Source organism: Oncorhynchus mykiss, chromosome 11 (assembly GCF_057628025.1).
Source record: "Oncorhynchus mykiss isolate SJ-2025 chromosome 11, ASM5762802v1, whole genome shotgun sequence".
Classification (NCBI taxonomy): domain Eukaryota; kingdom Metazoa; phylum Chordata; class Actinopteri; order Salmoniformes; family Salmonidae; genus Oncorhynchus; species Oncorhynchus mykiss.
In genome coordinates, this window is record NC_143032.1 from 55114982 (window position 1) to 55259160 (window position 144179).

Here is a 144179-nt window from a genome sequence, read left to right on the forward strand (position 1 = left end):
TGCATCAACTTCATGTAATTGTCAATAAAAGCCTTTGATATTTATGAAATGCTTGTAATTATACTTCAGTATTCCACAGTAACATCTGACAAAAATATCTAAAGACACCAAAGCAGAAAACTTTGTGAAAATGAATATTTGTGTCATTCTCAAATCTTTTGGCCACGACTGTACACATAACAGTTACAGGAGGAACGCTTCTCTCTACCTAAAGCCTGCCTAGGCTAACAGAGAGACAAGGTGCCCAGTCACAGAAGCTTTCTCTGAGATAGGAAAAACCGACATCCGTCACTGAACTCACATGCCTTCCCTCCCAAGATCAACCCAGAGGGGCGTGCGCCAGACGAGACCTCCGGGTCTTGATGGGATAGCGCGTCTGCATTGCCGTGTGCTCTCCCCGATTGGTGAACCACCTGGAAATGAAAAGGTTGAAGTGACAGGAACCATCTTGTTATTCGGCTGTCCGTCTCTCGCATACCCGCCACCCACTGGAGGAGCGCATGATCCATGACCAGACGGAATCATCTTCCCAGGAGATGGGAATTCCAGGGCCCACTTAGTTGCCAGTCCTTCCCTCTCTATCGTACTTCCGCTCCCTGTTGGACAGCTTGCAGATTATGTATAGGACGGGAATTTCTTCCACCACATCCCCTTGGGACAGAACATCACCCAAGCCGGTTCTGGAGGTGTCAGTGTGGACAGTGTCTTGGCTTCCCATGTCCATACCACCCTCACCGGGTTCCTCTTTTTGTCATGTTGGTTAGTAGGGTGGCGATGGTGGCGGAGCTTGGAATGAACAGCCTGTAGTACCCCATTAGGCCAAAGAATGAGCAGCCCCCTTCTTGTCCCTGGGCCGCGGCCACTTCTGGATGGCCCGGTTCTTCTCCACCAGAGGTTTGATCAGACAGCTGCCGATGGTGTAGCCGAGGTATTCAGCCTCGTTCAGTCCCAGGTGGCACTTTGGAGGTGGTCCTTCCAGTCGTCACCGTGTATTACCAAGTAATCAATATAGGCGGCGAAGGCCTGGTGAGAACGTAACAGCATGTCCAAAAGCCTCTGGAAGGTGGCAGCTGCTCTGTGCAAGCCGAAGGGGAGGAAAACGTTTTGTGGCAGTCTTCGGGGGCCAGAGGAACCTGCCAGTACCCCTTTGTGAGGTTAAGGGTCGATATATAGCGGGATTTGCCAGGCCGCTCGATAAGCTCATCGATCCTCGGCATGGGGTAGGCGTTGAACCTAGAGATGGCGTTGTGGGCTCTGAAATCGTTGCAGAAGCAAATAGACCCATCGGGTTTCTATAGGCTGGACCATTTGATGACCTCCATCTTCCATCTCCCTCCCCTCTTTCCATACCATCTTCCGGCGTGCCTCTGGTACCCTGTAGGGTTAGAGATGGACCTTCTTCCCTGGCTCAGTGGCTATGCGAAGGCAGAGCAAGGAGGTCTGCCCCAGAAGGGGGGGAGAAGACTCGTTGGTTCTGGTGGACAACCTTTAAGGTCTCGCGTCTGTTGAGCCGTAAGAGTGGTGCCAAAAGGCACCTTTTCTGGCAGACGTTTCTCTCTGTCTGCCTTAAGTCCCATCACCTGTGCCTCTCGTTCCACATAGGCTTTCAACAGGTTGATGTGGTATATCTGCTGAGGGCGCCGTCATCCAGGCTGACTCACCCTGTAGTGGACGGGGGAGACTTGCTCTGTCACCACATATGGGCCCTGCCACTGAGCCTGGAGCCTGTGTTCCAGTGTGAGGATGAGGAAGAGTACCTTATCTCCTGAGCAGAACTGTCTCGGCTGGGCCGTTCTATTGTACGAGCTTGGTCATGTGTTCCCTCACCACCGGCCATATCGCTGCCATTCGGTCCTTCATGAAGATCACGTGTTCGATGAGGGAACAGTACGGGCAGGGCTGGTTCTCCCAGGCAATCCAAGGATGCCGCGACAGGGCTGCCCATAGAGCAGCTCGAAAGACGAGAAGCCCGTGGACACCTGGGGGACCTCCCGGAGCACGAACATGAGGTGGGGCAACAACATATCCCAATTCTTCCCGTCCCAGTCCACCACCTGGCGTAGCATGCTTTTGATGGTTTTCTTCAGCCCGTCCGTCTGGGGATAGTACACACTGGTTCTTATTTGTTTGACCCGGTCGGTATAAGTGACAGATCCTTCATCAGTCTGGACATAAACGGTGTGCCCTGGTCGGTCAGGATGGTGGCCGGGAGGCCCACTCGGGAGAACATGAGATACTGTTCCTTTGCTTTGGCTTTCATTGATATCAAGGGAATAGCCTCTGGGAACTTTGTTGAGTAGTCCACCACCAAGATATACTCATGTCCGCATGTCAAATGCAGAAGGGGTCCCACCAGGTCCATGGCTATGTGTTCAAACAGGGTCTCTATAATTGGGAGAGGGATAAGAGGGTTACGGTATGTTCGCTTGGGAGCAGTGCGTTGGCAAGTGCCACAAGATTTGCAATACTTAGCGACATCTTGGGTAATCCGCGGCCAATAGAAACGCCACAACTGATCTTCTCCCTGGTGAGGTACCCCCCTAGTACATGTGTAACACTACATCTCTGTATGAATGGGGCACCATTAGCAGATCCTGTTCTACCCCTCTACGTTTGGCCACCCAGTACAAGAGACCCCACTTGATGGCGTAATAAGGAGTGGTTACCTCACCCTCCGAGCCGATACTCCTCCCATCTATCCTTTTCACCTTCCGCATTACCTGGTGAAGGTCAGGGTCCCAGGGTTGGGAGGTTCCGAATTGGCCCATTAGCTCTTCCAACAGGGTGAAGTTGTGTGTGTTGGGGCAAGAGAGGCTGCGCTCCTGGTCGGGGCCAAACCCCTTAATGGTGCTCTCCCTCGATGACTCCTGAAACACCTGGCATAACTGCTCCCTCTGGAGCTCCCACGAGTTGCTCTCATACCCCTCGTAAACAAATAAACAAACTAAGCCGTTGACCAAAAGGCTGTGGCCTAAAAGGTTAAACGAAACAACAAACCGTTACTTCTATCGTCTACACATAACAGTTACAGGAGGAACGCTTCTCTCTACCTAAAGCCTGCCTAGGTTAACAGAGAGAATGTGCCCAGTCACAGAAGTTCTCTGCGGTAGGACACACCAATGTCCTTACAGGTTCCCATCTCTACTCCCAATCCTCACCTAGCTCCTCTCCTGGCACACCTATATAGACGAAGACACAAAGCAATTAGTGGCCCCAGCTGCGTACTAATTGGCTTTCCACTGAGTACCTATCCCCTGAGGAGGGTGCTATCGTGTCGTCTTTCTCCGGCTGGTCACTGAACTCTCACATACATTACTTGATCATGATAAGATTGCTTTTTCCAGAAGGGTATTTTCTATATCTATAAACAACTAGGAAATTAGGATTCCCAAGTGGGACACTGTATGCCAAAGTGGAAACCCTTTCACAATGCTTGTATACTCTGCAACAGGCGTCAGTCAAAGTTAAACAAATCATTTCACAGAATGGGTAGATCTCAAGTCCAAGGGGAAGAATCAAATCAAATGTATTTATATAGCCCTTTGTACATCAGCTGATATCTCAAAGTGCTGTACAGAAACCCAGCCTAAAACCCCAAACAGCAAGCAATGCAGGTGTAGAAGCACGGTGGCTAGGAAAAACTCCCTAGAAAGGACAAAACCTAGGAAGAAACATAGAGGAACCAGGCTATGTGGGGTGGCCAGTCCTCTTTTGGCTGTGCCTGGTGGAGATTATAACAGAACATGGCCAAGATGTTCAAATGAAGATGTTCAAATTAAGAACTTCTGGATAAAGCAGTACTGTGACTCCAGTACTGTGCTTCCGGAGAAAGCTGACTCCAGTGCTTTGCTTTTGGAGCACACTGACTCCAAGGTTCTGGCTGGTTCAACCCTGAACTCATCTTCAGCAAGTAGGAGTGAGTCACCCATAGCAGAACCCAGTTCATCCGCTGTTCCTAGAGGACATCTTTCATCTGGCTCTGTAGAAGAGAAAACACTTGAGACCAGAGCAGATTATAGTCATAGTCAGAACTCTCCTCTGCTTAGTAAGAGTGAGGCTGTACTGCAAGAGGTCAGTCAATTCAATTGGAGTTGGTGCTTTCCGCAAATGCCAGAGTGGGAACTCCCAACCTCTACTGGTTTTCTGTGATCCAAACCTGGAGCCCTGCACCAAAGAGATCTTATCTCAGATTGTGAATAGGTCAGAAATGTCATACTTGGAATCCACATCCAGTGTTGTTGAAAATTCCTCTTACAACTCCCTTGAAGTCTGTGACTTTTTCGATGGTATCATGTCTTACCTAGAAGACATGCCCGTGTCCAGTTCCCCATAGGAGTGTTAATCCAGCCTCAGTCATTGAGAAGCTCTCAAGTGACAAGTTCCAGATGAAGGCAAGCAACTAAGTCAGAAAAATACTGATCAAATCCATCAATAGCGTCCCCAGCAAAGTCGGTTCAAGCCAGACCGATTCTCAGATGTTGCCAGCTAACATTCACCATTTCCTCGAAGCATACAGATTCAGCTGCTTCTACAATGTTATGGCAGGCAGGCTCAATGCTTAAACAGTGATGAGAAAACCTCAGAGGCCACAGCTATAAGTTCACATTCTGGTGTAGAAATATCTGAGAAGAAAATCTGGACAACTGCATAGGACTATTTACCACAATGTGAAGGCAAAGATGAGGGATTATTTGTCATTGCAAAGACAAGCCAAAGCCACGAAGGCTCAAGCCAAAAATACCCTCAGCCATATTCTGGTTTCCATTCAGAAAGAACTGTAAAAAACAGTGACTGCAGGAGAGCTTTCACAAATAAAGAAAGTAGTTGGAACTATGCTGGAGGACGTTGAGAAGATAAGCAGCGAATGTGGTGAGGAACTGGTCTATCAAGAGTCACGGTGGTCTTCCTCCTCATCTGCCAAGTTAAGTCAGAGTGGGAATTTTCACTCCCTGGCACTCCCTCCCATCCCTTCCGAGTTAACCGAGATTACTGCTCAGCCCATTGTAAAATGCTCAGTCATTGAAATTAGAGAATATACTGTACTAAGCCAAAAACATATGGTGTTTGATGCCAGAACAAGCATGTCTGCGATAGTGGATACCATCACAAAGAAGGTATATCCAGAGAAAGAAGGGCAGGTTACATCTCACCTGGATCTGACAGCCGAAATAGCTAGACTGGAGGAACTCATATCTCAGTGTAGGATTGGCGCTCTCTACTGTGATCTCAGTCACCAAGTCAACCGCATCATTTCTAAGAGTAACTTGGCCCCTCTGGTACTGACAGTGCCGGCTGGAACGAGTGCATCTGATACGGTCCCTGTGAAGCTGAATGACAAGAAAGTGGGGAAGCTTACAATTTATGTGCTGGTTTAGCTGTTTGCAGAGGTGTCGATGAGCTTGGCTCAGGGAGCCCGGGTGTATGCCAGAGTTTCTGAAGATAGTTTCATGTTCTTCTTCTCCATCAGTATTTAGTGACACAATCAGTGTCTTTACCAAGTTATGGTAAACCAGGTCATGGACTCTGTGGTTTCTGATGCACAAAGTAGAGGGTCCTTTCCAACCGAATCTCTAACCACTTTAACTGATGAAGGCAGTCTATTGAGTGGCAAGTCCTCCCCTTGGCTGTCTCTCTCTAGCTCCATTATGGCAACAAGTGAGACCGCCAATGCAGCACGAACCTTTAAGGCCTACATGGATGGAGAGGAAGTGGAAACGTCCCACTTCCAACTCCATCCTCTGATAACTCACACAGTGATGAAGACTTCCCCGGCCTCATCAGCATGTTAGTGGTGAGACTTCTAACTAAATCCAAACCCCAACAGAGGAGTACCCAGTTGACATTGCACACGTCACAAGACCTGGTCCCAAAAGTCATGGCTGTCTTATGTGCATGGTCAGGCTGCTCTGAGACCCAAGCACATCCCAATAACCTGAGGATTCATAAACTCTACAGGGCCGTCTACAAAAATCTGTTGGAGGAGTTTGGCTCTGAGAAAATCCCTCAATGGACTGTGTTGACTCCGAACTCTACATTTAATAGGATTCTTGTCTTTGAGTGAAGAGTTTCTCCACAGATGTAATGAGCTATCGATGGCAGCCTCAAGAACATCGTTCAAAGCCACCAGGCCTGAGGCTCTTCCTCTGGCTGAGAATTTGAAGGCTACTGTCTATAGGCCCTATAGGACAATAAGCTATAGAAGCAGGAAGTGTCCTTTCCTACAAAGGCTGAACAGTGTGACAATTAACTTACTGCAGACTTGTTTAAAGTAACTTGTGGAAGAATACAAAATATACAGTGCATTCAGAAAGTTTTCAGATCCCTTGACTTGTTCCACATTTTGTTACGTTACATCCTTATTCTAAAATGGATTAAAAAATAATAATATTCAACAATCTACACACAATACTCCATAATGACAAAAGCAAAAACAGGTTTTTAAAAATGTATGCAAATGTATTAAAAATAAAAAACAGAAATACCTTATTTAGAGAAGAATTGAGAACCGTTGCTATGAGACTCGAAATTGAGCTCAAGTGCATCCTGTTTCCATTGATCATCCTTGAGATGTTTATACAACTTGATTGGAGTGCACCTGTGGTAAATTCAATTGATTGGACATGATTTGGAAAGGCACACACCTGTCGATATAAGGTCCCTCATTTGACAGTGCACGTCAGAGCAAAAATCAAGCTATGAGGTTGAAGGAAGTGTCCGTAGAGGTCAGGATTGTGTCAAGGCAAAGATCTGGAGACTGGTACCAAAACATTTCTGCAGGGCCTTGTTCAGGGAGGTGACCAATAACCCAATGGTCACTCTGACAGAGCTCTAGAGTTCCTCTGTGGAGATGCGAGGACCTTCCAGAAGGACAACCATCTCTGCAGCACTCCACCAATCAGGCATGTATGGTAGAGTGGCCAGACGGAACCCACTCCTCAGTAAAAGGCACAAGACTGCACGCTTGGAGTATCCAAAAAGGCACCTAAAAACTCTCTCAAACATGAGAAACAAGACTCTCTTGTCTGATGAAACCAAGATTGAACTCTTTGCTTTGAATGTCAAGCGTCACTTCTGGAGAAAACCTGGCACCATCCCTACGGTGAAGTATGGTGGTGGCAGCATCATGCTGTGGGGGTGTTTTTCAGAGGCAAGGACTGGAAGACTAGTCAGGATCGAGGCAAGGATGAATGGAGCAAAGTATAGAAATCCTTGATTAAAACCTTCTCTGGACCTCAGACTGGGGTGAAGGTTCAACTTCCAACAGGAGAACGTCCCTAAGCACACAGCCAAGACAACACAGGAGTGGCTTCGGAACAAGTCTATGAATGTCTTTGAGTGGCCAAGCCAGAGCCCAGACTTGAACCCGATCGAACATCTCTGGAGAGCCCTGAAAATAGCTGTGCAGCAACGCTCCCCATCCAACCTGACAGAGCTTGAGAGGATCTGCAGAGAATGGGAGCGTCATACCCAAGAAGACTTAAGGCTGTGATCGCTGCCAAAGGTGCTTCAACAAAGTACTGAGTAAAGGGTCTGAGTACTTACGGAAATGTTATTTTTATACTTTTGTTATGTAATAAATTAGCAAAAATGTCTAATCCTGTTTTTGCTTTGTCGTTATGTGTAGATGGGGGGACAATTGAATCAATTTTAGATGAAGGCTGTAACCTACCAAAACATCACATATCATTTTTAAATTTAAGTGTATGTCAACTCTTCCTCTTCTGTAGCGCCCAGCATAGTACCATATGCACTGCCAGAGGATATCCCCTACATTTTTCAACAGAAGTCTTGCCAACATCCACTCCAAAGGCCTGTGAAAGCCCTTCAAACAGTTCTCAAATACCAAGTAACTCAGACCATTTATTGGCCAACTTATTAAAAATCATTCATTGCATTAAATTGATGTATTTTCTGTCTTATGTGCTCTCCCGTTAACAAATCAGATGACAAGTCTTTTTAATGTTAGCAGTGATCACCACATTAAACTATAGTGGTGTTTGTATAGCTAGCTCTTCTAAACAAGGTCTGATCCAGATGGTCTCCTGACACTGGCGTGCCCTCTGAACTATGATCTTAATGGCTGTAGGCCTGAGCCTCAGCTCTCTGCCCTCCTATCCCAATACATTGTCTCTTCAGCATAGGATAACTGTGTTGAGAGCTTTCTGGTCTCCCTCACTGCTAAAACCTAAAACACAATTATCTATTGCAGCATATTAAACCCTTTGTTTTAACATATTATACATGAGTAGTCCCCATTAGTCCCCATCCCGGAGCACGAACATGAGGTGGGGCAACAACATATCCCAATTCTTCCCGTCCCAGTCCACCACCTGGCGTAGCATGCTTTTGATGGTTTTCTTCAGCCCGTCCGTCTGGGGATAGTACACACTGGTTCTTATTTGTTTGACCCGGTCGGTATAAGTGACAGATCCTTCATCAGTCTGGACATAAACGGTGTGCCCTGGTCGGTCAGGATGGTGGCCGGGAGGCCCACTCGGGAGAACATGAGATACTGTTCCTTTGCTTTGGCTTTCATTGATATCAAGGGAATAGCCTCTGGGAACTTTGTTGAGTAGTCCACCACCAAGATATACTCATGTCCGCATGTCAAATGCAGAAGGGGTCCCACCAGGTCCATGGCTATGTGTTCAAACAGGGTCTCTATAATTGGGAGAGGGATAAGAGGGTTACGGTATGTTCGCTTGGGAGCAGTGCGTTGGCAAGTGCCACAAGATTTGCAATACTTAGCGACATCTTGGGTAATCCGCGGCCAATAGAAACGCCACAACTGATCTTCTCCCTGGTGAGGTACCCCCCTAGTACATGTGTAACACTACATCTCTGTATGAATGGGGCACCATTAGCAGATCCTGTTCTACCCCTCTACGTTTGGCCACCCAGTACAAGAGACCCCACTTGATGGCGTAATAAGGAGTGGTTACCTCACCCTCCGAGCCGATACTCCTCCCATCTATCCTTTTCACCTTCCGCATTACCTGGTGAAGGTCAGGGTCCCAGGGTTGGGAGGTTCCGAATTGGCCCATTAGCTCTTCCAACAGGGTGAAGTTGTGTGTGTTGGGGCAAGAGAGGCTGCGCTCCTGGTCGGGGCCAAACCCCTTAATGGTGCTCTCCCTCGATGACTCCTGAAACACCTGGCATAACTGCTCCCTCTGGAGCTCCCACGAGTTGCTCTCATACCCCTCGTAAACAAATAAACAAACTAAGCCGTTGACCAAAAGGCTGTGGCCTAAAAGGTTAAACGAAACAACAAACCGTTACTTCTATCGTCTACACATAACAGTTACAGGAGGAACGCTTCTCTCTACCTAAAGCCTGCCTAGGTTAACAGAGAGAATGTGCCCAGTCACAGAAGTTCTCTGCGGTAGGACACACCAATGTCCTTACAGGTTCCCATCTCTACTCCCAATCCTCACCTAGCTCCTCTCCTGGCACACCTATATAGACGAAGACACAAAGCAATTAGTGGCCCCAGCTGCGTACTAATTGGCTTTCCACTGAGTACCTATCCCCTGAGGAGGGTGCTATCGTGTCGTCTTTCTCCGGCTGGTCACTGAACTCTCACATACATTACTTGATCATGATAAGATTGCTTTTTCCAGAAGGGTATTTTCTATATCTATAAACAACTAGGAAATTAGGATTCCCAAGTGGGACACTGTATGCCAAAGTGGAAACCCTTTCACAATGCTTGTATACTCTGCAACAGGCGTCAGTCAAAGTTAAACAAATCATTTCACAGAATGGGTAGATCTCAAGTCCAAGGGGAAGAATCAAATCAAATGTATTTATATAGCCCTTTGTACATCAGCTGATATCTCAAAGTGCTGTACAGAAACCCAGCCTAAAACCCCAAACAGCAAGCAATGCAGGTGTAGAAGCACGGTGGCTAGGAAAAACTCCCTAGAAAGGACAAAACCTAGGAAGAAACATAGAGGAACCAGGCTATGTGGGGTGGCCAGTCCTCTTTTGGCTGTGCCTGGTGGAGATTATAACAGAACATGGCCAAGATGTTCAAATGAAGATGTTCAAATTAAGAACTTCTGGATAAAGCAGTACTGTGACTCCAGTACTGTGCTTCCGGAGAAAGCTGACTCCAGTGCTTTGCTTTTGGAGCACACTGACTCCAGGGTTCTGGCTGGTTCAACCCTGAACTCATCTTCAGCAAGTAGGAGTGAGTCACCCATAGCAGAACCCAGTTCATCCGCTGTTCCTAGAGGACATCTTTCATCTGGCTCTGTAGAAGAGAAAACACTTGAGACCAGAGCAGATTATAGTCATAGTCAGAACTCTCCTCTGCTTAGTAAGAGTGAGGCTGTACTGCAAGAGGTCAGTCAATTCAATTGGAGTTGGTGCTTTCCGCAAATGCCAGAGTGGGAACTCCCAACCTCTACTGGTTTTCTGTGATCCAAACCTGGAGCCCTGCACCAAAGAGATCTTATCTCAGATTGTGAATAGGTCAGAAATGTCATACTTGGAATCCACATCCAGTGTTGTTGAAAATTCCTCTTACAACTCCCTTGAAGTCTGTGACTTTTTCGATGGTATCATGTCTTACCTAGAAGACATGCCCGTGTCCAGTTCCCCATAGGAGTGTTAATCCAGCCTCAGTCATTGAGAAGCTCTCAAGTGACAAGTTCCAGATGAAGGCAAGCAACTAAGTCAGAAAAATACTGATCAAATCCATCAATAGCGTCCCCAGCAAAGTCGGTTCAAGCCAGACCGATTCTCAGATGTTGCCAGCTAACATTCACCATTTCCTCGAAGCATACAGATTCAGCTGCTTCTACAATGTTATGGCAGGCAGGCTCAATGCTTAAACAGTGATGAGAAAACCTCAGAGGCCACAGCTATAAGTTCACATTCTGGTGTAGAAATATCTGAGAAGAAAATCTGGACAACTGCATAGGACTATTTACCACAATGTGAAGGCAAAGATGAGGGATTATTTGTCATTGCAAAGACAAGCCAAAGCCACGAAGGCTCAAGCCAAAAATACCCTCAGCCATATTCTGGTTTCCATTCAGAAAGAACTGTAAAAAACAGTGACTGCAGGAGAGCTTTCACAAATAAAGAAAGTGGTTGGAACTATGCTGGAGGACGTTGAGAAGATAAGCAGCGAATGTGGTGAGGAACTGGTCTATCAAGAGTCACGGTGGTCTTCCTCCTCATCTGCCAAGTTAAGTCAGAGTGGGAATTTTCACTCCCTGGCACTCCCTCCCATCCCTTCCGAGTTAACCGAGATTACTGCTCAGCCCATTGTAAAATGCTCAGTCATTGAAATTAGAGAATATACTGTACTAAGCCAAAAACATATGGTGTTTGATGCCAGAACAAGCATGTCTGCGATAGTGGATACCATCACAAAGAAGGTATATCCAGAGAAAGAAGGGCAGGTTACATCTCACCTGGATCTGACAGCCGAAATAGCTAGACTGGAGGAACTCATATCTCAGTGTAGGATTGGCGCTCTCTACTGTGATCTCAGTCACCAAGTCAACCGCATCATTTCTAAGAGTAACTTGGCCCCTCTGGTACTGACAGTGCCGGCTGGAACGAGTGCATCTGATACGGTCCCTGTGAAGCTGAATGACAAGAAAGTGGGGAAGCTTACAATTTATGTGCTGGTTTAGCTGTTTGCAGAGGTGTCGATGAGCTTGGCTCAGGGAGCCCGGGTGTATGCCAGAGTTTCTGAAGATAGTTTCATGTTCTTCTTCTCCATCAGTATTTAGTGACACAATCAGTGTCTTTACCAAGTTATGGTAAACCAGGTCATGGACTCTGTGGTTTCTGATGCACAAAGTAGAGGGTCCTTTCCAACCGAATCTCTAACCACTTTAACTGATGAAGGCAGTCTATTGAGTGGCAAGTCCTCCCCTTGGCTGTCTCTCTCTAGCTCCATTATGGCAACAAGTGAGACCGCCAATGCAGCACGAACCTTTAAGGCCTACATGGATGGAGAGGAAGTGGAAACGTCCCACTTCCAACTCCATCCTCTGATAACTCACACAGTGATGATGACTTCCCCGGCCTCATCAGCATGTTAGTGGTGAGACTTCTAACTAAATCCAAACCCCAACAGAGGAGTACCCAGTTGACATTGCACACGTCACAAGACCTGGTCCCAAAAGTCATGGCTGTCTTATGTGCATGGTCAGGCTGCTCTGAGACCCAAGCACATCCCAATAACCTGAGGATTCATAAACTCTACAGGGCCGTCTACAAAAATCTGTTGGAGGAGTTTGGCTCTGAGAAAATCCCTCAATGGACTGTGTTGACTCCGAACTCTACATTTAATAGGATTCTTGTCTTTGAGTGAAGAGTTTCTCCACAGATGTAATGAGCTATCGATGGCAGCCTCAAGAACATCGTTCAAAGCCACCAGGCCTGAGGCTCTTCCTCTGGCTGAGAATTTGAAGGCTACTGTCTATAGGCCCTATAGGACAATAAGCTATAGAAGCAGGAAGTGTCCTTTCCTACAAAGGCTGAACAGTGTGACAATTAACTTACTGCAGACTTGTTTAAAGTAACTTGTGGAAGAATACAAAATATACAGTGCATTCAGAAAGTTTTCAGATCCCTTGACTTGTTCCACATTTTGTTACGTTACATCCTTATTCTAAAATGGATTAAAAAATAATAATATTCAACAATCTACACACAATACTCCATAATGACAAAAGCAAAAACAGGTTTTTAAAAATGTATGCAAATGTATTAAAAATAAAAAACAGAAATACCTTATTTAGAGAAGAATTGAGAACCGTTGCTATGAGACTCGAAATTGAGCTCAAGTGCATCCTGTTTCCATTGATCATCCTTGAGATGTTTATACAACTTGATTGGAGTGCACCTGTGGTAAATTCAATTGATTGGACATGATTTGGAAAGGCACACACCTGTCGATATAAGGTCCCTCATTTGACAGTGCACGTCAGAGCAAAAATCAAGCTATGAGGTTGAAGGAAGTGTCCGTAGAGGTCAGGATTGTGTCAAGGCAAAGATCTGGAGACTGGTACCAAAACATTTCTGCAGGGCCTTGTTCAGGGAGGTGACCAATAACCCAATGGTCACTCTGACAGAGCTCTAGAGTTCCTCTGTGGAGATGCGAGGACCTTCCAGAAGGACAACCATCTCTGCAGCACTCCACCAATCAGGCATGTATGGTAGAGTGGCCAGACGGAACCCACTCCTCAGTAAAAGGCACAAGACTGCACGCTTGGAGTATCCAAAAAGGCACCTAAAAACTCTCTCAAACATGAGAAACAAGACTCTCTTGTCTGATGAAACCAAGATTGAACTCTTTGCTTTGAATGTCAAGCGTCACTTCTGGAGAAAACCTGGCACCATCCCTACGGTGAAGTATGGTGGTGGCAGCATCATGCTGTGGGGGTGTTTTTCAGAGGCAAGGACTGGAAGACTAGTCAGGATCGAGGCAAGGATGAATGGAGCAAAGTATAGAAATCCTTGATTAAAACCTTCTCTGGACCTCAGACTGGGGTGAAGGTTCAACTTCCAACAGGAGAACGTCCCTAAGCACACAGCCAAGACAACACAGGAGTGGCTTCGGAACAAGTCTATGAATGTCTTTGAGTGGCCAAGCCAGAGCCCAGACTTGAACCCGATCGAACATCTCTGGAGAGCCCTGAAAATAGCTGTGCAGCAACGCTCCCCATCCAACCTGACAGAGCTTGAGAGGATCTGCAGAGAATGGGAGCGTCATACCCAAGAAGACTTAAGGCTGTGATCGCTGCCAAAGGTGCTTCAACAAAGTACTGAGTAAAGGGTCTGAGTACTTACGGAAATGTTATTTTTATACTTTTGTTATGTAATAAATTAGCAAAAATGTCTAATCCTGTTTTTGCTTTGTCGTTATGTGTAGATGGGGGGACAATTGAATCAATTTTAGATGAAGGCTGTAACCTACCAAAACATCACATATCATTTTTAAATTTAAGTGTATGTCAACTCTTCCTCTTCTGTAGCGCCCAGCATAGTACCATATGCACTGCCAGAGGATATCCCCTACATTTTTCAACAGAAGTCTTGCCAACATCCACTCCAAAGGCCTGTGAAAGCCCTTCAAACAGTTCTCAAATACCAAGTAACTCAGACCATTTATTGGCCAACTTATTAAAAATCATTCATTGCATTAAATTGATGTATTTTCTGTCTTATGTGCTCTCCCGTTAACAAATCAGATGACAAGTCTTTTTAATGTTAGCAGTGATCACCACATTAAACTATAGTGGTGTTTGTATAGCTAGCTCTTCTAAACAAGGTCTGATCCAGATGGTCTCCTGACACTGGCGTGCCCTCTGAACTATGATCTTAATGGCTGTAGGCCTGAGCCTCAGCTCTCTGCCCTCCTATCCCAATACATTGTCTCTTCAGCATAGGATAACTGTGTTGAGAGCTTTCTGGTCTCCCTCACTGCTAAAACCTAAAACACAATTATCTATTGCAGCATATTAAACCCTTTGTTTTAACATATTATACATGAGTAGTCCCCATTAATAATTTCAAACGGTCATATAAAAAGTCAACCTATGACACTGACAGACATCAGCTGGTTGCCGCTATAGATAGCTAGGTTATGCCGGTGCACAATGGTAACACTGCCTGCCATCACTTACCCAGGTGCCAAAGACACAATCAAGACCATATGCTTTCTTGAGCTTCATAGCTTTTAAGAGTCTTATGACCTACATAACTCACTCATATACAAAGATATGTTTTATCATTCACTAAGGTCAGCGCAGATAGTGTATAAAAACAAAACAATTTATTACAATTAGGCTGAAAAAAATCAAATAAACTACTTTACAAGTACAAATGTTTTCCATTGTTATTTACATTTTTTTTTTTTTTTACATCAATACAAAATGACAGAAAACAAGATACTTAATGTTTACAGTGTTTGTTACAATGGACTAAAGGAACGTGCATTATTTTCCATAGAATATCTGCAAAAGTCACATCCAGATTGTATTTTATTTGTGTATTGAGTGGTTTGTTTAACTGCGATACAATGACTATTGGGGCAGTCTGACATGGCAAGCTTAAATGAGCTAACTTTAAAGGACACCTCTCAATGTTAAATTGGTACATTGAAAAAGGTTATGTGAATGAATGGTATGTGAATGAGGACTGAAATCCTCACTTATCCTTCTGGTAGGCAATGCAGCTGTAGTACTGATATGTAGCTACATTACTTGATCATGATATGTTCTATATCTATAAACAACTAGGAAATTACAGACATAAAAGGTAAGCATGAGGACACCAAGGAGGGCAGTGTATGAATATACAAAACATTCAAATGAACATTCCCCCAAATTAGTGATGCTTCAGGCATGTAGTAACATTAATATATTCATCAAATGCATGAATATGCATGAATATGCTTTTCAGATCTTTATTAGATGTTGGTGCAGGGCGAGGTTGCCTCCAGGGGTGACCTTCTGAAACAGTTACAAAACTGTTGTAGAAGATTAACACTCTTGAAGACATGCCATTCCTTTACATGGAGCAGTTCCTTTAGCCAGGTTAGATTCAACACAGCCACCTCAGTGGCTTCACCACTCTGCCAAAGTGAAAGCATCTCTTCATGTCATTTTGAGTGCATTTACACTGATGATATGGGCTCTTTGGCCTAGCTGAAAGGGGAGTGCTAACTATTCCTGTGGGCTCCTAGCTGCTGCCCCCACTGGGCTTGGCCTGGTTCTTGCCCCTCATGGCCCCTCCGCGAGCCTGGCCCTTGGCTGGCTGCTGTAGTACAGGGGACTCGGCTGCAGCAGGCGCTTGGGCCTGCTGGGCCGGGCTGTGAGGAGAGGTGGTCTGGATCTGAGGCGAGGCGACTGCAGTCACCACCTGCTGCTGGAGAAGCTTCTGCTGAACCACCTGGGATGTGCCTGATGGAATCATCTGGACCTGGGGCTGGGCTGAGGACGCAGTCTGGGTCAAGGGAACAGTCTGGGAGTGGATCTGGTACGACACAACAAGAGGGTCACATTAGACAGACGACAACGTTACCAGACTATACTGCCCTCTTGGTAGCTATATTCACTGTCATGACATTTCACAAGAGTTTGAAGGGAATGACCGAAATGACAAAACGCACGAAAGCATTGTGCAATTTAAGCAAGCTGACTGGTATTTGAGTCACATGCATGGAAGACGTGAAAGGTCATGATGCACAGTGAGCAAAACCTGTTACTTCTCATTCCTTATGCCTCATAAGAATCCTGTATAATTCTGCCCTTCTGTTGGGGCATAGTGCTCTTACCTGCTGTGGAGGTGATACGATCTGCTGGATGTTGGCCACAGTGGATTGCCCCTGCACTATCTGGGGGAGCTTAGCCACCTAATATACAAGGGAAAACAGTTAGCGTTCCTCACACATCTGGATAATAGCCCTCTATACATGTCCAGGCCAGTGGATTGAAGTATCCAGGCCAGTGGATTGAAGTATCTGAGTAGTAGATGAGTGCATACCTGGATTTGCTGGGCCCCAGTGGGTTTTCCAGACTGGGCGATGGAGGTAGTGAAGAACTGGGTCTTGATGCCAGTTTGGAGCTGGGTGGTGGCAGCATAGGTGACCTTCTGCTGCTGGGCAGCCTGGGGACTGTGCACTGTCACCTGCTGGGTGCCCAACTGAGGGAGAGGACAGAGCAGAACTAGGTTCACAACAAGATTCTTCTGACAAATATGCATGGCAACTATTGACAGACTGGATTGTAGTTTCATAAGTGTCACTTTCAGTTCAGATTAGAAATGCACCTCTGACCAGCCCATACCCTTATGGTAACAACAAGAGAACACTTAAATATTTGTCCCTTGAGCCACACCTTCTGCTGCACAGTGGCCGGTCCTTGCTGTGGCTCCACTGCTTTCTGCTGGGCTGCTGCTGCCTGCACGGCTGCCTGCTGCTTCTTCATCTGGAGCAGCTGCTGCACCTGCATCTGGGGGAACGGGGGCGGCAACACCGGCCCACCTACAGGATCAGAAGAGAAACATAGTGACTCAGGGACAGGACAACCTCAACCAACAGAGGGAGTGTGGGGGTATGTGTTTTTGTGCTAAGAGGAAAATATTCTGAGTGCTTCAGTCTAATCAGTTGCTGAGAATAGGAGAGCTTCCCCACCTGTTTTCTGGGCCTGGCCAATGGCCACACTGATACCAGCCACAGAGACGGGCAGTGTGGTGACGCCAGCGGAGGAGACCACAGCGGGCACAGAGACTACGGGGGGCTTAGTGAGGGTCACCTGGGCCGTCTGCCCTGGCTGGGCCTGGATCTGACCCTGGGTGGGCACCCGCGTCTGGGGTGGCAAAGACAAACACTGTTCTAAACACTGTTTCAATGGATCATTAATTCATCACGGTTACTTCTGGTAGATCATTATTCAAAATGGACACGTCTCAGCAGTGACATTGTGTGGCATTTACCAGTCTGAAAATAATAAAGCACAACAGTGGTACTAATCCCCTAGACCAGGCTACATACTGTAGAAAAAAAACAAGAGCAGGGGATAAAGTTGGTCCTCACCAGTCTGGCCAGCTGCAAGTTGGCTACGGTGGAACCAGCCAGCACGGCCCCGGCTCTGGGAGCAGCAGCTACAGCAGCTAGCTGTGGGTTGGCCTGGGCTGCCTGGGGGTTAGCCAGCTGGACCTGGGAGGCCTGTTGGCCTGCCTGCTGCTGGCCCTGGGCTGCTGCCACTGCCACCTGCTGCTGGGACATCTGCATCTTCTGCTTGTGCATCTTTAGCAGCTCCTACAGTCAGAGAACAAGTTAAAGTCAAGTTATATCTCAAGTGCTTTAACATCTTAGAATCTGGAATATAGTGCAGTGTGGTTCGCTGACTGATGAATTTTGTAATCCTACGTGAATCCAATTTAAGTGCATTCACATAGACTTGCAAAGTGTTAAACTTGCACTGCTTTGAGAAGGGGACTGAGCATCAGTAGCAGCAAAAGCCAGGAGGCCATGCAGTGAATGAAGGGCTTCTCTGTAGAGCACAATACCTGGGGTTTGCCCACAGCCTTAATGCCTTGTGGAGAGGAAGCCTGCTGTTGTTGCTGCTGCTGGAGCTGCTGCTGGCGGAGCATGTGGAGGTGGGCCTGGGTTATGGGCTTCCCCTGGGGCAGCTGCATGCCTGTAGCTGGGGACAAAGAGGGAGAGGGGTCAGATCACAAAACCAGGCAACAGGGCACTTTAATTATGTTGTATGTTTTCTTTGACGGGTTACTTTAAAGTTGGTGTTAAAAGGGCTATCTAAATTAATTTGATAGATTAATTGATTGTTTGTATGTGTTCAGTGTGAATAATGTGTCCAGTACCTGGTGTGACCTGAGTGACCAGGGAGCGGGTCTGAGACTGCACTGGGGTCAGAGTGGTGGACACCACCGCAGAGGCGGTCACCGGGGTAACAGCCCTGACACCCTGACCTGTAGCTATGGCGATCACCTCTCCAGGGGTGGCAGCGGCAGGTACGGCTCTCTGCTGGGAGTGGACCACCTGGGCTCCTGCTGCACCGGCAGGCTGGAGGGGGGACACGAACACAGGACATCATGTTAGACCAACAGTCAACACCTACTAGGACCATTCACTTCAGTCAGCAAGACTGAATATTTCTCAAACAATGGTGATTGTGTGTTATAACAAACACTGGGAAAGATTCCCTAGGAGTTGAGGGAAACAATAACAGGGTAAATACATAGAGTGACTTACAGACAGTGTGCCTGGTATGACTTGACCTGGTGATGCCAGCCGTTTGTTGGCCTGGAACGGACTTGGAGGAACTCCAGACACTGTGTTCACAATCACGTTCCCAGCTACGGTGCCTGAAAGGGACAAAAAGGAAAGTATTTAAGAAGTGATTATTTCATTACAGACCAAATGTTTTGTAATGATCAATGACTGTGCCATGAAAACCCACCAGTTTGAATGGTCGCCCCCCCAGCAGCATTCTTAATGGCTCCAGCCTGAAATACACAAGCAACTTTCTCGTAAAAACATTTTCTTTCCACTAAATAAATATATATAGACAGCTCTTGGTCTGACATTGAAAATGGTCTGGTTTTCCCCATTCTCACCAGGACCGTTATGTTGGGTACAGCGGTAGCTCCAGTCGCTGCAGGGGCCTGGGGGACTCCCGGGGCCTGGGCTTGGCCTACAGCAGGAGCCCCAGCCTGGGGTTGGGCAGCACCGGCCACGGCCTGGGGGGCTCCAGCCTGCTGAGCTAGCTGCTGAGTCCTCTGCTGCTCTGCTAGGGCCTGGCAGGACACACAGACAGATAGGAATGTTGAAGATCAGAGCGCGAGCACTGTCACACTGCATACTTAGCCATTAATCCAAAACCAGAGAACATACAGTAACAGTACACACCTTCTTCTCCTTGGCAATCCTCTCAGCACGTTGTGATGCCACCTGAATGGGAGGGAGGGGCTTGTCGTAGCCGATCCCACTTTCTGCCAGGACAGAGGCATGTTTGGGGTTCTTCTGGAATGGGTTCATCCCCAGACTTTGAAGACGAAGCAAACATTCCATAGAGTTAATTGATAGTTGCACACTAAGCATGTTTATCAAGAGGCTGATAAAACAACATGTATTACTTCATGCTACAGAGGAATGGTCATGTTGAGTGCTTACAGGGGTTTGATGGGGGGACTCCTCTTGCTGGCGATGATCTTCATGAGCTCAAAGCGGCTGTTGTAGAGCTGGATGTGTGTAGCGTTGTCATCCTGGGTGTAGATCTGACAGGTCCGGAGCGGCCGGCTGTTCTTAGACTGGGGAAGGAGAAAGGAGGGAAACTGGCCAATCAAGAGAGCTCTGTGAATCCAACAATATGACCACTGTAAAAGACAAGAGTAGGGCAATGTACCTTGTATATGCTCTTGGTTTTCTTCTTGGGGTTCGCCTCATACACCAACTAAAAGGAGTAACAAAAACGGTATGGGTTAATTATCTGAATACTCAAAACAACAGCTGTCATTCAGGACTTTAGTAGTCATGGCAGCTCACCTTGCCCTCCTCCCGGGGGATGATGACGTTCTCGTAGCGGTTGCGACACTGCTTGGGCGAGCGGTAGATCCGGCTGCAGGAGTTGACCACGTCGCTGACCAGGTCCCAGTTGGGCGTGTGGGCCGGAGACATGATGGTTAGGTTCAGAGGGAGCTCCAGGAGCTGCTTCAAAGCCTGCCGCGGACAGAGAGAGGAGACACTTACTTCACTAACGGAACACATCATACTAACTTAACTACAACACATTTCACCACAATTACAAATAGCTTAGCTTCTAAGTATATTTTAGTTCACCTCATCTGAGAGTACCTAGCAAACGTACATTATGACAGACATTTCCACCGTGGGTAAAACAAGCCTTCTCAGTACCTGTAGCAGGGCCCAGTCTTCACTGATGAGCCACTCTGGATTGTCCTGCCCGGCCTCCATGGCAGGTTTGACCAGGGAGGGCAGAGGCTTGGCGAAGGGCGCCTGCTGCTTCAGGGAGAAGTTCTTCTTTTGGTCCTTGCCCTCGCGGCGGACCTTGAGCATGCTGGCCTTCTCAAAGAGGGAACGAGGAGGAATCACTGTCTCCCCATGACCCTTCTTCTTCTTCCTGCCTGCTACGGAGCACAAGCACATGGGTTAGGACAGAGCTCACAAGTGCATCACACACACACACACAATGTACCATACAAAGCCTTACCCGAGGGGTCCATCTTGAGTCTCTTGTGCTCCTTGCGGATGTAGACAGGAGGCAGTTTGGACTCCGGCATGGGAGCAGAGTCGTACATCAGACAGATGACAGAGTCGATATAGATGTCGTTGTCATCCTGCGGTGGGGTAGGTGGAGTCCACAGCTGCAACCAGAACCATAGGTTAACATACAGCTGACAGGCTCATGGATCATATGAGGCTTCACTATGACATAGCTCAGGTACTGTCATGTCTTGCTCGTTCTGATAAGTCCGTTTTTTGTTGATTATGTGTGTATTGTTATTGTATTGCTAGATATTGCTGCGTTGTTAGAGCTAGAAACATAAGCATTTCAATGCACCTGCGATAACATCTGCAAAACTGTGAACGTGACCAATACCCTTTGATTTGATGTAGACATTATAAGACTGACTTACCGGCATGATTTCCGTTTGGCCATCTTCTCCATCAAACACATACTCCTGTTGAAACAGAGACAAGAGCTAAGCTCCCATTACAACGGAGTTACAATGGAAACTCACTACAGGCTCTGTTCTCTTATCTCAACACCGTGACCACCAGATGAGAGAGTGAAAGCCTACCATGTTGTAAGCATCCTCTCTGGTGTAGGTGAACAGGTTCTCCTCGTCCTCAATGATCATCCTCTCTGAGTCTTCAGCCTTCAGTTTCTGGAGGTGCTGCATCTCCCAGCCTCTCTTTGCACACAACAGTCGCTCCTGGAATTCACATTAGTCATGAAATAATTTTCAACGTTGTTTTTAATTGTGGCCTGGTGCTACTTGAGAATGCAAGGTCTTACGAGTTAGACATCCAGAGGTACTACTGAGAGGACTATTTTGAGTCTTACCTTGGCAACATGTTCGTCTTCACTGACATGAAGATACTCCAGGTATTGCAGGGCATATTTTTCTATCGGCGTCAGCTGATGGAGTATAAGTTTAAGACAATTCAGCTGTAGTTAAAACTGATGTGTTAGCTCTCTGGTATGTAGTCTACAAGACCATCCAGCTGTAGTTAAAACTGATGTGTTAGCTCCCTGGTATGTAGTCTACAAGACCATCCAGCTGTAGTTAAAACTGATGTGTTAGCTCTCTGGTATGTAGTCTACAAGACCATCCAGCTGTAGTTAAAACTGATGTGTTAGCTCTCTGGTATGTAGTCTACAAGACCATCCAGCTGTAGTTAAAACTGATGTGTTAGCTCTCTGGTATGTAGTCTACAAGACCATCCAGCTGTAGTTAAAACTGATGTGTTAGCTCTCTGGTATGTAGTCTACAAGACCATCCAGCTGTAGTTAAAACTGATGTGTTAGCTCCCTGGTATGTAGTCTACAAGACCATCCAGCTGTAGTTAAAACTGATGTGTTAGCTCTCTGGTATGTAGTCTACAAGACCATCCAGCTGTAGTTAAAACTGATGTGTTAGCTCCCTGGTATGTAGTCTACAAGACCATCCAGCTGTAGTTAAAACTGATGTGTTAGCTCCCTGGTATGTAGTCTACAAGACCATCCAGCTGTAGTTAAAGCTGATGTGTTAGCTCCCTGGTATGTAGTCTACAAGACCATCCAGCTGTAGTTAAAGCTGATGTGTTAGCTCCCTGGTATGTAGTCTACAACATACTGTAAGAAGGCACTTAATGACTGTTTATCACCTGGTCCATGACAGCACTGAGCTCCTCCAGCTGAGAGGGCTCTTCTTTGACTTGTGCCTCTTTCTCCAGGTCCTCCTCCTGACCCTCCTCCCCCTGCCACTCTGGTGGTGGGGCATCCAGGCTGATGCTGTGAAGGGCCTGGATGTAGGGCCTGGCCACGCGGGGAGAGATTGCCTCAGAGGGAGACGGCTCCTGGTGCAGAACAACAAACTCCTCAACCTTCTCCCCAGAGCCGGTCTCCACCTCAAACAGGTCCTGGATGGTCCGCTGGACAGAGACACAGCATATTAAATAATATAGTATGGAGTTTTAGTCAGAGTGGGGCTGGGGGCTGGTTGTAGTGAGGGTAAAATATCCTACCTGTGTGAGTGGGGCTGGGGGCTGGTTGGAGTGAGGGTAAAATATCCTACCTGTGTGAGGAATGCCAGGGTGTAGTCAGTCCCCTGGGCAGCCACCTCTCTGATCAGATCCTTGGTGCCGTTCTTCAGCAGCTTCTCTTCAATGGAGTTCCCACTCTCCAGTCTGGGATACAAAATACCAAGTTACCAACTTCAAACTGACTAACATTCCAGTTAGTCATCCTGATATGGTATGTAGAGTTACAGTTGAAGTCAGAAGTTTACATACACTTAGGTTGGAGTCATTAAAACTCGTTTTTCAACCACTCCACAAATGTCTTGTAAACAAACTATAGTTTTGGCAAGTTGGTTAGGACATCTACTTGGTGCATGACACAAGTCATTTTTCCAACAACTGTTTACAGACAGATTATTTCACTTATAATTCCCTGTATCACAATTACAGTGGGTGAGAAGTTTACGTACACTAAGTTGACTGTGCCTTTAAACAGCTTGGAAAAAGCCAGAAAATGTCAATGCTTTAGAAGCTTCTGCTAGGCTAATTGACATAATTTGAGTCAATTGGAGGTGTACTAGTGGATGTATTTCAAGGCCTACCTTCAAACTCTGTGCCTCCTTGCTTGACATCATGGGAAAATCAAAGGAAATCAGCCAAGATCTCAGAAAAAAATGGTTCATCCTTGAGAGCAATTTTCAAACGCTTCCACGTTCATCTGAACAAACAATAGTGCGCAAGTATAAACACCATGGAACCACGCAGCCATCATACCGCTCAGGAAGGAGTCTCCTAGAGATTAACGTACTTTGGTGCGAAAAGTGCAAATCAATCCCAGAACAGCAGCAAAGGACCTTGTGAAGATACTGGAGGAAAACAGGTACAAAAGTATCTATATCCACAGTAAAACGAGTCCTATATCGACATAACCTGAAAGGCCGCTCAGCAAGGAAGAAGCCACCTCTCCAAAACCGCCATAAAAAGCCAGACTACGGTTTGCAACTGCACATGGGGACAAAGATCGTACTTTTTGGAGAAATGTCCTCCGGACTGATGAAACAAAAATAGAACAGTTTTGCCATAATGACCATCATTAAGTTTGATGTAAAAAGGGGGAGGCTTGCAAGCCAAAGAACACCATCCCAAACATGAAGCATGGGGGTAGCAGCATCATGTTGTGGGGGTGCTTTTCTGTAGGAGGAAATGGTGCACTTCACAAAATAGATGGCATCATGAGGGAGGAAAATTATGTGGATATATTGAAGCAACATCTCAAGACATCAGTCGGGAAGTTAAAGCTTGGTCGCAAATGGGTCTTACAAATGGACAATGACCCCAAGCATACTTCCAAAGTTGTGGCAAAATGGCTAAAGGACAACAAAGTCAAGGTATTGTAGTGGCCATCACAAAGCCCTGACCTCAATCCTGTCCGAGCAAGGAGGCCTACAAACCTGACACAGTTACACCAGCTCTGTCAGGAGGAATGGGCCAAAATTCACCCAACTTATTGTGGGAAGCTTGTGAAAGAAATAAAACCTGAAATAAATAATTATCTCTACTATTATTCTGACATTTCACCTTCTTAAAATGAAGTGTTGATACTAACTGACCTAAGACAGTGAATTTTTACTAGGATTATATGTCAGGAATTGTGAAAAACTGAGTTTCAATGTATTTGGCTAAGGTGTATGTAAACTTCCGACTTCAACTGTATGGCAGAACATGTCTTTATCCTGTGTGTTACCTATAGATGTGGATGTCCTTGAAGCGTCCGATCTTGTCGCACCACTCCTGGGTGCGGGCGTCCATGCTGGGGTTGAGGTCTGTGTCGTAGAATATAATGGTGTCTGCATCGAACACGGTCCCCACGGCTGAGCAGCAGCGGTTGGTCAGAATGCTACAGAACACCTGTCTGTTCCTGTTGAAGGTCTTCATATGCTCCTGATGGGGGGGAGGGAGATATCGTGAGAAACCGAGAGAGAGACAGATTAGTCCTAAGGAGAGGGCTTCAGAGTTGTATCCTATCCCAATACTCCAATTAAGATAATTGTATAGGTAGCATTACGTCTTCTGACCCTGACCAATACTTGTCTAGCATCTACAAAACACATGGTATAGATGGTTGGAGAGGTCTAAATCCTACAAATTATTGTATGGTTTATGATAAGAGTATATGCTGCATCAGTGACTGGTGTGCTGAAACTGAGCAGTTCATCACAACTATACTTTGTCTTTTAGACAAATGAAGACACGCTTCCTCTGCTTCAAATGTTACAAAACAATCACCTCCGGTATAGTTCCCTCAGCTAACCGACAGAGAGACAGAAGGAGAATTAAACAAGAGGTCGGTTAGACAAGAGGCAGACACATCTGATTGGACAGCCAGAAAATAAAAATAGCAAGTGTAGCAGACAGGTTTTTCAGACAGAAAATGAAACAGCAAGTATAGCAGAAAAGTAAAAAGTACAGCACTAAAAAAGCCCAATAGCCCCATAGGTTCTCTAGAGTTGTCACTGTGTGCTTCTCTTAAGGCCCTAGGAGGAACAGAATCCAGTAGGGAGGGAAGAGAGCATAGTACTCTGTCCCCTTATAGTGCCAGAACACTGCACTGAATCAAGAGGTCCCAGTGTTAGACAGGGAGAAACAGAAAGAGAGGCAGGGCTGTCACTGAGTGAGTGAACTACAATTAACCCTAGTCATGCAACACAATAGAAGTCTCTGTGTGTGAACTCACTATAACACAGGCACCATAACTGGTGCAGCGGATTACTTCCTTGGTACAAAGGTGTTTTACCTGGCGTTCCTCTGTGGTCAGGCTCTCGTCCACGCGGATGTATGTGAGCTGCCGGTGGTCCAGGAAGGCCTCCAGGATGTCCAGCATCTTCACCATCTGTGTGAAGATGAGGACTCGATGATTCTCCGACCTCAGCTTCTGGAGCAGAATGGCCAGGGCCTCAAGTTTACCTTCAGCGAGGGAAAAAAAAGAAGCTCATTTTTGCGTAATTCGAACAATGTGTGCAGCCCACGCACCAAATGGACTACCTATGTTGAGCCAGGCTTATAGGAGAGCCTAGAGCCCTGGCACACAAAGCTAAATATAGTCTTCTGCTGAGCTCACCTGAGTCCATCTGCATGAGCTGCAGGTCAGGGAACTGGAGCTGGCGTCCAGAGGCCAGGCGGTGGATCTCTGTGCTGTAGGGGGCTGCAGCCTCCTGAAGCCTGCGACTGATCGACTTCTGCTCCAGGCTGTAGGGAGCTGGGGGATTGGCTGCATACAGGTGAGGGGGAGGAGCTACTGCGACAGGGACAACACATGATAACCTAAAGAGAGGAGAGAGTTTTTAATGACTGTAAGAAATACAAAAGGCTATATGAACTCAAGTAGGCTTTAACTCAATTCACTATACGCAAACATAACTATATTTTGAACCAGGGTGATCACATCCATCCTGAAATAAAAGTTTAATCTGACAGTGATGTGAGGTGATTGACCATTGTGGGAAGTTGGATACCTGCTGACTAGGTGGCTGCCGGCATCCTGGCGGTGTGTGGAGGAGAGCAGGGCAGACTGGAGGTGTGTGGTGGTGGCCACAGGGGTCCTTTGGGCCCTGAGGCAGCTGTCCCTGCCCACCCACCTCCAGCCCCTGGGGCTCAGGGCAGAGTGAGGAGCCCCTGGGGTCACAGAACAGGCTTGGAGCAGGTCAGCCCCGTACAGGACACTGCGGCCACAGCGCCGCTCGTTGGAACTGAACAGGCGGCTCAGACGCTCCTTCAGCAGACGACTCCTCTCCTCTGACGACTCCTTGTACATGACACACAAGAACGGCATCATAGTGACATTTCATCGCGTTGGTGAGAATATGGATCATGGGACTACAGAAATATAGGTATGTAGTTGTGTGTTCGTCTGTGTTCTGTGTATGTGTTCTACCGGTGCCAGTTCTACCTACCTGAGGGGCAATAGGAGCAGCAGGAGCTGGCTTGACGCTCACCCCTGAGGCTGAAACTTTACAAGTAAAGGGATAAAGACCAAGGCCATTACGGCACAACCACTGTCAGAAAGGTGACTATAGAGTTGTAAGCCAAGACAGCAGAGACAGTGATGTAATTCTTCAGGCTCTATCTGCATTATTCACAGTTGAAGGTGGATGGCTTACCTTGGTGGGTTGGGGGGGATGGGGTGCCAGGTGTGGAGGAGGAGTTGGAGACGGGTACAGCCTGAGGTACCGTCTGCATGAGCATGGAGCCCTGAGGCCGGAGGATCTGCTGACCGGGGGCCGACACTATCTGCAGGATGTTACCTGTACCACCACACAACCAGGCACACAGACAACACGGAAACCTTCAAACAGCTATTTAGGGTAATAACCATTTAATTTCATCACTCTCTAAGTAAAAATGTAACATCGGTTATTCAACTCTAAATATTTATATGATGGGGATTTGGAATAAATTACATGGCAGAGAGAAAAGTAACATATTTGTTGCAAGTGATTGCAATATATTGAAGGGAAAGAGAGGTAATAAGGAGAGTATGAAATGTTGGGTGTACATTACCGAGTGTACCTTGGAGCTGCAAGGGCTGCCCTGTGGTGAGCTGTCGGAGCTGGCTGGGGGACAGGGTGAACTTGTTGCCCTGGAACTGCAGCGTGACGGGGGTCTCAGGCTGGGAGATCCGGTTCTGACTGCCTGCTATGGATGCCAGCTGGGCTATTTTCACCACATCTCCACCTTCAGGAGGGAAGACACACACACACACACCTCTAGTCAAATAACACCACAGACCAAAAGAGGACTGCTGTCAGAAACAGTCTAGCAGTGCATCACCAAAAAGACAAAATAAAGACATGTTTGATATTTCAGTTAGTTGAAGGGTGAGGGGGACTAGACATGCAGAACCAGGGTGGGTTAATGAGTGGGACAAGCGTAGGTAGCTGCACTCCACAACACCAGAACCATTGTGGTTGCTAATCTCTACCAGAACCTGAGGGGGAAAATTTAAAAAAAGAACAAGTCATCTTCAGGTGCCACTGCTTTTTTCAGTTAAAGTGGCTTGCACTTAACTGCTTTTTCAACAACACCTATTGCAGGCATGCAGTTAGACGATGCACCTTTATCCAAATTACTGCCCAAAAAGACCTGTATGCTCTTTTAAAGATACATTTTTGGGCAATAATAGTTTTAAATGCTGTAATTTCTGAGTTGTGTGTTGAGTTATTATTGAAAAGGTAACCGTGTGTGTTCACACTGGGGGTAGGGACTGGCCTGAGGTCAGCAGTATGTGCGACCATTTACACATGCTTAGCAGTGCACACCTTCAGAGTAGAGGTCGACCAATTAATTAGGGTCGATTTCAAGTTATAACAATCGGAAATCTGTATTTTTTTGGACACCAATTTGGCCGTTTTTTTTTTACACATTTATTTATCCTTTATTTAACTAGGCAAGTCAGTTAAGAACACATTCTTATTTTCAATGACGGCCTAGGAACGGTGGGTTTATTGCCTGTTCAGGGGCAGAACGACAGATGTTTACCTTGTCAGCTCGGGGATTGAATCTCGCAACATTACAGTTAACTAGTCAGTTAACTAGCTCTAACCACCTGATTACATTGCACTCCACGAGGAGCCTGCTTGTTACGCGAATGCAGTAAGCCAAGGTAAGTTGCTAGCTAGCATTAAACTTATCTTATAAAAAACAATCAATCAATCATAATCACTAGTTAACTACACATGGTTGATGATATTACTAGTTTATCTAGCGTGTCCTGCATTGCATATAATAGATGCGGTGCGTATTCGTGAAAAAGGACTGTCATTGCTCCAATGTGCACCTAACCATAAACATCAATGCCTTTCTTAAAATCAATACACAGAAGTATATCTTTTTAATCATGCACATTTAGCTAAAATAAATCCAGGTTAGCAGGCAATATTAACCAGGTGAAATTGTGTCACTTCTCTTGCGTTCATTGCACGCAGAGTCAGTGTATATGCAACAGTTTGAGTCGCCTAATTTGCCAGAATTTTACATAATTATGACATAACATTGAAGGTTGTGCAATGTAACAGGAATATTTAGACTTAGGGATGCCACCCGTTAGATAAAATACGGAACGGTTCCGTATTTCACTGAAAGAATAAACGTCTTGTTTTCGAGATGATACTTTCTGGATTCGACCATATTAATGAGACCAAAGGCTCCTATTTCTGTGTGTTATTATGTTATAATTAAGTCTATGATTTGATAGAGTAGTCTGACTGAGCGGTGGTAGGCACCAGCAGGCTCGTAAGCATTCATTCAAACAGCACATTCGTGCATTTTGCCAGCAGCTCTTCGCTGTGCTTGAAGCATTGCGCTGTTTATGACTTCAAGCCTATCAACTCCCGAGATTAGGCTGGTGTAACCGATGTGAAATGGCTAGCAAGTTAGCGGGGTGCGCGCTAATAGCGTTTCAAACGTCACTCGCTCTGAGACTTGGAGTAGTTGTTCCCCTTGCTCTGCATGGGTAACGCTGCTTCGAAGGTGGCTGTTGTCGATGTGTTGTTCCTGGATCGAGCCCAGGTAGGAGCGAGGAGAGAGACGGAAGCTATACTGTTACACTGGCAATACTAAAGTGCCTATAAGAACATCCAATAGTCAAAGGTTAATGAAATACAAATGGTATAGAGAGAAATAGTCCTATAATTCCTATAACTACAACCTAAAACTTCTTACCTGGGAATATTGAAGACTCATGTTAAAAGGAACCACCAGCTTTCATATGTTCTCATGTTCTGAGCAAGGAACTTAAACGTTAGCTTTCTTACATGGCACATATTGCACTTTTACTTTCTTCTCCAACACTTTGTTTTTGCATTATTTGAACCAAATTGAACATGTTTCATTATTTATTTGAGTCTAGATTTTATTGATGTATTATATTAAGTGAAAATATGTGTTCATTCAGTATTGTTGTAATTGTCATTATTACAAATACATTACATTTTTTTTATTTTTATATGAATTTATTTTAAAATCGTCCGATTAATCAGTATCGGCTTTTTTGGGTCCTCCAATAATCGGTATCGGCGTTGAAAAATCTTTTTCGGTCGACCTCTACTTCAGAGTCAAATTAAACAGAAAAAACGACATCAACAAACAGAGGAACCAAAGATTTAGGATCCCTTCCTGCAGCTGAGCTGATAAGAGGCAAAATATTAATAAAATGGAGAACCAATATTTAGGGGTGGGGGAATATAATTTTCAAATGGGTAAAACAGTCTTGTGTGGTCTATCATGGCAGCAGACGTTGGGTTGTGGACATGCAGGTCTCAGAAGAGATACTGAGGGGGCTGTTTGGGGATGCTGCTGACGTGGCTGTAGTTCTCATTTTTAAAGTGCTTTTTATCTTCACTCAGTGATACGCTGCAGTAAAATAGGACAATGGAAATGCCATAGCTGTAAACCTGAATATGTTTTCTACCTTTAAAAATATATCAAACAATACTGTTAACATGATAATAATATTCTAATACTATAATTCCACAATGACATAGATTTTTGTATTTACACAGAAAGAAGTGCTGTTTCTTTAAAAGCCAAGACCCAAACACACATCAGCAGTGTCCCAGAGAGAGAGAGAGGCCTGTTGTCAGAGCAGCCCTATCTGTTGAGCCGAAAGTGGAGGGAAACGTTGGAGGAAGGGGAGGGGGCCACTTACTAGGCAACCTTGCCTGGGCCTGGGACGTTAGAACCAGCCTCTGTGGAACCAGGCTGGGCTGGATGGCATGGGTGGGGCCTAGGGATGGCCTGTGGACCTGGACAATGCCAGGCAGAGTGGGCTGGGCTGCGCCACACAGAGCCTGGCCCAGGGCCACAGTCCCCACCACATGCTGGCCAGTGGCAGCGCTCCCAGAGGAGCCTACAGCAGACCCAGTGGTGCCGGTGGCTGCAGAGGTAGTCTGGGCTTTCTGAATAGCCGTCCCAGCCACTGTGAAGTACAAGGGGGTTTGGAATGGGCTAACTGTTAGGAAGGGACTGAAACAACGTGTCAGTTAATTCAACAGCACAACCCGATGTCCATCACATAGGATTGGTTTATACCGGTCTGGGATAGATAGGTCCAGAACAGGGATGGGCAACTGGCAGACCCCCTTTTGTAGGCCCGCAGATCAATTTCCAATTATTATCATTTTTCGATTATGGAACTCAGTCGAGTGTCTCAACGTACTGTGGAGAGTTAGAATAGTATAATACACAAAGTGCAAGTTGAAAATGTGGTTGTGAATCAGCAGTCTTTCTCTTGTTATGTCAGTCACTGACAGTCAAATAAGTAGCCCATGTCAGTAAAATGTGTTGACTTGCAGGAAATAGGCTATAAAACTACACATTTTTTCTCCGCCGTCATGGCAAAATGAGTAGAATTGCATGAAATGAGTTATAAAATTGCTAAATCTTCTCTCCGCTCCATAGCAAAATATGTCAAATTGCAGCACTTGTTTTAAAAATGTGTAGATTTGCAGGAAATTGACTCTCACACCTTAACTTTTTTCCCTCTTCACTGTCAAGGAGGCACCTAAAATATGTTGCTTGCAAAATTTCACTTAGTGTCCCCAAACAGTTAGGGCCGGCTCTGACCTCATGTATGCACACCCGCGAGCCACGGCATCCCCTCATGGAGAGTTCCCATTTTTGATGGCCCCCACCCCCATCAAAGTTGCCCATCCCTGGTTTAGAGTCAAAAGAGGATGTCAATATAATAACATATTCACCTTCGACTTCCCTGCTTCAGAATACATTTGGAGCAGTAAAATGTTTTGTAGATTTTTTTCCAAAATTACGTTGATGACCCCATCTTTTAAAGTTACACGTGCATAAACCAGACAATTTCAAAATGTAAAACGGCGGTAATGACACAATATGCAGTTAGTTTAATTAACTTCACTAAAATGCAGTTTTTAGTGTCATGACAGACTAAAATCACACATGCCATTACATGGTAGCATCATGCGATTATCTGTGTGATACACACTGCAAAAATACTGTAAATAATCAACAGCAATTATCAAAACACATTAAGATAAATGTTTGATTTACGCCATCAAGTTATTCAACTTGAAAACAGTGTGAACCCCTGTGCATACCAAGGTGCACCCTTGTTATAGGGATCTATAGTGAGGTCTTACCCTGTGTGGCGGTAGTGGTGGTGACTGGGGACTTGCCCCTGGTCTGGGCTGACTGAGGGGCGGTGGAGGTGTCGGGGGTAGTGGTGGCTGGAGGACGCTGCTGACCCACAGTACTACTCATGGGCACTAGACGACCCTCTGGCTTGGTACCATACTGCACTGGCTGGAACAACCTGTTAATCAAATCATAGATTCAATGAAAAGGTCAAGCAAGTCAGCCTAGCGCTGTGAGAATTCAAAAATATACTTCATTCTGCATTTTCGTCAGAAACAGAATGTAATCATCCATGTCATGTGTATTATGGTTTCCATGTGATGTGAAAGGCAGCGCACAGACCTCATGGGTTTGATCTTGCAGGGCTTGGGCCTGGCCGGTGGGTCCGGGGTTCTGTGGAGCTCCTCGATTAGCTGACGGGTGACTTTGAGTTTGGGTAGAACCTCCTCCGTCTCGTAGCGCGTCAGTCTGTTCTCATTACTGATCAGGTCAAACGGGGACAGGTCCAAGCTCTAGAAAATGACAAAAGGAAAGCGTGTTCTGAATGTAGGTGGAGACTAAGTTGTCAGATAAAGACCTAGAGATAAATCAAAACCAATTTAATCAATTTCATTGTACGTTATTCAGGTGAGCAGTACTAATTAAATAAAATAATCGGAATAAAAACCCTCAGGAGTTTTTAGCTGTGTGGTACTGGCACCCTCCTAGTCCTACCGTGCGTTGGTCCTCCTGCAGGGCTCCCAGCACCAGGGAAGGGGTGTTGTACTGCAGAGACAAACACACGTAGGAGCTGCTGGTCTCCCTGATGTTTACCAGGTCTGGGTGGTTACAGATCCTCTGCAGCTGCAGCAGCACCTGCAGCACACTCACAAAATGACCCGGCTTCAACGCCTCCTGGGCTCTAGGGGCGGACAGAGGACAAGACATTCAGAAACAGGGCAAGTGAATTTAACATCTGTGCAACCATGCTCTGTTAATAACCAAAGAATCATCATGCATTTCTACCGTTGAACCTGTGCTCAAATATTCAGTCTACAAGAATAGGACAAAATGCAATCAGGTTGTCCATACATTAGGCTAAGGAACTGTGGTGTCTGGAGGCCCGACTCACCCTGGCTGAGTGAGGATATCTTCATACATGCTCCTCTGTCTGCTGGACAGGCGACACTTGAGGATGTGTTCATACTTCTTAGGGAGCTGCTTCTCCACGTCCCTCTTACAGCGCCTCAGAATGAAGGGTTGGATCATCTGGAGAGGAGAGGAGAAAGGATGTCAGATCAATTGGTAACTAGGTATGAACAACTATGCCCTGGTAAATGGGAAACATACTGACCACCAATGTTAAGCAAGATGTCTTCTTTAATGATGAAACACACACATTAGGAATGATAAACAACTTCACACCACAACTAAACTGCCATCGAGATCCATGATATCAGTGACTACTGACAACCTCTAAACACACAAGGATTAGAAAGATGAGCGTTTGGTTGTACCCCTACTGACCCTGTGTAGGCGAATGACCAGTTTGTGGCAGTAGTCCTGGTTCTGGTCTGTGCCTGGCTTGACAGGGAAGTCTGTGTAGGGTCTGGTGATGCCTGGCAGGAGGAAGTGGATCATGGTCCACAGCTCCTTCAGTGTGTTGTGTAGTGGAGTGTTGATCAGGAGGATCCTCTGCTGACTGGAAACACAAACCACAACAACACATCATTAGTTTTAGTTGTTTCTCTTAGTCGCAAACAATTTAAAATGCATGGAAAACCACAAGGTAAAAACATAACACATTTCAGAGTTTAGCCTTCATTTCATGCTAACTAAGCGGTCACCGAAAAGCACTCGGCAGACCAGTCTGTGATTGGGTGTAACCACAGAGCTAATCTAAAATAAGAGTTGTTCACCTCTTGAGAGCAAAGATGGTTTCCCAGTGTTTCTCAGACATGTTCTTAATGAGCTGCACCTCATCCAGGACCAGGTGTTTCCACCTCCTTCTCAGGAAGTGGCTCTGGTCCTTCAGCAGCAGCTTGTAGGACGTCACACACACATGGAAGCTATTGGCCTCCGCCCACCACTGGAGACACATCAACAACACGACAAGTTACGGACAGACAAATACAAACTGGTATACAAGGGCATTTGAAATTAGACAAAAAGAGAAGAAAATGTTCATCTTTATGGCACTGTATTCATGAGAAGTGTCCATGATTTACTGTGTCACATTTGGTGCTGCTGTCCTTCCCAAAGTCTCTCTGCTGGAAAGGACTCAATCTCATGGATCTGTCTATTGAAAAAGGTCCTATTGAAACAGATCATTAGTAGTTACCCGTCTCTTTGCTCTGCATTCATGTCTGTTGCCAAGGTAGAGGAGGATCTTGAGGCCAGGACACCAGCGTTTAAACTCCATCTCCCAGCTCAGCATCTTACACGTCCTCACCACAACTAGGTGGGGGCCCCAGATACCTACATTTAAAAAATTTAAAATAAGTCTATATGAATGTCTACATACATGGTTACATACAGAAACATAAAAGAAGAATTGAATAACCTATTTCAGCATTAGGTTAGATTACCCTCTTGACAGGCCAGATGGGCCAGGTAGGCCACAATCTGCACGGTCTTGCCCAGTGCAGTCTCGTCTGCTAGGATGCCGTTGAGGTGTTTCTTGTGGAGGCTGGCTAGCCAGTCCACTCCGATCTGCTGGTACTCACGCAGTGATCCGTGCAGCAGGAAAGGAGCCTGGCTGCGGACCTGGGATACATAGCAAAGGGTCATAATGATTCCCTGTCTGTACATAGTAACCCACTAACTGTCCTCTTAACTGTAGACTTCATTTATAAGCTATTTTGTTATTTCATTAATCTTGCCAAATTCCTCTCATTCTCAAACTGGTTATATGACACCCAACAGTGAACCACTGGGTCAGTGTGAGGCTGAGATGTGAGGACTCACAGAAGAGGTGGTCCTGGCACTGCCCTTGGGTAGGATGAGTTCTGTGGCGGCTGCCACCTCTGCTATGTCCTTCTTAGGCTTCCCGTCAGCACCAGGGGGGCAGGCCTTGTCAGAACCTCGATACTGGTCCACACTCAGCAGAGAGTCTATCACTACAGCCTCGTGGGGGCTGTCCAGAGAGGACTCCATCTCTGAGATGGAACAATAACCACATCAGCACTACAGAGAGAACACCACCCGTCCACAAATCCTTTTGCTTTGAAACTAATCATCTTGGCATATCAACAATCACACGGCACCAAGCAAGACGGGTACACAGAGATGGAGTTTACATGTAGAGTTTAAGTGTACCTTCAGTCTCCTCCCGGTCCTCCTCATCACTCGGTGGGGCAGGCTGGGGCCAGTCAAAGTTGTCAGTGTAGGCACCAGCATACTGTTTCACCAATGCATCCAGAGGCATCTCAGCTGAGAACGGTACAAGACAGAGAGGAAAGGCTCAGCAGAGACAAAACCCAAGGGGTACTTATAAACATGACATGTTTTAAAGAAAACACCATTAAATAAAGGTCATCGGGCTAAATCCATCACTGGTTCTGGTGAGAAAAAGGTATGTCATGCTGACCATCTTTAGCTAGATCGGCCAACTCTGCCCTCTGATCAGCTGTCACCTCCATGGCTTCCTGCTCCTCTATGGTGCTCTCCTCATCCTGAACTGTAAGAGAGAACACAGCCATAGAAAAGTTACAGGATAACTTGTGCTCAAACAACTGTTCAATGCAAGAGGGCACCTGTTGGCACCCACCTGCTCAAAGCCTAAACAAAATGACATCTATACTGAACACAAATATAAATGAAACAATTTCAACGATCTTCCTGAGTTACAGTTCATATAAGGAAATCAGCCAATTGAAATAAATTCATTAGGCCCTACCTAATCTATGAATTTTATATGACTCGGCAGGCCCACCCATTTGGGAGCCAGGCTCACTCTCTGGGAGCCAGGCCCAGCCAATCAGAATGAGTTTTTCCCCACAAAAGGGCTTTATTACAGACATAAATACTCCTCAGTTTCATCAACTGTCTGGGTGGCTGGTCTCAGACGATCCCGCAGGTGAGGATGCCGGATGTGGAGGTCCTGGGCTGGCGTGGTTACACGTGGTGTGCGGTTGTGAAGTCGGTTGGACATACTGCCAAATTCTCTAAAACAACGTTGGAGGCGGCTTATGGTAGAGAAATTAACATTATATTCTCTGGTAACAGCTATGTTGGACATTCCTGCAGTCAGCATGCCAATTGCACACTCACTCAAAACTTGACACATCTGTGGCATTGTGTTGTGTGACAAAACTGCACATTTTAGAGCGGCCTTTTATTGTCCCCAGCACAAGGTGCAACTGTGTAATGATCATGCTGTTTAATCAGCTCCTTGATATGCCACACCTGTCAGGTGGAAGGATTATCTTGGCAATGGAGAATTGCTCACAAATAGGGATGTAAACAAAATTTGAGAAAATAAGCTTTTTGTGCATATGGACAATTTCTGGGATCTTTTATTTCAGCTCATGAAACATGTGACTAACACTTTACATGTTGGGTTTATATTTTTTGTTCAGTATATTTTGGACACATACCTTCTTCAGCCAATGAAGTGCTGGACTTTCGCTTCCTTGATGACATAGTGGGTTCCTGTGAATAAGATACATTTTAAATAAGTGTCATACCACCCCCAAAAAATATTAGATTATGTCTGGATAATTTGGACAACAAGAGCCAGGAAGTCAATGCAGCACCTACGTCTTTTTCAGCTTTATCTGCTGTCGGCAGAGTAGGTTTAACATCTTGTCCTGTGACACAAGGAATAACCAATATATTCAATAGATATTATATGAAAGTTAGCTTGTAGTAAAACCATTTCAAAAGGCTCTTAAATAAACTCTCCCCCTTACTCGATGCTCTCTGCAGGCTGAGCATTTTCAGTCTCTTCTCATAAATCTCAAACTGTAGTTTTATTTCCACAACCTGAGAGAAACCAAATGGAACAAATGAATTAGGATGGACAGAGTGGATCACACTCTTGAAATGAATAAGGACAACAATGGAACAGTTTTCACATCAAGAGAAACTTACCTGCTCAATGTTGGACCAGAAGAACTCCACCTCTCTAGCGATGGTGCTAGCAATGTGACGAAGCCGCAGTTCTTCCTCTTTCTTGAACTTCGCTTCCATTTTCTTCTGCTCGTCATGGTAACGGGAACAGGTGCGAACCAGCTGGGGAATGTGGAATATGTCATACGCAGTTATGATCGTGTACTGAAATCTTAACAATGACAATACTGCAGTAACAGTACACCAAGAGGACTATGGCATCATACCTTCTTGGCAGCAGCCATCTTCCACCTCCTCTCCTGGGCAAAGTCAGCTGCCATCCACTGCATCTCCTCCAGTAGGTAGTCCCAGTGGGACTTGGGCCGAGAGGAATCCATGAGCTTGGGCAGCCTGCTGGCTGACCACTGGCCCTCTTTCCTCAGCTCAGAGATACGCTGGTGCACCTGGCTCTCCTGGGGGGTCAGAGGTCACATCATGAGCAGTCTGAACACTGAAGCACCTGATCAGTCTGAACATAAAAGCACCTGAACAGTATGAAATGCAGTCTGAACACAAAAGCACCTGAAAGAGTATGAAACACAGTCTGAACACAAAAGCACCTGAAAGAGTATGAAACACAGTCTGAACACAAAAGCACCTGAAAGAGTATGAAACACAGTCTGAACACAAAAGCACCTGAAAGAGTATGAAACACAGTCTGAACACAAAAGCACCTGAAAGAGTATGAAACACAGTCTGAACACAAAAGCACCTGAAAGAGTATGAAACACAGTCTGAACACAAAAGCTCTTGCAGAGTCATAGGTTTTTCTGAACCAACTCCTCACCAGTTTGGTCTGCTCAGCTTGTTTGTCCTGTGAGCTCCCTTCTGATGACTGCATACCTGAGCCCTGACCAAAGCCACCCATTTTGATAGTAGAGGTGCTGTTGGGCCCGGCCAGTTTGGACTGTGTGGCAGGGGTGATGTTGGACCCGGGATGGCGGAGGGGGCTAATGGTGTGGGGGGAAGGGAGTGAGTTGGGGACATTGGGGGGGGCAGGAGACATGGAGGGGTTAGACAGGGAGTTGATCATCATTCTTTGGCCAGGTTGGTTGGACTCTGCTCCAGGACGAGCAAGAGCCACAGTCTGATCAAGGGAGGAGAGAGAGAAGGCAAACCGTTGATCTACAAACCGATGAACACAACCAAAAACATGCAATGTTTGGAAGTTATCCTTTGGACTCACCGCCTGTCCTGGCTGCAGCATGAGCTGAGGCTGCTGTAGCTGCTGAGCCTGCATCTGGAGGTGAAGGCCAGACTGCATCTGCTGCTGAAGCTGTGTGTGGTGGTTTACTGGAGCCATGATGGGGCCGGCCCCCTGCACTTTCACCTGGGCCTGAAGCAGGTTGGTGGCCTGGGCTGAGCTCTCCAACAGCTGTGACTGCTGAGAGAGAGCCATGGGCAGGCCTGCCATGGGGAGGGCGCCCTGTGGGAGGCGACCTGGCAGCTGGGGGGGAGGGGTGTGCAGGCTGGCAGCGTTCTGCACCGGAGGCCCTTTAGAGGGGTCATAGAGTGGCTGGTTCTGCTTCTGCCCGGGGATCTGAACTGACTGTGGGTTGGGGGGCATCCCGCCTGGTGCACAGTAACCAAGTCATGGGGAAAACAAGGAGCGGAGCAGAGAGAGGGAAAGAATAACAAGGTGTGGCTGTGAGTTACTGTTTCTCTGTCCATACCAATCCTGCTCTCTCTAAAATAATGGCCTGTTAAAAACACTACACTCTGCACTGGACTGAGATTCAGGTGAGCACTAAAGGGGGACTGAGCAGTACTCAGGCCAAAGGGCATTTTGTGCCTCGTTCTTAAGCCAATACATTTCAGTACTGACTGAACGTGATCATCTGATTCTAAAACGATAGTGTTTACTGCTCCATCTATGGTACCAGCGACCAGAACATCTCAATTGGATGTACTATGAGTCAACAGCAGTGCATTTCTTACTGTTGACGAAGAGAGAACATTCATGAAAATGATAAAGAACAATGGTTACAGAAGAAACAAATCAATGTGATCATCTACATGTCCTTCAAATAAAATACTACAAATAAAAACATTATCTTTAAAATGTTAAGAGAAGAGAATGTGATTAAAACAGCAGAACTAATCATGCATAAACAGTTTCAGCAGAGGGACTGAGAAGAAAGGGTTCAAAATCAAATGAAACAAAAAATGTTGAAAATATAAAACAGAGGGGAAGAAAAGAGAAAATAAATTGAGCAATCACCATCACAAAAACACCATATGTTCAGCATGCATGAAGCAATGTCATGCCTAGCTGGAATGCTGGCAAATACTTGCCTCTAGTTTTGTGGTCACAAACCATAGCAAAGCAAAGCAAAGGAGTGAGCAGGAGGACACACGTGATCTTGCAGACAGCAGGGCTGAGCGGAGCTGTGCACACAGACTGAGCAGCACCTGTCTTACCTCCCTGACCATCACTCACATCATCCCCTAGACCACATCAACACCTGGCCCTGACATACACCACGCCAACCTGTGACATGTCATGACTGCATCAAGCTTCCTCCACACGGCTCCCCTCCTTCCTACTACAACTGGGGGAAAGAGGCCAAGTCAGAACGGTATGCCATGGAAACAGATGGGGGAAATCAACAAAGGATGAGCATGATGGAACAAGAAAAGGAAACAACGGATGCTCTTGATGACTGATAACTGAATTTAGTATTGAAATGCATTGTGAGTCCATGTTGACAATGCAATGATGGCCAACGGAGAGGGAGGGGGGTGCAGGAGACAGAGGGATGAGAATGATGAGTATAAAAAAGGAAGAACAAAAAAGCAATCACCGAATAAGCAAACATGCCCCACTGGAAAGATACATTTTGTTTTTTCCCAGGGTTCCTCCTTTCTTACTTTCCGTGATCCGCTTGCGAATTAGCCAAAGCTCCAACGGCACAGGAAAGTCCGTCCAAACAGACGCTCGAGAAGAACACATTTGACAATAGAAACGGATGGAGATGGATGATCAATAAAACATAAAAGTCAAATCATAAGACATGGCATCTTCCCAGTGAGGCTACTCCTTTCTTCAGACTTTTTTTTTCTCTTCTTCCCCATGTTATCCCTTGTTCTAGAGAAAGAGAGAGTGCTGGGAGAGCTATGCCTGAACTTCCTGGGTTGTCTGTCCAGCGGATGGATGAAGATCGCTTTGTTGATGCTGCTTTGAGGTTTCGTTGGAGACAATGGGACGCTGTTGGAATTCAGTTTGTCTCATAGGATTGATGACACGTCCAGCAGCATTGAACAGAACACATAACGGCCTGGTAGTAGCACTCCTACCTTGCGCTGTCGGCATAAGCTGCTGGAGTGGAACGCCAGGTGATCCTAAAACACCAGGATGCTGGAAAATCATTCTATGGCGACCAACTTCAATCCGGGACCTCTTAGCCTGATCTGGGATTTAAAACACACAATACCCTCATAACGAGAAAAAGACACTCGGCAAACAGCAATTACTTTCTGTACACCATACAGACCACCTCTCCTTCCTCGGGTTAAGACTTCTACACACAGCGCTAGTAGAAGATGCCAAATATCTAAAAGCAGAAGCAATTTGAGGTAAGAAAACAAAACAAAAAACAACAACAAAAAGAACGAAAAGGGGGAGGAAACAAACCAACAAAAAGGCCACGGGAGTGTGCTGTCCTTGCCCTACCTGCGTGTGCCATTGCCTGTTGCCTCTTAAAGGCATCCATGTCCCCTGGGTTTGTCATGCTGCCTGATGCTCCCAGGTGGACCTGAGGAGACATATCCAAGGGTTAACACAAGCTTGGATACAAGAGATCAAAAATGGTCTTCCAAGAGATAAAAAAGGAAACATTTAAAACAACGATAAATCCGTTCCATCCGCTCTGGTTATAGAGGTTGCAGTCACTTGGTGCCCCATCACCGTTCTTCACCTGGAACTGCTGCTGGGAAGAGAATGCTGCTGAAACATTGGGTGGAAGCTGTGTAGCTATGGCAACTGGTGTCCCCGCCTGTCCATCCTTTCCAGTGACAACCTTGACCTGGGAGTGGCAGAGATTTGAACTAGATTCATGTAGCCTAAACACAGGATAACAAGCCGAGGGGTTCTGAATATAGGACTTTAAGACACAATACAACAAGATATCAATCAATTCTGTAACGGTACCTCGTCATTGATGACCTCTGACTGCTCCTCCTCTTCCGATTCCTCCTCAAGGTCCAGGTCGTTCTGCCTCAGGTAAGTGAAAAGCGGGACGCAGGGCTTCTTCTTGAAAGCCAAATAGTCCATCATGTTCCCCTGGAGGTGCTGGAGGAAGAACAGCTCAATCAGGTAGTCTTTGAAGACCTCCTTCAGACCCTCCATCTTCTTAGTGTGGTGCTCCAGACACTGCTTCCTCAGCTGGGCCACTTCTGGGTTGGAAGGTGCAATCTCCTCCAGCTTTTTGGGTATCTGTTTCTTGATGGAGCCCATGCTCATGCCGGTAGGTGTGAGGGGGGGATTGGGGATGCCTTGGGAAGGGTTAGTGAGGGAAGGGCTGGAAGGAGGAATGGTGGAAGGCATATTGAAAGATGCTGTGGCAGCTGTCCCCACTCCAGCTACCACACCAAGAGTCTTCTCAAATATCATGGGACGCGCCAGCTGCCCCTGGATAATACTGCTGATTTGAGGTGGCAAGTTGGAGGTAGTGATGTGGCCTGGGCTCCCCAGTGTGGGCAGAGCAGTGCCACTGACCACAGGACTCTGAGGTCCAAGGTGGTGGATGGTGCCTCCAGTCTGTAAATGGGGCTGTGACAACCTGCGTTCCCGCACAGAGCCTGGTGCCCCTGGGGAGGACAGTTGCAGCTGCACCTGCCCAGCTGTGGTTGGAGCCAGCTGTGTCAACCCTGTCCCCTCTTGGTAAACAAAGTGGCCACTTCCAGATGGGCTGCCAAGACTGATTTGTCTCACAAGCATGCCAGTATCAACAAAACGTGTTGGGCTCTGTCCACACACACTCAGTCCTGCTCCGGGTGCCCCAGGTCGATGGAGGGGTACTGGGTTGTGCTGGGTGGGACTTTGGGGCTGCATGGATTGGGGCAGGGGTGAGGTGACTTGGATATAGGAGGACGGGGCATGTTCAAACCTCCATTGCGGAGCTGTGTGCTGGAAGCCGGGAGAGCCTGGGTTCTGGAGGGGGAGCGGGGTGAGGGTGATCTGTTGGTTGCCCGTCACCATTTGACTGACATTTTGTAAGGTGATGTTCATGTTCTGGCCTGTGACAGGGCTGCGGCTCATGATTATCTGGTAGTTGGGTGACTTGGGGGCTGAAGGGCTGGCTGCAGATGCAAACGTGGTCACAGGTGATTGTGGGTGGTTGGCTGTTGCCTGCTGTTGAGTAACTGCCATGGTCTGCTGCTGCTGGTGGTCTTCTGCTTCAGATCCAGTGATGGACTTGGATCTCTGAAGTTGCATATGCTGTTGTCCACTCCCATGGTGCATTGCGTAACACTGTTACTTTATGGGAAACAATACCTGCAGCGGGTAGACATTATCATCAAATCATTTAGCCAATATTGGTTTCATATTTTAATGGTCAAAACTATGCAAATATGTATCATTCAATCAAACATTGACATATTCTTGTATCAATGTCAACCATGAATAATTCTGTACATAATAACTGTAGCTATTTGACGCTGTAACATTACTTTTAATTTTGACAGCTTTGGCAAAGATCAGTGAATGGCTTGGCAAAGGTAGCCTTTCATGAATGAGTTCCATCATGCAAGCTAGCTAGTTATATTTGACGTGTTTTATTTGGTAAAGAAATAAAGAAAGACATCCACTGACAGACGCAGTTGAGCATCTAGCTAGCTTACTAACAATGTTGTTTGCAGAATTTAAGACAATGTAACAATGCTATTTGAGCTCGCTAACGTTAGCTAGCTAGGTAATAATAGCTGCCGAGCCATTTCATATTATGCAGCTAACTAGTTAACACCACCTTCATAACCAGCAGCATAATAAACAATTAGGCTGCCTATATTTTCAAATGAGCTGTAGCTACAGTAGCTAAACTATGCTTATGTTTTTGCACGGCCTTGTCCTAACTCAGATGTGATACAGCTAAGTATAATGCTACGGTCGAGCATTATATTAGCCAACTATGCAGCGTTGACCATGCATTAATGAAATGTGTATTTACGTTGCTTACAAAAAGCTTTTGAGTCAACTAGCTAAATGTCCAAATACTTGGCACGCGTAAGGCCGATATTCCGCTCCTTCCCTCGGATAGCGTGCTACTAGCTAGCGCTAGCTAATACGTTAGTCTATGGGTAAATAGACGGAACTAGCTACTTACAGCAAATACAACTCACGCTGTAGTGTCATCAACCAAAAAGTATTATTTCAAAATAAAGAAAAATGTATGAAATGTAAATACTGCTATACGGAAATATTACATGTAATGTTTTGGACATATTTCATTCTGAAACATGGCGGTGGCCACCTTAATTTTTTCAAGGATCGTGCTATCTGGTATCCTTGGGACGTCGCCACCCTAAACCTTAACCCATAACCTTAGACTAACATTTACCATAACCCTTACTTAACCCTAACTCTTACCTTAACCCAGGGATCATCAACTACATTCAAGCGAGGGACGATTTTTTTCTTGAGCGGCTGGTCGGTGCGGAACACAATTACACTTTTGTAGATTGACCGCAAGGAGCACAAACATACATCATATTTAAAGCTGCGCTTACATTTGTATTTCATCATCTGTCTCTCTATTATGTGTGGAAATACTTGGGAACAGATTTCCACAATTAAAATCACTAGGAGCTTGGGGGCAAATAAAACCGCATTTGGCCTGCTTGTTGGGGTACCCTAACTTCGTTTTTTTTAAATACATTTAAAAAATATATATATTATTCATAATACAAAAATCAACTTACATTGCTACATCAAACATGTCTAACAAAACAAAGCACAGGTATTAACAAGAAAATACTCACACGTACACAAAAATATCAATGAAATAATAAAAAAAAGAAACAATTTTAGTGCAAAAATCGAATTATAATGATTCAGGAAGATGTTATTCTTGCTGTTATTTACTAGGGATAATGTCTTAACAAGATAATTAAATTAAATCAAAGAAATTGGTAATTTTGGTTTAGAATTTTTGTTTGTGTATAAAGTATTTGGCAACAAGAATTTAAAAAAACACAATCATTTCAATGGTCTTGTTATCATTGTAATAGTAACATATTATATCTTTCATGTCAAAAACATGAGTAGTGTTCATAATGTTAAATAAGCATTTTGCAAGATTTTCCCACAATTCTGACACAAATCTACATTCAAAGAACAAGTGAGACATTTTCACAGAAAATGCAGATATCATCAATATCCACAAATGTGGATATCATAGAATTACATGGATATATCTTTTGTCAAATTTTAAAGTGCCCTTCCTTAACTTTGTTTGGTATACAATATTTGTAAGCCCTTAACCATGCATTTTTCCAGACAATGTCAGGAATAAGCATGTTCCAGAAAAATGTTCCTCTCGGTGTAAGTTGGTTTTGTGAATGAAGAATTTGCCCTATATATTTATTACAACAATATTTCTCAAGTAAGCCCACTCCTTCTAATCTGAGTTCTGGATAAATGTTGTAATCATTACCAAAGCTAAGATGAGTTTTCATTAGTGTAGTTAGACCACTGGGAACGGCTTTGATCACAGAAATAAACTCTCTGAAAGGTATTGGAAACTCTTTCAATGTTCATATGTGAGAACATTACCCTTGTTGTTGAAAACATCAAGAACAAAGTCAATATTGCTCTCATGCCAGCTGGGGTAGAACAGACTTATTCCTTACAGTTATGTCTGAATTATTCCACAAAAGAGCTTTATGATGGGAAACATTGTGCAGGAAACATATTTTCCAGGCCATTAAAGCTTGTTGGTGAAACCTAGCCAATTTAGCAGGTAATCTTTCAGGAATATAATTACATGTCAGTAAAAATTTAAGACCTCCCAACTTATTAAACACATTATTTGGAATGAAATACCATATTGAATCAGTATTGATCAAACATATTTTCAACCAGTTGATCTTGAAAGTATTATTTATGTCAACAAAGTCCAACACTTCTAGACCACCTTCAGCTCTTTTGTTAGAAAGGACAGATTTTTTTTAGTTTGTGATACTTATTTTTCCAGATGAAGTCAAGAAAGGTTTTATTGATCTCTTTACAAGTAGCAGGATTTACACATAAAGATAATGAGGGGTACACAAAAAGAGACAGTCCCTCTGCCTTGGACAGAAGTACTCTCCCAAGTATAGGAAGATCTCTTTGTAGCCAATTATTAACTATATTTTTGGTTTTCTTAATTTTAGGAGAGAAATTCAAATGTTGTCTGACTGAGTGTTATTTGACAGATGTATTCCTAAATATTTAACAGTCTTTACAGGGATATTTTCTATTTATTTATCATCAGAGTCTAATAAACATAAGATTTCACATTTGGGTACCCTGCCTTGGTGTGCCCTGCCACTTCAATGGAGTGACGTCAGGGTTGGCCGTCCCGAGGATCCCTTATAGAAGTTTCAATCTATTCTTTGAAGAACCGGAAGCAGTTCCGTTTCAAAGGACCTGAACGACCCTAGACCGAGGTTGATTGACAAGAATTTAAACCAATCAACAGTTTTAAATAAAATACGATCCTCTTTGTACATCAACAGAGAATAGAGGGAGAGTTTCTTAGTAAAGGCGCGTTCTAGTACCTCTATGGGTGCTTATTCTAAAGTTCTTCAAAAAAACTAGCTATAGCCAATTGAGTATCTCTCATGCTTCTTTAAAATATTGAGTGTTTATATTCTTTATTCCCTAAAACCAAGTGTGAAACCTTTCTATGAGTCACACAATAATACTTAGTCATGAGCTATGACTATTCAAAATATTATAGTATATTTTACCTCCATCTACTAATGCCTCACATCAAAACATGCCTCCTCTATACTGTAGCTCTGCATTTGGTCAAATGTTCTGTGGAGCAGCTGGCGTGTGTAGGCTAGAGGACAACAGAAACATCCCACATAATGTAACATATATTTGAATCATTCTTACACAATATTCTCATATGAAACTGATTTTGGCAGCTTGGTTTTGGTGAACAAGAATAACATACAGTCAAAATAATTACAAGGACATTTAATATTCAAAAGGTGCCTAGTCAAAAAGTAATTTGGAAAGCTGATACCATTTTCATTGAATGTAAAAACAGAAATAGGTTCATTCAAATGAAACAAGGCAGTCATAAAAAACGAAATATTAAAACCAACCACTCCACACAAAACAAACCCCCCAGATTTATACAAAATCTTACAAAAAATATAAAATACAGGACAGGTTTTCTGTACTGAAGTTTAACCTATTTCAGCCATTTATTTGCCTCATCCACAAGCCTATACATTACTGATCATTCACTAATATTTGTGCAAAAACAGACAAAAGCATGCAGCTCGATGTGGTGCTCGCTGAGTAAAATGACCATCTTGCTGGGAACACTGGGAAAGAGTGGCTTGAAATTTGACACTCTTTACAGAAAATTAAGATCTCGACAATACAGTAATGACATTCTCTGACAAGTTCCTAACAGTTTATGAATAAGTCTATCATAAATGTATTTGTGCTACAGTGGCTTGTCAAAAACATACACATTGCTAAAAGCAGTTTAAAAAAAAAGACAGTAATCCTTAAAAAAAAATAATCTGCTACAAATTGGCAATACTTGGTCTTCACTTTCTCTTACACAACTTTCCAACTCCCGAAAATGATGCATATTTTTGCCTCCAGTTTAAAGCTGCAATTTGTAACATTTTGGGCGAAGACCAAATTCACATAGAAATGTGTGTTATAGATCTGTCTGACGTCATTGAAAGCAAGTCTAATACGCAGTAGATCTGTTCTATGTGCACTATTCATCCCGTTCTTAAGTTTCGTTTTTGTGTCTTTTATTTTTGGTTTTGTACACCAGCCTCAAACAGCTGAAAGTACAATATTTTTGGTTTTGGAAAATATATTTCACAGCAGTTTAAATGGTACAATGATTCTCTAGACTATACTTGCTTATTTTATTCCATAAACTGAAATGGTGGAGCGATTTCTGCATAGTGCATCTTTAAATATAACACCAGCTGGTACCAAAGATATTTACCGAATTCCCTTCTATTATTGAGTGCCACCTTCTGTACATTAAATTACACTCTCAGACATCTATTTACTCTCAAACAACTATTTCAAGTAAAATTAGCTAATTTGAGATGAAAATAATACATTTTGTCCAGTGACGCCTGATAAATCCAGTAGATTAACAGTAACATACTATTGGCCAGGCATAACATACTGTAGCATGAAACACAACACACACTGCTCTCAGAGTGGAGTCAGACAGAACCAAACCCACTCTTCTTCTCCTCTCTTCTGGTACTAAAAATGTTTTGTGCTAGGCTGTGGGTTGAGAGCAGCCATATCAGTGGCCTTGTTACTGAGCATGTTCAGTTCAAAGTGCTTATATGTGTCAACAGTCCAAGGTGCTCCATCTTCACATAGGACAGAGGGACATCAGAGGGACATCAGAGGTCTGGAGGTGCTCTAACCAAGCTCAGAGGTTCAGCTAATATTGTAGCTATAGTCCAAAAGCCTTAAGCTCAATCACCCTGTGCAGTCTGCAGAGCAGAGAGGAGGCGTCTCTCAATACACTGTTTACCTGAGATCAAAACAAAGGGGGAAACACAGTGAGAGACATTCCTAATTCATATCTTCAAATAGATGTGTGTGTGTGTGCACATGTTGGCACGTGTGTGTGTGTGTGTGCGCGTGTGTATCTATACTATAAGCTACTTACATTTACTTATGTTGTCGATGTCTGCCTGCTCTGTGATGGTAAGGGACAAGCCCTCCATGAGCAGAAGGGCTTTATGGTATCTCTGGATGGGCGCCTGGCCACGGTGGAACATCTCATCTAGGGCTGCTGACTGCACCTGGAAAATAGCAACACACACACTCAGCTATTAACATTGCTCTTACAATATTATAACCACATCATAAATACTGCAGTAAAAGTAATGTCATAAAATGATATTTACTCTATCTAATATTCATCGTATATCATACAATATGCATGTCCAATGAGTTTGTTACACAATACTGTAGACCACTAGACAGAGAAAGAATGGGAGCACAGAAATGTACAGTACTGTGCAGTGAGAGAGAGGAGGCCTTACCATGGTCACGGTGTGACTGTAGATGAGTTTCTCTGCAGTGATGTTGCTCATGTGGTCCATCAGTCTCTGCTTGTTGAGGAGGAAGCTCTGCAGGCGGGCGTTGAGGGACCGACAGGACGTCACACTGCTCTTATACAGCTCATTCATCTTCTTCATCACTACATACAGGAGAAATGACTTTCATTTAATACACTTTATAAAGCATGATCATTAGCCTCCTACAGTCTAAACCCTGTCAAAGCTGGGGAATCAAAAGGAAGTTTGTTTTGAGGTGTCTGTCCTATATCTGAGAATTCTAGGACACGATACATTTCTTGGGGGACATGTATTTATTAACCCTTTATTTTTGGCACTAAACTATCTCCATAAAAACTGGTACCAGGGGACCTTCAGACGAGTCTTGTGAGGCTAGAGCAAAACAACTGACATGGACGTGTTCGGGAGAGACTCACCTTTCCACAGAAGGTGTAAGCCCAACTTGTTCGGACACTACAGACAGAAGTTGGAAGATCGGCTGTACCGATTTCAAAATAATCCCAAGACGCTTGTGGGGGTCGTAGAACAAAACGGAGAAACACCATCGTGATCGTGAGAGTCTCATCTTTCCAATAGTCTGTAGGCCAAACCGTTTGAATGCTACAGACGTTTTCGTGAGAAGACCGATTTTCGGGATGTCTCATGATCTGACAAACACCGTTCTAGCTCTGCAGATGTGGAAGTGCAACATCTGCAGATGTGTTGGATTGAGACGCATCCAATGCAAAAAAAAAACAGATATCTGACCGATTTTGATGGGGATTTTTAAAATTATGCTAATTAAATTTCCACGGGGCCGAGGGGAAGTCGAAACTCTCGGGATTAACAGGATTTAATGGCCATTTTGTTTTGCACATATCAATGAGAAGAGGAAAATATGGTCCCATGTCTCACCTTGCTTGACTGTAGAGGAAGGGAAGAGTCTGCCTTCTCTGATGTCCTCCATAGCAGTGTGTAATGCAGACGAAAGATATTCTGCAGCCTTCATGTACAGCACCAACTGCTCTGCATAGCTGCGATAAACACATTGTGAGTACCAACGTTAACTTACACAAAAAGATTACTCCCCAAAATAAAATAAATACATCTTGAAGTATTAAAAATACATCATTACGCTGTGATTAAAAAAAAAATTGGTCCATTTTAAAGCTCAGGGAATCAATAACAGAAATGCATCCCCTCACCCCCACTCCCGACTTAGAAGACTGATCTGATCAGCCACCAGGCTTTGCTGCAGGAAAGACACATCAGGAGCGTCCTCACTGGTCTCACTCTCAAGTCCAGTGTCTTTAGAACTGGCTATCTCCATGACACAGTGGACAAAGGCAAGAGTGAAGCGCAGGTTTCTCAGGCCATCCGTATGCCACTGCTGTGAAGGAGAGCCAGAAAGGATTGCATTTTGTCAACAGTCTAGTTTCTGGCAATGTGCAAACTGATGAATCCATTCATGTGCAGAGATCTAATATATTATAAAGGAGTGTTTATGTGTTTACCCCCATCAGTGTCTCCTCTGGGAGCTCTGGAGGGTCAAAATCTATGGCCCTGTCTGGGCTGGCTGTCATGGGGTGGGTAATGTGCTGGTAGTTATGTACTTCTCTATGGGTTCCTCTGCTGATTGACCAGGATGGGCTGACATAGCTGGGGGAACCCACTGCTAAAAGGAAATATCAAATATGAAAAAGTTTTTAAATAGGATTCAAAGCATTTCTCCCTCTGCACATCCCATTACATAGACCCTGATACCATGCTGGAATTCTGAATGTCTAATCAAACTATACTGATCTACTATGAGAACCAAATAAGAAACCCTTCTAAGGTAGTTGAAGATCCCTATGTACCTGAGAACGTCCTGGTGGGATTTGGTGGGGTCCCGGCATTTCCTCTGGATGGAGATCCCCCAGTGAACACGACTGAGGTGGGACTGCCTGAGGCTGAGGTTCCTGCAACCCTCAGAGCACCACTAGTTGGAGCTGTAGGGACACATCAGGGGGGGGAAATGGTGTCTACTGGCTGAAATGTCATGGACATTGATCATGGACCTCCAATGCAAATGTATGGTCATATACCAACTGACTTGCAGTCAGGAACATTATCAAACATTTACTTTTCTTGTCAAGCCTCACATGGGTTATAGATAAGGCTTGTCCAGGATAGATTAAGACCCTACCTAATATATGAAAAGAGTGGGCAGTGGCACAATTACATAAAGTCTAACCCAAGGGCAATAACAGGCTTACACAATTAGAAACAAACAATATATTTTTCCACAGCTCAAAACCCAATCCCCTTGGTTTGCCCATGGTGCCCTGGTACCTGTGGTGTCCATGGACCTCTCAGTGGGAAGGCTCTCGTTACTTCCTCCATCCAGCAGCTGAGCTCCAAAAGCAGCCTTTAGCATCATGTCTGACAGACGGCCTGCACTCAGAGACCTGGAGATAGGACACACACACACACACACAGATACCTTCAGAGGGCGTCAGCAGACACGTTTCATCATTAATCAATCATACCTTAAGATAGAGCCCACTACCACACTTATGGATATCAGATAGCCAGTATCTGTAGAGCTGGTTTTAACCTTTTGAAGGGGCCCTTCCTCTTCCCTGTGGCCCTGCTGATGTGGCTCAAGTCTGATACTGTCCGTGTTCGGGTGGGAATGATGGGCAAATCCTCAAAGCTGGTGGGCCGGGGGAATTCATGTGGAGGCGTGGCCTAAGCAGGAATCAGGAAAATAACAACATGAGAATGTTGTATTATAGAGTAACTACTTCCCTCTTGAGCTTGCAGAAGAGACCACTAAATGTGACATTGTTTAGTGGATGACCTGAGGGCTCTGTTGTCCTGTCCAGGTGCTGAAGAGGCCAGTCTGCTCTGGGGTCTCTGGGATAGTGCCCACTGTGGGAAGAGAAGTGAAGAAGCACATGTTACAGTGAGTATTGTAGTAATGCAGTAATGGAGGTCTGAGGGGATTCCTACTGTACCTTGTGGAGAGGGCTGGTAGGGTTTGGCCCCTCCAGCTGACAGCCTGCGGTGGCTGAGCACTGCCCCCCCGGGGCCTGATGGGAGAAGGGAGGCTCCAGTCTTCCTACTCCCTGGGGAACTGCCACTACTACTATCAACACAGCAAAGGGTAGCCCTGAAACAGATGTGTAACGTGTCATCAACAATTTCCAGAATACACCCCCACGGTAGAAATGCCCCACAGAGAGAGAAAGGAGAGAGTGAGAGAGATAGAGAGATGTACCTGGTTGAGCCATGCAGGCCAGCGGGGTGTAGGTTTTGTTCTATGCGCTGGTAGTTGTGGATCTGTGTTGGGACAGGAATGGGTACAGACTGGCTGTAGTTACTCCCATTGAACTCTGCAGGCCTGCTGCACAGACAAAAAGGGAGGGGTGAGAGGAAAAGGATGAGTACACCTCAGTGATTTTGTAGGATTGAACACAGCGGGGGGTTGAAGGGAAACAAACACAGTAAATGCCTGTAAGAACACTACTTGTTCCCTCATAGATTTGTATCTCTAAGTTAGGACAGGTCCATTCTCCCACAATGTTTGTAGTATGACAAACACTAAAGGATGTTATTATTTGATACCTATCAGTTAAACAGGAGTGTGCTTTATACTAAAGTCTGGTCAGATTAAATGAGGGTGAGATGGACAAATGCTGTGAAACTTCTAATAGCCCAGGTTTACTCCCCATCTGTCCCCCTCAGTCAGCCCTGCTCTTACCTAACAGGATTAGGGGGGCAGAGGGGTGAAGAGGGGGGTGGTGTCCTGCCTAGACTCCCAAGTACCCCAGCAGACAGCAGAGAGCTCCTTTATCATCAAGACAAAGGTACAGGACAGAGTCAGTCAGTGTTACCCACTATCTACTTGCTGCTATAAGGACCTCTCATAACCATCTCCATTGTACAGATTTCTACAGTAGGACTATACATTTCCTGATATTAAATACAACAGAGTTATATCATTCTCCTGTGCCCAACTTACCCACTGTACAACATGCTGCCCTGGACAGGTGACCCATCTCCCATGTCACATGTGATCTCACCTGGTGGTAACAAAACAGGATCCAGGGACATATCAGTCACATGCGTTTACAGCATTAATCAAACCCATATCAAGAACACAATGCTGGTAAAGTTAGAGCTAGAGAGACAAAGAGAGAGAGAGACAGAGACAGACAGACAGACAGACAGAGAGCGAGAGATAGGGTGTCTTACTGGGGAACTGGGCAGGCACCATGACAAAGTCATCCATCTCAGAGGAGGTGTTCCTGCTGTAGTGGAGGGCTGTGCACCGGGAAGGGGTGGGCTCGGCCTTGGGCTGGAGTCTCTGCAGCACCGCATCGGAATGCTGAAGGGGAAAATATCTAATATTAGACCCTAGGTGACTGGTATTGGTAGCAGATCATTTCCCCTTCACATTATAAAGCATTGGGCTGAGCACTTGGAAAAGTGCTATATAAATCCTATTCATCATCGTTATCACTCCCCAGAGAGGAGGGGGGACTCACTTGAGGGGAGGAGGCCAGGTGAAAGGTGGAGGAGCTGCTAGAGGAGCTGGCAGACCCAGAGCTGGGGTAGGAGGGCATGGGCACCGGAGAGGCTGGAATGATGAAGGACATGGTTACTGTGGTACTAATCCCAACCTCATACTGGGGGCATGCCATGGCTTTGGTACTCTTTATTTAGGTACTAAATAACTTGAGTTGTACATTAGAACTCATTAATAATTCACACCTGTCTAAAATGCAGTTCTAATCCAGAGCAATTTGCCTGTATGGCTTATAGGGATACTCACATTTCTTTGTGGATGAACTTGACTCCAGGAAAGAGTGATGGAAAAACTCATCTGTGTGGGTAAACAATGTCAAATAAATTGAAATAAGACTGACATTGCGAGGACTGATTGCAGTTCCATTCCAGTGAAAAAGGCATCATATCAGACAGGGCCACAGTGTCTCCCAACCCCTCCTCTCTCAGCCTCCAGTATTTATGCTGCAATAGTTTACAGTGAGGGGGGAAAGTATTTGATCCCCTGCTGATTTTGTACATTTTCCCACTGACAAAGAAATGATCAGTCTATAATTTTAATGGTAGGTTTATTTGAACAGTGAGAGACAGAATAACAACAACAAAATCCAGAAAAACGCACGTCAAAAATGTTATAAATTGATTTGCATTTTAATGAGGGAAATAAGTATTTGACCCCCTCAATCAGAAATATTTCTGGCTCCCATGTGTCTTTTGTACAGGTAACGAGCTGAGATTAGGAGCACACTCTTAAAGGGATCTCAGCTTGTTACCTGTATAAAAGACACCTGTCCACAGAAGAAATCAATCAATCAGATTCCAAACTCTCCACCATGGCCAAGACCAAAGAGCTCTCCAAGGATGTCAGGGACAAGATTGTAGACCTACACAAGGCTGGAATGGACTACAAGACCATCGCCAATCAGCTTGGTGAGAAGGTGACAACAGTTGGTGTGATTATTCGCAAATGGAAGAAACACAAAAGAACTGGAGTATTTCTCCTGTCTTAGCCGGTGTCCTGTGTGAATTTAAGTATGCTCCCTCTAATTCGCTCTCGTTTCTCTCTTTCTCCTCTGTCTTTCTTTCTCTCTTCTCTCGGAGGACCTGAGCCCTAGGACCATGCCTCAGGACCACCTGGCCTGATGACTCTTTGCTGTCCCCAGTCCACCTGGTCATGCTGCTGCTCCAGTTTCAACTGTTCTGCCTGCGGCTATGGAACCCTGACCTGTTCACCGGACGTGCTACCTTGTCCCGGACCTGCTGTTTTCGACTCTCTCTCTCTCTCTCTCTCTCTCTCTCTCTCTCTCTCTCTCTCTCTCTCTCTCTCTACCGCACCTGCTGTCTCTAACTCTGAATGATCGGCTATGAAAAGCCAACTGACATTTACTCCTGAGGTGCTGACCTGTTGCACCCTCGACAACCACTGTGATTATTATGACATCTTGGCCATGTTCTGTTATAATCTCCACCAGGTACAGCCAGAAGTGAACTGGCCACCCCTCAGAGCCTGGTTCCTCTCTAGGTTTCTTCCTAGGTTCTGGCTTTTCTATGGAGTTTTTCTTAGCCACCGTGCTTCTACATCTGCATTGCTTGCCGTTTGGGGTTTCAGGCTGGGTTTCTGTACAGCACTTTGTGACATCGGCTGACATAAAAAGGGCTTTATAAATACATTTGATTGATTGAGACAGCAGTGCAAATGTTAGTGAGTGAGAGAGTGAGTGAGGCTAACCAAAGTCCATGCGCTCCTTATGGTTCCTTTGCAGCAGGCCCAGGAGCAGGTGTCTCAGGTGGACTGACGTCTCCCGTGGAATGCTGGGAGAAACACAGGTTTACAGGTTTCACTTTGAAAACATATATCTTTAATGACCTTAAGACAAAACAAGGACACAGAGTAATATCACACATTGGACTGTTTTGTGTTTGTGTGTATTGACTATTTATAAGATTATGTTTTGAGATAGTTTATAAAAGCAATAAGGCCCGGGGGTTGTGGTATATGGCCAATATACCACGACTAAGGGCTGTTCTTAAGCACGACGCAATGCGGAGTGCCTGGATACAGCCCTTAGCCGTGCTATACTGGCCATATACCACAAACCCCTGAAATGCCTTATTGCTATAATAAACTGGTTACCAATGTAATCAAAGCAGTAAAAATAAATGGTTTGTCGTACCCGTGGTATACGGTTTGATATACTAACGCTGTCAGCCAATCAGCATTCAGGGCTTGAACCACCCAGTTTCTAACGTGTCGTGGAACACACCTTCCACGTCATGCATTACTTTCCACAGAAAGCATAGCCCTCATTGATTATCCCTTACTAAGCAATGTATCAGGTTGTTATGACACCCTGAGCTGTAATGTGGTTGTGTTTTCCTAGCACTAAGAGCAAGACTGTGGGATATGATACTGACTGAGTGTGGCCGTGTGCCTGTGTTTATGTTTGAGTGACTCAGGGCCTTTTGACACCCTGACCCTTACAATAAAAGGTTGCCGTTTTGAAACTGCAGTGAAAGTGCAGTAACTGCAGTTGACTGTGGTATTTTGGACGCAGTATTTGCAGCACACTGCAGTTAGACTGCACTCTGAACGCAATCTTTTTTGTAAGGGGAGCCGTGGTGTGTGTGTGTGTCTGTGTGATATATCTGGGTCATGTGGAAAGTGATAGCGGTGCAGTAGCAGGCAGCTAACAGCTGTTATAAATAGTGAAAAGCAAATACTAAACCCTGCAACCCACACAAACATCCACATCCTTATCACAGGCTTTATCAGAGACAGAGTTCTACTAAACTGGTATTCCCCTGAGTGACACAAATACACAAGCTCACAAAGTAAAAGATTAAAATATAACAAATGCATATGGCTGTTTTGCACTTCAAAGGGGATGGATAGGGGGATAATATTTGTGACCCTGAATAAGAGATACACAATTCTACAGCTGCACCATCAAGAGCATCTTGACCGGTTGTATCACTGCTTAGTATGGCAACTACACCGACCTCAATGGCATGGCACAACAGAGGATGGTGCGGATAGCCCAGTAAATTATCCTAGGGCCGAGCTCCCTGCCACCCAGGACCTCTATATTAGGCGGTGTGAAAGGAAGGCCCGAAAAATCATTAGACTCCAGCCACCCAAACCATAGACTGTTCTCTCTGCTTCCACATGGTAAGCGGTACCGGACTGACTCTATGCACATTCACTCTATGCACACTCTACACACACACACACACACTTCATTTTCCCACCCACATACTGACTCTACACACAAGTACACACACTCACATAAAATCATCATATTCACTGCTGCTACTCTGTTTACCATATATCCTGATGCATAGTCACCTTCCCCCTATACACATCTATCTATCTCTTCAGTATCCCTGCTCATTGTAAATATGCTTTTGGCACTGACCCTGGAACTGATCCTGTATGTAGCTTACTTACGTGGTCGTGTTCTTCTTCTTTCTATCTCTCGTGTGTTTTTGTTCTACTTGACTTTTTAGAAATAGAACCACTGATACTGATAACTGCATGCAAGAAATGCATTTCACTGTACTTGTGTATGTGCCGAATAAAACGTGAAACTTGAATGTATAAGAATCTTTAGGTGTGGCAATAATGTTGACATCTATAAAAAATATATATAAAAATAAGCGTTAAATAAAATCTCTTTCTCTGAGAAATTGTATTAAGCGCCTATCAGAGTCCAAAACATGTTTGAACTTGCAACCTTCCGGTTACTAGGCACGTACAACAGTATTCTAGCATTTTTTTTTTTTTACCTAGGCAAGTCAGTTAAGAACAAATTCTTATTTTCAGTGACAGCCTAGGAGCAGTGGGTTAACTGCCTGTTCAGGGGCAGAACGACAGATTTATACCTTGTCAGCTCAGGAGTTTGAACTTGCAACCTTCCGGTTACTAGGCAAACGCTCTAACCACTAGGCTACCCTGCCGCCCCAGCATATTGGACCATTGTCTTCCATACTTTACGGATTCTCAGTGTGGCTCAAGCAATTTCTCCAACTGTCAACACTTTCAAATGAATAGAGGACATGTTCTCCGATTCGCGTTGGTTGGGAATGTTGGCGAGGTGTATGTTTGGACTGTGCATCCCCCACAGATGGTGGTCTGAGAGCCGAGTAGCTATGTGTCACAATGGGATGCTGGACTATGGACTCTGCGTCTGTGGACTCCGAATTACGATTTAGTATGAATAATATAATTGTCCTATTTTTTGGAGCTTACAATATAGCTCGGTGTTTGAATTATTTATTTTATACAGTCTTTTTTGCTCATCTTTATCAAGGGGGCCAATCATTTTGGAGGTGACTGGACATTATAGGGTTACCTAAAGTAATCTGCCAGTAAGCTGATTAGACACATAAGACAGATCTGCCTGTTTATGCTATCCTCACACCTAATCCTGTGTGTGTGTGTGTGTGTTTCGACTCTCAGAGCAGAGGCCTGCAGGTCTCACTACTAACCTGGGCTGGAGGTCCCTGTTTCTCTCATAGAAGAGACGCAGCTCCTGGGGGCTACTGGCCTATAACATGACGAACACACAACACAGGACACACACACACATCCTGTCTGTAACAGCTGTAATACACTGTTCACTTACAATCACATGCACTTTATTTATGAAACGTTTAACGCTTTGCCGCAAAATGAAATGATGAATGAAAAACAATTTGCAATAAAGAAAATTGCCTTTAAGAAATCAACTGTGATTTTACACTTCGGGTCAGAGGACATACACGTTGTCATTTTATTAGTTCTCTTTTGTGGTTGATTGTGCACTGGATGTTTAGGACTTGTCAACTAAAACCAGGTGACATGGACAGTCTAAGTGAACACTACACCATCACATGATCACCCTGCCACTGACCCTGTCTGCTCTGAACTCACTGGCCTGTGCTGGCATGCTTCTCTCTGGGTAATTGCTATTCAAATAATTTAATGCAGGAATAGCCCTATACCAAGTACAAAGGTTCAAATCTTCGAATTTCAGACAGCTTCAACCTAAAGCTAAATCATTGCTGACTTCCTAATAAACAGGCAGATCACTTAGCCTTTCAAGGAAACATGAACATAAGTCAAACTATTCTCGCTTGGCAAACTTGCTGACAGCTCTCTAGAACTCTCTCAAAACATGATTCAGCACAGCATCAATCAACCCTAACCACATATGCCACAGTCCACCGCATAGAGTGGCCTCCTAGATGGTAGGGTGATAAACCCCCTGCCTGCCCTGGCTGTTGTGAAACAATGTTTACCCTGGTCTCAGCCATTTCCTCATCCACCTGGCAGCTTGGCTGTTTGTAAACAGGGATCTTTCGGAACAAGTGGACACACTGTCCAGACCCCCAGGGGTAACATAACAGCAGGGGAACACACAGAGAGGCACACGGTGTGCTGTGTGTGTGTGAACATGCTGTTTATCACAGGCTCGTGATGTGTTCTCGTACTTTATGCGAACAGCTGTCTTTCATATGATCTATGGTCAGTTCTTTCATAATATAACATGAACCACGGTAGTCAGCCTGTTCCGAAAGGCATTAGAAATCGTAAAAGACCTATTAGAAGTTTCTTATGCAAGAGCATTCAGAGGTTTTAGAAAACATTTTAGATTAGCATGAGTAAGTAAAGTAACTATAAAGAAAACTATACGCTTCCTAACATTCTTGTTTCCTAAAATTGTGAGAGTGTGTTTTTATCACTCACCTGAAAGGGAGCTTTCCCAGTTAAACACTGGTACACTATGGTTCCTATGCTCCACAGGTCGGCCTTGGCATCATAGTTCTGGGACATGATCACCTCCGGGGCCTGAGCACAAACAGACACAGCACAGTGGGTACAGTATTTGACCATAAGGTGGGTTAGGATGTGTACGTGTATGGGCAATAGGAGGTTCTCACCATATACATTGGGGAGCCACACAGAGTGGCTGCCATAGTGTTACACTGGAGGTGACGTGCAAAGCCAAAATCAGCTGGAGAGAGGGCAAAATCATCAGCCAAAAACACATCTCAAAACACATGTTTTCACTTATTTTCATTCTCTAAACCCACGATGAGAAATGTTTATTTCTTTCAGAAGGGAAAACTGGAGGCTAAATGATGGACTCTTTCCAAGTGAATGATTTAAGAGACTAGGGTAGCTGTATCCTTTAAGTGGCAATATGACAACTAACCGTCATTGATCAACAAACAAATCAGTTCCCGACCACACCCTGCAGCAAAAACTGTCCAGCTTCTCTTTTGTGTACTTAATGTACAGTATATTACCCAAAACATCCCAAAACACAAACCTATCTTGATGCAGGTGTTGTTAGGGCTGGACTTGCGTCCCTCAGGGTGACAGAGGAGGATGTTCTGAGGTTTGAGGTCTCTGTGGAGGATGCCCTTTTCTTTCAGCACCTTCATGGCCCCAGCTATCTGCTGGAGGAAGATCCGGATGGTGTCCTCACTCAGAGTAGCCTTAGCTGCAGTCACGTCAGAGGCCAAACAGGAGAACATACATGGGAAATAAAGTTATTAGGACAAGGGTCATGAGATCTGACAGTAGTACGGTTACGAATATATAGCTAGCTGTAGGAACTTCTTCCAAAATGTGTAAAGGACAGGAATAACTAACTGACACCATAATCCCTCAAGCACCTCGGCTGTATTTTTAGCCTCTGTGTTTTTCCACCCTAGGAGAGGAGATAAGTCAGCGACAGATGGATGAGGTCATGTTGGTACTACAGAAGCCTTGCAAGGCGTGTCTGGGTGTTGGATGTGCCAAGCTAATGGCAAGGGCGAGCAGGCACAGGAGATGCAGGCAAATGTCTTGTCTACAAAACAAGACAGCTTGCACGAAAGCAAAATCAGGCCACAACAGGCCTTCGATCTTTAAATAGACTCATCGACCTACGCACACATGGTAAATTTAGTCCATGAGACATCTGTATGCCCTCGGTCTAGTCACTGTTTCTGAAGGGGAGAGAGTGTAATAGAAGGAGGAGATTGTCCGTTGATATTCTTCTAAGAGTATGAGAGGAGAGAATGTTTTATTCTGTTGATTTATGATGGTTTCAGTGGGACGATTATTGTCCATTTTGGCTATGAGAGAGCAGGCAAAATAGGGAGGTATATTCATTGCTCAATATTGTTATGTTACTCTAGGTCTGTGTGTGAAGGAGAGATATTTTCAGTGGCCTTGTGTTTCTTTAGTGAGTGTAGGGAAACATTCATTTTGGTGTTAATCACAAAGAGATCCTGTTCTCTATGTTGGGCTTAATTTGGGCCAAGCTCTAAGTATTAGTTGTACAGGCCTAGGCATTGTGTCAGCACGTAACCCACATCTAAATTATATGTCACATTGTTTTGCCCAAGGATGATTATGGTTCTACTTTTCATGATCTTTCAAAATAAAATGATTACAAGTACTCAACAAAGGCCGCAACGAAGTCCTCAACAAAGTCTCTGGCAGATTTTATTACTATAACAACAATAGCTTATCACAATAACCTGCAACCAAATCTTTGTCTGGTTGGTCTTCGTTTGACCCTGTTTCACACTAGCCAATTGTGTTTGGTTCTTCACTCTAAGCAATACAAATGGGTATTAATACAGGCACCTGAAACCCCTACAGTACAATCACAACGAAGGTGCTAGAATGCTTAAGATGTTAAGATGTTTAAATTCCTTTTGAAGTTCAAACATGAGTTAAGAGGAGAGACACATTTGTCAAAGCTCTGTTTGTGAGGTGACAGTATACTCACAGTGGAGGTATTCTGCCAAATCTCCTCCATTGCAGTACTGTGAGCAGAAAATAATGGAACATTTCATTAGATATAATTGAATTCTTTCTTTCTACAACCACTATTAATCCACATACTGTATACAGTAGCTTATACATAAAGCAAACCAGACTTCCTCTTACCTCCATGACCAGATACACACACCCAGCCATTTCCTGTTGGAGAAAACATAAAAAATCATTGATTGTGGTGACATAATATATCCATATAGATTTTTAAGATCGCAAATGTTGACTAAAACTGTGTATGTTCAAAATACATTTACCCGGCAACAAGGGGAAAAAAACCTACAACCTTTGCAATATATAATTATTACTTTTGTTCTGTTCATTTTCCCCCCAAGGCAAATTAATTCCATCCACGGTTGTTTTAAATTAGATATGCACTACAGTCCCAAGTGGGATGGGCACATGTAGTAGGTTTGAATAATGCATACATGTAGAGACTATCCCATAAGAAACAAACGACACCACTTCATAATTTAGAGTGGGCTGGCTCCCATTTGGCCGATCATGCAGGGTTGAGCTGGCAGCAAGGAAGGTGAGAGGTTTAGGCTGTCAGTCCAAGCTGACTGCTATTGAATGGATTATAAGGGTGTGACTGGGAGGGGAGTGAAGAAGTGGATTCAGGTTTCACTTGAATTTATAAGGTTTTAGTAGAAACCAGTATCCTTTATCCCCACTGGGTACAGACATCAATTCAACATCTATTCCATGATGTTTCAACGTAATTTCATTGAAATGACATGGAAACAATGTTGATTCAACCAGTGTGTGCCCAGTGGGTCTTTTAATAATTAAACAAATATTGCTCAGTTACTCAAAGCAAATGGTCCCATTTAGAGATACAATACATTGTATCAATCAAATGTCACCCAAACAAAATGGAACTGAGATAAAATGGGCTGAGTAAATGTTAGATACATTACATGACAGCTAGCGACATTACAGTAGGACAAAAGCCCTTCCTTTCATGTCTCCATATCACCTAGCAGGTGTCAGGTCATTAACGATCATTACTCATTAAGTTGCTGAATACTGTTCCTGGGGAGATTTCTGCTGACTGAGCTCCTTGTCTGTTGTCTTAAGCCTTTATTTAGCTTGCAGGCCGGCTGCACCCTGCCATCTGTTTAAGACCAGTGAACCCAAACAGATCAGCAAACCATCTAATGTCTGTCTGGTGACGGGATCATTTTACAACCACATAGGGCCTTTAAGGAAGGACAGCCAAATACAGCTGCAGCTGAAGCCCCATACAATACCTGAGATGGGAACATTGAGATACTCACCTACACGCAAATTTGATAAGTTTATTCATTAACCAGATGCCAACTGACAGTAACGGATATGTTATAACAATGTATCAGATTAGATGTCTCCCATTTACTGGGATTGGATTGGCTAGTAAAAGAAATCTATAGATTGATTGTTCTGGTCCAACAGCTGGCTTCAGCTGGTCCAACAGCTGGCTTCTTCTAAGGCCAGCTGCCACTTGGGACAAGAAAGTCTTACCTACTGTATGGTACTGTAGCACTCAGCCATAAACTGGTCTACACGTGAAAGTTGTTCTTCTGCTTCACATGGGAATATTTTTTACAGAAACCTCTAGGCCCCTCAAACTCAACTCTGGACCTCAAAGCCAGTCCCACTGTGTTTTTTCAATGTTCCCCTCTAATCAGGGACTGATTTAGACCTGGGAAACAAGGTGTGTGCAATTAATTATCAGGTAGAACAGAAAACCATCAGGCTCTGGACCTCGTAGGGCAGGGATCATCAACTAGATTCAGCCGTGGGAAGATTTTTTCTTCAGTGGATGGTCGGGGGCGGAACATAATTACAAAAAAAATGTAGATTGCAAATTGACCGCAAGAAGCCCAAACAGATACAATATTTCAAACCTTGCTTACATTTGTATATCCCTTCTCTCTATAATGCGTGGGAATACTTGGGAACAGATTTCCAAAAGGAAAATCACTTGGAGATGATTTCCTGGTGTTTTTACAATATTTTATGTCCAAGAATAAATATACACTGCTCAAAAAAATAAAGGGAACACTTAAACAACACAATGTAACTCCAAGTCAATCACACTTCTGTGAAATAAAACTGTTGACTTAGGAAGCAACACTGATTGACAATACATTTCACATGCAGTTGTGCAAATGGAATAGACAACAGGTGGAAATTATAGGCAATTAGCAAGACACCCCCAATAAAGGAGTGGTTCTGCAGGTGGTGACCACAGACCACTTCTCAGTTCCTATGCTTCCTGGCTGATGTTTTGGTCACTTTTGAATGCTGGCGGTGCTTTCTCTCTAGTGGTAGCATGAGACGGAGTCTACAACCCACACAAGTGGCTCAGGTAGTGAAGCTCATCCAGGATGGCACATCAATGCGAGCTGTGGCAAGAAGGTTTGCTGTGTCTGTCAGCGTAGTGTCCAGAGCATGGAGGCGCTACCAGGAGACAGGCCAGTACATCAGGAGACGTGCAGGAGGCCATAAGAGGGCAACAACCCAGCAGCAGGACCGCTACCTCCGCCTTTGTTCAAGGAGGAGCAGGAGGAGCACTGCCAGAGCCCTGCAAAATTACCTCCAGCAGGCCACAAATGTGCATGCATCTGCTCAAACGGTCAGAAAATGACTCCATGAGGGTGGTATGAGGGCCCGATGTCCACAGGGGGGGGGGGGGGGGGGTTGTGCTTACAGCCCAACACCGTGCAGGGCGTTTGGCATTTGCCAGAGAACACCAAGATTGGCAAATTCGCCACTGGTGCCCTGTGCTCTTCACAGGTGAAAGCAGGTTCACACTGAGCACATGTGACAGACGTGACAGAGTCTGGAGACGCCGTGGAGAACGTTCTGCTGCCTGCAACATCCTCCAGCATGACCAGTTTGGCGGTGGGTCAGTCATGGTGTGGGGTGGCATTTCTTGGGGGGCCGCACAGCCCTCCAAGTGCTCGCCAGAGGTAGCCTGACTGCCATTAGGTACCGAGATGAGATCCTCAGACCGCTTGTGAGACCATATGCTTTTGCGGTTGGCCCTGGGTTCCTCCTAATGCAAGACAATGCTAGACCTCATGTGGCTGGAGTGTGTCAGCAGTTCCTGCAAGAGGAAGGCATTGATGCTATGGACTGGCCCGCCCATTCCCCAGACCTGAATCCAATTGAGCACATCTGGGACATCATGTCTCGCTCCATCCACCAACGCCACGTTGCACCACAGACTGTCCAGGAGTTGGCGGATGCTTTAGTCCAGGTCTGGGAGGAGATCCCTCAGGAGACCATCCACCACCTCACCAGTAGCATGCCCAGGCGTTGTAGGGAGGTCATACAGGCACGTGGAGGCCACACACACTACTGAGCCTCCTTTTGACTTGTTTTAAGGACATTACATCAAAGTTGGATCAGACTGTAGTGTTGTTTTCCACTTTAATTTTGAGTGTGACTCCAAATCCAGACCTCCATTGGTTGATAAATTTGATTTCCATTGATAACTTTTGTGTGATTTTGTTGTCAGCACATTCAACTATGTAAAGAAAAAAGTATTTAATAAGAATATTTCATTCATTCAGATCTAGGATGTGTTATTTTAGTGTTCCCTTTATTTTTTTGAGCAGTGTATTATATATAATAATACTAATTTGTAGACTGCAAATTGACTGCAAAAAGCCTAAACATATATAATATTTGACTAAAACACTAATTTCAAACCTTGTTTACATTTTTATATGATCACATGTACATGTCTATTATGCATGAGAATACTTGGGAACAGATTTCCAAAATTAAAATCACTTGGAGCTGATTTCCTGGTGTTTTTACAGTCTTTTATATCCAACAATGAATTATTATTATTATAATTATTTTTGCTCAGGAAACATGGGAGGACAAATTGGCCCACTGGCCTCCAGTTGGGGAACCACTGTCACGCCCTGACCGTAGATTGCTTTGTTTGTTTCTATTTTTAGTTTGGTCAGGGTGTGATGCGGGTGGGTATTCTATGTTGTAGGTCTAGGTTTTATTTTTCTATGTGTTTGGCCTGGTATGGTTCTCAATCAGAGGCAGCTGTCTATCGTTGTCTCTGAGAGCCATACTTAGGTAGCCTGTTTTCCCATTTTGAGTTGTGGGTGATTGTTTTCCATTTCAGTGTTTTCACCATACGGGACTGTTTCGGTTTTCCTTTATTATTTTGTTAGTTTGTATTCAGTGTTCAGTTTATTAAAATAATGATGAACACGTACCACGCTGCATCTTGGTCCTCACCTTCTTCCACCAACGGTCGTTACAGAACTACCCACCACCAAAGGACTAAGCAGCGTGATGAGGAGCAGCAGAGCTATCTGGAGAAATGGACATGGGAGGAGATACTGGAAGGCAAGGGACTCTGGGCACAGACTGGGGAGTATCGCCGTCTGCAGGATGATTTGGAGGCAGCTAAGGCTGAGCGGAGACAGTATGAGTTAACACGGCTGGCAAGGAAGCCCGAGAGGCAGCCCCAAAAATGTGTGTGGCTAAGTCAGGTAGGAGACCTGAGCCAACTCCCAGTGCTTACCGGGGCGAGAGGTTGACCGGGCAGGCACCGTGTTATGCGGTGAGGCGCACAGTGTCCCCAGCGTTCACGCATAGCCCGATGCGCTACATCGCAGCTCCTCGTATCGGCCGGGCTAGAGTGGGCATCGAGCCAGGAGGAATGAAGCCGGCTCAGCGCATCTGGTCACCAGTGCGTCTCCTCGGCCCAGGTTATATGGCACCAGCCCTACGCACGGTGTCCCCGGTTTGCCAGCACAGCCCAGTGCGGTCTGTTCCACCCTGCCGCGCTTGCCGGGCTACAGGGGGTATCCAGCCAGGACAGGTTGTGCAGGCTCGGTGCTCGAGACCTCCAGTGCGCCTCCATGGTCCGGTCCATCTGGTGCCTCCTCCACGCACCAGGCCTCCTGTGGCAGCCCCACGCACCAGGCTGTCTCTCCGTCTCCTCCATCCAGGTGCTCTCTCCTGTCCGGAGCTTCCAGAGCCTTCCTCCTGTCAGGAGCTGCCGGAGCCGCCCTTCACTCCGGAGCTGCCGGAGCCGCCCTTCACTCCGGCGCTGCCGGAGTCTCCCGTCTATTCGGGGCCCGCTGCAAGGGTCCCCAGTCCGAGGTCGGCGGTGTGGGTTGCCGCTCCAAAGGCGCCACTTAAGTGGGCCAAGACTATGGTGGAGTGGGGTCCATGTCCTGCGCCAGAGCCGTCACCGCGGACAGATGACCACCCAGACCCTCCCCTATGAGTTTAGATTTTGCGGCCGGAGTCCGCACCTTTGGGGGGGGGGTACTGTCACTGTATGTTTCTATTTTCAGTTTGGTCAGAGTGTGATGCGGGTGGGTATTCTATGTTGTAGGTCTAGGGTTTCTTTTTCTATGTGTTTGGCCTGGTATGGTTCTCAATCAGAGGCAGCTGTCTATCGTTGTCTCTGAGAGCCATACTTAGGTAGCCCGTTTTCCCATTTTGAGTTGTGGGTGATTATTTTCCATTTCAGTGTTTTCACCATACGGGACTGTTTCGGTTTTCCTTTATTCTTTTGTTCGTTTGTGTTCAGTTTATTAAAGGCATCATGAACACGTACCACGCTGCGCTTTGGTCTACTCCTTCTTCCACCAACGCAAAACCACGTTGTCACGTTCTGACCATAGTTCTGTTATTTTATTCTTTGTTTTAGTATGGTCAGGGCGTGAGTTCGGGTGGGCAGTCTGTTTGTTTTTTCTATGTTGGGGTTTTGAGTTCGGCCTAGTATGGTTCTCAATCAGAAGCAGCTGTCAATCGTTGTCCCTGATTGAGAATCATACTTAGGTAGCCTGGGTTTCACTTTTGGTTTGTGGGTGTTTGTTTCCGTGTGAGTGTTTAAGCCACACGGTACTGTTTTGGTTTTCGTTTTGTTCACATCCGTTATTGTTTTGTATTTCAGTGTTCAGTTCGTTTTGAATAAATCATCATGAACACTTACCACGCTGCGCTTTGGTCCGATCCTTCTTCCACCTCTGAATGCCGTTACACACGTTGCAGGGTCAGAGTTGAACAGCCCTGCTCTAAGCCAAAAGTACTCTCTGGATCTTGTAGTTTGTGGACGTAGGGTACGAGGGGGTAACGAACCCCCCTAAGAACAATTTCTAATTGCTGACACAAAAAGCAACGTTTTGAAAAAAAATGCTATGTGACTCAAGGTCATGCTAAGGTGACTAAACTATAAAGGGAAATAAATGGCTAAAGTAGACTTTTTTTTTTTTGTTATTTCATGAAATGTTTTTAGAAAAGGGGCTTTTTTTTTTAAAGTCCCGGGGTAATTGGGGTGCCAGTTACCCGAGTAGAAGATTATGGCATAGGGTTTAACACAAGTGTGTTAAAATCCATTTAATCCGTTTTATTTAGAAATGTCTTTAAGTAATACTTAAAAGCTAAGTCTAGTTGTCTAATTGTAATTATTAAAATATGGTGGGGGGGGGGGGGGGGGGGGGGTGTTGCACATGTGACCATTAATATCTGCACTATGAGGAGATTTGATGTAGTCCCTCTTAACTCACCTGCACATTAATTTCCTTTGTTCCTTTTCCATACAATCCATTATGTACAATTGCACTAAATATTATTTGAACAATGTAGGAGTTTAAATCCCAGCGGTCTTTAAAATGACATTCAGGAACAAAAAGTTTTCAATAGCTGTTTTTAATATAATATTGGAATGGAATATAACATTAAATCACATTGGAGTGTAACATTGTGGCAACTCTCTTATGCTCTGCTATTGCATGATTCTAATCTGTACGTAGGTCACAAAAAAAGCTATCCCCAGTAAAATTGGAGCACAACTCACTAGCCCACCTACTGCACTGCTCACACCTACAGTAATCCAGTCCCCACCTGTGACTGAAAACGGGGAGAGATGCTAATTTAAAAGCTCCCTCTTAAAAACGTAGCTAGCGATCCAGCAGTATGACATAAAATGCTGTGTAAAATAGCTAAAAGGCTATAAAGTAACATTAACTGTAAAGCTATCAGCCACTAGTGGAAACATTTACAACTGCAATTAAGTTCTGTTATCTTTTATAATGTATTTTACCTCAGACGATCTGGTAGTAAGGTTGCCCCAACACACTCATCCGACATATTAATACTTAAGTAAGTACATTTTTCTCTCTAAACAGGTGGATTATTTATCTTAAGGCTTTCCTAATTGTATATATTTTTTAAACTTGGTGACATCTTGTGGTCTTTATGTGAATTACAGGGGGAGGGGGGCAGCTACTCCAGGGGGCTAGTTACCCCCTAGTACCCTACGTGTTATCTATATCAGTTCTTAATAACATACACGCCTATCAACAGAGTATGAGCGAATGAGATGCAATGTTCTGCACATCGAATGTCAACAATTGCGCATGTGACAGCAGGTTTAGGAAAAGCTGTTAGTCAGCTTATTGTGTAGAACTAGAACAGTGTGTGATGATACCGACATGTACAGGTAGGCTCCATGTGTGTCAATAATACATAACGATGTTGAAAATCGACGCATACCTGGAAGTCAAGTAGTCCAACGATATTCTCATGTTTCAGTTCCTGTGTAGGGGAACAACAATTGAATGGTTAATTTGTCTAGGTCTGGACTTACAATAATTGCATAAAGTTTCGTCGTCAAATTATTACCTTTAATATTTTAATCTCTTTTCCTAACAGGGAATGGGATTTTGCCAAGTTCTTCTTGTTAATACATTTCACAGCTACTTCCATGTCATGCCTCTGAAAAAGGCAAAGGGAAAGACAGAAGATGAACGGTTAGACAATCTCTCAATATAAAATGTATATAGGACTTATCTCACCCTGGTTATAACATATGTATAATAGCATACAAATTACCTCCTTATGTCTCCCTTTGAACACCACGGCAAAGGCACCATGTCCAATCAGGTCTTTCCTGTTGAACTCGAATTTCCCAATAGTCTCCATACTGTTCAATAATAATAACAACAGGTGCTGTGTATATCCAGGTGGAATCAGGATGTTGAGGTTACCACCGGAACAATTTGGAAGTCGCCACCGTTCAACTCCAGACAGCAAGAGAGGTGTCTAGATCCTTCAAGTCTCTCCCCGATTAAAAACCCCAACACTTCTTGAATCATGACGGTTTCATTTAAAATATCAATATCCTATATTAGAAGTTGTTGTCACCATTATGCCTTTATATAAAAAGCAAAATGACAGATCTCATATAGAACAGACTGAAAACTGTTTACAAAAGAGAAGAGTCAATTTCCCGTCGTTAGTTGGATATAAGCTCCAAAGTAGTCTATATGAATTCTCAAAACGTACGTTTTCTTTACACATACAGATAAGTCACCTTTATCCAGACACTGTAGGCTATACTGGTTACATTTGTTGCGAGTCTTCACCTATCACGAACAAACGATCCCACTGTAGTTATTCATATCCCTGGGTGTGAGCATGCGCAACAGGAGTTGTAGCAGTGTTCACCTAGTCAGAAACATGAGTGCCACTGGCGCGCAATAATAACTTGTCTAATCATCATGGCCACAGGTTGCTTAACCTAACGCAACGCAATATCAGTGTATGTGTATATGTCATTTTCACACATAATAATAATAATAATGCCTTGTCTACCATATCATTTTCTTTATTTTAGCATTGCCACTTCTTAGGCCTACTGCAGTTGTCAATACTTCCAATAGATAGCGCAGGTGAGACGTTATTCTTTTTAGTCATTTTAACATACAGTAGGAAGGATACTGGGGTCTGTTGAGAGAGGAATTACATACAATACGTTTTCATGTTTGTCTTTTTATTCAACAAACTTGAACACAGAAAGTACCTTAGAAAACAAGCAAAAGACACGCCATAAGATGATGGTCTGTTCTGAAATACTGAAAAAAGACAAGTTATGGGAAGTGTTTTTAAATGATTTCATACAGCAAATCCTATTGTAGGAGACTAAGTGTTGGTACAGTGTCAGAACCATCAACATCTCATCAGACATTTCTCTCCAATCTCACAGTGAAACTCAACAAAAGACAATTTGCTGTGCTCAATTCAAAGTCCCACTCTTGTGTTTGTAAAAGACATGAATATGCTAGCCTATAACTATGTATCCTCTACTCAAAGATAAAGCATAAAACATCTAACGATCTACGTAATTTGAAAAGTTAACTGGAACACTGATAAAAAAATTCACAGAATTGTGTCTAACACAATTAATAATTCTCTATTTTTCCAAAAAGCATGAAATACTGCAGCTTTACAGACATGATGTACATTGTCAACTCATCTTCATCGTAAGAAGAAACAACACACAAAGAAAACATCAAAAGAGAGATGGGTATCAAACATTGAGTATTTTGAGTGACTTTGCAAAAAAAATTAAGAATCACAAAATCCATAAATAAATACATTAAACTGTGTTTTTTTCTTCTTCATTTGATTACACTTTTTACATTAGTGAAAGTATTATTTATTGTATCAACTATCCCTACACTAAGGCACATGTTTTTTGGGGGCTAGATGTTCTGCTCTTTCTGGAAATTAAATATTTCAAACAGAAAATAATTGTAATTTATTATTTTCATTGGTTCAACACATAATGCTTAGTGTGCCATGCAGCCAGGAGCCTGTGATAATCATGTATTAGAATAACCATTCTGAACCAGAAGTAACCGATTACCAGGCAGCTATTAGCCTCTTTGTCATAACCATAATACATACCGAAAGTAACTATAACACTCAAAAAAGTAAAAGCTACACTATGTTTACATATCACAAAACATTGGATAGCCTCTGGTCAAATGGATCATTATTCATCAAAAATACTTGGGTAGAAACATTTCAAAACATTATACACAATATGGTGGACAAAAACTATCTAAAACAGTTAATGGAATGCTTTAAATCCTCAAGGTTAACATCCAATATAATCTCACTCTGTTCCCTAACCATGGGTCCCCTCAGAATTCCCTTCTCTAAATGGGTCTGGCCAGCTGTCTTTTATACGAGAAAGGCACAGTCTGAGTCTGTTTGTCATCAGGGGGAGATTACATTATGTTCCATTTGGGGTTACAGCATTACATCAAATCATTGTATAGTGGAGGAGTAAGGGAGCGGGAGGCTGTGGGCTATGGAAGCTAAGCTCAGAGATGCCTGTAAGAATGGATACTCACTGTCATTGTGTATAGAGGTCTGAATGAAGACGCATGACATCCTGACTATGCAGCTGAACCACAGCATACCCCCTTATCTTTTCCTTCTGAGTCATATATCACATATAACAGTGCACAACAGCACAATGCTTTAGCCAGTGTCTGTCAATTAATCTACACTAGTCAACCCCTGGTTGGCATGGCATCCTATTTCCGCCCTTACTCGAAGTGATGCCCTCCAGTTTTAGACAGCAGAGAGGTCGATCCGATTGGCTGAGTTGGTGCTTTTGTCCCATGTGTTCATCTTTGTGGGGCTCGCCCCTCCCCTGTTTCCATTCATCTACAAGAGAAAAAGGAGAGCACACACTTGATCTCACATTATAAGTTGAATTCACTTCTTTCTTCTTAGCCAATTAGACACCTCTATCTTGGTACTCACAACGTCAGAATTGAAGGGTTTCACATTGATGTTGCGAATGGAGCTGCTGGTTAGAGACCACACCTTGGTTTTGTGCTTAAAGGCAGCTCTGACCTACCGCAAAACAGCACAACCATGAGTAGGACCAATAACAGATGCAATGTTTCATAAACCTCCCCGGACATATTAGAAACAAAACAAACTATATCAACACTATAACACCATGTGGGGTGTGCCTTACCTCAGAGTTGAGAAGGCAATGGAACAGGAAGATAAAGAATCCCTTTAGAGAGAAAAATCCACATGATTGTATTCAATTACTGTAAATAAAGGCTATTGTTAAAGATATTTTATGAAATGTATTCGATTGCATAATGGCACATTTACAGTACGCTACTTACCTGTAATGAGTTGAAAACAGCAAACATGTACTGGAACATCAGTGCGTGATCGTTGATGGCCAGTACCCCAAAGATCCAGGAGATGCCCAGAATAGGAAGGAGCACAGCCACTGCCTTTGCAGTCAGCCTATACACACAGAGAGAGACACAGAAACACTAAATGTCAGCAATCTATAGTGTATTAATGTCAGTCTGACTGAGTCAGAGTTTGGATAGCATCATCACCATGATGGTTTCAGCCCTAAGAACAGAGATGATGACTCACTTGACTGCGTTGGCATCGCCATGAACCTTGTAATTCTCTGAACTAATACGAGAGATGATCCTCGTTACAGATATAAGAATCACAATATTCACCTAAGTAAGAGAGAAAACAACACATATCAGTTAATGTCTAAATATCACTTTCATGAACAAAAAGCTTGAGCTCCAGTGATTAATTAGCTGTAAATTGTAAAGTAAATAACGGAAATAAACAAACAGTTAGTGGTGATTTCTTCAGTTCTCTTACCACAATGACAAACAGTGCTGGTGCCACAAACGCCCAAATAGCCCCATTCTTCAAGGACAGCCAACAGCTGAGGGAGGGAGGAGAGAGATAACAAGCTTGGTCGACATCTCTCACATTATACTTCCCATCTCCATTTACTCTGTAAACTACTTATACAGTACATAAATATGCCTAGATACATATCTCTTAATTCATGGCAGTTTCATGGCACCAGTATTGATATTTTAACTATATCCAATGGCACAGAGTGCTGCCAAGTGGTTTTGAACGTCCAGGTTGGAGTGTGTTGACTCAGTGACTTACTTCCCAATCTCTCCATAGCTGTCCAAGGCTGATGTCATAGAGACCACACATATCACCAATGGAGACCCTGGGAGAAGAGAGGACATGTTAGTTACAAGATAAAAAGATATCACACACATCATGACATCTCTAACATTACATTGTTTAGTATATGCTTCCTTATACAGTATTGACTTCAGTCTAATGTTTTCTAAATCAGGTTTGGCAAGGAGTGTGAGATGAAAATTAGCAAGACCGACAGTGGAGGACACCGGATGTATTTTAATTCCCACCAACATGGTTCTAGTCTTGGTCATGCTTTCATCTGTTTTAATGAGTTGCTTAGTCCACAGAGATTTACAGACTTCCCCAGCAAAGAACAATTCAACTGTTACGCTAAAGGAGGAAATGAAGAATAAAGGGTCAGGAGCCTGATTTCACTGCTAACAACAGGAGCTGTAAATTACCAAATGGCAGTGTTTAAAAAAAAACTTAGGCTGGACACATCTACACTCCTTAATTTGCTGTTGGCCACAAATCGCAGCATTACTTCGGCCAACAACATAGGAAATGATAAAAATGGTAACTTATTTCTATGAATCACTCCAGCATGTGGAGGAGACGCAGTGTTCCCAGAAAGCTAAAAGAAACACACACACACACACACATTCTCCTGTTTGTCCGTCCACTCTGGCTAACAGAGACCTGTGAAGTCTGAAGGCCAAACTAGAGGTCTGCTAAAACCAGACCTTAAAGGACAACATTTGAATTGTGGGAAACATTGTTCATGATTAGTCTTTTGAAGCACAGCATGTAGCTGCAGGTGTACGTGGAAAACCGATTGATCCAGTTTGAGATGAATAAAAACATGTGGATCATTAAGACATTTGTGCCTAAAATGGACCATTGATACAGTTACAAGATGTACCCCAGCCAATCCCGTAGTAGTAGAAATGCTTGCTGCCCTCTGAGCCGAAAACCTTGATGACCATGCTGTAGAGGTGCAGGCCCTCCACCAGCATCCAGGCAAACGCACTCAGGAAGAAGAAGTGGAGCAGCACAGCCATCACCTTACAGGGCAGCTGGGAGAGGAGAGGGGTTAAAGGTTAAAACTAGGGTACAGTGTGCATCATTATCTCTGTTTCACGCTCTGCCTCCTCTTCTTTATCATCACCATCATCATCATCATACAGTAAGTGCAAATCACTTCCTGGTTCTAGCCAATGAGATCCTCTGACTCTGGTTATGAGGTGCTTACCGTGCCTGGGTCAAAGCAGAAGCTGATGAGCAGCAGGATCTGGGCCACCAGGATGGCAAAGGACAGGTTGGCATGGATGTGGTAGCGTTGGTTACGGATAGTGCTCACTGACCTGCAAGGCCAAACACAAATAGAAACATTGAATATTACAAGAAATTTATAACATAAGTTTGATATAACATTTAATCATAATGGGGCGAATACCACTCACAAAGAGCATGTGTGACACACATGTGAGGTGCTTTGATACGTTTATTTTGATTGAGTCAGTGAACAATAAAGATGGAGGGATACTCACGACAAGATTGCAAATGTCACCAGTGTGATGGTCAGACAGAAGATAGATATAGAGCAGCCAATGTAACTGATGGTTGATAACGCCACCTGGTGGGCCTTGGTTAGCTGTGCAAACGTGAGAATCATCACAATTCAATAAAACATTCCAGACACAAGTTTGATGTTTAGATTCATGTTCGGGCTGATTAATTTCAAAATGATACAGACCAGAATATATTGCATTGAACACATTACTAGAGAAATAATGTAAAGCTGAACTGAGAAGAGCATTAAAACAAAGTAGTGATTCTCTAGAAGGGACACAGTGTTTAAACTGAGCTGAGTTTCACTATGAACCAACACTGCCCTCTGTGGGATATTTATGGTAAGTAGCCAAGTTTGTGGACATACACACATCCTTTAAAAACGTAGGTGCTGGGCTAATAAAGAATACTTGTGAAGAACAGGAAAACCTGCACACTGTTTATGCTCCCAATTCACCGATTTATTGACAACGTTTCGATCCAAAACGGATCTTTTTCAGGTCAAAAAGACCTTATACACATTTCACCTCACATGACCATTACGCACATGATGGACGTGTGGAAACAATTCAATTAACTTTTGTGCATAGTCAATCATAATTAATCACGGAGGTACATATGGTCATAAGTGATTATATACATACAAATTGGTCCGAGTTAAAAGCTAGGCAAAGGTTAAAAAAATATTACATTGGAAACTTTTGGAATACCATTACGCGCAGGACACGCGGTGGCCGTAGATATAAATACAGTGACCTATTTCAAAACAACTTGTGCACTTCTAATAATTTAATATCAATGAGATGTGCACATGTAGTAGTTACAGAACATCTAATATGTACAAAATTAACAAGTGGCGAACTGCATGTCAAGACTATTCAACGTAACATATCCGTGTAATAAATGGTCTGATATCAAATTATTGGTTCAGACCTTCAGGAGACATGGTGGACAAACGGTGAATCCAATACAATTATATTTTCAGTGGAAGATTATCAGTATCTCCCTTTACTAAGAGCCTTAACGTGTTCGATAGCAGCGTATCCCAGATGTTGTGACTAGCCTCCATGAAATGCGCAGCCCTGAAATTACTCCTGTGTTCTGCTATCCTTGTTTTCAGAGAATAGCATAGCATAGACCACAAATACACTTGATCAGCTATACCATTTATTTTGTAGAACACGTAATGATGCCTTTGCCCGTGATGGGGTGATTGGACGTTGTGCATGTGTTCGTAAAGTTACAATGGGTACATCCGCCACATATGTATTTACCTTCCGGCACATTGTCTAGGAAGGTGCTACGTGGCACTGGGGGAAGATCAGACCTCACCACCATTTGACTGATGTTGTGGGCGCGTCTGAAGACTACCTGTGATCATGATGTGAGAGTATTTTTGAATGATACGGTTAAACTGTTGGGGGGGGCTGTCATTCTGGGACATAGTAACCATCCCGTGCGTCATGCAGCCATTCCTCTGGGTAACCCCGTTGTCTGAAACGCTCATCCAGACAGTGCGCTTGTTTGTCATAGTCATTCTGTCTACTAACGGTCCTGCGTATGCATTGTCTGCATATGTTATGGCTGATAGAGAGGCTCCTTTTCAAGGAAACAGGGACTTCCTATCCGTCGGAATCCTGTATAGGTCCGTGGCGATTCTATGGACCTGATTAACACCCTTATGAAAATGGACAATATTGATTTGGGGATGCTACTGGTTTGCTTTGATTTTGTCACACCCTGATATGTTTCACCTGTCTTGTGCTTGTTTCCACCCCACTCCAGGTGTCGCCCATTTTCCCCATTATCCCCTGTGCATTTATACCTGTGTTTTCTGTTTGTCTGTTGCCAGTTCGCCTTGTCTCGTCAAGCCTACCAGTGGTTTTCCCGTACTCCTGTTTTTATGCTCTAGTCCCTGTTTTCTAGTCTTCCAGGTTTTGACCATTCTGCCTGCTCTGAGCCTGCCTTCCGTTCTGTACCTTGCGACACTGCCCTGGATTACTGACCTCTGCCTGCCCTGAGCCTGCCTGCCGTTCTGTACCTTATCACACCACCCTGGATTACTGACCTCTGCCTGCCATTCTGTACCTTTTGGACTCTGCTCTGGAATACTGACCTCTGCCTGCCCTTGACCTGTCGTGTGCCTGCTCCCTGTTTTTGGAATAAACTTTAATAAACTGTCTACATCTGCGTCTTATCCTGAGGTCTGATAGTACGAACTGGCCATGACTGACCCAGCAGACTCGGACCAGCTCCGCAACGCCATCTCCTTCCAAGGAACCACCATTGGGAGACCCGAGGAGTTACACTGAGGTCTTCTGGAGGAATTCCAGACATTGGCAGAACGCCATGACTGTGCCTTGAATACATTGCTGGAGCAATTCCAGAGGATTATCTGTGAGGCCGCCGGCCATGACAGTAACCTCCCAGCCCCCCCTCTACAGGGCACCCAGGCTTCCCGAGAACCCCGCTTACCTCCTCCGGAACGCTTCGCTGGAGGGTCAGGAACCTGTCAGGCATTTCTCTCTGTGTTCCTTTATCTTCGAGCTGCAGCCCTCGTCCTTCCCCTCGGACTACTCGAAGATAGTGTATCTCATAACGCTAATGTCCGGGAGGGCTCTCGCCTGGGCTACTGCAGTGTGGGAACCACAATCTGCCATGTGTTTCAGTTTAGAGGAGTTCGTGGCTGAGGTGAAACAGGTTTTGGATTCTTCATTGTCCGGGAGAGAGGCTGCCCGGAAGTTACTCAAGCTTCGCCAAGACTCCCTACAGTGTGGCGGCCTATACAGTTGATATCTGCATGTTGGCTGCCAAGAATGCCTGGTTAAGGAGGTTAAGGATGAGCTCGCAACCCGGGAGCTGCCTACGGCTCTCGATTCGCTCATCGCCTTGACCATCTGGATCGATGGGCGGCTACAGGAACGTAGGAGGGAGAGGTCTGATTCTGGTTCCAATCGCTCGCCAAAGGATCCCACCTTGCCTCCGAGGAACTCCGGAAGTCGCCAGCGTCTATGTCCCTGAGAGGATTCGAGTTCCCCCGAGAGTCTCAGAGGTCTGCCGACTCTCCTTTTTCGGAGCCAATGCAACTCGGCAGCACTAGGCTGTCACCAGCCGAGCTCTTACGTAGACATACCACCCAGAGTTGTCTGTATTGCGGAACTGCCTGTCATTGTTTCTACCTGTCCTTTAAAGAGGCCAGGCTCATCAGTAGGTATGAGTACTCTGGTGGGCCTCCCCTTACTTGCACCCCTATTCATGTCATCCTGCTGTGGGGCGACCAGTCTAAATCTCTCCGGGTTCTCGTTGACTCTGGGGCTGACAATAGTTTCATGGATGCCACCCTGGTGTCTGAGCTGGGCATCTCCACTCAGCCCCTCTCCAGTTTCCTGGACATTAGAGCCCTGGATGGACGCTCTATAGGCAGGGTTACCCACAATACTACTCTTATCTACTGGTGTGTGTCTGGGAACCACAGTGAGTCTATGCAGTTTATGCTCATCAAGTCTCCTCAGGTCCCCGTGGTATTGGGGTTGTCTTGGCTCCAGTTCCACAATCCCCTTATCAACTGGGCTGCTGGTACTATCGTGGACTGGAGCCCGTTCTGCCACGCCCATTGCCTGAAGTTCTCCCGGGCACTACACCACCCCGGGGATGGCTGTATTCACTGTCGGGTCTGGGGACCAAGGCTATGGAGCCGTACATCGAGGACTCCCTGGCTGCAGGGGGTATCCGTCCATCTGCCTCCCCCACCGGCGCAGCGTTCTTCTATGTGTAGAAGGACAAAATTCTACGCCTGTGCATCGACTACTGGGGCCTCAATGACGTCACGGTTAAGAACCGCTATCCGCTACCACTCATCTCCTCGGTTTTCGAGCCGCTCCAGGGGGCCACTATCTTCTAAGTTAGACCTGCGGAACGCCTACAACCTGGTACGGATACGGGAAGGTGACGAGTGGAAGACAGCCTGCATCACTGTTAGCGGACACTATGAATACCTGGTGATGCCATTCGGTTTGACCAAAGCTCCTGCTGTATTCCAGGCTCTGGTTAATGACGTTCTCCGGGATATGTTGAACCGGTTCGCCTACCTCGACAACATACTCATCTTTTCCCTGCTCAGCCACTGGGCTCTCATCCTTCGAGTGCTCCATGGGTTACAGTCCCCCGCTCTTCCCAGAGGAGGTCAACATACCCTCTGCCCAGATGTTCGTCCGCCACTGTTGGCTTACCTGGAAGAGAGCTTGGTCCACTCTTCTCAAGACCACCTCCAGGTATCGTTGACAGGTGGATCACCACCGGATGCCGGGTCCCCGCTTTTGTCTTGGGCAGAGGGCATGTCTGTCTACTCGGGATCTGCCCGTTTGGGTAGAGTCCCGCAAGCTTTATCGGCCCTTTCCCTCTGCTGTTGCCGGCACCCTCCGTATACATACCACGTTTCATGTATCAAAGATTAAACCTCTGACTCACTGCACAATGTTTCCTCTTTCTGTTTTCTGTTTGTCTGTTGCCAGTTCGCCTTGTCTCGTCAAGCCCACCAGTGTTTTTTTCCCGTACTCCCGTTTTTCTCTCTAGTTCCTGTTTGGACCATTCTGCATGCCCTGACCCTGACGTTCTACTGTATACCTTGTGACACTACCCTGGATTACTGACCTCTGGCTGCCCTTGACCTGTCGTTTACCTGCCCCGTTTTTGTAATGCACTTTTACTTCGAACGGTCTGCATCTGGGTTTTATCCTGAGGTCTGACAGATTTTGAATCCCTTCATACAAACATCACCCATCTCATTTATATCAAATAATTATTAGAGGTACACAAGTTGTTTTCAAAATAGGTCAATGTAATTATACTGAAGAGAAAAATAACATTCAACGATTTCACAGTTCATATAAGGAAATCAGTCAATTGAAATAAATTAATTAATCTATGAATTACACATGACTGGGCACCCCCACGGGTGATGAAGCCAGATGTGGAGGTCCTGGGCTGGCGTGGTTACAAGTTTTGAGGCCAGCTGGATGTACTGCCAAATTCTCTAACATTACATTGGAGGCGGCTCATGGTAGAGAAATTAACATAAAATGATCTGGCAACAGCTCTGATGGACATTCCTGCAGTCAGCATGCCAATTGTACACTCCCTCAACTTGAGACATCTGTGGCATTGTGTTGCGACAACTTTTTAGTGGCCTTTTATTGTCCCCAGCACCTCTGTAATGATAATGCTGTTTAATCAGCTACTTGATATGCCACACCTGCATGCATTCTTAGCACAGGATAAATGCTCACTAATAGCGATATAAACATGTGTGGACAAAATCTGAGAGAAATACGTTTTGTATTTTTTACTGTTGCCTAGGTTTTAACCGATTTTGTATGTACAGTATACAATCCTTTATGTCCATATGTACCTCTGTGATTAATTATGATTGACTTTGCGCAACAGTATCTCTACTTGCACATCATCTTCTGCTCATTTATCACTCCAGTGTTAATCTGCGAAATTGTAATTCTTCGCTGCTATGGCCTATTTATTGCCTACCTCATGCCTTCTGCACACACTGTATATAGACTTTCTTTTTTTTCTACTGTGCCACTGACTTGTTTATTGTGTTATTGGCTTGTTTATTGTTTATTCCATGTTATTCCATGTGTAACTCTGTTGGTGTCTGTGTCACACTGCTTTGCTTTATCTTGGCCAGGTCGCAGTTGTAAATGAGAACTTGTTCTCAACTGGCCTACCTGGTTAAATAAAGGTGAAATAAATAAAATATTTGTTTCCACACCCACCATGCGTCGTGTGTGTGTGTGTGTGTGTGTGTGTATATGGTCATGTGAGGTGAAATGTGTATATTTTGGGATGTGAGAACTCGAAGATCCGTTTCGGATCGAAACATTGTAATAAAAAAAACAATGTGCAGGCCTTCCTGTTCTTTACATGTTCATGGTAAGTGACATAGTTACATTTAAAAATAAACGTCAGACACTGAGAAGATCCTGAGCGGCGCAGTGGTCTAAGGCACTGCATCTCAGTGCAAAAGGTGTCACTACAGTCCCTGGTTTGAATCCAGGCTGAATCACATCTGGCTGTGATTGGGAGTCCCATAGTTGGTGCACAGTTGGCCCGGGGTAGGTCGTCATTGTAAATTAGAATTTGTTCTTAACTGACTAGTTAAATAATAAAAAAATATCTTGCCCATACTTCTGATCATGCCATTCTTTTGGATGTCATTTTATGGCTTTTATTGCATGGCTAGCCTCTACGGCAGGAAGTTACTTCAATATGTCTGACCTCCTTAGTGCTTAGTGTCCTGTCCAACCTCCCTGGCCAGTGCCAGTCCCAGTGCCAGCCAGTAGAGTGGTGTGATGTCGAGTGCTGGGCTTTAACAGGGATCAGTGACCCTCATTACTAGTGTTCTCACTGGAGGACCTGTGTGCTGGACTGGACTGGGTAACACTGTCACCATTTTAAAGCTGCTGTGGCATGGTAAAGAGAATAACCCCCTGACCTGAATCTCAATGAGGTCCACTCTCAAACTATGGTGCTGCACATATGTCTTGTCCTTGACAATTGTATATCAAGGATGATTCCCCTTTTCTCTTCCTCTGTGTGTGTGTCTAGTTACAGGTAACTGCCAAAATAATGGAAACGCTTGAGCAAATGAGGGATACAATGTACTGTATATTGAAAGTAGGGGCTTCCACAGTGGTGTGGTTCCTGAGTTAATTAAGGAATTAACTAATAGGATGACAATGCCCCCATCCACAGGGCACAAGTGGTCACTGAATGGTTTGATGAGCATGAAAACAATGTAAACCATATGCCATGGCTGTCTCAGTCACCAGATCTCAACCCATCTGAACACTTATGGGAGATTCTGGAGCAGCACCTGAGCCAGCATTTACCACCACCATCAACAAAACACAAAATTATGGAATTTCCCGAGGAGGAATGGCGTCGCATCCCTCCAATATAGTTCCATAAACTTGTAGAATCTATGCCAAGGTGCATTGATGCTGTTCTGGCTCATGGTGGTCCAACGCCCTATCAAGACACGTTATGTTGGTGTTTCCTTTATTTTGTCAGTTACATGTATATGACTGTGTGTGTGTTGTACGGCATGTTTCTGTTTTTTTATAGCTGAGGTTATTTCCAGACATTGAGGTTTGATTCTCCATTAACTGCAGCGTGTGCCTTGTCATTTGGCCAGTGGAGCAGTCACAGCCTTCCAGAATAGGGATGCGTGGGATGTTCCCATCCAGCTGAGGGATAAGGCTGCTGCCCACTAATTAGAGAGGGACTTGAGGAAAGTATAGCATCAAGGAGACGACTGCTTCAATACATTACTGAGTAACGCAACAAAAAGGATGGTTATCCTTTTCTATTTTGGGAATCTATTCAGGATGGATGGTCAGTCACCACACTCACAGGGTGACTATTGCTGGCCTTTTGATAACGGAGGAGGGTTATTGTCTCTGGCCTCTATTGCCTTGGTTACCATTTAGGAGAATACAATGCACTAATGGTGATGAACTGTGATGTGATCTGGACTGTGTTCCAATAAAAGTTTGGGGTACAGGTTTATGAAGAAAGGGAGATTGTGGCCTTCATGGTATGATATTGACATGTAGTTGGTTAAGTAGTGTGTATACATCTATTACAAAGAGGGAGGTCACTCACCGGACAGTTTATTAGGTACCTAAAAGGTGTCGGAAACATTTGTAGCGCATTGGCATCAAGGGACCTAACGTGTGGCAGGAAAACATTCCCCACACCAGTACACCAACACCACCAGCCTGTACCAGACCGGATAGGTCCATGGACTCGTGCTGCTTACGCCAAATCCTGACTCTGTCATCATCATGATGCAATGATTCATGATTCGTCGGACCAGGCAATGTTTTCCCACTCCTCAATTGTCCAGTGTTGGGGATTGTGTAAACACTGGAGACGCTTCTTTTGAGTTTTGAGCTGATAGTAATGGAACCTGGTGTGATCGTCTGCTGCAATAGCCCATCCGTGACAAGGATCGACAAGTTGTGCACTCCGAGATGCCGTTCTGCATACCAATGTTGTACTGGAGCCGTTATTTGTCTGCCTGTTAGCTTGCACGATTTTTGCCATTCTTCTTCGACCTCTCTCATGAACGAGATGTTTTCGCCCACCTGGTCTGCCACTGGCAGGAGGGCAGCCATTTCTGAGATACTGGATCCGGAGCGCCTGGCAACGACGATCATACCAAGTCCCTTAGGTCACTAGTTTTGCCCATTTCTAACGTTCAATCGAATAGTAACTGAATGCCTCGATGCCTGTCTGCCTGCTTTATATAGCAAGCCATGGACACGTGACTCACTGTCTGTAGGAGCGACCCATTTTCGTGAACGGGGTGGTGTACCTAATAAACTGGCCAGTGAGTGTAGCTTGAGAATCCCTGAGCCAAACAGACTGTGGGAATAGATGGTCTTTGAGGCATGGACCATTGCCTCATGTCGAGACCCAAAGAAACCACACCTAATCATGGTAGTCTGCAGCAATGCCCTATTAAATCACTACTGAAAACAACGTTGTTACTTAGGTATGCTGAAAATTCTAGCAGAACCAGGACCTCTGAATGGGGAAAAGTTACTGTGTGGTGAACCACAGACCCCTGTGCAAATATACTCACATAAATCACTGGTACACTGATGGATAAACACACACACACACACACACACACACACACACACACACACACACAGCAAGGTTCTGCATGGGACTGCGTGTTGTGGAGGAGAGGAAAGGGATCTTACCTCCATGGGAACCACCTGCATGAGAATGGCGAAGTTGGTGAGATGGTTACACAGACACACCGAGTAGGACATGTTCCCTCCGGACCGCACACAGCCCTCATTGGACCAAACACCCACCTTTGAACTGATGGAGGACAGACAGACACAGACAGACAGACAGACAGACAGACAGACAGACAGACAGACAGACAGACAGACAGACAGACAGACAGACAGACAGAGGAGACAGACAGACAGAGGAGACAGTCAGTCAGAGAGCGGACAGACACACAGGAGACAGCCAATCAGGTAGAGGAAGGAGACACACACAGAGACACAGGAGTTGAGACAGAGAGATTGTCAGACACATATGCAAGCACACACATAAACATGCCTGTCAAAATAGCAGGGATAAATCTACAATGGCACATACTCCCTAAACCAGATTATATTCTAGGTAAAACAATTATGTGGGAGGCCCTTTAACACATATGTTTTGCAGAATTAGATTTTTAATAGGGCTGTCAAATATTTCATTTTTTTCATGAACCACAGAAGGAAGGGGACAGGAAGCATAATGAGTCCAAGTAAAACAGTCACAATTCACAATGATTTATAGCATTTAAACAGCCAAAACATTGGCTTATCAGATGGCAGTGTTTTTACTGAAGGTTGCACACTCCCTCCCTCAATATATATACTGTACCAAATGTATTGATGCTATGTATCAAGGATGTAATGTACTGTATATGATGATGATGTTTTGGGCAAAATCAGTTATTTCAGTGATAGACATGAAATAGACATATTTCAGTGTGCATATGTAAACCCAACCTGTAGTCGAGGAAGGCACAGTAGAGGAACACTTTGTTGCTTTGGTTTAAGGCTTGACCCTGCTGATCCCTGTTCTGAAAAAAGAAAACAATGTCCTAATTTCACAGTTACAGCTCTACTTCACAAACCTCTATTGTGAGATGGGCATGTGTGACATTTTGATATTCTTTGGCATTTGTATCTTGTCAAAATCAAATCCCAAAGAAGACCTCATTTTATATTTCTGAACAGAATTCAGTTGATGAACCAGAAGTCCAGGTCTCCCTTGAAAAACGGGTTGTTTTACCTCAAGGAGACAACCTGGTAAAATAAATAATTAAATAGAAAACAATTGACTTGATTGTATTAGTGAGTTGGAGTGATGGCCAACCCTGGCTTTTGTTTACTCCCATAAACCAGAGCAACCTGTTAGGAAAGTTACTGTAATCACCATGAGAGGGGCATGGGATCATTTGGAAGCTTTGGAAATGAGCAGCTCTCTCGAAGATGGCTTTCCATGACTCCAGTTGGCTTTCTCTTCATAAAATAAGCTTAACAACACCATTAGAGCTGGCTCGGTGCGCTCCAAAAGTAGCAATCTCTTTTGAATTTGGAAGAATTAACCACCTTTTTTCTTTTTGTTTTGTGAAATCAAATAACAATGTCCCCTTCACTGGTGTGGAGAGACCAATAAACATCTGAAGAAGATATCAGCTTAACAAGCTAGAGCAGAGGTGTCAAACAAATGTTGCCCCGGGTGCCGCATTTGGTCTTCAGTGAGGTCCGGAGGGCTGCAGTGAAAATTGGTAACAATTCCTTGTGCTAAAAATAGTCCTCTATCCATCGTTTTAGGAACTGTCGATGCTCCCTGACTGTCTAGCTGGACACAGTCAAGAAACTGTATGAATGCATGTACATTCTCATATCTACACAGTTTAGATTTGGTTTTAGCCATTTTAAAGTACAGTTGAAGTCTGAAGTTTACATACTGTACACCGTAGCCAAATATATTTAAACTCAGTTTTTCACAATTCCTGACATTTAATCCTAATAAAAAGTCCCTTTCTTGGTCAGTTAGGATCACCAATTTATTTTAAGAATGTGAAATGTCAGAATAATAGTAGAGAGAATGATTCATTTCAGCTTTATTTCTTTCATCACATTCCCAGTGGGTCAGAAGTTTACATACATTCAATTAGTATTTGGTAGCATTGCCTTTAAATTGTTTAACTTGGGTCAAACATTTCAGGTAGCCTTCCACAAGATTCCCACAATAAGTTGGGTGAATTTTGGCCCATTTCTCCTGACAGAGCTGGTGTAACAGAGTCAGGATTGTAGGCCTCCATGCTCACACACGCTTTTTCAGTTCTGCCCACACATTTTCTATGGGATTGAGGTCAGGGATTTGTGATGGAGGGAGTTGAAAGTCCGTGTTGCCCAGCAACAGCCCCAAAACATCACCGCTCTAGAGGAGATCTGCATGGAGGAATGGGACAAAATACCAGCAACAGTGTGTGAAAACCTTGTGAAGACTTACAGAAAACGTTTGACCTCTGACCTCTTGAGATAAACTTTTGTTATTGACCAAATACTTATTTTCCACCATAATTTGCAAATAAATTAATTAAAAATCCTACAATGTGATTTTCTGGATTTTTTCTCTCATTTTGTCTGTCATAGTTGAAGTGTACCTATGATGAAAATTACAGGCCTCTCTCATCTTTTTAAGTAGGAGAACTTGCACAATTGGTGGCTGACTAAATACTTTTTTGTCCCACTGTATATTATTTTACATTATGATGAAGTGAAAACATGTTTTTAGACATTTTTGCAAATTTATTGAAAATGAACTACAGAAATATCTATAAAATATTCACACACCTGAGTCAATACTTTGTAGAAGCACCGTTGGCAGTGATTACAGCTGTGAGTCTTTCTGAGTAAGTCTCTGAGATTTCCACATCTGGATTGTGCAACATTTGCCCATTATTATTTTCTAAATACTTCAAGCTCTGTCACATTGAATGTTGATCATTGCTAGACAACCATTTTAAGTTCTTGCCATAGATTTTCAAGTAGATTCAAGTAAAAACTGTCACTGGCCACTCAGGAACATTCACTGTCTTCTTGGTAAGCAACTCCAGTGTAGATTTGGCCTTGTGTTTTAGGTTATTGATATTGTTACTGAAAGGTGACTTAATCTCCCAGTGTCTGGTGGAAAGCAGACTGAACCAGGTTTTCCTCTAGGATTTTGCCTGTGCTTGGCTCCATTCCATAATTTTTTTATCCAGAAAAACTCCCCAGTCCTTAATGATTACAAGCATACCTATAACTTGATCCAGTCACCACTATGCTTGAAAATATCAAGAGTGGTACTCATTAATGTGTTGTATTGGATTTGCCCCAAACATTACACTTTGTATTCAGGACAAAAAGTGACTTGCTTTGCCACATTTATTGCAGTATTACTTTAGTGCCCTGTTGCAAACAGGATGCATGTTTTTGATTATTTTTTATTCTGTACAGACTTCCCTTTTTTCACTCTGTCAAATAGGTTAGTATTGTGGAGTAACTACAATATTGTTGAGCCATCCTCAGGTTTCTCCTATCACAGCCATCAAACTGGAACTGTTTTAAAGTCACCATTGGCCTCATGGTGAAATCCCTGAGCGGCTTTCTTTCTCTCCGGCAAGTGAGTTCGGAAGGACACCTGTATCTTTGTAGTGACTGGGTGTATATACCAACCAAAGTGTAATTAATAACTTCACCATGCTCAAAGGGATATTCAATGTCTGCTTCTTTATTTTTACCCATCTACCAATAGGTGCCCTTTTTGCGAGGCATTGGAAAACTTCCCTGATCTGTGTTTGAAATTCACTACTTTACTGAGGACCTTACAGATAATTGTATGTGTGGGGTACAGAGATGAGGTTGTCATTCAAAAATCATGTTAAACACTTTAATTGCACACAGAGCAACTTATTATGTGACTTGTTAAGCACATTTTTACTCCTGAACTTATTCAGGCTTGCCATAACAAAGGGGTGGAATACTTATTGATTCAAGACATTTCAGATTTTAATTTTTAATCCATTTGTAAAACATAAAAAAACAAACAGAATTCCACTTTGACATTATTGGGTATTGTGTGTACTGTGGGCCGGTCAGATACATTCTCAATTTAATCAACTTAAAATTCAAGCTGTAAAACAACAAAATGTGGAAAAAGTAAAGGGGTGTGAATACTTTCTGAAGGCACTGTACAGTATATATATATATATATATATATATATATATATATATATATATATATATATATAAAAACAATTCTTACCCAAACCACCCAGGCCGTATTGGACACCCTGACTGACGGGTTTGACACCCCCGAGCTAGATCATAACAAAGGCTCAACCCCGCAGCAAAGGTGATTATTACATTGTGTGAGACTCCTTACTGTCATTTTATTTGATTATAACTCACTTTTTACATATAATTCCTTTAATCAGATTTAAATGGAGTCCCCAGAGACAGTGAGCTAATGGTTGAAGGAATGTGGTAATTAGGGCCTGGCTATGGTTTCAGGTTCACCCTAACGCTCCATCCAATCTTTCCTCAACACAAAACAAAGTATTCATAGGCTGGCATGGTGTAACATCTACAGCAGACCCACCTCCTTATTCCCTGGGCCTTAATGGAGAAATTAGATCAGAGTGTTGAGATGAACTGTCTCTATTCCCTTCTGGAAAAAGTGAGTGAGCGGGAGAGTGAATCTGACAGTGAGGCACGATGCTTTGTGCATGTATCTGTTTCCTGGCCCTACCATACACTCTCTGTTTCATATTACCTTATAATGTTAGCTATGGGCCAAACTCTTGCCTTCATAGTATATATATTTTGTGTGTGATTTTCGCCTTACTCACACAATAGCTAAGTCTGTACTTTGATCAACCTTTGTAGAGCAGTGTGCTGCTCACCTGAACATTGTGCTTTATGTACAGAAAGGACTCATGTGTAGGACTGTGTGCTCCATACACAGGCCTTGAGAGCAGCACACATGCAGCCCATCAGCATGGGAAACGTCTGTCTTTGACGAGGTGCGAGAGACCCTCTGGGAGAGTTTACAGGGCCCTGTGGGGTTTAATAACTCACTGGTTCTTGGTGGGTGTAAATAGAAGCAGATGGGAGGGTGAGGTACAACTAGGATCCATTCACAGTCCAGGAAGAGAAAGAACAATTATACACTGCCATCAGGCATTCCTTTACTCTGGAACATGTGTTCTCTTCTATCGCTGAAACTTTGATGCTATTATGTTAGTGAGAAAACTAGGGGACTAATTTTCCACATTGAGTGATTACGGAGAGGGAAAATGTTACAAGCTCTGACATGGACCAGACCCACGATGAAAAGCACACTGACGAAACGGACAGTCACAGATGGGAGATGTGGTATTATTCAGTCACAATGTCTCTGTGGCGACACAGTGGTTGTTGTTCTGACATGTCCGTTGGGTGTTTCTGAGCCCATATCTGGGGAGAGCGAGAGTAGGGAGAGTGATGTGGAGTTGAGTCTCTCCTCAGTGTTAGAATGCAGAAAGAGAGCGAGATAGAGAGAGAGAGAGATGTCATCTGGTCTGTGTGTGTGTGTGTCTGTGTGTGTTTGTGTGTGTGTGTCTGTGCATGTGTCTGTGTGTGCGCGTGTGTCTATGCGTGTGTGTGTGTGTGTGTGTGTGTGTCTGTCTGTGTGTGCGCGTGTGTCTATGCGTGTGTGTGTGTGTCTGTCTGTGTGTGTGTCTCTGTGTGCATGTGTCTATGCGTGTGTGTGTGTGTGTGTCTGTGTGTGTGTCTGTCTGTGTGTGTCTGTGTGGGTGCGCCTGCCACTGCTCCCTCGTCTCCCTGGTGCCCTGCAGCCTCACCGTCTGCCAGGAAAGAGAGCTCCGCTCCATCAATTTATTAACAACAGAGGGCTAGCAAAATTAGCCTTGGAAATCACTTCAAACCTCATCTGAGGGAGAGAAAGAGAGCGGATAGAGAAAGAGAGCGGAGAGAGAAAGACAGCGACAGAGACTGGAAGGCAGATTGAGGGGAAAAAAGAAGAGAATGAGACTGCCAGAGGAAGGCAGAGAATAAGTGGCAGAGTGAGAGTGAGAGAAAGGGAGTAAGAGACACAGATAGTAGTAAACTACTGTAGTTCCCCTCTCTCTTTCCTCAGAGATCATTAAATGAGTAGCGAAGAAAGCAGTTTGTCTCAACTGTTCTGTCAACCCACTAGGCCTACATCACAAACAATGAGAGACCAGTGACATCCATCGAATCATTGAATCAGGGCATACAATAGAGTATGGATCGAGAATCCTGCAGCTCAGTAAGGAGTATAGTTAATGATTATGCAACTCTTTAAGGGTGAACGGGGTATTTTTCAGCTGTCATGACATCATGACAACACGCCTATCATGTGGCAGCGTGTTGCATAACAACATTTGGGGGAGATTCGTAGGGAGTATTATGCTTCAGGGATGAGTGGCATATGCTGCTGATTAACGAATAGCCCCCTCCCCCCCATCTGTCGTCATGGTGAAAGAATGGCCTTCCACGTCTGCCCTGCCAACAGGATAAATACCGGCTACATTCTGATATGTCTATTCTGGTCATATGAACAAATGTTGTGCTTTAGCTAGTTAATGTCAATGCAAAGCTTGACGTCTTTGAAGACAATCTCACAATGTCCATGGACAGAATGACAAGGTAAAAATACAAACTCTCACACATAACATCTGCATATAAGCCCCCCTACATGACATACCCGCCAAACTCTTCGAGCTCCTCTCTGCACTGCGGCATATTTCAGACCTCCCATGATTGCCAGAGCTGGATGTCAAGCTCTCTCTGTGGTTGAACTTACCTCCCCAACCACTGACAGGACACGCCTTCTCAAATCCAAAGACATCAGACTATTCCGGGCCAAATTGAATACTAGCTTTTGACAGCTGGTTCTAAGACAGAAAGAATAAAGTGCAAAAGAAGAGGGAAGGGCGTATGGATGGTGGCTCACTCTCATGTGGACCTCTTGTAGGCTTCAATACAGTGATTCTGACACATTGATACAGGAATACTGTATATACTGTACAGCAGCCATGACACTACCTATCCATCAAAATTAAGCCCAACACCACCATATGTTCTCTAACGTACAGCCAAATAGCGGACTAACACACAAACTCCCTCTGCACACTGTCCAGCTCTACCACACTAACCCACATTCTCTGGGCTGGCATTGCTAGTCTGTAGTAAAGACTTATTTCAAATGCAATGCAGTCTATATAAATATTGTGGACAATACATTTACAGCCATTTTTTGAAATCTCAATATCAAATCATTTCTGGGTAACAATTAAGTACCTTACTGTGATTGTTTTAAATGAAAATGGTCACAAGCAAAGAACAATTTCTCAATAAATAATTTCGCTAGGACTGTCTGAGAGTGGTCTGAGTGGGGCGGGGAAATCTAAAACTAGCTGTTGTTAGCAGAGAGGCTTGAAACTCTCTTTCTTATTGGTCTATTAACTAATTTACCACCTGGTGATGTCACCAGGCAGGCCAAAACTCCATCCCACAAAAACAGGCTGACATTTCAGGCGGTCTCATCAAACAGTTCTTACACTATAAGGCCAACATCATTTTCAAAATGCTCACAGAATTATTCCAAAATCATAGTGGGGAAATATATATAAAACACAGAAAAATCACATTTTTGACAGCACTGAGCCTTGAAATTCGTGTCTTATGTAAAACACAATTAATAAAAATAAAGTCACCAATATCTTTTCAATTTCCCCACGTTTCGATATAGCAATCTAATTGAGGGCATGGAGAGAGACAGGGTGTAATTTAGAATTACTCTGAGGTGTGTGGTGTGGGACAGATACAATCGTCAGCCACTGAAAACTAGTCTAACAGCACAACCGTCTGCAGAGACAAGGAGAGCATTGAAACTCAAACTACATCAGCTACACCGTTATACCAAAAACACATGAATGAACTTCCTTTGTTGCCTTAGTATTTTAATAAACAGGAGAGTTCAGGTAGAGCTAAACCCGGTGTCTGGTTCCACTATATAACACGTAGAAAGTGCAAACATATGCATCTCCCCATGGCAACACTTACTGTAGTTAAAATTAGCCACAAAAGGAAGCACTTTATTGCTCTATGTCTGGGACAGGCACACAGAGGTGCAGTGAAACACTATCCAGTCCAGCAGGCACAATGGACCAAAGCACTCAGCACAGCAGGTTAGGATCACAGCAGAGCTTTAGTCACACATCACTGACTTGGGATCTGTTATGATATTATTTCAGACTGGGATCCACTTTTAATTGGTGGGTCTGAGCTAACCCCAGGACAGTTTAGGCTTAATAAACAGGTAATATTGCTATGATATAAATGTGTGTCTCCATGGTGTCAGACACACCAACTCATTTAGAGGATGTGGAGGAACGGTTAGTGCCATCCGGGATCCTTGGGATGTCCCTATCCTAAACCCTAACCTTAACCCCTACCATTACCCCAACCCCTACCCTAAACCCTAACCATAACCCCTACCATTACCCTAACCCCTACCCTAAACCCTAACCTTAACCCCTACCATTACCCTAACCCCTACCCTAAACCCTAACCTTAACCCCTACCATTACCCTAACCCCTACCCCAAACCCTAACCCCTACCCTTACTCTAACCATAACCATAACCATTTTAAATGTCAACTTCAATGTGGTAGGGATGTCCCAAGGAGCCCGGATAGCAAGGACAGCGGAGGAAACATCTGAGCATAGCTTCACAACACAACTGGCCCAGAGCAGAGTGAGGTCATGATATCAGGGGAAATGTAAGGCTTGCAGCTGTGGTCTGAGTTGAGCCTCCAAGGTATACACACAAAACAACTATGTAAGTGTTGATAAGTGTGAAGAAAAGTGAAGCCAATTAAATGCTGGAAGTTGCCATTTTGTTTTGATAGGGCAGGAGGATAAGATCTGGAAGTCTAACAATCTCACTCTAGTTATATTGCAATATCCTTGATTGCAAAATAATATGGCATTTTGTTGAAATTACAGTGCCTTGCGAAAGTATTCGGCCCCCTTGAACTTTGCGACCTTTTGCCATATTTCAGGCTTCAAACATAAAGATATAAAACTGTATTTTTTTGTGAAGAATCAACAACAAGTGGGACACAACCATGAAGTGGAATGACATTTATTGGATATTTCAAACTTTTTTAACAAATCAAAAACTGAAAAATTGGACGTGCAAAATTATTCAGCCCCCTTAAGTTAATACTTTGTAGCGCCACCTTTTGCTGCGATTACAGCTGTAAGTCGCTTGGGGTATGTCTCTATCAGTTTTGCACATCGAGAGACTGAAATTTTTTCCCATTCCTCCTTGCAAAACAGCTCGAGCTCAGTGAGGTTGGATGGAGAGCATTTGTGAACAGCAGTTTTCAGTTCTTTCCACAGATTCTCGATTGGATTCAGGTCTGGACTTTGACTTGGCCATTCTAACACCTGGATATGTTTATTTTTGAACCATTCCATTGTAGATTTTGCTTTATGTTTTGGATCATTGTCTTGTTGGAAGACAAATCTCCGTCCCAGTCTCAGGTCTTTTGCAGACTCCATCAGGTTTTCTTCCAGAATGGTCCTGTATTTGGCTCCATCCATCTTCCCATCAATTTTAACCATCTTCCCTGTCCCTGCTGAAGAAAAGCAGGCCCAAACCATGATGCTGCCACCACCATGTTTGACAGTGGGGATGGTGTGTTCAGCTGTGTTGCTTTTACGCCAAACATAACATTTTGCATTGTTGCCAAAAAGTTCAATTTTGGTTTCATCTGACCAGAGCACCTTCTTCCACATGTTTGGTGTGTCTCCCAGGTGGCTTGTGGCAAACTTTAAACAACACTTTTTATGGATATCTTTAAGAAATGGCTTTCTTCTTGCCACTCTTCCATAAAGGTCAGATTTGTGCAATATACGACTGATTGTTGTCCTATGGACAGAGTCTCCCACCTCAGCTGTAGATCTCTGCAGTTCATCCAGAGTGATCATGGGCCTCTTGGCTGCATCTCTGATCAGTCTTCTCCTTGTATGAGCTGAAAGTTTAGAGGGACGGCCAGGTCTTGGTAGATTTGCAGTGGTCTGATACTCCTTCCATTTCAATATTATCGCTTGCACAGTGCTTCTTGGGATGTTTAAAGCTTGGGAAATCTTTTTGTATCCAAATCCGGCTTTAAACTTCTTCACAACAGTATCTCGGTCCTGCCTGGTGTGTTCCTTGTTCTTCATGATGCTCTCTGCGCTTTTAACGGACCTCTGAGACTATCACAGTGCATGTGCATTTATACGGAGACTTGATTACACACAGGTGGATTGTATTTATCATCATTAGTCATTTAGGTCAATATTGGATCATTCAGAGATCCTCACTGAACTTCTGGAGAGAGTTTGCTGCACTGAAAGTAAAGGGGCTGAATAATTTTGCACGCCCAATTTTTCAGTTTTTGATTTGTTAAAAAAGTTTGAAATATCCAATAAATGTTGTTCCACTTCATGATTGTGTCCCACTTGTTGTTGATTCTTCACAAAAAAATACAGTTTTATATCTTTATGTTTGAAGCCTGAAATATGGCAAAAGGTCGCAAAGTTCAAGGGGGCCGAATACTTTCGCAAGGCACTGTATATGCTGGCCTTGCTGGGATAAAACAATCACACTACACCAAGCTTAATCTGAGATATTGGTCTTTTCATTGAGTTGTGTTAATATGGGAGAATGTTACTTAAAGGAAAGATTCAGACATTTTCAATGTTATATAGTTTTGTGCATTTCTGAGCGATGTTCTATCGATTCCCTGGGCCATTTCATGTTGCATCATGCAAAACTCATCATACTGGTTGTATTTCTGCCTGCTTGAACAGCAATAGCTTAGATACACATGGAAACATGAAATTACCCCGGTAATCGACAGAACATCGCACAGAGATGCACAAAAACGAAATAACATTGAAAATGGGTGAATCTTTCCTTGAAATATGCGCCACACTGTCCCTTTCTCTTTTGCCCCAGGAAATTAAAAGGAAGTTCCATTTGAGTAACTTTGGGAAAGGGGAACAGCGCAAGGGGGAGAGAGAGAGAAAATAGGGCGGGGGAAAGAGAGACCCTCAATGCAAAGCTCCTGGCAAGAGGAGGATAGCAATCGCCAGACCTCCATCTGCGATTGATCAGCGAGCTGGCCCAAATGTGTAAGCAAGTCTGTGTGCGAGGGAGAAAGAGAGAGAGAGTGAGAGAAAGGGAAAAGAGAGAGAAAGAAAGAAAGAAGAAAAGGAGAGAGAGAGAGAAAGAAAGAGAGAGACTCACCCACAGGGTTTGGGTTGGATGTGTACAGGGAGTTATAAAAACTGGCAATAAAGACTGCTTGTGGCAGAGACGACTGATACCATCTTTGGCTTACTTGTTTAAAAAATATTGGGTATCAGGGTTCTTAAAAAAGGTTTTGGTGGGTTTATTTTCTCAGTTTTTGATTAATAATTAATTCCACCCTTATTTGGAAGCTCCTGAAAGTCTACTAGACTTGCAATCCCTAGCCTGATCTCCCCTTCAAACACTCTCTCATCCTCACACCCCTTTTTTGTTTTTATTAAGCAGACATACACGGATTAAAATCGGATCAATTACAGGACAAAAGCAAGATCTATAAAATGAAGTCAATATGACACCGAGCATTAAAATGAGCTCTTTCATTCCAGCACCTGATAAAAGTGCCTGCTGCAGTACAGTATGAATGTGAGGGTCAGTTCTGGGAGAGATGGACAGAGGCCACCAGCGCTCCTACACTACTTCCTGTCCATTCCTCCACTCCCCACAGTCTCTCTCATGGAGCTGCCGCCGCCACTCCACAACACAGTTTTATTGGCCTGTAAACTCAAGTCCTGCTTGTCAAAACCTTTTTTTAATCCTTTCAATTTTGACACTGAGCAACACCGGCATTCGGTGAAATCACACTTTCCATTTCTTCACCTCATACCATCAGTGTGATGCTTTAAGCGAAGAGGAGGAGTGGGGTTTTTATGTATGTATTAATGTTTAACTACAGACCCCAGTGCCCCTCTCTCCTCTCCGCTGACCCTCCCACGCCAGACCCACATCGGACAGAGCTAATAAATCACGGTTGGAGCCAAGGCCCAATCAGCAACAGCGCAGAATAGCGTGAGAAAGCTCATGGGTTTCTGGCAGACCTGATAACACCTTCGCTCCGTATCGGAGCTGCTCCCCAAAACCCTGTTGGCTGGCGTGGCGTCACCTTGGACCAGACAGATACGACACAGCCAGTTAGCTCTGGAATGACATGACCTCGCTAGATGTTTGATGAGGCTCTGAGCTCATAGGTTATCAATCATGGATGCAAGGTCAAATTCACTGGCCATCCGCTCAGACCTGTTTGGACTCCCTTGTGAACGATGCTAACAGCCATAACACAAGGTCATTATAGATCATTACGATTGGTCAGTGACACTGTCAATTAATTGCATATAGTTTTAGTCATTCACAGCAATAGGTTTCATGAAGTCACTTTTTCAGCCCATAAGACAGTTGTCCTCCATGTGAAATAAAGGATGTGGACACACACAGAGATGCATACAAAGCTCTCCCCCACCCTCCATTTGGCAAATCTGACCATAATTCTATCCTCCTGATTCATGCTTCCAAGCCAAGGAAGTATCAGTGACTCACTCAATACGGAAGTGGTCAGACGCGGATGCTAAGCTCCAGGACTGTTTTGCTAGCACAGACTGGAATATGTTCCAGGATTCATCCAATGGCATTGAGGAGTACACCACCTCAGTCATCGGCTTCATCAATAAGTGCATCGACGATGTCGTCCCCACAGTGACCGTACGTACATATCCCAACCAGAAGCCATGGATAATAGGCAACATCCACATCGAGCTAAAGGCTAAATCTGCCGCTTTCAAGGAGCGGGACACTAGTCCGTACAGTTGTAAGAAATCCTGCTATGCCCTCAGACGAACCATCAAACAAGCAAAGTGTCAATACAGGATTAAGATTGAATACTACTACACTGGCTCTGATGCTCGTCGGATGTGGCAGGGATTGAAAACTATTACGGACTACAAAGGGAAACCCAGACGGGAGTTGCCCATTGACGCGAGCCTACCAGACGAGTTAAATGCCTTTTGTGCTCACTTCGAAGCGAGCAACACTGAAACATGCACAAGAAAACCAGCTGTTCTGGATGACTGTGTGATAACGCTCTTGGTAGCAGATGTGAGCAAGATCTTTAAACAGGTCAACATTCACAAAGCCGCGGGGCCAGACGGATTACCAGAACGTGTACTCAAAGCATGCGCGGACCAACTGGCAAGTGTCTTCACTGACATTTTCAACCTCTCCCTGACCAAGTCTGTAAAACCTACATGTTTCAAGCAGACCACCATAGTCCCTGTGCCCAAGGAAGCGAAGGTAACCTGCCTAAATGTTTTACCGCCCGTAGCACCCACGTCGATAGCCATGAAGTGCTTTGAAAGGCTGGTCATGGCACATCAACAGCATCCTCCCGGACACCCTAGACCCACTCCAATTCGCATATCACCCCAACAGATCCACAGATGACGCAATCTCAATCGCACTCCACACTGCCCTTTCTCACCTGGACAAAAGGAACATGTGAGAATGCTGTTCATTGACTACAGCTCAGCGTTCAACACCATAGTGCCCTCAAAGCTCATCACTAAGCTAAGGAACCTGGGACTAAACACCACCCTCTGCAACTGGATCCTGGACTTCCTGACGGGCCACCCCCAGGTGGTAAGTGTAGGCAACAACAAGTCTGCCACGCTGATACTCAACACTGGGGACCCTTAGGGGTGTGTATTTAGTCCCCTCCTGTACTCCCTTTTCATCCATGACTGCGTGGCCAAACACGACTCGAAGACCCTCATTAAGTTTGCTGACAACACAAAAGTGGTAGGCCTGATCACCGACAACGATGAGAAAGCCTATAGGGAGGAAGTCAGAGAACTGGCAGTGTGGTGCCCGGACAACAACCACACCGTCAACGTGAGAAAGACAAAGGAGCTGATCGTGGAACTCAGGATAAGGGGGGCCGAACAGGCCCCCATTAATATCGATGGGGCTGTAGTGGAGCGGGTCGAGAGTTTCAAGTTCCTTGGTGTCCACATCATCAATTAACTATCATGGTCCAAACACACCAAGACAGTTGTGAAGAGGGCACAACAAAACCTGTTCCCCCTCAGGAGACTGAAAAGATTTGGCATGGGTCCCCAGATCCTCAAAGACTTTTACAGCTGCACCCTCGAGAGCATCCTGACCGGTTGCATCACCGACTGGTATGGCAACTGCTCGGCATCTGACCGTAAGGCGCTACAGAGGGTAGTGCGTATGGCCCATGGCCCAGTACATTACTGGGACCAAGCTTCCTGCCATCCAGGACCTATATAATAGGCGGTGTCAGAGGAAAGCCCATAAAATTGTCAGAGACTCCAGTCACCCAGTCATAGACTGTTCTCTCTGCTACCACACGACAAGCTGTATAGGACCAAAAGGCTCCTTAACAGCTTCTATCCCCAAGCCATAAGACCCATGAACAATTAATAAAATGACCATCGGACTATTTACATTGACACTCCTCCTTCCCCTCCATTTGTTTTGCACACTGCTGCTACTCGCTGTTTATTATCTATGCATAGTCACTTCACCCCTACCTACATGTACAAATTACCTCGACTAACCTGTACCCCCGCACATTGACTCGGTACCGGTACCCCCTGTATATAGCCTTGTTATTGTTGTTTTATTGTGCTACTTTTTATTATTTTTTGGTTTATTTGGTAAATATTTTCTTAACTCTTCTTGAACTGCACTGTTGGTTAAGGGCTTGTAAGTAAGCGTTTCACGGTAAAGTCTACACTTGTTGTATTTGGCGCATGTTACAAATAACGTTTGATTTGATTTGAAACATGAGGTGATGGTGGAGGATGAATGGCACGACGATGGGCCTCAGGATCTCGTCACGGTATCTCTGTGCATTCAAATTTACATCGATAAAATTCTGTTTGTCGCCTGTAGCTTATGCCTTCCCATACCATAACCCCACTGCCACCATGAGGCACTCTGTTCACAACACTGACATCAACAAACCACTTGCCCACACAAAGCACTAGAAAGAGACGTGATCGTATACAAATGTAAGCAAGGTTTGAAATGATTATGTTTTAGTCAAATATTATACCTGTTTGGACTTCTTGCAGTCAATTTTCAGTTTACAAATGATTTGTAATTACGTTCCAGCCCCGATCAAAAATCGGCCCGCGGCTGAATCTAGTTGATGATCCCTGTACTACAGTGTTACTAATACACAGGACCTGTTGTTACCATGGCACCATGACCAGGATGGTGAAATATGGTGGAGCTGACAGGACTATGCTGCTGCTGACACAATTACCCTGCTCAGACTTTAATAAAGTGACTAGATGTCTCTCTCTCCTCTTGCTGGCTAAAAGCGTTGGGAAAACAGAAGGGTCCATCACAAATCATTAAGCTACCCCTGAGCAATGGAGGCACGCCACGGGAAGTCATTAGGGAGTGGACTTGGACAGGCAGTAAAAAGCGGAGTGAACAATGACGGGAAAGGTCTTCCACATAGTGGGTGAGCAGTTCTCCCTCTTTCCTAGTTCAGAGGGTGATAAGTATCCACCAGCTCGCAGAGACATAAAAATTCCCAAAATAGTCAGTCACTTTTGGCCTGAATCTATCCTCCGGCTCACAACAGACCAGACCAGCATATGTACGTTTTTTTCTGGTTAAGGTTACAGCCAAAAAGTGATGTGTGAGGTATGCAACTTCCAAACATAAGTCTCAGCTATTGTCTTACGTTAGGTGTTGGCACTTGGAAGTTCCCAAGTCAAAAAACAAAATCACATACTGTACGGTAATTTGTCATAAAATATTTGGTGTCACTGGAGTTGAGGTCCAAACTATTCCCGTCACATGACCAATGTTCATTTCTGTGAAAACCATTGCTTTATCACTACTTTATTTTGTCACCATAACAACAAGCGGTAAGGCAGTGTAAGTGAGTGTAAATAGAAACATCTTGAATCAAGATGAAAGAGCACTGAAATGCATCTCCAGCACTTCATAATACAGGAGACTCTCTCCCCTCTCTCGTGGTGTCTGCTAAAATCATGTCACAGGAACCCGGTCAGATCCTTGCAGCATAAACATTTATTTCCATGGGAAAATGGAGGCAAACAAAGCCCATTGCCATGGTTTCACAAAGCCGCATGGTTTTAATTTGTGCTCTTAAGAGAGACGGAAGGAAAAAAATACCTTTGATGGTGATTCACTTTAATAGCAAGTGAATATTTTCAACTGAGCAGCTCACATGGCAGGGGAAGCACATTCTCTACAAGTAAAATGGACTGGGGCTACTTATGTTAGCTGATGGAAAAATATCCCATCTTATTTTTGGTAAAAAAATTCTTGGATAAAATTACTATTGGATGATATCTTGTGGAGTTAATTTTGCCCTCCTCCAACTATTGAGTGTTTATGGAAAAGTGTTTGACTTGAAGTGGTTGATTTAAGATCACTCTATGGATGGACTTTAGAGCTCTCCATTGCATTTCTGCATTTACAGTAGGACTAACAATTGCCATACACGTTTTCTAAGTTAACTTTCATTATGGGTTTCAAATGCCATGGGAGAGGTCTAAAGAAGCTGGCAACACTTTCTCTACTAAATCCCTGCCACAAAGCAGAAAGGCAAAAAATATGTTGTTCATAAAGTCAAATGGTTGTTCCTTTCAAAGTGCACAAAGCTTACAGTTCAAATGTTGATAATCACTTTTCTTTTGGGAAGAATCATGCTTTGTTAAGGAAAATGAAGAGGTTGGGACTAATGGAAACAAAAATAAATGTCCTTTGTCTTTGTGAGTACTGAGCTTTTACAATCCACTGTTCACAAGAAACAGTTCTTTTCACATACTGTGAGGGAAAACAGGGGGGGGGGGGGTATTTTTGAGTGCGTTTGGAATGATATAGGTCAGGGATGTGAACTTTGATGGGGGTGGGGGCCATAAAAAGAGTGACTAACAAAATCAATGGGGGACCCCAGTTGGTAATTCGACCATGATTACTAGGTTAGATAGCAGGCTAGACTAACTTACCAATAAAAAAAAAGATAGCTGACATGGACTAATTGAGTGATTGTCCCCTACTGAGCCCCCCCCCCCCAAAAAAAGAAACAATATACAAAAGGGGATACTCCTTAGCCAAAATCACACCCTTCTTCCGATAAGGTAACAGTCCCGCAACCAGCAACTGTGATGCCCATTTCTGCAGAACCATTGCTAAACAGTTTTCCAGCACAATTTTTCAAGTCCCTCACTCATAACAGAGATGGTTTCTTATGGCCAGTAAAATGGTAATCCATCGTCATAACTTGGTAATTCAATACACCCCTGTGCGGTGTGTGTTGGTATGTACTCTTACCAGGATGTGTGTGAGGACGATCTTGATGAGCGGAGCCCCAGACAGGTTGACGGAAAGGGCAGGTGATGGCTCCACCTTCAGTGAGATGAGGAAACTAGCCACCTGGATCTTATGGTCTTTGAAATCAGCTGCCTCGTTGATCCTGAGAGAGATGGTTTGTCACTAACACCAATGAGAGGTGTTTTATGTACACAGTAGTGTCACAGAGGGCTCAGAACAGTAGCAGGAGAGTGGGACTCTGAAACACCTGTCATGTCATCAATCACAGTGAAAACACAGCATTATGTCAAGAGCTTTTCGAGGTCAACAGGTAAGTGACGGTAGGTTGTAGAGGCAACACCCCCGTATCATTATACAGACGGACATTCTCACCCACTGGGGAGTGAAACACAACCATTGGGAACTAACCTAATCATCAAATGTGAAGTAAATAAGTTATGCCTTCTAAAATGGTGGCATACTTACACCAATTGGAATTTCCTGAATAAACTGCTTTTCTACTTTGTAAACATGGGTGTTTATTATTGTTATCCAGTTTTACTGAGAAACTCGTTTAGAAGAAAGTATATTGTAGCAGAAGCTGATTGATCCTAAGTGCCATATCACTTACACATGGTACTTTTAGGCTGCGTTTACACAGTTTGCACTGTTGTAATCTTTTGCCATTCATTGGTCTTTCGACCAATTAGATCAGATCTTTTGCCAATAATTGGGCAAAATATCAGAATTGGGCTGCCTGTGTAAATGGTGTAAACGCTGCTTTAGATTCTGGATTTCTGCAGAGGCAGTCAAAACTATTTGCTGTACTGAGGGCCACAACAGTCAGTCCAACTCCTTGAGCATAATAAGCTGTATTTCTAGACGCAATTATGCTATTGATGATGTCTGCCAGTAACTACATGTTAATCAAACAAGATTGTTTACGCTTAGGCCACCAAATTACTTTAATCAAATTCATGTAAAATATTTATTTCACAGGATTATCGTAATATGCTTGCCCTATTATTGGGAAAAGAAGTGTGTGGCCAAGTTTCTGTATGAAGTTAACGGCAGGATGTATCAGCCAGTGGCGGTTAAATGGTCAGATGAGAGATCGCCTGGTGGGAGGCTGATAAGGAATGGCCCCAGGCATGATCTGTTACGGACAACAGGAAACAGGGGCGCCACTCCGCCAGGGGACCATAGCGGACACACAGGAAGTGATCCTGGCTGATGCTCAGAGCACTTATCGCCATAACATCCCTTAGATCCTCTGAGATCACTTCTTCTCAGTGACTGTAATTCTTAATTGCAAGGCGTGCAAAGTAAACTATTTAGTTTGTTGCGTACTTTTCTGATTGGTCCCCAAAGAGATGCTTTGACAACCTCAAGCCTCTTCTGAATGCTTGTAAATGAGAGTATTATATAGTATTATATTACTTTCTGCAGGCTCTAAACTTACTTTAAACAGTGCTGTCTACTGTACTGTGTTTGGTCAGGATAACTTTATATCACACATTTAAGTGAATCATAATTCCTACATAGAGAGCATTTCTGTTTGGTATGATCGGGGCTTTTTATGTGTCCTCCCATCCCCCTTACCTGGTCCTGAGTGGGCTGATCTCTCTGTAGTAGTTGTGCATGTTGTGGTAGAAAAGACCCACGATTGTGGTTTGGGCTGAGGTGGAAAGAGGGAGGGAGGGAGGGAGAGAGGGAGAGAGGGAGAGAGGGAGGGAGAGAGAGAGAGAGAGAGAGAGAGAGAGGTCAAAGGTGAAACAGACTCATAGCAGGGTTGAGAATGTGATGAGGAGTTGCTAAAATGCTCACAGTGAGGGGAACTTAATTAAGCAGCCTCGCTGCCTCAAGTTGGCACTCCCTGACTAATTGGAGAGCTGTATGCTCACACACGGGTGAGATGGAGGGGGACCACGGACCACGTGTGTGTTGGGAAATTATGCAAGTCACAGTGCCATGACTGAAACAGTACAGCAGGAGGCCTGTGCCCAACTCTTATACACTCTCACCACCACATAGGCAATCTACCACATGGTAACTACTAGAGAGGGATCTGAAACGCTTGACGGTGAAAGTACCGCTTTCATGAAATCAAATCTACCTCAATGAGTAAGAAAACAAACACTGGTGTTGAAAATACATTGTGTATGAAATAATCTGAATTCATATCACAGGTCAAGGTTTTGAATCTAATGAACTTTGAATGTAATGACTGTAATGCCCCCTACCAGATCTTTGTAGGGATCAGTTGGTGGCCAGTTTGCCTATAAAGCTTTTCTAAGGAAGAAAGAAAATAATAGAAAAGGGCATAATCTGCATCTTTTTATGAATACTTGGAAGTATCTCAGTCCAAGAGAATTTAAAAAAATCTGTAACACTTTTTCTGCGCTTAATTGGCTTATAAAAGCGCCACTTGGTGCCTTTAATACAGTATGCCATGTGTCAGGACACACAACGCTACATTAACTCAATCTAGGAGCTAAGTTGCCAGCAGTAACATTTATATTCAATTTCTGATACTGAGGTTTTAACAGATTATTAAAATGGTTTATTTAAAAGTTAGTGTAGCAACGCAGTGTGTTTTGGGGCCAGGTGGAGCCAAATGGATCTGACCCTAACACAAGTCTAACAAACACAGTTTTAATACTGCCGTAATTTCTGCCAAACCATTATTCACAGCGCCGCTAAGAATGGGCTAAGTAAATCAATGAGTTCACTGTGAGTGGAGGGGCTTCTTTTGAATGGAGAGTAAAGTGGATGAAACGTATCCCTCTCTCTGTCTGTGGTACATTGCCTCTCTGCATAGAAGTCATACAGTACTGTAGCTGTAATCTTGCACTTTAAAGTCTCACAAGCAGTTTCATGGTGGCTCTCTCACACTACCATTGCTATGTTAAAGGTCTTTAAACCTATCATCATAATAAACTTCTGCCCAATAGCAAGACCTTACTGGTTAGGTATCTTAGCAGAAATAGAGTGCAGAAACAATGGCCAGTAATTATTCACATTCAAGCCAATGAAGCTATGTGCTGAGAAGGAGTAAGAGCCAGACACAAAAGAAAGATGAGCATATGCTACATTCGAGCAGTGTAATACACACACAAAATACGAATTGCTGTGAGAGAGTGGGTATTTCAATGTATTGTATGTTTTTAGAACATAGTGAAATGGGATGTAGGACACTCACACTGCATGGTGAACGCCTCGCCAGGCACTGAGATGTAGTTCTTTCCTTGCATGGGGAAGCGGTAATGGGGAAGATTGTAGTTCTGTGGAATCTTCATCAGAGAGTAATCTATTGGGGTCGGGGGTTGGAAACAGAGAGAGAGGGAGCACTGTGAGTGGTTAACTAACTCCAACACCAGGCCTGGAGGGGTTCTGACAGGGAGCCAAAAGCACAGTGTTATCTGCTGGTGGTGATGATTCATGGGTGGATCAAAGATTTGACTGAGCCCCTGGGAGAGAGACAACGCAGGCTTGTCCACAGGAAAACAAAATATTGTGCCAAACTAACCCCTACCAGAGGGAAATTAGTTGCATGGAAAGGACCATGGTTATCTAAGCTTGGTCAGATCTCTATCTTCTGAGGGAAACATACTGTATGTAGACAGTTAGTTCAAAACTCTCCTTGAACTTCATTCTTAGAACTCCCTTCTTAGTACAGTAACTCTCAACCCCAACTTAACACCACAGTCTGTGAGTCATACAGTACAGTCAGGAGAGAGTTGCGTCGTCACGGTACTGACCTGCTACAAAGGACTTTCCTCCCAGTGAGATGAGAGATCGGGGGCTGGGGCTGGACTCCAGGCTGGACACCATCTGGACCATCACGTTGTCCACTGTCTCAATCAGCCCACTGACCACTGGGGTGGACTCCTGCTCCAAACGGTCCAATAACAACATTCACACTCATAGAGACACACTGGCAACTTACTGTATCTACTGTATTTTGAGAGTTGGTAAACTGTCCCTGATAGACCATAAAACCAAGTAGTAGCATGCGTTAAGAGTCTTATCAGCTGGGCCGATATTCACTGTATTACTGTAAATGCCATCTGACTTCCTTTTGATGGTGCTCTCCATGTCCAAGTCCAAAGTTTTCATGCACTAAGAACGTCTGGTTCAGCTTGCTCACATGAAAACAAGCACGCCTGTTCAGTGTGTATAGAAATTGTAACGACAAACTCGCTCGAAATGTCTCGCTGTTCAGGAATTCCTGTGATCTCACGTGTGAGGGCGCTGAACTTGAGCCTGAACGAATGTGATCATATTCACAGTTCACTATCATATAGCTAGTTTGCTGTAAACCCACACAGTGACTTCACAGAGATATCATGAACTCGATATATTTCATATTTTTTATTTCTAATGTGTTCTTGTTCTACCGTGTGTTATTTTTAGTACTACATTGATATTGATTAGTGGGTTTGGAGCTGGCAAGAAAGGCATTTCACTGTACTTGTGCACGTGACATTAAAAACTTGAAACGTACTTACCTCATCTTCCCTGGCCACTTCAGAAGACAACACCTCCTCCACACTCTTCAGAAAAGCCTGGGCGGGACACAACAACACATTATGTCTGTGATCTGAAACAAACTATTACATCCTACTTTGGTGTGTGTGTTCGTGTGTGTGCCTTCGTGGGCACTCGCATGTATATATCCTTGTGTTCCTGTACCTGTGTGAAGTTGTTGGCAGTGTCGTGGGGGATGGTCTTGTTGGGCAGGCTGAATGGCAGAGACTCCAGGAAGCCAAACATGGGCACGGGGTCCTGAGAGCTGTGGATCTCCTCACTCAGCTTGTTGATGATAGAATAGGACACATATGCGACTCCCTGAGGGAACAAAACACCAGGCATTACTCTCCACAGAAACTCTCCAAAGACCAGAATGGGACCAATATACACAGGAACACATTATGGTGACCATTACCTTTAGTAAGAACTCTTTCTGCATAGAAGTCTGCTGTAAAAGACTGCTGGTCTTTTTCCAGCGTCATGCCCTACAGGGACCCATTTTGTGCTGTGTTGAACAGCTGTCTCTACTTTCTTCTCTCTACGCCCACAACTGCCATTTAATAGACAGGAGAGGTCTATTCACTTGTGTTCTCAATATCCCCCTTTCCAATTCCTCAGTCTTAAAGGGAAGAAAATGGTTCCATAAGAAATGAATTGTTTGTGTTTATTGCGGTTCAACCACCAGCCTTCTACCTAATTTCCTGCGAGGCTGCTGTGTGTCTGTTCTAGTAGTAAAACCCTGAAAACGGTTTAAGATATCCACTTTCCCATGGTAAGACGGCAATCTGTATAAATCACCAAATTTCAAATCAAGTCAAATCGTACTGGTCACATACACATGTTTAGCAGATGTTATTGCAGATGTAGAAAAATGCAAATGACTAGACCCCATTGTGTTGAGAAGTTGAGAACTCACCAGTGTTTGAATCGTAGAGGAGACTTCTTTAGGAACGCTTGTTGTGGTAGGGTAAGTCAAAGTATCACCTAGTTGGAGAAATACAAGAGTCCCATTAGCAGTGCTCTTCCACCGGTCATCAATAGCAACACTAGCTGGATGCCAAATAGAACGCTTAGGCCACAAAGATTCCTGATTCCTTGGTACATGTCTGATGATGGTGGACCTTCCCCCAGCCGGGGATAGATGAAAAGAAGTGCTGTGCTATTGTACCTGCTCTTTAGGTAATCAACCGCCAGATACATCACTGATGTACTGTACAAGCCAAAGAGATGTTAGAAGGAAGTCATGACATCATGCTGTCCGTAAATAACACACCAATTAGTGCACTTAGCAACAATAAATGACCATATATGGTTTTACATTAGGAACGTCCCTTCCAACAGTCTGCTCTTCTTTAGTCCCATTCATTATCTACAGGTATAACATATTAAAACACTTTCCATAATCATAACAACCTTCTTGTTCATGTCTGTTATGTCTGAGAAAATGAAGGCTACGCCTTCATGCAACATGACCACCTGAGTCCTTCACAATGGGGTCTAGTCATTAGACAAAAACCCAGGGAATGGGTGTCCAGACCCAAATTATTCCTATTTTCCATAAGCATGACAAGTGATTCATCCATTTTTACGATCTTATACACATTTCACCATGCTCTGAATAACATTTCTCGGACCATACAGAGGACATTGTCCATTTCTTTTGAGTTTCAGAATAATTATAGACCACACAAGATAAATCAAAGCAGCAATGAAAATGGTCATTATGGTTTAAAATAACTTCAGTCACTCAGTTTAACGTCAGTTGAGTCCTCGAATGTGAAACCAAACTTTTATGGTGTGTGAGATGTGAGTATGTGAGATGATTTTAAGATGAGGAGGTTTTTTGCACGGCTTAATATCTTGTTGTGTATTCCATGCGTCAGTAGTGTGCACGGAATGTCAATGGCAATGACCAAGATGGAAATAGCTTTTTAACCCCAATCTCCTCACATAAATCAAGGGGAAAGAGTGAACATAGTGAACATAGTGAACATTTCACATCACGGAAAAAGAGAGTGGTCCATTCCAGACTGACGGTGACATCTGACATTACCTGTGGCAGCTTTGTAGTACATGAGGATCTCCTCTGGTGACAGGGCCCTCTCCCAGATGACAAACTCATCAAAGGCTCCTGTCACGTAGTGTCCATAGGACTGCTCATTTCCTGTCCCAATGACCAGGTCAGGGTAAGGGTCCCCATAGTTCATGGACACGTTGCCAGTGGGGTCGCTGGTGTTGAACGTCCCGTTGATGTAGATGTTGAGACCGTCCGTCAGGGTCCAAGTGAACAGAATGTGGGTCCAGAAGGGCCCTGAAAGGGAAGAGAGAGGAGACATCATAATCAGGACTTCACCTTCCCTTCACCTAAAGTATTTATCTACTCTTTGTATGTGGGTATTATAGCCTACAGTATGTCACACAAATGTCAATTGTGCTTTTCCACTATATCCACCCAATATGTCCCCATGTTCCACTCCAACCATTCAGTCAGCACCTCCCTTCTATTCCTTCAAACGTTTCCGATAGACTTCTCCAAAGACGAAATAACATCTTCAGTTCTTCTGAGGTAAACGGACAATAAAGAGAATCCCAAAAAGACAATATATTCAGTGTGAACACTTCCACCAGAAGAGGCTGGTTCAGAGTGTTAAAACACAGCTATCCTGTTGGGATTGGCTTAAACACAAATCAACAACTTTCCCATTCCCACTTTCAATCTCTCTTTCCTTTTAGCTAGAAATGTTTCTGTCGCAGGTTAGGCAGGGACACATTGTGACAAGGTCTACTGAACCAGTCATGTCTCCTGGTACTGGTACAGGTCTTATAAGAGCTGGTTCAGTCATAGATCTGTTATGAGCCTAAGGCTAAACAACTACATGGTGAAATGGTGACATATCATCATGTCAAATTATAAGAACTAGATGTTTGATATTCCGTAAGTAATAATCAAATAAATCAAAAGTCCTGACACCTCATGTTCATAACCTTCATTAATTGTAACAAGAACAAGACGACGGAGGACATTTGAGAATGTGAACATCGTTTTCCTCTAAAAAACAATGACTGGTAAATGTTTCTTTCTTATTCAAAGAACCTGCAGCGCACAGAGCGACATGATATGTTTTCCTCCATAAATAGCAGATCTGAGATAGTAAGGGATGGAGAAATAGTTTTGCCCATGTAGAATGTTTATGTTATTTCAATTACTTAATATAGAGTCTACTTGGACCTGTGAGTTTGAAAAACAGTGCATTTGGAAAGTATTCAGACCCCTTGCCTTTTTCCACATTTTGTTACCTTACAGCCTTATTCTAAAATGGATTAAATAACACATTTTCCTCATCAATCTACACACAATACCCCATAATGACAAAGCAAAAGCAGAATTTTTAGAAATGTTTGCAAATGTATTAAAAATGAAAAGCAGAAATACTTTATTTACATAAGTATTCAAACCCTTTGCTATGAGATTTGAAATTGAGCTCAGGTGCATCCTGTTTCCATTTATCATCCTTGAGATGTTCTACAGCTTGATTGTAGTCCACCTGTGGTAAATTCAATCGATTGGACATTATTTGGAAAGGCACACACCTGTCTATATAAGGTCCCACAGTGCATGTCAGAGCAAAAACAATAACAGCCATGAGGTCAAAAGAATTGTCTGTAGAGCTCCGAGACAGGATTATGTCGAGGCACAGATCTGGGGAAGGGTACCAAAAAATGTCTGCAGCATTGAAGGTCCCAAAGAACACAATGGCCTCCAACATTCTTAAATGTCAGAAGTTTGGAACCACCAAGACTCTTCCTAGAAACTACCAGAAGGACAACCACCTCTGCAGCACTCCACTAACCAGGCCTTTATGGTAGAGTGGCCAGACGGAAGCCACTGCTCCGTAAAAGGCACATGACAGCCCGCTTGGAGTTTGCCAAAAGGCACCTAAAGGACTCTCATACCATGATATATAAGATTCTCTGGTCTGATGAAACCAAGATTGAACTATTTGGCATGAATGCTAAGCGTCACGTCTGGAAGAAACCTGGCACCATCCCTACGGTGAAGCATGCTTGTGGCAGCATCATGCTGTGTGGATGTTTTTCAGCGGCAGGGACTGGGAGACAAGGGAAATATGAACGGAGCAAAGTACAGAGAGATCCTTGAAAACCTGCTCCAGAGCGCTCAGGACCTCAGACTGGGGTGAAGGTTTACCTTCCAACAGGACAACGACCCTAAGCACACAGCCAAGACAAAGCAGAAGTGGCTTCGGGACAAGTCTCTGAATGTGCTTGAGTGGCCCAGCCAGAGCCCGGGCTAGAACCCAATTTTACATCTCTGGAGAGACCTGAAAATAGCTGTGCTGCAACGCTCCCCATTCAACCTGACAGAGCTTGAGAAGATCTGCAGAGAAGACTGTTAGAAACTTGCCAAATACAGGTGTGCCAAGCTTGTAGCGTCATACCCAAGAAGACTTGAGTCTGTAATCGCTGCCAAAGTGCTTCAATAAATTACTGAGTAAAGGGTCTGAATACTTATGTAAATGTGATACTTACAAACTTTTCTAAAAACCAGTTTTTGCTTTGGCATTATGGGGTATTGTGTGTAAATTGATGAGGGAAAAAAAATGAATGAATCTATTATAGAACAAGGCTGTAACGTAACAAATGGTGAAGTGTGATTCATCCCTCCAGTGAACGCGTTTCCAGAGTCCAATGGCGGCGAGCTTTACACCACTCCAGCCGACACTTGGCATTGCACATGGTGATCTTAGACTTGTGTGTGGCTCGGCCATGGAACCCCATTTTATGAAGCTCCCAAAGAACAGTTATTGTGCTGACGTTGCATCCAGAGGCAGTTTTGAACTCAGTGGTGATTGTTGCAACCGAGGACAGACGACTTTACGCACTACACGCTTCAGCACTCGATGGTCCCCTTCTGTGAGCTTGTGTGGCCTGGCCTACCTCTTGGTGGCTGAGCCGTTGTTGTTCCTAGACGTTTCTACTTCACAAACACAGCATTTACACTTGACCGGGGCAGCTCTAGCATGGCAGAAATTTGACGATCTGACTTGTTGGAAAGGTGGCATCCTATGACGGTGCCACATTTAAAGTCACTCAGTAAGGCCATTCTACTGCCAATGTTTGTCTATAAAGATTGCATGGCTGTGTGCTCGATTTTATACACCTGTCGGCAACGGGTGTGGCTGAAACAGCCGAATCCACTCATTTGAAGGGGTGTCGACATACTTTTGTATATATAGTGTACATTTGCAGTATTTAGAATGCTGTTCAGTATTTACTGTAGTTACACAACAATATGGAAACAGGTTTCCAGTAAAAAGTAACATATTTATAGTTTTAGATAAAGAATTAATTGAGTCCATTATTGAATCCATAACATCTCTCTGGGACCAACAGTATCTGCTGATGATTGTAGCTCCATCTACATACAATCAACCAAAACATTTACATTTATGGTTAAAAATGAAAACATTATTGAAAATCACAATACATTCCTCATGCATTCATATAAGAATATGTATAAAAATCCCCCAAATATATATATTTTTTCATTTTTCCTCCCACCACCCACATCGGAGGACAGGAAGTTTATGTAAAAAAGGTTTTAATTATTGTTTAGTATCATAATGAATTTGATCAACTTTTTCACATGAATGGTTTTCCTTTTTTTAAAGGGATACTTTGGGATTTTGGCAGTGAAGCCGTTTATATCCTTACCCAGAGTCAGATGGATTTGTAGATACCATTTTTATGTTTCTGTGTCCAGTATGAAGGTAGTTAGAGGTAGTTTCGTGAGCCAATGCTAACAAGCGTTAGCGTAATGGCTGGAAGTCTATGGGTATCTGCTAGCATTAGCGCAATGACCGGAGGTGCTAAAGCAAGCTAACAACTGAAAGCAGACATAAAAATGGAATCCATGAGTTCATCTGACTCTGTGGAAGTAGATAAAGGGCCTCTTTGCCAAAATCCCAAAGTATCCCTTTAAATACCTGGTATATTGATGTTAGCCCTCCACCTCTTCGAGTTGCCTCGTGTGTAGAACTCTACGTATCCAGCGTAGGCATTGGCATAGACAGAGAAGCCATTGGAGATGACTTTCCCTCCAGAGGCTATTGCAAAACGTGACTCTGCCTCCTGGTTCTTCCAAAAGAAGGAAAATGTAATCCCTGAAAAATACGAATATAGATTTATTAAAGATTTAAAAATAGGGGAAATTGTTTCAGACCACAAATCATGCTAATTATAATACATTTAGATCTACATTAAATGCCATAAATTAGATTTGTGTGAGTTACCCCATTAGATAGTCACTTATGATTTGTGAAAATATTACACATCTACTTTGAGATCGAGGGAGGCAGAACTCACCCTCAGGACCACACAGAGTGGGGTCACTAATGCAGGAGTTCTGGTAGTTCCCAAAGTGGAGAAAGGTGCCGCCATTATCTCCATTCAGATAGATGCCCTTGTTGACCATCCCTTCAACTATGTCTACAGGAGGATGAAATAACAACATTATTTTGCCTGATGAGAAAAAGAGGCAGATTTGTCTCTGAAGTAGGCTTTTTATAGGCAAACAATTAGGCAAACCAGTATCATCGATTTATGAACAAATTCTCTGAACTGCACCAAATGTTGGGTGTTTCCACTGCATAATGATCTACCATTTTATGAACGGTAGCCAGCTTCGACCCAAGGATTTATCTTTGATGTTCTCCTGCCTTAAATCATGTCAGCAGACAAAATGAAATTGTCCTGATGTATTGAGGTTCAAAAGTCAAGCTCAACTTTACAGCATTCTAGAAACAGATATGATAACCTCCATACTCAAAGCTAGTCTAATCACGATTTACACACTGCAGTCTCTGCTCTTTTTCCAGTGAAGAAAACAACTGTCTCTCACACACACACACACACACACACACACACACACACACACACACACACACACACACACACACACACACACACACAGACACAGACAAATTCAACAACTTCAGGTAACAGTGTGTGGCACACTCATGGCAACTATTGGGCTGGTACACAACGTACAGAACAATGGCCACTGAATAACCTTAACATGATAGATAGCACTACAGTAACACCAACAGAACAGGGTGACTGACTACACACACAAATTAATTTCAGTGAGCAGTGATTTTCCTCACCTACTGTTGCAGAAATGTTAGTGTAGGCAGAGTCATTGGTATACACAGAGGAAGAGTTATGGGAGGAAGGTAGCACAGTGTGCTTGTGGATTTGGAGAGCTGGATGAAACATAGAAAACAAACAGACAAGGGAGAAAAAGGTGATTCACATACATACACATGAATAACACAAAACAACCAGAGGACACACCAGACCAGTGAGAGTCAAACGCAGACACTTGTGAGGGATGTGGTGCGTGAGCAGGGATGAGATTAAGTGTGATGTTGGGCTCAGTAAACAGTGCTCAAGGAGGAACAGATCAATCATTACCCCCCCCCCCCTTTTTTTTTAGGATCAAAGCACATTTTGTGTGGAAATATTCCAAAACCGTTCTAGACCTGATGCTTCACAATTATTGTCCCATTTAGGAATGTTATTGGTGCTTCCATAGTTAAAATATTACAGTAAGGTTTTTGGAAATCAGTTTAGCAAACAAGACAGTTCATTTAATAGTCTTAGCATTAATCTGGATAGTCTGCATCAAATAGACCTGGGGGTGAAGGATAAGCTTTTTATCCCATTTTGTTTATTATAACACCAGAGTGCTTTGATGTACATTAACAAGGGTTAACAGGGGTGTAAGGTAGCCTTCAGACTTCTTGTCTTGACTCTCTACTTTGTTCATTTGTTTTTGCAAATTTGACTGTAATCAAATTTGAGCACTGCACACAGCTGCACCTTTTAAAGCAAGGACTTGGTGGCTGCAAGACGGACAAAAAGGTGAATTGAAAGTAGGAGTGAATAACAGCTGTAGGCCATGCAGATAAAGAATATAAAAGACTGGGTATTCTATTCCTAAGTATAGGACTATGCACATACTTATATCACTTCCATTAACATGACCTGGTCTGTTTCCAATCTGGTCCCACAGTCCATGGATCCCGTCCACCGAATCCAGCGGCCAATAGTGTGAGGCCGTGGCCAAGACCTGCAGGCCTGGATGGAGAGTTCATGGGTGAACAAAGCTCCAGATGGGACTTCTCCCTAATCATGCTATTTCAATTAGTTATGTTCCTGGCATTGCTCAGTGTGTCTTTTAGGATTAAAAAGATAAACGATACAGCTCAATTGTTGCTGTTTCGGTATCTCATTCAATAAACACATTTTGTATTGCTTAATAAACCACTATTACCATAACCAATAATTCATCATCCCAACATTTTATATATTTAGCTAAATTACCAATAATACTCATCATATGCTGTAGGTTAATTTCAGACACAATATAGAACATCAAGCTAATGGAATCCACATGAAGTATAACTCGATTTACCTGGATGCTTGGAAGGATTTGGCTTTACTTCACCATTAACCTGTAAATAAATCAAATGAACTCAACATTGCAACATTGCAGTAGTCTTCCAACACATAATGGTGAAGGACATTAAAAAAACAACTGTTTAAATTACCCGAATCAACGTGACAAAAGTAGTTACAAACAGAATTTCGAATAATAGTTCCATGGCTTGATTACAACTACAACAATATTCTATATATATACATATATATAATGATTATTGTTGTTTAAATCCCCAATGAACGATCGATCCAGAAAGCATAAATCATTATTCCAAGATGCTGAAAAAAAAAGCAATCTTCTTCTCTGGGTATTTATTAGTCCACGTCTCCAATAAAGAAAACTTTCTCCCAAAACTTAACATTTTGTAAAACTGCAATAAAACTAAGCGGTAGACATCATAATTATAAAGTGCGTGTCCATTCAAAATTTCCCCAAAAGTTGGTATTCCATGTCTCTCAATACAGAATAAGAAATATTGCACTATTTCAGCGACGGATTTGGGTACTTGTTGCTTGATGCGCTCTGCTGTCTGTCTATACTAGGTTTGCACTGAGTGGAGGAATTCTCCGGGCTGTTCGATTGGATGTGGGAATACAAAACGTGATGTCATTTTTTAGAGCATTGGAACCCAAGGTGGGGCCTAGTGTGAGTAAATAGCAAATATCAAGTGCGTAGCCTAATTAGAGACAATGGCGTGCGCATAGGCCTACTGTCCAAAATCTATTTAAAAAACATAAAAACCAATACAGATTTAATCTACAAAATTACAGAGCCGTGTCCTTTTGACTTGTCAGAACATAACGGACAGTGATGCTGATGTACATGGATGGATGCTGACTGTATTTTAGGCTATTTATTTGGACTGTCATCTTTATGAAGGGAATAGAAAAGGCACATATTCAGGTGCACTGATGTAAGCAGGTATGAAGCCCAATCGAATTCCTTAGATAGACCTAAATTGGATTGAGTGAATTGAAAGTAGACATTCTCAGGAAAATCGACATTAATTCGTCTAGTAATTTACTGGCAGGCCTATCTACTGTACTCATACCTGAAATCAAATCCATCGCTGTAGGATGCAGGATGCCTTCATCTAATTGTGACTCCTGTTTCATGTTCTTTATCCGCTGGGCCTATTGTAGACTAATGGCCTGAACATAGAAATGTAATTACTACAACTACAACCTAGTCTAAAATAAACCATTCTTACATGTTGGAAATTGGCCGGTAGATTTGGAATCACCTGCGTCCAGATGAATCATGGCGGGAAAAGGAAAGGAGATTATTACCGCACATTATACAGTATGTTATTAAACATCGCCACTGTGTGGCCAATAACTTGAACAACAACTGCAGTCACAGGAGTATTGCTGGGTGCGAGCCTCCTCTGGCAGAGGAGAGGCGTATCCCATTCCGACAAGTTTGTAGGAGCATCATGCGAATATGTTGTCTGCCACAACCAGATAGTTAGCTAGCAAACTTGGACTACGTTTCCTTAGCTAATGATTGAAAGAGAATAAACTTTCCCCATGTCATGCCAAATCGAAATGGATGTTTGTTGAACTCAAACCTAGCAAGCAAAGTTAGCTAGCCACTTGTACCAGAGCTAGATGCGATGGAGTTGATACGTGCTTGCATTACTTAGCTAACGTTAGCCAGTCAAAAACGCATCGAACATAGCGATGAAGGGCCGGTTGGGTGAATTAACCGCAATAAGTACATGTAGCCTACTAATATGATGTCACTGATCTAATAAGGCATTAATGTAGCCTATTGTATTATTTTATATTCTCTAGGTCTAGGGAATGCAACCCTAGTTGACATCACGTGAGTCGAGTCAGCCAGGCTAATAATATGCCATGTCATTATAATATCATTGTCTTCAATATCTTGTCAACTTATTTGCTTTTCACACAGTACTAAGCCTCACATTTATGGGCAGTGTGCAAGAGGCTTTACTCCCTAACAATGGACTGTGTCTTCACACTTTTGTCTTGACAGAGCAGAACACAAGCAGAGGAGGATGTCATTCAGAAGGGCAAGTCAGTACTGTTTGTTTTCAGATGAGCTAGATGATTACTGTAAAATATTGCAAGTGTCTGTGCATTGAAACTGTATGTGCATGACTCAGGTGGAAGAGGTTAGGAGGCAGATTGATAAGATATCTTCTGAAGTGGATGAGGTGAGGAAGAGGCACAGCATGATCCTGTCTGCACCCAATCCAGATCAGAGTAAGTTCATCATCAATTAAAACCCTCTGTCAGACAGGCCTGCTGAGTGGCGCAGTGGTGTGCCACTAGAGATTCTGGGTTCGAGTCCAGGCTCTGTCGCAGCCGGGCGTGACCGGGTGACCCACGGGGGGCGCACAATTGGCCCAGCGTCGTATGGGTTAGTGGAGAGTTTGGCGGCAGGGATGTCCTTGTCCCATCGCGCACTAGTAACTCCTGTGGCAGGCTGGGCGGAGTGCATGCTGACACGGTCGCCAGGTGTATGGTGTTTCCTCCGACACATTGGTGCAGCTGGCTTCCGGGTTAAGTGGGCATTGTGTCAAGAAGCACTGCGGCTTGGTTGGGTTGTGTTTCGGAGGAGGCACGGCTCTCGACCTTCGCCTCTCCTGAGTCCGTACGGGAGTAGCAGCGATGAGGCCAATTGGATACCACAAATTTGGGGAGAAAAAGGGGTAAATAAATAAAGTGTATTAGGCTATTCCGCCACGTTCCCAAAGTGAAGACGGTTTGAGATGTAGCTATGTTGTTGCTCCTCCCCTATTTGTTTTCAACATTTATTTTCTCTGTACTACAAAAGTATGCAATTTAAAGTGTTGAATTCAAAACTTTTGCATGACAAAATATAGGCCTTTGGTATTTGCATGGTGACTTCTAAAGTCATAATAACAAAAATAAACGTTCTTACTTCCTCTAACATCATTGTCCTCCTTCAGGAAGAAACACATGACTCAATACAAATAGATGGCTCGATGTCTGGAAGCCTGTATAGAAATCAATGCCATGGCCCAGCCTTCGTAGACCAGTCTGTGGGTGGGCTTTGGCTGACCTCTCTAGCAGCAGCAGGGCCATTTTACTGAGGGCTTGGACAAGTTACGCTGTGCTTGTTCAGAGTTGATCCACTGTGGAGACTGAATAGGCATGAGGAGCTAATCAAGGCCTGCATGGACAAAGGCCCTCAGTTGACTCTATGATGCAACACAGCAGCATCAGTATTACCAGCAGAGTAACACAGTATCAACCATCTGCTACACAATAATACTAACTGGGAATGTTAGTCATTTCAATGTAATTATGTTGAACCAACATGGAACAGTCATTGGAATTGACTTCTGCCCAGTGGGTGGTAGGTGTAGTGTTTCTTATCCATATAAATATGAAGAATAGGTTACTATTGTTATAGAAGCGTTGCCAGGTGATATGATTCATGCTAATATTTTTCCAGGACAATTTTGGAAATGTGCAATAATGCATTTATTTTCTGTCGCTGATATTTCCTGAAGAGATGAAAGATGAACTTGACCGGTTGACCAATGAGATCACAAGCAATGCCAACTCTGTGAGACTTAATCTAAAATGGAAGTTTATCACCACCACCACGTATAGCACATTTAAACAAATGTTTTTTGTTGTCATTTTGTCATTATTATGACAGGATCAAATGCCTATCCCAAATGCTGCTCGCTAGATTTAGAAAGGCAGATGTGGGAGATTTGTCTGAGGTGTTATTATAGCTACTGTAATCACTGTTCTTTCTGTTCTCTGTTGCTATGGAGCAGAGCCTGCCCAAGGATGATGTTTCTAACAGGGCCTCAGTTGATTTCCGCATTCAAAAAACCCAGGTCAGTCACATTTTTGCGAATTCTAAAAGGTTGTGATTAAGGGCAGAGAGATTCTTGGAGGCTAACATACCTGTATACCTGTATAAGTTTACCATGTCTGCCACTAGGACTGGGCGATATGTCAATATATATTGTGTAAATATATTGTTTCATATTATGCTTTATTCTTTATTTCGTTGTGTCGCAAATTACACTCTTTACGGCAATATTTTTTGTCAATTGGATGTCGCTTTGCGTTCACACGTGTCGTGTGGAAGGACATTTTCAACACAAACAAACATGGAGGAGAGTGAACGTGACACAGAGCACAGAGACCGTACCTAAAATAGGGGCTACTTCGGTCGCATGGACGTGGTTTGGGTATGAAAAGTCTGACACAGACCTCTGCAAAAAAATGCAGCAGGCCGGTCCTGACAACAGGCTCAAACACCACTAACCTTTTTTTACCACCTACGCAAGAATCAAGTGAAACATTACGGAGAGAGTCTACGGATGAGACCCAAAAAAGTACAGTCGAGTGCTCAAAACAAACCCCCAACTCAGACATTGCAAGAGGCTTTTGCCCGCGACACAGCATATGGCAAATAATCACGAAGATGGAAGGAGATAACAGCTGCCGTTACAACTTACATCTGCAAAGTCATGGCCCCAATTTACACGGTTGAGAAACAGGGGTATCGTGAGTTGGTGCCAACACTCTACCCAAGGTACCAAATGCAAATACCTTTTATTTGTTGAGTATAATTCAAAATGTAATAAGAAATAGGCCTTTACATGTGGTCATTTTATGTAAACTATTTATTCATTGAATTTACAGAAAATGTGTATATCGTGATATGTATCATTATCGTGAAGTGAAATGACCTACAGTTGAAGTCGGAAGTTTACATACACCTTAGCCAAATACATGTAACTTTTTCACAATTTCTGACATTTAATCGTAGTAAAAATTCCCTGTCTTAGGTCAGTTAGGATCACCACTTTATTTTAAGACTGTGAAATGTCAGAATAATAGTAGAGAGAATGATTTATTTCAGCTTTTATGTCCTTCATCACATTCCCAGTGGGTCAGAAGTTTACATACACTCAATTAGTATTTGGTAGCATTGCCTTTAAATAGTGTAACATGGGTCAAACGTTTCGGGGAGCCTTCCACAAGCATACCACAATAAGTTGTGTGAATTTTGGCCCATTCCCCCTGACAGAGTTGGTGTAACTTGAGTCAGGTTTGTAGGTCTCCTTGCTTGCACACGCTTTTTCAGTTCTGCCCACAAATGTTCTATGGGATTGAGGTCAGGGCTTTGTGATGGCCACTCCAATACCTTGACTTTGATGTCCTTAAGCCATTTTGCCACATCTTTGGAAGTATGCGTGGGGTCAATGTCCATTTGGAAGACCCATTTGCGACCAAGCTTTAACTTCCTGCCTGATGTCTTCAATATATCCACATCATTTTCCTCCCTTATGAAGCCATTTATTTTGTGAAGTGCACCAGTCCCTGCTGCAGAAAAGCACCCCCACACCATGATGCTGCCACCCCCGTGCTCCACGGTTGGGATGGTGTTCTTCGGCTTGCCAGCCTCCCCCTTTTTCCTCCAAACATAACGATGGTCATTATGGCCAAACAGTTCTATTTTTGTTTCATCAGACCAGAGGACATTTCTCCAAAAAGTATGATCTTTGTCCCCATGTGCAGTTGCAAACCGTAGTCTGGCTTTTTTATGGCGGTTTTTGCAGTGGCTTCTTCCTTTCAGGTTATGTCGACATAGGACTTGTTTTACTGTGGATATAGATAATTTTGTACCTGTTTCTTCCAGCATCCTCACAAGGTCCTTTGCTGTTGTTCTGGGATTGATTTTCACTTTCTTCACCAAAGTATGTTCATCTCTAGGAGACAGAACGCGTTTCCTTCCTGAGCGGTATGACGGCTGCGTGGTACCATGGTGTTTATACTTGCGTACTATTGTTTGTACAGATGGACGTGGTACCTTCAGGCATTTGGAAATTGCTCCCAAGGAAGAACCAGACTTGTGGAGGTCTACAATTTTTCTTCTGAGGTCTTGGCTGATTTCTTTTAATTTTCCCATGATGTCAAGCAAAGAGGCACTGAGTTTGAGGGTAGGCCTTGAAATACATCCACAGGTACACCTCCAATTGACTCAAATGATGTCAATTAGCCTATCAGAAGCTTCTAAAGCCTTGACATCATTTTCTGGAATTTTCCAAGCTGTTTAGAGGCACAGTCAACTTAGTGTATGTAAACTTCTGACTCACTGGAATTGTGAAACAGTGAATTGTAAGTGAACTAAACAATTGTTGGAAAAATTACTTGTGTCATGCACAAAGTAGATGTCCTAACCGACTTGCCAAAACTACAGTTTGTTAACAAGGAATTTGTGGAGTGTTTGAAAAAATGAGTTTTAATGACTCCAACCTAAGTGAATGTAAACTTCTGACTTCAACTGTATATCAGGATATGAGATTTTGACCATATCGCCCAGCCCTATCTGCCACCATATTTTGACATGGCTGTTCGACATCTCACCCATTCAAAAGTTTGAGCCTTTATCCGCTTTACTGTTGCTCGTGGTTGAAGCTCTCTTTCCTCTATCCTCTCCTTACCTTACCTTCTCTAACCCCACAGCACACAGTGCTCTCCAGGAAGTTTGTGGATGTCATGACTCAGTATGAGACTCAAGTGTCGTTTAGGGAGAGAAGCAATTGAAGGATCCAGAGACAGCTGGAGATAAGTGAGTCACAAACTGGGCCAGCAGCAGGGCAGACAGGAACACGGAAAGGAAACCGACCACACCAAGCAGCTTTCTTTCCCACAAATAATAACACATCAGCTACAGTGTTCACAATTCCAATCAAACTATCATATGATTGCCTATTGCCTATCGTCAGATAGCACAATGATTCAGGTTCCACTCTATGTTATTGTTTATTGTCATGGTATGGATAATGAGGCCATTAGACCAATCAGACTACGGCCACATAAAATATAGGATGATAGTCAAGGATTTGGCTTGAGATGCTAAAGAGACTAGCTGTAAAGAAACCATGGCAGAAACCCATGTATTGTTCATATGGAGTATTTGTCTTGAATGAGAATAATTGATGATGACAAAAATAGATGTAACCTCTCCAGTCCCTTAGGATACTCCTAATGAAAATCTCTACTACTGCAAAGACCAGATGGAAGAGAAGTGTGTTAGTGTTGTCTCTACACCTGTCTATAGAGAAGCTGGTCACATGGCCAGTGGCGGGCTCATGGCTGTGCTGTATAGTAATCGTTGATCATAGGTTATATATACTGTATTCACTGGGGTGGAAGGGCTTACATGATCCCGGGTTGCTTGTAAGCCACTGTGGGTTTGATCATGTTAGGCAGTGAGGGTTGATTCCCTCAGAGGAATAGCCGCCATAGATCATAACACTGTGGTTATGACTACAGAGACTATTCTCCCCATAGAAAAGAGAGAATATGTTTTTTGTTTTCTGCTTTAGCACCTGTCTGGTGAAAGTATTTTCTTTCCTGGTTCTAGCTGGGAGAGTGACTAGCAATGAGGAACTGGAGGACATGCTGGAGAGAGGAAACTCATCCATTTTTACATCTGATCTAAGTTCCTCCTCAATCTCCAGCTTTTGTTGGGTGCTACTTCCTCATGTCCATTATTTTCTTAGGACAAATCAGACAACTACCAACACTATCTAGTATACCAAGATAACTCAGGTGGTGGTTTGAACGTATTCCAAGACAAATAATATTCTGTGTAAATGCAACACCAATCATCCCATATGTATGTATTTGAATTAATTATACTGTCTCATTGGCTGTCGTCCTGTCTCCCAACCCCTCCTTCAGATTATTTTGGACTCTCAGATCACGCGGCAGGCCGAGAATGAGATTGAGTCACGGCACCAGGATATCATCAACCTGGAGTCCAGCATCAGGGAGCTCCATGCCATGTTCACGGACATGGCCATGCTGGTGGAGAATCAGGTATTGTAGCGCAGTACTGTAAAGCTGTCCAGAATATTATTAGTTCTGTTTTTTGTCAAAACTATATGGAACTCATGTGGTGTTGTCTAAAAGGGGGATATGGTCAACAACATAGAGAAGAATGTCTCCAACGCAGCCGAGTACATAGGCCGTGCCAAAGAGGAGACCAAAAAAGCTTTGAGATACTAGAAAAAATCCCAGAGGGTAAGTCTCCATTTCCCCAAACGGAAGGTCACATGGTGTATCTACTAATAATACTATATAATACTGCTCAAGTGAATACTCTTTTAACCAATGCAATAGCTCTGAATGATTTGGTCAGAAGAAGAATATTATTTCAGTATTATATACTGATAAGATTTAAAATGCCAGACAGAATGTCTACATTGCCAAGGACCTCACGATATGATGATATTATCACGATACTTAGGTGCCGATATGATATTTGTGTCAGGCTTCAAAGAGTGATGGGTGTGGAGTCAGGCGCAGAGAGCAGAGGATTCGGAAAAAACACTTTATTCCGTACAATCACAGCGCACATAGAGGGTGACGCCAAACACAGGCGTAAAACACTCCAAAATGTAATACACTGGTACATACGCTGTACAGCGGAAAATCCAAAAGACAGGAACACTCCTGGACCAAAGACAGCAAACAAGCCCGAACACAGGCGGGCTAACTGAACTGAAATAACCCCAACCCAAAACCCCAAACAAGCCCGAACACAGGCGGGCTAACTGAATTTAAATAACCCCAACCCAAAACCCCAAACAAGCCCGAACACAGGCAGGCTAACTGAATTTAAATAACCCCAACCCAAAACCCCAAACAAGCACGAACACAGGCGGGCTAACTGAATTTAAATAACCCCAACCCAAAACCCCAAACAAGCACAAACACAGGCAGGCTAACTGAACTTAAATAACCCCAACCCAAAACCGCAAACAAGCACGAACACAGGCAGGCTAACTGAACTTAAATAACCCCAACCCAAAACCGCAAACAAGCACGAACACAGGCAGGCTAACTGAACTTAAATAACCCCAACCCAAAACCCCAAACAAGCACAAACACAGGCAGGCTAACTGAACTTAAATAATCCCAACCCAAAACCGCAAACAAGCACGAACACAGGCAGGCTAACTGAACTTAAATAACCCCAACCCAAAACAAGCACGAACACAGGCGGGCTAACTGAACTTAAATAACCCCAACCCAAAACCCCAAACAAGCACGAACACAGGCGGGCTAACTGAACTTAAATAACCCCAACCCAAAACCCCAAACAAGCACGAACACAGGCGGGCTAACTGAACTTAAATAACCCCAACCCAAAACCGCAAACAAGCACGAACACAGGCGGGCTAACTGAACTTAAATAACCCCAACCCAAAACCCCAAACAAGCACGAACACAGGCAGGCTAACTGAATTTAAATAACCCCAACCCAAAACCGCAAACAAGCACGAACACAGGCGGGCTAACTGAACTTAAATAACCCCAACCCAAAACCCCAAACAAGCACGAACACAGGCAGGCTAACTGAACTTAAATAACCCCAACCCAAAACCCCAAACAAGCACGAACACAGGCAGGCTAACTGAACTTAAATAACCCCAACCCAAAACCCCAAACAAGCACGAACACAGGCAGGCTAACTGAACTTAAATAACCCCAACCCAAAACCCCAAACAAGCACGAACACAGGCAGGCTAACTGAATTTAAATAACCCCAACCCAAAACCCCAAACAAGCACGAACACAGGCAGGCTAACTGAATTTAAATAACCCCAACCCAAAACCCCAAACAAGCACGAACACAGGCAGGCTAACTGAATTTAAATAACCCCAACCCAAAACCCCAAACAAGCACGAACACAGGCAGGCTAACTGAACTTAAATAACCCCAACCCAAAACCCCAAACAAGCACGAACACAGGCAGGCTAACTGAATTTAAATAACCCCAACCCAAAACCCCAAACAAGCACGAACACAGGCAGGCTAACTGAACTTAAATAACCCCAACCCAAAACCCCAAACAAGCACGAACACAGGCAGGCTAACTGAATTTAAATAACCCCAACCCAAAACCCCAAACAAGCACGAACACAGGCAGGCTAACTGAACTTAAATAACCCCAACCCAAAACCGTAAACAAGGAACAGGTGAAACCAATTAGACCAAACAAAAGGAAAAGGGATCGGTAGTAGCTAGTAGACCGGCAACGACGACCGCCGAGCGCCACCCGAACAGGAAGGGGAGCCACCTTCGGTGATATTCGTGACAATTTGTGATTCAATACTATGATTTTATTGCTCACTATATACACATAATAATACCCTGATATGTAACTATCAATTTTTTTCCCCCATCACTAATATCTAATGTCTAAATTGAATGTCAAAATGTCTCCATGTCCCAAATCCACAGGCATTGACAGAATATTGTTTTCACTAAAATCAGTGTAGTGTTTTGGGTCATGCACTATAAACCTAATCTAACCACTTTGTTTCTGTCCTTGGCAGAAACTCTTCATCTTTGGCTTTGTTCTATTGATACTGCACGCTGTCATTGCACTAATCGTTGGGCTGTCTGTTGGACTAACCAATCCCCTGTATGAGTCCTGTCCTGCTATCTGTCTGAGGTAACTACTTCTGCACATTTCATCAACATCACATTCAACACCTTTCATTTACTTTTTTTAACACAATGTGGTACTGTACTTGATAGAAGTTGATGTTAGGCTTGGGCATTATCCAGATTTTAATATTATCATACCGTCCTTCTCTTATCCTGGCATTTACGGTATTACAGGCATAGCACACAAGGATTTGCTAAAAATGCAAGAAAAGCCTATTGGACCTGTATTACCAGAACGCTAACACAATTAGCACAAACTAATAGCAAAATCACAATGACACTTAACTATGTGCTAACAAACGAATTGCAAAGACAGGCAAATCCGGCTCATAAAGTTATAAATTGTGCAAATAAACAAAGTTGTGATGAATGCGTTTCTGAAGGAAGAGCAGCATGTGTAGCAGAATAATGAAGGAGAACAAAAAACACTGGTAGGAAGCACAGGGATAAAATGAGCTCTTCCAGAGGTCTTTGACTTCTGGCAGAAAGTAATTAATTATAAGATATCTGATGGCAAACATTTAGTAGGGAATTGCATACAAGTGTAACTTCATCACCTCATGTGCTCTGCACAAAAGAGACTCGCCGATAGATATAGAATGCTATGGACTCACCAGCTCCCGCTTTCTCCTGTTGTGCTATTTATAAACAAACACGTGGCTGGCTCAACTGGGGAACTACGGAAACTTCATCATGTAAAATAATGTGACAGGTGATATGAAGAACGCAATCTTCTTTATATCCTAACGTATTGCACAAGTTGACTGCAGGTGTTAGCTTAAAAAGTAGCAACAAATATTCAAATTTATTGAAAAACGTTTAATAAATAGTTTTGATGGTATTGAAAAACCATCCCGTGGCTTTTTTCAAATACCCCGGTATACAGGTATATACGGTATACTTGTCACGGATCCCCCCCCGGTACTGCTGCTCATTCTGTTCACCAGTTCCGGAGGTCTACGTCACCGGCTTTCTAGGCTTCACTGAACGGGATTCATTATCATCAACCCCGGTCTTGTCTGATTACACACACCTGGATCCCATTTCCCCTGATTAGTATGTTATATATGTGCCCTCTGTTCCCTCTGTCGGTTATTGTTCCCATGTCCGTTGGTGGTGTGAGTACCTATGCGTTGGTGCAGCTGTTATGCAGCGTGCTTTATATATTGTGTATTACGGGTATCGTCCCGTGTCGTTCAACAAGGTTTACCCTCGCTCTTTTGTTTGTGTACAACCCAGTGTTTTTGTATATGTGTTTGTTTTGGGTTTATTAAAAATCCCTGCGCCTGTCTCCAAATCCTTTATACCAGCGCGACAATACTGCCCAAGCCTAGTTGATGTTGAATCACAGTAATGGGTCAGTTTCCCAAGTAAGCACTAATTGCCTACTAATTGGTTGATGATGACATTGGAAACACTTATCTTTCACAATTTTTTTTTACTACAAAACATAGAAACGTGCCGTTTTCACATACTGTATGTTGATGTTGGGGTAGTGCTAGAGAGGATGAATAAGTAGGAAGTAGGAAATTGCATGGATTTTGACCATTACAGAGTAGGTGGCCATTTCTCAAAAAAGGCTTTTCAAATTTCATATTTCATGGCTTTTAGAAAGGGCTCACAGAGCTTGTTTTTCCACTCACTGCTGTCTCTCAGTATTAGTTATGAAGATGAGAATGTTATTGAAGAATTACAGACCAAATTGAAGTGTCTTGAGTTTTGTTTGCATGTTCTACAGTCTTGTAAAGATAGGGGGTGACTGGGACAGGCAATGTAACATCCATAAGGTTTTACATTTTGGGGGGGTAAAAATTGCACATTTACATCAGATCATCTTGAAACTTTCTCTGTAAAGTAAAATTTCATCAATGTTTTATATTGTCTATAATTTGTTTCTCTCTTTTTGTCAGTGTCCTTTTTCAGCGTTATATCTCTAATATCCATAACGGTTGTGGATGTGATGGATAGTGATGTATCATAACTTAGCTTCTTAGCTATCTTGTTTTCTGATATATTCTTTGGACTTTTATTGAAGCAATTGTTATCTTGAGAAATGATGTGTTCAAGCTAAGATTCTCTTGGAAAATATATGCTGAAAGGCATTTCTCCTATATGGCAGTACTGTTTCTTTTAGAACTGTGAATAGTCCTGGAGTGTTTTTGTTCAAATGAAGGCCAGCATCCCAGAGTTGCCTCTTCATTGTTGACGTTGAGACTGGTGATTTGCGGGTACTATTTAATGAAGCTGCCAGTTGAGGACTTGTGAGGTGTCTGTTTCTCAAACTAGACACTCTAATGTATTTGTCCTCTTGCTCAGTTGTACACCGGGTCCTCGCACTCTTTCTATTCTGGTTAGAGCCAGTTTGCTCTGTTTTGTGAAGGGAGTAATACACAGGGGTGTACGAGATCTTTAGTTTCTTGTCAATTTTTCACATGGAATAGCCTTCATTTCTCAGAACAAGAATAGATTGACGAGTTTCAGAAGAAAGTCTCTGGCCATTTTGAGCCTGTAATCGAACCCACAAATGCTGACGATCCAGATACTCAACTAGTCTAAAGAAGGCCAGTTTTATTGCTTCTTTAATCAGAGCAACAGTTTTCAGCTGTGCTAACATAATTGCAAAAGGGTTTTCTAATGATCAATTAGCCTTTTAAAATGATAAACTTGGATTGGCTAACACAACGTGCCATTGGAACGTAAGAGTGATGGTTGCTGATGGGCCTCTGTACGCCTATGTAGATATTCCATAGAAAAATACAATAGTCATTTACAACATTAACAATGTCTACACTGTATTTCTGATCAATTTGTTATTATTTTAATGTTTTTTTTTGCTTTTCTTTCAAAAACAAGGACAATTGTAAGTGACCCCAAAATTCTGATCGGTAGTGTATATATTTTTGAAAATAATCTTTGGGATGGTAAAACGTTTTCAAGGTCAACCTAAACAACTAAAACCAGATATAAAGGTAATGGAGCTATATCTTTTTCAAATAAGATCAGCTTTGAGAACTAACAATCACCAAAATAAAAACTAGACTGTCCCTGACTATCTAAAATTCCCCAAGTGTCATGGCATGGGGCCCCCGTGTTTGAGTCACTCAGATACAATAAGAACACGGCAAAAGCCATGGAAAAATGTGTGGAATTGCAGGAAATTAGCTTTAATACTGTAGAATTATATCTCTGCCCATGGCAAATTGTGTAGAATCCAAGGGATTTTATGCTATGATATTTAAACCAAATACCATTACCCTATTGGATTTATAACTGTAATTCTATTATGGAACTTGTTTATTTTCCATTTACTGAGGAAACAAAAACTGTTGAAAATGCAAATTGCTGAAGAAAAAATGGAGAGAAAAGGATGTGATGTTTACTTCTGGCCTAATGAGCAGTCTGCACAAAGTGCTTGACTTTTGTGTCATCAGGCAAACAGGATTAGTGGAGGCAGGTCCCCAGAGGGTTTATACTTCTGCCTTTAAGTGGGTAAAGGGAAACTTCAGAGGTGGAACCAAAGCCAAATGTCAGTGAACTTCTACACAAGCTAAAGTATACAAATGCCATACACCAGATGTGGTTGCCAGTTTATTGAAATGAGAAGTGTAGGCATAGGCTACATGATCATTGCCCAGCTCTGTCTGACCATCTATGTTTTTACATTCACAGTATGTCAATCAGATTCGTTAGACTGCACTTTGTAGATGTCCTTTGGTACAGGAACAATCTGAATAATATTTTTCTTGTGTTCAGAAAACTAAACACTTAGTTGCCACATCTCACTTACTCAATGATGCTTATTGTGTAGAATATTGTATTTTGCCATCCCAGCATACCTGCTCTCTGTTCATGTGGATTTGCGATTAAATAATGAAACAAATATTGAACTCACCAAGAGCAATTCAACTAGCTGTGACAAAGTTGGGGAAGGTGCAGAGTCTTGCACAAGGGCTTTCGTCTGCTAGACAAGGAGCATGTGAATGTGTCTGTCACGTTTGCTGGAATAATGATCGGACCAACGTGCAGTGTGATCTGGGTTCCACATCTTTATTCAGTGAAACGCACAAAACAATAAAGCAAGAAGAAACGTGACGACAATGGAGTGCTGACATATAACTACCCATAAACAATATCCCACAAAACACAGGTGGAAAAATGCTACTTAAATATGATCCCCAATTAGAGACAACGATAGCCAGCTGCCTCTAATTGGGAATCATACCAAACACCAACATAGAAAACAAAACTAGAACCCCACATAGAAAATATAAACTAGACTAACCCCCCAGTCACTCCCTGACCTACTCCACCATAGAAAATAAGGACTATGGTCAGGACGTGACAGTACCCCCCCCCCCCCCCCCCCCAAAGGTGCGGACACCGGCCGCAAAACCTGAAACCAAAAGGGAGGGTTAGGGGTGGTGTCGGTGGCAGCTCTGGTGCAGGACAAAGAACCCTCTCACCCTGCGGATCCAGCCATGGACCCAGGCTGAACACTGTGCCTGGACTGGACCTAGCTGCCGAGGAAGGTTCTTGCCATGGAGCGGGACTGGACACCGGCCCTGGCCTGGACATCGGTGCAGAGGAAGACTCCTGCCATGGAGCGGGACTGGACGCCGTGCTCGGACTGGGCATCGGCGCAGAGGAAGTCTCCTGCCCAAGAGCTGGAGGTTCTGGACCGTGGACCGTCGCAGGAGGTTACAGACAGTGGACCGTCGCAGGAGATTCCGGACCGTTGACTGTCTCAGGAGGTTCCGGACTGGGGACCGTCGCCGGAAGCTCTGGACTGGGGACCGTCGCCTGAAGCTCTGGACTGGGGACCGTCGCCTGAAGCTCTGGACTGGGGACCGTCGCCTGAAGCTCTGGACTGGGGACCGTCGCCTGAAGCTCTGGACTGGGGGCCGTCGCCTGAAGCTCTGGACTGGGGGCCGTCGCCTGAAGCTCTGGACTGGGGACCGTCGCCTGAAGCTCTGGACTGGGGACCGTCGCCTGAAGCTCTGGACTGGGGACCGTCGCCTGAAGCTCTGGACTGGGGAAGCGCACTGGAGGCCTGATGCGTGGGGTCGGCACAGCTACCGGACTGGGGACACGCACTTCAGGGAGAGTGTGAGGAGCAGGCACATAACGTATGGATGTTGAGCAGAACACACTTGCACAACACTTCTCTCATCTCACTCTCTCCCAACTTCGCCATTGCCTCCCTGACAGTCTCTGGCTCTTCCCTCTGCTCATCTGCCAGCTTGGGGTTGTCCTTGGGCTTTCTGTAGCCGCGAACCCTGTCGTCGTCGCTCTCCTCCATTATCTCCTTCCGTCTGTCGCCAAGGAAGGGTTTCACATCTCCCCATCACTTCTTCCCATGATCAGAAATCCTTCCCTCTTTAGGCACGCTGCTTGGTCCTGGTTTGATGGGATATTCTGTTACGTTCGCTGGAATAATGATCGGACTACATCTTTATTTAGTGAAACGCACAAAACAATAAAGCAAGAACGAAACGTGGCGACAATGGAGTGCTGACATATAACTACCCATAAACAATATCCCACAAAACACAGGTGGAAAAATGCTACTTAAATATGATCCCCAATTAGAGACAACGATAGCCAGCTGCCTCTAATTGGGAATCATACCTAATACCAACATAGAAAACAAAACTAGAACCCCACATAGAAAATATAAACTACACTAACCCCCCAGTCACGCCCTGACATAGAAAATAAGGACTCTCTGGTCAGGACATGACAGTGTCTGTGCTGTTGAGAAACTTAATAGTTTCTTTATTGTGACTTCATTGTTAATACAGTGGAATATACTATAGGCCTACTCTTTAAATGTTTCTGATGTTTTTCTTGCCAAGGATTGAAGAGGGTGAACATGAAAAACTCAGAATTGAATGGCAATAGCCAAAGGGGAAAGTTACATAATGCAGAAGGCCATTGTGCCAGGAGGAGCAGAACAGCAACTCGAAGAAACCAAATGCACCTGACCTATATGCAACTGAAGATGAGACTAGAAAGCATTGGGCATTTCAATATGACAAGTCATAAGGTGAGGGAAAATACTTAAAAGTCAGATTGGAGGTGGCCTGTAATGTATGCATTGTAATGATCAGGTGTGAGTCTGCCTGCAGCTCAATCAATTCTTCTCCGTCATCACCACGACCGTTTACATCCAACCTCAACCCGAAACCTCGACGGCCCTCAAAGAACTTCACTGGACTTTATGCAAACTGGAAACCACACATCCTGAGGCTGCATTTATTGTAGCTGGGGATTTTACCAAAGCAAATCTTAGGACTAGGCTTCCGAAATTCTATCAACATATTGACTGTCCCGCTACTATGACTCTCGACCATTGGTATTCAAACTTCCGGGATGCTTACAAGGCCCTCCCCCGCCCCCCTTTCGGAAAATCTGACCACGATTTCATCTTACTCCTCCGGTCCTATAGGCAGAAACTCAAACAGGAACTGCCCGTGTTTCGTACTCAACGCTGGTCTGACCAATCGGAATCCACGCTTCAGGATTGTTTTGATCACATGGATTGGGATATGATCTGGGTAGCGTGTGAAAATAATCTAGACGCATACATGGATACTGTGACTGAGTTTATAAGGAAGTGTATAGGAGATGTAGTACCCACAGTAACTATTAAAACCTACCATAACCAGAAACTGTGGATAGATGGTAGCATTCGTGCGAAACTGAAAGCGCAAACCACCGCATTTAAGAATGGCAAGGCGACTGGTAATATGGCAGAATATAAACAGTGTAGTTATTCACTCCGCAAGGCAATCAAACTAGCTAAATGTCACTATAGAGAAGAAAGTGGAGTCGCAATTCAACGGCTCAGACACGACACGTACAGTATTGTGCAAAAGTTTTAGGCAGGTGTGAAAAAATGCTGTAAAGTAAGAATTATTAAAAAAAATAGACATGTTAATAGTTTGTATTTATCAATTAATAAAATGCAGAGTGAATAAACAGAAGAAAAATCTACATCAAATCAATATTTGGTGTGACCACCCTTTGCCTTCAAAGCAGCATCAATTCTGCTAGGTACACTTGCACACAGTTTTTGAAGGAACTCAGCAAGTATGTTGGCCCAAACATCTTGGAGAATTAACCACAGTTCTTCTGTGGATTTAGGCAGCCTCAGAAGCTTCTCTCTCTTCATGTAATCCTAGACAGACTCGATGATGTTGAGATCAGGGCTCTGTGGGGGCCGTACCATCATCGTACCATCAGGACTCCTTGTTCTTCTTTACGCTGAAGATAGTTCCTTTTTTTAAAATAAAAATGTCACCTTTATTTAACCAGGTAGGCAAGTTGAGAACAAGTTCTCATTTACAATTGTGACCTGGCCAAGATAAAGCAAAGCAGTTCGACACATACAATGACACAGAGTTACAGAGTTTTTCCTAATGACTTTCATTGTATGTTTGGGGTCATTGTCATGCTGCAGAATACATTTGGGGCCAATCAGATGCCTCCCTGATGGTATTGCACGATGGATAAGTATCTGCCTGTACTTCTCAGCATTGAGGAGACCATTAATTCTGACCAAATCCCCTGCTCTATTTGCAGAAATGCAGCCCCAAACTTGCAAGGAACTTCCACCATGCTTCACTGTGCCTGCAGACACTCATTCGTGTACCGCTCTCCAGGCCTTCGGTGAACAAACTGACTTTTGATACAGGCAAATATTTCAAATATTGACTCATCAGCCAGAGCACCTGCTGCCATTTTTCTGAACCCCAATTCCTGTGTTTTCGTGCATAGTTGAGTCCAGGGTTCCACTGTTTTCTGCCAATTATTTTTGGCTTTCCTGTGACATCGGGTGCTGTAGGTGTCATGTAGGTGTCATGGAGGGCAGGTAGTTTGCCCCCGGTGATGCGTTGTGCAGACCGCACCACCCTCTGGAGAGCCTTGCGGTTGAGTGCGGTGCAGTTGCCGTACCAGGCGGTGATACAGCCCAACAGGATGCTCTCGATTGTGCATCTGTAAAATTTGTCAGGGTTTTGGGTGACAAGCCACATTTCTTCAGCCTCCTGAGGTTGAAGAGGCGCTGTTGCGCCACCTTCATCACACTGTCTGTGTGGGTGGACCATTTCAGTTTGTCTGTGATGTGTACGCCTTCTCCACTGCTGTCCCTTCGGTGCATCAAAGCAGGGACCGAGAGACTGAAAAACAGCTTCTATGTCAAGGACATCAGACTGTTAAACAGCCATCACTAACACTTTAGAGGCTACTGCCAATAGGCATAGACTAGGAATCACTCGACACTAAGGAATGGGACACTAGTCACTTTAATAATGTTTCCATATCTGGCATTACTCATCTCATATGTATATACTGTATTCTATACTATTCTACGGTATCTTAGTCACTTAATGTTTACATATGGCATTACTCACATCATTTTTTTTTACCTTTATTTTACTAGGCAAGTCAGTTAAGAACTAATTCTTATTTTCAATGACGGCCTAGGAACAGTGGGTTAACTGCCTGTTCAGGGGCAGAACTTTTGGTTACTAGTCCAACACTCTAACAGCTAGGCTATCTGCTGCCCCATATATATACTGTTATTGTCACAGGATTTTTCTGTTGGAGGAAAGGCGGACCAAAACGCGGTGTGGTTTGTGTTCATCTTGATATTTAATTAAAGAAAGTACTGAACACTGAATACAAAAACAATAAACAAATAACGGCCGTGAAGCTAAATGAGAACTGTGATGACACAAGCAATCAACATAGACAATCACCCACAAACAAGTAGTGCAACCCAGGCTACCTAAGTATGATTCTCAATGAGAGACAACTAATGACACCTGCCTCTGATTGAGAACCATACTAGGCCGAAACATACAAATCCCCAAATCATAGAAAAACAAACATAGACTGCCCACCTAACTCACGCCCTGACCATACTAAATAAATACAAAACAAAGGAAATAAATGTCAGAACGTGACAGTTATATATACTTATATTATAGTATATTATATATACTGTTTTCTATACTATTCTATGTTATCTCATTCACTTAATAATGCTTACATATCTTGCATTACTCATTTCAAATGTATATACTGTTTTTCTATACTATTCTACTGTATCTTAGTCCGTTCCGCTCTGACATCGCTCGTCCATATGTACAGTATATAGTCTTAATTCCTCCCTACTTTGTTGTGTAATTTGTTAGATATTACTTGTTAGATATTACTGCACTGTCGGAGCTAGAAGCATTTTGCTACACCCGAAATAACATCTGCTAATCACGTGTATGTGACCAATGAAATTTGATTCGATCATGTGTGAGGTCATAGTGCCAGAGCGTTAAGCAGCAGTTGTGCAATGGAGACTGTCAATTGGGATTGCAGAGAGGGTCCTGCTAGAGGAAGGGTGGGAGGGCACTATAAACAGAGAAAAAGAGCTGCTGTGGTTGCTAGGCAGCCGAGCAGAGGAGAGAGAGCATATCTATCTGTTTTGGGCTCTGTTCATTCCCTCCCTTCCTCTCTAGTGCGCAGTACCATAGTCAGCCAGAGGTGGCAGCTTCAGCATGTGTTTTCTCCTCCTCTTCCCTCTTTCTCCCAATAGGGGAAGAACCCAGGACGGCACAAATAATCTCCTTTAATACCCTTCTGCGCTTGATTTCCCCATCTGGGATTGGATGGTAATGTTCTTGCTGTTGTTTGGGGTAGCCGATTGGTCGTGTCCACTGTGCAGTGAGAGAGGGTTTGCCTGGTTGGGCCTTGGGGTATCCTCTTTAGAATAATGACCCATGAGGTGCCTGGGCAGAGTCCCAGTGTCAGTTTACAAAAAAAATTATGGAGAAAGACTGCAACAGAGCAGGGAGGAATGAGCAGGGGGAGGCCACAGCCAAACAGAACCTCATTTGACCTTGTCACCTTCAATCATGGCTTCTCATCAGCTGTGGGGAGATTGGCTGGCTGTGTGGGGGGGGGGGGTGCTAAAAGGACATATGGACATATCCACTCTCTGTAATTGGAGAGAGTAAAGAGGAAGAGAGAGAAATGACAGTGATTTAAGGCAGCGACTGAGAGCCATCCTAGAGAGAGTCCTGCTGTGTACTGCACTGCCTCTGCACCCCTGCGTGCCTGTGTCTGTGTGAGTAAGCGTGTGTGTGAGAGAGAGCGAGAGGAGAGAGGGAGCGAGGGGGGGGGGGGGGGCGTGTAGATGTGTGTGCTCTGCTGCACAGCCACGGTAGTGTGAGCCGAATGATGCTCTCTGGCTGTCTCTCTCCATGCTGCCTGGCTGTGCCGCTCTCTGCTGCCGCGCAGCGCTGATGAAACATTTTAAGCTGCAGCGGACACACACAGCCTGACCAACCACCCGCTTCCCTGCCACGGCCATCGTCTTGGTTCTACCACCTGCTGATGGTCTGACACAGTAGGACACTGCTGCCTCTGCTCCTACAACAGGCCAATAAAGCGACAGGACTGCAGCTCGTGAGGTACTGTCAAGCCCCCTCTGTTTTTCTATACAGGCTGCACTGTACTGGCGTTTTTTCTACTGCTGCTGATGTTGCTGCAGAAGCACTGTGCTGCTGGGGGAATGATGATCATAACATGCCTCTGTGTCACGGCTCAGCTGCTCTGCAGTGCTCTACATGGATCTCTGCTATATCTAGACCCAAGAAGAAGAAGGATGCAGAGTATTCCAGCAGGACCAAATAGAATGCTAGCAGTCAGAGGATGTACTGTAGACTAGCTTTAGCATGTTCGGAGAGGATCTGGAGGGATGTTCTATAAGATTCCTGTGCTCTGGAGTTGAAATGATTGGAGGACACTAGTGTTTGTGTAGTGTGGTAATGAAGACTTTAGGGACTGTAGTGTTCGTGCTAGTAGTGTTTGGTGCTAATATGCAAGGGAAGACACATTGTGTTCGTGTGCTGGGGAAGTTGATTAGGAGACTGTGTGTATTAGTTGTGTTTATTTGTAGGGGACATATAGTGTGCGGATGATATGAATAGGAAACAGTCTAAGTGTGTAGGTGGAATCAACATGGGATATGACAATTAGGGGAAAGCCTATTGGTCAGTTTTAGTGGATTTAGAAATGCTTGTTTTATTAGTGGTCAATGTGTTAGTGTTCATCACTTGTGAGAAATCAGAGGATTCCTGGTATTACAGTTTGTGTTAAAGGGGTTGAATAATTAGCGGTTTGACGTTTGCCATGAATCTTTCCCTGGAGGCTGCAGAAGTGGGCGATTCCCGCTACATGTTCCGGGTGCAAATATGAATGAAAACAAAAAGGTATATTTTGGTCTTAATTTAAGGTTAGGGTTAGGCATTAAGGTTAGCAGTGTGGTTAAGGTTAGGATAAGGTTTAAAATTGTGGCTGTGCCAGCTAGTGAACACTCTGCAGAGATACCTCCAGAACAATATTCATGACAATAAATACCACCCTGCGAATAATTAAGGGGTATGATGTCAGTGTTTCATTTGTACTTACTGAATTAGGGTACAACCTCGTTTGGTTGGTAAGTTGATTTTTAGGGGACATAGCTTTAATGGGGTGGCACTGTGGCTGGCATTGGTCCCACTGGGAACACATTGGTCTCACTGGGCACACACGTAATTTCAATGAATTTATGTTGCGCCAACGTGGAATAGATGTGGGGTGTGTCTTCTCAGGGATTCATTCAGCGCCGAGCAGCACTTTTTTTTTGAGCGATAGCAGAGATGAGAGAAAAAGGAAAGAAGAACTGTATTTTAGTGTGTGTGCAATAGAGAGAATGTGCGTGTGTGTGTGAATGAGTTCTGTCTGCCTCCCAAGGTCGCTTCTCTGAAGAGGTCCCATAATTAGGGATGTCACTCTCCACCAATCACCTGGGGCGTGAGAGAGTAGCCCTCCACCCCTCAGCCTCATTCACAGCTCCACCTGCCCACTTTGACAAGGAAACATGATCATTTATCATCTCAGTTACTGTCCCTAAAATGCTATCAAGCTGGTTTTCATTACAGTGCATTCAGAAAGTATTCAGACCCCTTGACTTTTCTACATTTTGTTACATTACAGCCTTATTCTGAAATGTATTAAATCATATTTTTTTCTCATCAATTTACACACAATACCCCATAAGGACAAAGTGAAAAAGGATTTTTTGACATTTTTGCAAATGCATTAAATATTTAAACAGAAATACCTTATTTACATAAGTATTCAGACCCTTTGGTGTGAGACTCGAAATTGAGCTCGGGTGCATCCAGTTTCCATAAATCATCCTTGAGATGTTTCTACAACTTAATTGGAGTCCACCTGTAGTACATTCAATTGATTGGACATGATTTGGAAAGGTAAGTACAGAGAGATCCTTGATGAAAACCTGCTCCAGAGCGCTTAGGACCTCAGACTGGGGCAAAGGTTCACCTTCCAACAGGCCAACGACCCTAAGCACACAGCCAAGACAATGCAGGAGTGGCTTCGGGACAAGTCTCTGAATGTCTTTGTGTGGCACAACCAGAGCCCGGACTTGAACCCGATCGAACATCTCTGAAGAGACCTGAAAATAACTGTGTAGCAACGCTCCTTATCCAACCTGACAGAGCTTGAGAGGATCGGCAGAGAAGACTGGGAGAAACTCCCCAAATACAGGTGTGCCAAGCTTATATGGTCATACCGAAGAAGACACGAGGCTGTAATCGCTGCCAAAGGTGCTTCAACAAAGTACGGACTAAAGGGTCTGAATACTTATGGAAATGTGATATTTCAGTTTTATATTATTCATAATTTGGCTCAAATTTAAAAAATCTAAAAAAGTTTTTGATTTGTCATTTAGGGAAAATGAGGCTAGATTGATGAGGGAAAAAAACTATTTAATCAATTTCAGAATAAGGATGTAAAGTAAGAGTGTGGAAAAAGTCAAGGGGTCTGACTACTTTCCGAAGGCACTGTATGTACTGTAGTACACACTGGTAGCCGTTTGATGACAGAAAGGACTTGTGATTTCCATATAGACTCAAATAGAATTTTCCAGTTCCGATCACAACAAATGAGAATTTATGCCAACAACATGACATTGATTCAATTATCATTTTGTGGGAAGGGTTTTTCTAGCTTCAATCCTATTAAAATGTTTAATATGCCCCTCTTTCAGTGATGAAACGACTGCATCGCTAGAGGCACGGTGGTGCTTCCAAGCTGACTGAAATAAAATGATTGACCGTGCCGGACCTATATCATGCAGCCTAATGCAGCCGGTGAAGCCAGCAGTGGTACAGCAGTACGTGTAGAGGTTTTGTCCTGCTTCCTTCTTAGTGGTAGATGCATTATGTAAGCGGGTCAGTGCTCCTCCTGCACCGACGAGGATGCGGTGGTGGTGGTGTGGTGTGCGGTAGTAACAGCTGGAGCAGTGCTGAGTGAGGCTGAGACTGATGCGGAGGCATGGGTCAGGACTGACCCCTCAGTAGAGGAGAAAGGATGGGTTATGCAAGAGGAAGCGGAGCGTGGCCCTGTGCACTAAATGCTCACTCTCGTGACGGAGCTGAGGCTGTAGTAACAGCTGGATCCTTCTATTACTGCTGCTGCTGTGAGGGGCTGGCCTGTACTGGCTGCAGCACGTGACCAGCGCTAGCTACCACGGTGGGAGGTATCAGTGATATGAACAGCAGGGTCTGTGTCCAGGATTACGCAACAGCATCTTCTCTGCCTGGGAAGGCAGGTCTGTAAAGATGCCAGTAGTAGACGGCCCAGTGACAGTGCGTCATCATCACCCCCGTCATTGTTGCCGTGAGCCTGTCCGGTGCATAAGACAAGATTTTTCTCTTCCCTTCCGCCTGCTGCTGAAAAGCGATGTGTTTCAGGGCTTTTCCAAAGTATGCGAGCAGATTTAGTTGTACCATATATTTGCAAACCCAGTTCATCCATAATTTGTAATTCCTCTCTACACACTCGATCCTAAGCTTCCAGATACACAAGTGTGTCTGTTTGTACATTTACATATCACAGTGCACACACACACACACATTTGCGTTATGCTCTAGCTCCCCCGAGCATACAGTGTGTGTATTATTCATTTTTATTGAACCTTTATTTAACTAGGCAAGTCAGTTAAGAACAAACTCTTATTTACAATGACGGCCTACCCCGGCCAAACCCTCCCCTAACCCGGACAACACTGGGCCAATTGTGCACCGCCCTATGGGACTCCCGATCACGGCCGGTTGTGATACAGACCAGGATCGAACCCGAGTCTGTAGTGACGCCACTCAGGATCCCTCATGTAAATGGAATGTAAGTGGAAATGTTGTGCCAGCTGTAGGTCGTTGTAGCCACACGGCTGCTGGGTTTGTGTGTGTGTGTGTGTGTGTTTGTGTGTTTGCTGCAGGCTCGAGGAGAGGCGGGGAGAACCGCTAGTAAACTACCTCAGGGATTTGGCCTGAGCCCATTCATAATGGATTCGTTTGGAGTTAATCTGGGGGTATCCAGTCAGTCAGAGGGCTACACTGATTGTGCTGTTGGGACAGACAATCTGATGGATGCTCTGTAAACTTCACGTGGAGGGTCATTTGTGTTTTCTTTTGATTAAAGGTGATTATGCAGCTCTGTGTTACTTTACCCAGTAATCAGGGGTCCTATTCAATCAAACCTGGTCTGGAATAAGTCAAATAACATCATTATTGTATTGCTAGAATGTGTTTAGATGCATATACTAAAAAAAGGTTAACAGAACAGTGTGCTAGAAAAAGACAATAAAATGCATATCACTCATGTCTTCTACAAAGTCAGTATTGGGTTGCATTGTTTGGACTGGTCTGTGGTGGTGTGGTTTGGCTGCACACAGAGGCTGCTACTGATGCTGCTCTATCGCTGGCACTATGTCCTAGTCAGGCCATTGATTGTCTTAATTTGGGGCGGCAGGTAGCCTAATGGTTAGAGCGTTGGGCCAGTAACCGAACGGTTGCTGGATCGAGTCCCCGAGCTGGTAAAAAAAAAAGTACAAATCTGTTGTTCTGCCCCTGAACAAGGCAGTTAACCCACTGTTCCTAGGCTGTCATTGTAAATAAGACTTTGTTCTTAACTGACTTGCCTAGTTAAATCAAAATAAAACATTTGAAATTAATGAGGAGATGGGTGGAGACGAGGCTGCCGGGAAGGAGAGGGCTCCTGAGGCAAGGCTGTGTAATGGCTACAAGGGACCACTGTGGTGAACAAGGGTTCAGTCAGAGGGAAAGCACAGGCAGCACCCACATTTTCATCTGCATTAGTAAGATATACAGTATATGAAAATCACATTTAAACTGAAGATAGGGTGACTACAAACCAACATTTTGGTAATAGCAAAAGCTTCTTTGGTGCTTGTCAAAGTGCAGGTGATCTTTTTTATTTAAAAAGGTTGTGGTTCAGTTCCATAGAGCTTCTCTCAGTCAGCAGTGTAGTTAAACATGTATTGCAAATGTTTATCAGCACAGCATTATGACAGCATTTTCTAAACTGCAGAGGGGGTTCTTGCTATTATTTTGTAGGTTTCCTATACCATTATCTTCTGTAGAATGCTTTTCCCTTAACTTTCAACAGATTAGTGAAGATTGTCACTGGTTGGAGAAGTCGGGTCTATCTGCTGGTCCGGTATGTCTGTCCAGGTCTCCAGTCACAACATACAGGATGAATGGGACAGCCTTAGTTTGGGCAGCCTGTCAGCGTTCACTAGAGATGGCACATCACATCACTCCAGTCCAGATCAGGGGAGGTGCATGATTACGTTGGTCTCGAGGGTCTGGCCAAAATCCAGCGGAGGCAGCGGCGATTAGAGCCAGGATTTGCATTGTAATGAAAAAGCTTATCTCTGCAGGTTCAATCTCTATCTCTGTCCCCGGCCAACTCGGTTTGGTGTATTTTCTCCCTGATCTGATCACTCTCTGCTATGGTGTACTGTTTTAGAGCAACTATGAATGAAGTGGATCTGCATTTCTAACAGCGTCAAGTTAGCTTGGCATGTTTTCCTAGGCCTTTCTGATATGCATCCTGTATAACAATGTCTTGTTGGATGTTGCTTCCATATGCTTAGTTTCATATGCGTACAGTTATCTACACATCAACCAGACAGGTGCTTCCAATTTTTTTTGCGGGGGTCTGAATTCAGAAAGAATCTCTCAGATCCTTCTTCTAATACTTGCGGTATGAGACTGTAAGATTGGCCAGTGGAATCGATTGATATACCACTGCCTGCTTCCAATGGAAACCCACAAGAACATGATAGACTAGAGCAAGTAAGGACATGTGTGACGTGAGAGACATAGGATCCAGTGTGTGCTATAGTTCTTCTGTCCATAGTGACATGCTGCAGCTCCTCTCAGTGTACGCTGTCCACCCTCCCCTGTCTGTCTGAGGTTAATGGGAGTAACTGACCGCTGATTACAGCATGGTATTGGCGGGAAGCAGAGCAGACACACACTGCCAGTCTGCTGCTCATGGCACGCTGGCTGTCTGGCTGGTTCCACAGCATTTTTTAATTCTGACTAGAATTAATGGATTGCTAATGTGCAGTGGTGTTAAATGCTTTGTGTTTGTGTGGGGGAATTAATTCGTAGGCCCTGATCAAGTGGAGTTTCACACATTTCGAGGAATAGCTTTTTTTCCCCTCACTGGGCATATGATCATTCTCATTTCTTAGGGATTCATCTTAAAGTAACTGTCCAGTCAAAATCTCCCTTTTTAAAAGTACACATTATATTAACTCACCCAAATAATGTTGTTCACTCTTGCTATACTCGTATGTGGATAAAACCATAACTTGTAGGAAAAACACACAAAAAAACACCTCAAACTTGTGTCTAAAAGAGACCATTGCAAAAATGCTTGCTATTTCCTCATAGAGGATGATGTCATTAGGATGAGCTGGTCAAGTAGAGGTCTACTCGTATGAATATATTTAATGAGCGGTATACGACCACACCATTGTAAGGGGTGCGTAACTGATGGCAGGGAAGTCAAATGCAGGAGAGCAGGACTTGGTGAATAGCCGGAGCAGTTTAATATATAAAACTAACGGCATACAAAACAACAAACACATGGGTACAAAACCCGTAGCGCACCAGTAACACATAGCACGAGTACATACAAAATAAACAATTCCCGACAAGGACATGGGGGGGAAACAGAGGGAAAATATACAATACGTAATTAGGGAATTGAAACCAGGTGTGTGTGAAAACAAGACAAAACAAATGGAACATGAAAAATGGATCGGCGATGGCTAGAAGACCGGTGACGTCGACCGCCCGAACAAGGAGAGGAACCGACTTCGGTAGAAGTCGTGACAGTGCCCACCCCTTGATGCAAGGCTCCAGCAGCGCGCAGACACCAGCCTCGGGGACGACCCGGAGGGCGAGGTGCAGGGCGATCCGGATGGAGACGGTGGAAATCCCGCAGCATAGAAGGGTCCAACACGTTCTCCTCCAGAACCCAGCATCTCTCCTCTGGACCGTACCCCTCCCAGTCCACGAGGTACTGAAGGCCCCTCGCCCGACGTCTCAAATCCAGGATGGATTGAACGGAATATGCCGGGGCCCCCTCGATGTCCAGAGGGGGTGGAGGAACATCCTGCACCTCAGATTCCTGGAGCGAGCCAGCCACCACCGGCCTGAGGAGAGACACATGGAACGAGGGGTTAATGCGGTAATCGGGGGGTAGCTGTAACCTATAACATACCTCGTTCACTCTCATCAGGACTTTAAATGGCCCCACAAACCGCAGACCCAGCTTCCGACAGGGCAGGCGGAGGGGCAGGTTTCGGGTCGAGAGCCATACCCGGTCCCCCGGTGCGAACACCGGGACCTTGCTGCGGTGATGGTCTGCACCAACTTTCTGATGGACATCGGTGGCGTCCCATGTTTCCTCCGCGCGCCGGAACCAGTCATGCTCCGCAGGAGCCTCGGTCTGACTCTGATGCCAATGAGCCAGAACCAGCTGATACCCCAATACACACTAGAAAGGAGAGAGGTTAGTGGAGGAGTGGCGGGGAGTGCCCACTCCCCCAGCCGGTCCTGGCAATAAGACCTCAGAAACCTACCCACATCCTGGTTAAGTCTCTCCACCTGCCCTTTACTCTCGGGGTGAAAACCTGAGGTAAGGCTGACCGAGACCCACAGACGTTCCATGACCGCCCTCCAGACCCTCGACGTGAACTTGGGACCCTGATCAGACACTATATCTTCAGGCACCCCATAGTGCCGGAAGACGTGGGTAAACAGGGCCTCCGCAGTCTGTAGGGCCGTAGGGAGACCCGGCAAAGGGAGGAGACGACAGGACTTAGAAAAACGATCCAGGATCGTGGTGTTACCCAGTGAAGGTGGAAGATTGGTTATGAAATCCACCGACAGGTGCGACCACGGCCGTTGTGGAACGGGTAAGGGTTGTAACTTACCTCTGAGCAGGTGCCTAGGAGCCTTACACTGGACGCACACAGAGCAGGAGGAAACATAAACCCTTACATCCTTAGCCAAAGTGGGCCACCAGTACTTCCCACTAAGACAGCGCACCGTCCGACCGATCCCAGGATGAACAGAGGAGGGTGACATGTGGGCCCAATAGATCAGCCAGTCGCGGACAGCAGATGGAACGTACAGACGCCCAGCTGGACACTGAGGGGGAGCGGGTTCTGCACGTGACGCCGGCTCAATGTCCGCGTCCAACTCCCACACTACCGGCGCCACCAAGCAAGAGGCGGGGAGTATGGGAGTGGGATCCATGGGCCGCTCCTCTGTGTCATACTGCCGGGACAGTGCGTCTGCCTTAACATTCTGGGAACCTGATCTGTACGAAAGAGTGAAAACAAAACTGGTGAAAAACATGGCCCACCTTGCCTGGCGAGGGTTCAGTCTCCTCGCTGCCTGGATGTACTCCAGATTGCGGTGGTCAGTCCAGATGAGAAAAGGGTGTTTAGCCCCCTCAAGCCAATGTCTCCACACCTTCAAGGCCTTGACTACAGCCAACAGCTCCCGGTCCCCCACGTCATAGTTTCGCTGCTTCGGTGGCGTACCCGAGCGCTGAGAGAGCACTGCTTCTATCCTGGCCTCGGACGCGTCCACCTCCACTATGAACGCCAAAGAGGGATCCGGATGGGCCAGCATGGGCGCCGAGATAAACAGAGCCCTTAGTTGCCCAAAAGCCCTGTCCGCCTCAACTGACCACTGCAGACATACAGGACCTCCCTTCAGCAGTGAGGTAATAGGAGCAGCCACCTGACCAAAACTCCAGATAAATCTCCGGTAGTAATTGGCAAACCCTAAAAATCGCTGCACCTCCTTTACCGTGGTGGGAGTCGGCCAATTATGTACGGCTGAAATGCGGTCACTCTCCATCTCCACCCCTGATGTGGAAATGCGATACCCTAGGAAGGAGACGGCCTGCTGAAAGAACAGGCTTTTCTCAGCCTTGACGTACAGGTGATGCTCCAATAGTCGTCCAAGTACCCTGCACACCAAAGACACATGCTCGGCGCGTGTAGCGGAGTATATCAGAATGTCATCTAATACACCACTACACCCTGCCCATGCAGGTCCCTGAAAATCTTGTCTACAAAGAATTGGAAGACTGATGGAGCATTCATCAACCCATACGGCATGATGAGGTACTCATAATGCCCTGAGGTGGTACTAAACGCCGTCTTCCACTCGTCTCCCTCCCGGATACGCACCAGGTGGTATGCGCTCATGAGACCCAGTTTTGTGAAGAAGCGCGCCCAGTGCATTGACTCAATCGCCGTGGCGATAAGAGGTAGCGGGTAACTGTACCTCACTGTGATTTGATTGAGACCTTGACAATCAATGCACGGGCGCAGACTTCCATCCTTCTTCTTCACAAAAATGAAACTAGGAGACGGGTGAAGTGGAGGACCGAATGTGCCCCTGACGCAGGGATTCTGAGACATATGTCTCCATAGCCACTGCCACTGGAGCCACGTGACTCCTGGGAAGTGCAGTGTCTTCAAGAGATTTATTGCACAATCCCACCGTCAATGGGGTGGTAATTGAGTCGCCTTCTTTTTACAGAAGGCGAGAGCCAAATCTGCATATTCGGGGGGATGCGCACAGTGGAGACCTGGTCTGGACTTTCCACCGTAGTAGCACCAACGGAAACCCCTACACACCTCCACGAGCACTCTCGTGACCGCCCTGTGAGAGCCCTCTGTTGCCATGACGAGCCAACCAGGGAAGGCTCATTACCATGGGAAACGCAGGAGAGTCAATGAGAAAGAAACGGATTCTCTCCTCGTGACTCCCCTGCATCACCATGGCCAGGGAGTTAGTGGCTTCCCTGATTAGCCCGGACCCTAATGGTCGACTATCCAGAGAGTGTACGGGGAAAGGTCTAACCACAGGAATAATGGGGATCGCTAAACTAAGAGTGAGCACTCTGTCAATAAAATTCCCATCACACTCCCCGGGAAGGGCGAGACGCATCCCAATGGGACCAGTTGCAGGAGGAGTGAGTAGTGGAGGTTCGTGTTGCGTTGTTGAAGGCGCTGGAGGACCTCCCTGTCT

At 44.2% G+C, this 144179-nt stretch overlaps 3 protein-coding genes, 1 long non-coding RNA gene, 1 other non-coding gene and 1 pseudogene across 23 annotated transcripts in view; 1 reads left to right on the top strand and 5 right to left on the bottom strand.

The window, feature by feature from the left end:
* The window catches only part of LOC149979632 (uncharacterized), a 7594-nt gene extending 4397 nt beyond the window's left edge, over positions 1–3197 (bottom strand). The window contains exons 1-2 of the long non-coding RNA XR_016484278.1: positions 2721–3197; positions 302–2385 (exon numbers count right to left, since the gene is read on the bottom strand). This is a non-coding gene — a long non-coding RNA (uncharacterized LOC149979632). The remainder of the gene's footprint in view (positions 1–301; positions 2386–2720) is intronic.
* Positions 3198–14781: 11584 nt separating this feature from the next.
* LOC110535947 (E1A-binding protein p400) lies at positions 14782–43696 on the bottom strand. Of its 13 annotated transcripts, XM_021621348.3 has the most exons (53): positions 43321–43502; positions 41145–42491; positions 40912–41019; positions 40668–40749; positions 40292–40405; positions 38181–38566; positions 37782–38081; positions 37222–37407; positions 36977–37117; positions 36796–36868; positions 36644–36693; positions 36481–36535; positions 35472–35561; positions 35201–35314; positions 34850–35040; positions 34471–34648; positions 34224–34360; positions 33802–33971; positions 33410–33584; positions 33015–33151; positions 32618–32804; positions 32246–32415; positions 31909–32081; positions 30444–30713; positions 27299–27472; positions 26899–27042; positions 26692–26747; positions 26254–26543; positions 25860–26062; positions 25536–25705; positions 24486–24682; positions 22798–22909; positions 22388–22654; positions 21585–21659; positions 21319–21453; positions 21154–21198; positions 20727–20880; positions 20411–20643; positions 20042–20215; positions 19902–19949; positions 19670–19806; positions 19406–19541; positions 19114–19293; positions 18957–19002; positions 18749–18861; positions 18358–18559; positions 18043–18179; positions 17567–17791; positions 17165–17339; positions 16869–17014; positions 16516–16674; positions 16307–16384; positions 14782–16005 (listed from the first exon to the last, which is right to left on the bottom strand). In XM_021621348.3, exons 2-53 carry the CDS (start codon positions 42456–42458, stop codon positions 15712–15714), a joined length of 9306 nt encoding a protein of 3101 aa, XP_021477023.3. In that variant the 5' UTR covers positions 42459–42491; positions 43321–43502; the 3' UTR covers positions 14782–15711. The 13 variants fall into 13 exon arrangements, with proteins under 13 accessions (XP_021477023.3, XP_090046659.1, XP_090046663.1 ...); XM_090190533.1 differs by lacking the exons at positions 40292–40405; positions 43321–43502 and adding an exon at positions 43584–43696; XM_090190537.1 differs by lacking the exon at positions 40292–40405 and having other exon boundaries at positions 20411–20640; positions 27308–27472.
* On the bottom strand, positions 25254–25383 carry LOC118937476 (small nucleolar RNA SNORA49). Its single transcript, XR_005034815.2, has one exon. It is a non-coding gene; the product is annotated as a small nucleolar RNA SNORA49 (small nucleolar RNA).
* Positions 43697–46166: 2470 nt separating the features above from the next.
* On the bottom strand, positions 46167–69149 carry ulk1a (unc-51 like autophagy activating kinase 1a). 6 transcript variants are annotated; one of them, XM_090190545.1, is made up of 27 exons: positions 68511–69149; positions 68301–68393; positions 68172–68213; positions 60756–60788; positions 60595–60631; positions 59140–59313; positions 58748–58821; positions 58554–58655; positions 57314–57372; positions 54555–54637; positions 53094–53144; positions 52807–52898; positions 52514–52646; positions 52281–52341; positions 52020–52106; positions 51537–51659; positions 51274–51428; positions 51117–51187; positions 50871–51004; positions 50606–50721; positions 50131–50262; positions 49786–49943; positions 49477–49661; positions 49187–49305; positions 48257–48414; positions 47878–48013; positions 46167–47739 (listed from the first exon to the last, which is right to left on the bottom strand). In XM_090190545.1, exons 1-27 carry the CDS (start codon positions 68598–68600, stop codon positions 47681–47683), a joined length of 2757 nt encoding a protein of 918 aa, XP_090046671.1. In that variant the 5' UTR covers positions 68601–69149; the 3' UTR covers positions 46167–47680. The 6 variants fall into 6 exon arrangements, with proteins under 6 accessions (XP_090046671.1, XP_021477034.3, XP_021477035.3 ...); XM_021621359.3 differs by having other exon boundaries at positions 49786–49946; XM_021621360.3 differs by having other exon boundaries at positions 51537–51662.
* Positions 69150–69432: 283 nt separating this feature from the next.
* LOC110535948 (adhesion G protein-coupled receptor D1) lies at positions 69433–113767 on the bottom strand. 2 transcript variants are annotated; one of them, XM_021621356.3, is made up of 26 exons: positions 113291–113767; positions 113155–113194; positions 112701–112817; positions 111842–111940; positions 111042–111164; positions 110663–110839; positions 106711–106968; positions 105574–105641; positions 104820–104975; positions 104636–104692; positions 103886–104015; positions 103327–103434; positions 101727–101802; positions 100146–100287; positions 83588–83661; positions 82775–82898; positions 73967–74070; positions 73669–73780; positions 73339–73492; positions 72432–72498; positions 72129–72195; positions 71883–71974; positions 71618–71744; positions 71458–71499; positions 71238–71330; positions 69433–71138 (listed from the first exon to the last, which is right to left on the bottom strand). In XM_021621356.3, the coding sequence occupies exons 1-26, from the start codon at positions 113342–113344 to the stop codon at positions 71043–71045; spliced, it is 2757 nt and encodes a 918-aa protein (XP_021477031.3). In that variant the 5' UTR covers positions 113345–113767; the 3' UTR covers positions 69433–71042. The 2 variants fall into 2 exon arrangements, with proteins under 2 accessions (XP_021477031.3, XP_021477032.3); XM_021621357.3 differs by lacking the exon at positions 111842–111940 and having other exon boundaries at positions 113291–113741.
* Positions 113768–115303: 1536 nt separating this feature from the next.
* On the top strand, positions 115304–128414 carry LOC110535060 (syntaxin-2-like; annotated as a pseudogene).
* Positions 128415–144179: the final 15765 nt, after the last annotated feature.

What these genes read in the sequence shown, in the direction of transcription:
- ulk1a (XM_021621358.3), bottom strand. Translation starts at nt 68,600, where the DNA reads ATGGAGACTATTGGGAAATTCGAGTTCAACAGGAAAGACCTGATTGGA. An exon ending in AAGAGATTAAAATATTAAAG is followed by an intron (nt 68,214 to 68,300) that starts GTAATAATTTGA and finishes TCCCCTACACAG; the next exon opens with GAACTGAAACATGAGAATAT. An exon ending in ACCTGGCCTCCTCCCCTCAA is followed by an intron (nt 52,647 to 52,806) that starts GTGAGTCCCCCC and finishes TTTCCCCTTCAG; the next exon opens with CATTCCGATGCGGTGCTGCA.
- LOC110535947 (XM_021621348.3), bottom strand. Translation starts at nt 42,458, where the DNA reads ATGCACCATGGGAGTGGACAACAGCATATGCAACTTCAGAGATCCAAG. An exon ending in CACCACTACCGCCACACAGG is followed by an intron (nt 30,714 to 31,908) that starts GTAAGACCTCAC and finishes TGTACTTCACAG; the next exon opens with TGGCTGGGACGGCTATTCAG. An exon ending in GGTCACTCAGGTCACACCAG is followed by an intron (nt 18,180 to 18,357) that starts GTACTGGACACA and finishes CTTTGTCCCCAG; the next exon opens with CTACAGGCATGCAGCTGCCC.
- LOC110535948 (XM_021621356.3), bottom strand. Translation starts at nt 113,344, where the DNA reads ATGGAACTATTATTCGAAATTCTGTTTGTAACTACTTTTGTCACGTTG. An exon ending in TAACATTTCTGCAACAGTAG is followed by an intron (nt 111,165 to 111,841) that starts GTGAGGAAAATC and finishes ATCCTCCTGTAG; the next exon opens with ACATAGTTGAAGGGATGGTC. An exon ending in CAGCACTGTTTGTCATTGTG is followed by an intron (nt 71,975 to 72,128) that starts GTAAGAGAACTG and finishes TCTCTTACTTAG; the next exon opens with GTGAATATTGTGATTCTTAT.